A 132,089-nucleotide genomic window follows, 5' to 3' on the forward strand; every position below is an offset into this window, starting at 1 on the left:
AGGTAATTAGCAATGGGACATATGATTACTGATTAGCGTTCACGGGCTTTCTAAGTCTGTGAACATATTTTTAAATTTTTAATATAAATTCAATAATAATAATAATAATAATGATGATAATATTATTATTATAGGTCAAAATAACATAATACACTCCTATTTTAAAGATTGTTTTGCATTTAATCAACTACAACTAATAACTAATTTATCAAACAATTTTCTACAATAATGCAATTAGTTAGTGAAATGCGCTAACCCAATATACTAGCAACTATCAGCTAAGTCAATTCGCTATCAGATATCAACTATTTGACAGACATCACTTTTTATAATTTTATATGGCGATTTTTCTGATTCGTCCCGGCAATTTATATCCTACACCACGGCGCGCGTTGCAATGTGCGCCCAAATGCAAAACGACGTCGTTTTAATTTTTTTTTTTTTTTTTTTTTTTTTTTTTTGAAATCTCCCGCCCCAGTGTATGGCAGTTAATTTTTCTTTAAAAAAAAAAACCCTGTTCAAAAATGTACATAATATTATACTAGAATACACATAATTGTATACATGAATGTACATAATTATATAACAAAATATACATACTCTTTTTAAAAGATAATACACATAATCTAACATAATACATAATAAACATAAACTTTTAACATAATACACATCAACTCTTAACATAAAACACACAAATTTTCTGATTCGGATATACATAATTGTATAAAAAGAATGTACATAATTGTATAAAAAATGTACATAACTGTATGAACAAATATACATAATTGTATGAACAAATATACATAATTGTATGAACAAATATACATAATTGTGTGAACAAATATACATAATCACAGCAACTTCCTACCGCGCCTCCCAAAATGACGCCAAAACGACGTCGTTTTAGGAGGCGCGCGGCGCACAGTGCTACGCTCGCCGTGGTGTAGGGTATAACGATTGATCACACCCTGTCTAATCATATAGAATAAGTCTATTATGAAGAAGCCTGAAGATCGAGTAGACAAAATATTGGTATAAAATTCCAACAACGTATCCATTCTCACCTGATCACACCTTGTCTAATCATATAGAATAAGTCTATTATTAGGAAGAAACAAATTAAGTGTTGAGCTGTCGAGGCAGATGCAGGATTCTCTCAAATCTTCTGGAAATGAACATTAACACTGATTTTGATACCTTCACCTATCATATTCATGGAGAGATGAAGCCAGCATAGCCCGGGCCGAGTCCACGACATTGACGTCTTAGGTTGGGGAAAACTCTCGACACACGTATGATGAAATGTTAGACCGTTTCAACGATGTCTCTTTTATGTGATACATACATTAAATTTTTTTAACTTAGGGTTAAATTAATTTTAAGCCTCTAGAACTTTTACTTAAAAATTACTAGATGAAGTAAATCGCTAGTCGTCTCGTTAGTTTTCAAATTTCCAACTCTTACCTTTACACTCTGTCCACAAGGGGTCTTCATCACCTCTAGCAATGACCTTATATTATCGCAGAAATAAAATTTTAAGGTAATCAGTCCAATCAACTAAGCTAATGCTCAGAATTAACATTTATGTGACTTCTTAATTTAACATTTCAAGGGGAGAAACTGTCACTTGAATAATTCAGGAAGTAAAAGTGATATAAGTATATAACTCAGGGAAAAAAAATATTATTTTTCTTTAATAAAATGTTGCTTTTATGGGAAACAATTTTCTAAGCAAACCATGTAACGTCATGCATGGTGTAATTGCTTACTTCATGGATGAGGTACTTTGTCACAGCTGTACAACTCAATTTAATTGTGAAATTTCAAAGAAAATTCTGGAATAATAATAATAATAATAATAATAATAATAATAATAATAATAATAATAATAATAATAATAATAATAATAATAATAATAATAATTCATTAACTAAGTAGCTCACAAAGTTAATGGTTGTTAAATAAAAAGTTTACATATGACAAAATATGACATTTGAGCCATATCTATAGTCAAATTTAAACGTAAGTAAATAAAAAAATTATTAATTTTTTTTACTATTTTTAGTTTTAAATTAATAAGTTTATTTGGGAAAAAAATTGTAATTTAGTTATTATATTTGAATTTTTATTATTTTACGTTTTAATATAATTAGTGAATTTTATTACTTTGTATTTTATTATGAGTAAATAATTTTAATATTAATTAAAAAAAAAAAAAAAAAAAAAAAAAAAAAAAAAAACCTTTTTGTTAGATAATCATCTCAAGTGATAATGGGTTTTGAAAAAGGTCCATTCAGACATCAGAGGTGGGGTGGGTAGAAAAAATATAAAATGAGTCTGGTGATGGATGTAGTTAATTTCGATTTATTTTCGATCTATAGTCATCCTTATAATCGTACGGGGATCCTGTATTTATCTGCTTATTGGTTTAAGTCGTTAAGCTCGGGTTACGTGACAGTGGATGAGAGGTTCCCGGGTTTAAGTGAAGGTTTGAAATTAAAATTGCAAAAAGTCCCCCTTCTTCGCATTTAATGCGGTATTTTATAGGGGTGTAAGGGAACAGCTACCGATCTCTCGGCATGCATGACACGTGAGACGCATGCATAGGGCAAGGTCGGTGGTCCAAGCTACTCCGTCCACGTGTTCGTAGATTCCTGACGCCGTAAGATTCACTATCGTTGAATTCAGCTGGTAAGACTAAGCCCAAGGCTCCAAGTATCGAATGCCGGGTGCTCAGTCTCGACCTAATATGGTCAGGGCAGAGTAATTGGACTAATCTCCAATCGACCATCAATATCACCCCCGGTCTGGAATTCAGGTTTGAGAAGTACACGATAGGGTCGGTGTTGGTCGGATCAGGCCCTACTCAAGTATAGCCGTATAGGACCCAATACTATACCGATCAAGTGTAGTCTATAGTATGGTTGGGGATAATCCTTGTCAAAAGTAAATCCACAATCACTATATGATCGAACATATGCACTGTGTAAATTTCACTCCTATGTAATGTTTGAAAACTTGTCAAAGAATATTTCAAAGCATAATTGTATGAATGATATTTATAGATTTTTTTTCCTTAAAATATTGCTAAAAAGTCAAAAAAAGTCAAAAAATAAAATAAAATAAAATAAAGATAATCGGAAAGTCTAAAACGGAAGCATCAATTTCATCATTCCCATTCTAACTAGCTTAAAGAATATTATCCCATCCCATATGGTTCATTTGAGCCATTGATTTATCACTGTAAAAGTGATACTTTTTCTTGTTTAATGTAATGGTCTGAGAATTTATATTTTTATCCCTCCAAAATTTTTTTAAAATCCAACCTTAATAATTTAATTGAATTTCGAGAAAAAAAAAATCACTTTGCAAACATGGTTGGTACGGAAAGGGAAAACACGTATAATTGGAAGAAGAAAAGTGTTATTTTCTTATAATTTAAGAATGAAAATGGTCATTTTTGTTGGAAGAAAACAGAATCGAGAGTGGAGAAGAAAAGTCAGGATCTCTTTCATTCATCTGTTTCATACCTCAAGCATACAATATATGACAATACATATATAATACAAAAGCCATAATGATGGTATTAATAATGACCGTTACATCCGTTATAGAAATAATGTCCACTTATGATATATTTATAACACTCCCCCTTGGACATTATTTGACCACGATTTTGTCTCGTCCAAAACTTGCTAGGAAAACCCTGTGGGAAAAACCTAGACAAGAAATGAGTACAATAGAAAATATATTCATGCCTCATTAAAAACTTCACTAGGAAAACCACGTGGGAAAAAACCTAATTGAAGAAAAGAGTACATGATATATTGTATCGGTCGCCTCATTAAAAACCTTAACTTAAGAAAACCCTGTGGGAAAAACTTAGTTAAGGGAAAAAGAGTACAACCATAAGCCTTCAGGGTGCAAATTGCATAATCTTCAGGATTTTGGGGTTTGTCAATTTAAGCAATTATTTTGCAACTTTTCCCCATTGTCATTACTATATCATACTCATGCCTCGTTAAAACCACACTAGAAAATTCAATGGGAGAAAACTAGTGAGGAAAAGAGTACATGATATTTATGTATTTATGTGTTGCAAATAGTGCGCAACTGTTAGTCTTTTATGACTTAATCTTCAGGATTTTACGTTCAATCTTCAGGATTGATTCAAGTAAATGTACTTCCCGTTGTGTTGCAAATAGTGTGCAACTGTTAGTCTTTTATGACTTAATCTTCAGGATTTTACGTTCAATCTTCCGGATTGATTCGAGTAAATGTACTTCACGTCTCCCCCTGAAGATAACAATCTTCAAGTTTTACATATGTTTCAAAATTTGAAGAGATGGATTGGACAAATCTTCTGGATTGTCACTAGAGTAGTGTATAATAATCTTATGGCTCTTCTAGAGCTCATATAACATTTGTGCAACACAAGTGTTATTGTCCTCATTTTGAACATTTAGGGAAATTCATTGTATAACCAGTTTGGACTTGGCATTGCGGGGATCAAACAAAACAGCCAGTACCCAAGTAGCCTATTAAAACCGTATCATGGTTTCTTACATAAATGTCATGTCTTTGTATCTCGAAGATACCGGAGGATATCTTAATCATTATTCAAGTACTTCATTTGTAGGGGGAGCACTAGATTTTGCTAGCAATTTCATCGCAAATATGTTGCGATTATGGAACTTCTGGTTATATAATGGTGCTCCAACGATAATGAAGTAAGGGACTTCGAGTCCAAAAAGGTTCCTTATCTGTTTCAAGAGATTATTAGGCAACCTTTAGTTTGATAAAAACATGACACTTATGCATATAAACATGTGAAAAAGCATTTTTAGATGTAGGCTGACTGGTGTATATAAAAAAAATCTTCAAAGAAAAACTCGATCTTCAAGTCGAGATAATACTTATAGCTTTCACAAGCTTTTTATTTCAAAAGTCTCAGTCTTTAAACATGAACTGACATTATCAAGCTCTTTATATATTTCATTGATGTTTACACCATCAATCTTGACTGAGATAATAAATAATAAATAAGTTCATTATCAACCCTTTATCGAGCACACAATGGTACGTATTATTCCTTCAACGAGGATATTAACTCCATTCGCAACCCTTTAAAGAGTAAATAATGACACATAATAATACTTAGATAAATCCTTACTTCGAGAATTATGAATCCATCCAGGATTTCTCAAGATAAATTTAACTGCATATCAAAATTTAGTATTCTGCCAATTGTATTATGTAGCGGAACTTAATGCCATTTATCGTGGGAGAGTATATTTGATGAAAATCAATTAAGGGTCTCTGCGTGAACCCATAGGCTACAAACTCGCTTCATCACCTCATTATTCTTATTTCTCTTTCATGCACACACCCATTTGTAACCTTCAGGGTTAACGCTCAAATGGTGTATTGTTATAAAGAGAATTTATTCATTTTAGCGAGTCGAGTTATGCCTTAATTGCTCCTTTATATGTTAAATAGTCATGACACTTCCGGTGCCTAACTCTGGATCCAGATTATCATATAACGAGCAATTTGTAATGGCAATTGTGTTGTCGACAACTATAACCTTTTTGTAAAACTCCCATATTTGTAAAAGTAATGGCAATTTCTAAAACAACCAGATTCTAAACATTTCCCAAAGATATTTTGATCTGGTCGTTTCGCATCCCTAGTATTACGTTTGTTTGGTGCACCTATAAGTCTTACCATGGTTTTTCGTCATCTGGACGAACGTCTGATCTGCAGGACATAATTATTCAAGCTATTTCAAGAGTGACAATGTTTCTTTACTAGATCTAGGAATTGTGATTCATATCTTTTTCATCGATAGATCTCCTACACTTCTGGCGTCAAGGAGTATCGGTAGATATATTTGGTCCATGTTGGGGAAGGTACATGGGACCTAGTCACTCTTTTATGATCGGTATGATCAATAGATGTATTTGACAGATTATTTGCTAATATCGCAAATAGATTATCTTTTGAACTTCCAGTTCAATCTAACTGGTACATGGATTTGAATAATGAAGATGTTTTTATTCTTATGAAATTTCTTGGCATTCCAAAAAGCTACGGAGTAGTATATTATCTCCCCCTAATGCCGAGAAACAATCTTCATTAGGAATGCAGTCAACGTACCCAATTATATGTATTGATCCCCTATCATGGGCTTTCGGTATTTAATCAATAGACGTGAGTTTCTTTGATAGCCCTTTTAGAGGTACGTTGTGGTGGTGATATAAAATAGACTGCGAAAATAAAATAACGCAGATAGGGAAATGTTACTTCTGAAACCACGTACTAGGTGAAAAAAAAAAAAAAAAAAAAGTTCCGCTACATGATTGGCAGAATAATTCTAGATATGCAGCTTATTAAAGTCATGACCTAAAAATTATGGGTCATTAAACACTAATGTTTATATGAAAATCCTTGATGGATTTATAATTCTCAAAAATGAAAGAAAATAAAAATCACAACACGTTTGTTGTTGAAGTACAATTGCTTTACTCAAACTTAAAATAGTGAAGCAATTGATTGAGTAATTTCCTCTTAAAATAGGAAATTATAGAAATGAATATGTATCATTAGGTACTTATTAAGGGGCCTATTTATAAAATAAAGGAGATGGAAAATCAAGTATTATCTCGACCAGTAGATCGAGCATTTCCTCAAAAAGGATTTTCACATACTAATTAGTCTGTGTACAAATAATCTCCCGAAGTAGATAAAAGACCATTTTAACCTAAAAGGATATTTTAGGACCAGAAGTCCGCTGCTTCAAAACATCATTTTTTGAATACCTTTTCTTTGAGACATAAAATTCCCAAATTCACATCTTATTTTTGTAATTTGTAAAGAGTGATTTGGTGATTCTCCTAGAAAGAAAAGGAAATGATGTTAAATAATATCCTTAAGGTATAAAATACATCTTTCGAGAAGTCATTTGAATATTGACATTATGTTAAACGCCATGACTTGGATGGATATATTATAAATCAATTTAAGCTTTAAGCATCTTAAAGCCTAAGGGATAATACTTGTTCTTGTAGATGTATTTTGTATATTATCATCTCGTTATTACTTTCTCGCTTTGTCATAGCGACTGTTAAGTTATGAGATGAAATAAGGAATAGCAAATCAAGGTACAAATATTCATATTGATGCTTTTGACATGAAGTCATCATACTCCGGACAAATAAAAACGTATATAGTTTTTTATGATATAAAATACCTTGATCCACATGAACTCCAGAAGAGTGATAAAATATTTGTCCAGAAGATTTGCTCCAATGACAAGTTAGCAAATCTATACCTACAAAATATCTATGAGAAATCCCTGATGGATTTATTTAGTATTATTAAGTGCCATTATTTACTCTTTAAAGAGTTGCGAATGGGGTTATTATCCTCATGTAGAAGGAATAATATGTACCATTATGTGTTCAATAAAGAGTTGATAATGGACTTATTTATTATCTCAGTCAATATTGATGGTGTAAACATCAATGAAATATATAAAGAGCTTGATGATGTCAGTTCATGTTTAAAGACTGAGATCGATTTTTGAAATAAAAATACGTGTTGGAAGAAAACAGAATCGAGAGTGGAGAGGAAAAGTCAGGATCTCTTTCATTCATCTGTTTCATACCTCAAGCATACAATATATGACAATACATATATAATACAAAAGCCATAATGATGGTATTAATAATGACCGTTACATCCGTTATAGAAATAATGTCCACTTATGATATATTTATAACAATTTTCCCTTTATCAAAGAAAAATAATAAGGGCCCGTTGGTTTGCAGGAAAGAAAATATTTGAAGTGGAATGAAATTGAAATTTCATGAAAAATCAATTACTAGGAAGATGAATTTCATTATTTGGTCGATAAAAAATAAATTATTGAGAATATTGATTCAATTATTTGGTTAAATTTTGAATTGTAAGGAATAATGCAATCGTTATGCTGTGCAACCGTGTGCATCATGCATGGTGCACACGGTTGCAAAACGACGTCGTTTCATTTAAAAAAAATCTCGTTCGGATCGTCGTTAACGGCGTTCGGCAGTTTCCTTTCGTATTCAAACAGTAGGATATATCTATAATTTCATAACTATATATCCACAATTTCATAACTATATATCCAGAATTATATAACTATATATCCAGAATTACATAACTATATATATTCATAATTTGACAACAGTACATTCAGAAATAATAACTACGCATTCATAATTTCACATTCATATATTCATAATTTCACAACTAGACATTCATAATTAAATAATTTCATATTCAGAATTCTTAAAGTGCTTGTTCACAGATAACCATATCCATAATTGCATAACTACACATCCATAATTTCAAAACTATATATCTATAACTTCATAACTATATATCCATAACTTCATAACTATATATTCAGACTTGCATAACTATATATTCATAATTACACGTCGATTGAAATTTTTGTATATATATATATATATATATATATATATATATATATATATATATATATATATATATATATATATATATATATGATTGGTGAGGTTAAACGGTGCCATTAATAGAACCGTTACTCCATCATAGTAAACGGTGTTGTTTTGCAACCGTGTGCACACCGTTGCGCAGTATAATTTGTGAGAATAATAAGTATAAAGACCTATATGCCACTACACAATATTAATATTAATAATAATAAAAGTAATAATAATTTGAAAAGAATATAATGACAATGATAAACTAGTCATACCATCTCATTTTTTTCTTCCCAATTCTCACGAAAAAAAAAAACAAAATCTCATATCCTACATAAGATTTTGTTTTCCTCAAACGTAAGGAATTCATTTTCGAATGAAAAATGAATTCCATGAATCAAACATCAAAAAATAACATTTTCCTCTACTTTTAGAAAAAAATAGAGAAAATTGTAAAAAATGCCCCTCTATAATATGTCAATTATCAATGTCACTCCTGAATTATGAGTGGTGTAAATGTTGCCCCTCAATTATCAAAACGGTGCACATATAGCCCCTCCCGTAACGGACATGTGGTTCCCCGTTAGTGTACGACACCGTTAAGTCAGAATAAATATGTAATTTAGTTGTTTTTTCCCTCCCTCGATTCAAAGTATCAGCGATGAACAGCGGTAGGGAATCACAGGTCCGTTACGGGAGGGGCTATATGTGCACCATTTTGATAATTGAGGGACAACATTTACACCACTCATAATTCAGGGGTGACATTGATAATTGACATATTATAGAGGGACATTTTTTACAATTTTCCCAAAAAAATATTTTCATCAAATTTTTTTTTTTCATCCAACCAAACACCCCCTAAGTGTATTCAATTCGCAGAAAATAAAATCAGTGCCACATGTTCAGATTTTATTAGATGAAGAAACTAAAAGAATAAAAAAAATTATAACACAATTCTTTAATAAAACTTCAGATTTTATTAAATGAAAAAAAAATGGAATAAAAATTATAACTCACTTTCTTTTATTATTTAATTAAAATATGTCATATTAATAAAATATATATATTTACATTAAAAAAAAAAAAAGTACCTACAATATTACTCTCTGTCGTAGACGATTACATCATATCATATTTTACTAAAAAGTCAAATCATTTAGTGTGGCATGCTACCATTGTTGGTCTATAAGTCCAAGGGTTTCCGTTGTTACCACTCAAAATGGGCAAGTGGCCAAAAATTCTCCACTATTTCACATTTTTAATCAAAAAAAAAAAAAAAAAAAAAAAGTTTCAAATAGTTGGTCTCCATTTTTATTTAAACAATATTTTAAAAGAAATATGGAAAAGTCTACATATACATGACCTCTATTAAATTTTGGTTCCAAATTAGTAATTTTACCGGTATTTATCATCGAATAATGACCACCGATTTTTTTATCACTTAAAAAGCTTTGAAATTATACAGAAGACATTTTTACATTCACTTTTGATTAAACTCAGTGCAATTAGCACCCTAAAAACTTTCCTAAATTAATTAATTAAACAAAGACTACCTTCACGTTTGTAAAATTTGTATGCATATAATATTATACAACACTGAGGCTTCATAAGATATTTGCTAGAAAAGTGACTCTCCTATATAAGATCATCTCACAAATATTAATTCGTGATACGTGTCGGGTCAAGATAAAAATGTAAAATATTTATATTGAAAAATGTAATACTAATAACGAATGAAGTGTTTGTTACTTATTATAATGAAAAGTGTAATACTTTAGGAAAAAATGTACAGAGTAATACTTTAAATTAAAATGTAAAAGTATTACATTTTCTTCAAAAGTATTACAAATAACAAATACGGAGTAATTTATTATTGATTAATATTACATTTTTCAATATAAGTATGATGACACTTTCATCTTGACCTGACCCATCTCACGGACAAAGATCTATGAGACGATCTCACACAAATTTTTCTTTACTGGAATAATTTATTCTAATCAAACTCCGATAAATTAAACATCTTAATCTACTATTGTGTAATAGCCCATAAATCATGCTAGATAAGTAAATCACACTAAAAATATCTTGTACTATAGTTCTAATTAAAAGGGTGTTAGTAATAATCAAACTCGTAAATTTCTAGTACGAGAATCATGCTCTATCTACTCGTCATTCATTTACCCGCGAAATAGTTAATTTCGTACAATAACTAGGAAAATTATAAATTTATAAACATTTCATTGCGTGCTCGTTGGACGGTTAAAATGATAGGATTTTTATAATTATTGTTTGGAATAATATATTCTTTTGTCTGACTTTCAAAAAAAACAATATATATTCTATTGTCTGGGCACTAAACCAACAACTTTTAGTGAGAACACTATTAATAATTTAAAATAAAAATAACTTTTGTGTTTATATTAAATCATCAATCATGCCATAAATATTGCCTTTTTTAAAAAGTAATATTTTTTTCAAAACAATAAAATAAAAATAGTAATCAAAAAGTTCTATACAACAAGGTGAAAAACATAAACAACGCCAGACTGCGTTATAAGCATACAAAATAAATAAATAAATAAATAAGCTTGCAAAAGGGTATACAATTCATGTTAAATAAAAGAAAACACATTGCCAAAATCCTATCAATCAAGTTTGTCGTGCATGATCTATCTAAATTTAGTGCGTGCTATTTTTACTTTGTAACCAGCGTATTATTATACAAAAATAAACTTTATCTTATTCATATCATTAATTGCGAATTTTATTCGTCACCTAAAAAACACACACACATAGGGATAAGATCGAAAACATTAGAAGGGACATTGTGATGTTTTGTTGTTGTGATAATCCTTTGTTGTCCTTTGTCATTTATGAAAGACTTCACATCCGTTAAACAATGTTTCAAAGGCGCTAGTCAGACGTCCAGAGGCGCCTAGCGTAGGTATCTCCTAGGCAGTCGAGTAATTCAAGTATATCGTCTCCATTTTTTTCACTCAGAGTTGTGAGTTGTTAGACTATTATAATCCCACAAATTAGTCAACTACATATGTAACCGAGCACATAAAAAATACCATTGAACCGAGTTCGGTGCCAACTAGTCAGAGTTAGGCGCTCAACTCGGCGTCTAGGACGTCTAATCAACCAGTTAATCGGCCAGCCAACTAAAAGCCGCTTAGGGCTGAAATCGCCTCAGTTTAGGAGTGACTAACGCTGCCTAGACCAATTTTGACAAGATTGCCATTAGATGAATATAATGTCACAATTGCGTGTTGGTTTTATTTATAAATCTTTAAAAAATGTGTAGGTCTAGATGAGTAGGTTTTACTTCACACTACACAAACCAAAAACGAGTGAAGGGGTGGCAAAGCTAAACCGAGTAATTCGTTCACGTCCACAGAAGTGGGCTATACGTTGTCGAGACACACGTCTGTCGTTTTCTGGACCCATATAGCCATATGGCATATGCCATAGCCGCACCACTAACAGCGACACCTGGGAAAAATATTAAAAAAAAAAAAACATAAGTCATTGTGAAAGCAGAATTAGGAAGGTAATCCGCCATTTCTTTGTGTCCTTCACTGCCCCTTTTCTTTCCTTGTTGTGTTTGCCCACGTTTTCTTTTAATTTCTTTAAACCCATATTTTTTTTTTCTTCCATTGCTGTTCTATTACCAAACGTCTCAAGAAATCTAGCTAGCTGACTAGTACTCCTTCCTTATCTTCACACCTAGATATTTATGTATATATGCTTATATTCTCTAGTTTCAGGCGTTTCCCCAGCAAGATCCTTGATTCCTTGCAATCTTTAGTAGTATTATTATTTTTCTCCTTGAAGCCCTGATTTTTGTTGGTGGATTTGGTTTATCTTGATGGGTAATTGCTTTGGTTCTTCAGCGAGAGTTGATGCCACTCTGAGCTCCCACGCCCCTTCTGGTACCTTCCATCTCTCTCTCTCTCTCTTTCTGTTGTGTTTCAGAAATCTTTGAGTTTTGAAGGAGAGAAATTTTGTTGGGTTTTCTTGCTTTGCTTTAAGATGGGTCTGTGTTTTATTTATGTTGTGCTCTGTTTCATTTAGATTGGGTTTTAATTAATGTGTAATTAGAGGCTTAAAGTTGGTGCCTTTTGGCCTTGAAATGAATTTTAGAGGGTGATTTGTAGTTTGGGTTTTAATTAATGTGTAATTAGAGGCTTAAAGTTGGCGTCTTTGGCCTTGAAATGAATTTTAGAGGGGGTGATTAGTTTGGGTTTTAATTAATGTGTAATTAGAGGCTTAAAGTTGGTATCTTTGGCCTTGAAATGAATTTTAGAGAGGGTGATTAAGTTTGGGTTTTAATTAATGTGTAATTAGAGGCTTAAAGTTGGTGTCTTTGGCCTTGAAATGAATTTCTAGAGGGCAATTAGTTCAGTTGGTTCCATAATCTTTGTGGGATTGTTACTTTGATTGTGTTAAAATGAACATTACTGCATAATTATTGGAACAGTCAAATGATGTTTTGGAATTATTAACTTTTGAGTGCAATCTGGTTTTCGATTGCAAAGATTACTGCTTTCTTTTTGTCCTGTCTAGTTTTCATTTGTAGATATGAAGTTCCGATTTAAGAGGCTTTTCGTTTTTGTTAATTCGTTTAAATTTGGGAGATAGAGGGTATATGCGAGTGAATAGCTAAAGATTTCTTGTGCTTTTGTGTTTCGTATAGCTTCTGAAGCCTCGAAAGTTCCCAGCAAAGCGAGCAGCTTTTCTGTTCCTTCTACCTTAAGTATTCCGTCTTATAGTAGAAGAAGCAGTGTGGACAGCTTTCCTACACCGCGATCTGAAGGCGAAATATTACCGTCCCCTAATGTTAAACCCTTCACATTTCACGAGCTCAAGAGTGCGACCCGAAACTTTAGACCCGATAGTCTTCTAGGGGAAGGAGGGTTCGGTTATGTTTTCAAAGGATGGATTGACGAGCATTCTCTTACCCCTACAAGACCCGGATTCGGGATGGTCATCGCGGTGAAAAAGTTGAAACCGGAAGGTTTTCAGGGTCATAAAGAATGGCTGGTATGCTTCGCGTATTCCCGAGCTTAATCTTCTTATCCTTTGTTTTTTCCCGTTTAATTAACAATCAATGGTTTGTAGACCGAAGTTAATTATCTCGGGCAACTTCATCATCCAAACCTCGTTAAACTTATTGGATACTCCTCGGATGGTGACAACCGGCTCTTGGTGTACGAGTTCATGCCTAAAGGCAGCTTGGAAAATCATCTTTTTAGAAGTACGTTTCCGGCCACCTAAAACGATCCTTTCTTCTTGTGTCATGCTTGTTGGCTCCCTTATTGTTCGTGTTTCATCATAATTTAATTCGTTTGTTGTCCATTTTTCTCGCTTCTAGCTTTATTATTATTATACATGCACACCATATCTATACCTCTTTTGGTTTGTTATCTGAATGCTCTTTAGTCTTCGACTCTTTGTATAGAATCTGCACAAAATTGTCCCCGTGATGTCAAATGTCTAAAATGGTTAGTGACCCGCAATCTTGTGTTTGCTTAATAGGAGGGTCGCAGCCTCTGACTTGGGCTACGAGGATCAAGGTAGCTATCGGTGCTGCAAGAGGGCTTGCGTTCTTGCACGATGCTAAAGAACCAGTTATATATCGCGATTTCAAGGCATCTAACATTCTTTTAGACGCGGTATGTTTTGTTAAGTAAATCGTCACGGTTGCCTTGGCTTTGCTTAAATTGTTCTTGTTTTTGTTCGAAAAGATGAGTACGAATCTACAATTACAATTTCGTTACATTAACTGCAACTAGTTATAACACCCCTAAGTTAACTGCAACGAATTTTGTGTTTCAGTAGGTTGAGAAAGTAGTTATGAACAGTACTGTATTGTAACAGAGTCAGTAGTACTAAAAAAATTGCTATTCTGAACTGTCTCAGATGTGGTTTTTACTCCATTGGCTGCAGGAATTTAATGCCAAGTTGTCGGATTTCGGTTTGGCTAAGGCGGGGCCCACTGGCGACCGCACTCACGTGTCTACGCAAGTAGTGGGCACGCACGGCTACGCAGCGCCCGAATACGTCGCTACGGGCCGGTTGACTGCGAAGAGCGACGTTTACAGCTTCGGGGTCGTGCTGCTCGAGCTACTATCCGGGCGTCGTGCCGTTGACAAAACGAAGCTCGGTGTGGAGCAGCATCTCGTGGATTGGGCAAAACCGTATTTGGGCGACAAGCGGAGGCTATTCCGGATTATGGACACGAAACTCGAGGGCCAGTACCCTCAGAAAGGCGCACTCAAAGCCGCAAACCTCGCCCTGCAATGTCTGAGCACCGAGCACAAACTCAGGCCCCGCATGTCCGAAGTTCTGGCCGAGCTCGAGCAACTCCAAGCGCCAAAGGGCTCGTCCAAACTCCAGCAGCCCGAGCATCAAGGCGCTCCTCCCGCCCGCGTTAGAACGGCAGCAGCAGCGGTGAAGCATCACCACTCCCCTCGGAACACGACGCCCCCCCACCCGTCTCCTCTGCCTTCCCACAAGAAGTCGCCACAAGTAAGATAAGCGCTATCCCGCCCCACTATAGGACAGTTTAGGGCGGGCCTGCGGGTTTTAGTTCACCTTAGACAAGGCAGAGTGAGTTCCTTTTCCCTAACATTTCCATGGAAATTTTGAAGTACTACTTAGAGCCTAGACAAGTTCATTGAAACATTGGATTGGACAAGGTTGTACTTGGATGTCTGGATGGTAGTTGGGCTTAGAGAATCTGCATTCTGTTTTTGCTTTGATCCACAGAAACTAGAGCCCAACTTGTATTGTGTGTGTGTATATATATATTCTCATAGTTCCTACTTTTGAGCATATGTTTCCATATTTAGCCCCGGCTCCAACACTGCGCCTGTCAAGATTCGATACTGCGACCCTGAGTCCAATCTTATATATTCTCATAGTTCCTACTTTTAAGCATGTGTTCATATTTAGCCCTGACTCTTACACTACGACTGTCAAAATTCAATATTGTGCTCCTGAGTACAATCTTTCACTCAGGAACTGAGTTACCTGTAAGGGCATATACCTGAGTCCAATCTTTCAAATACTATAGTCACAAAATATTAACATATTAGGATTTAATGACTCTGTATTGTATTCATAATTTCCCTTCTACAGATGTTATGTGTTTTAACTTAGAAACACAATTTATATTTTAGAAGTTCACAATTCTAATACTATAATACACAATTTATGTCGTTTAGGACTATGGTCCACCTTGCAAGGTGGACCTTAGTCCATGGTGTAACAACTCCTCCTTAGAACCCATTTGCTAATTACAAACTAATTAAAGCCCTAAGTAATTGAAAGCCATATTTTTTTTTAGGGTTGGCGCATCTATGCAAGGTCAATCTTTTTTTTAGGTATATAAATTAACACTCTAGGTATATACAATTTTTTAGGTAAATAAAAATATTATTACGAGTACATAAAATAAAATTATAAAAATGACAACAAAAATAGCATATTTATGTACTTATGTACCTACCATAGAGAGAACAAGTTTCATTATAGTTGAGAATACGAGATGAATATTAATTTATTTTCTGCTTAGGAAACAGACGTTCAATCTACTGAGCTACAGACGCACATTTTATTATTGGCTTTCAAAAAAACAATATTTATTATTTCAACCAATAAAATTTCTTCTTTCTCTAAGATGATGAAAGAAATAATGTTTAAATTGTGGTATTCTGGGAACGTTATGTTGTGTTCGATATCCATAATTTCTATACTGTAGATCCATAATTTCTATACTGTAGATTTATAAAATTTATAATTTAGATTCATAATTTCTAAACCGTAGATTCATAATTTAAATACAATAGATTCATAATTTCTATATAATAGATTCATAATTTCTATACTGCAGATTCATAATTTATGTACTGTAAATTCATAATTTCTAAAGTGTATAGTTATCAAATTATTAACATATAGTTCTCTGATTTGTGAAAACAGAGTTCAACAATTAGAATCTAAAGTATAAATTTTATGAATCTACAGTATAGAAATTATGAATATGGAACCGTGTCCACCTTACAAGGTGGGCACGTGTCACAACATAATTTGCCGTATCCTGAGTACATACAATCTTATCTGAGATAATTAAGATTATATATCCTCAGAATACCATGTCACTTTGTCTCTTAATCAATAAACTTTAGAATTTTACTACATGTACTTTCAAATTCTACTCCCTTACTTTTACTCAATAATATGATAAATAATGATTAGATATTTTCATCATGTGAACCCCAGAAAAAATGTCTATATCAAAAATTTGTAAAAAGAAATATAAATTGAGAGTAAAAGTTGAGAGTCGATATAGTATTTTCCTAAACTTTACACATTTCATTCAATTTTTGTTTACACCCTAGTCTCTATCGTCATGTGGTCCATTGCTAACTCAATCATTATTACATGGACCATGGTCCACACAATTGTGTGAACCATAAATAAAAAGTACATTTTTAATATACTAAGGGTACATTATTTATGTACGTAAGGTACATTTTTTAAAGTACATTTTTAATATACTAAGAGTACATTATCAGTACAAAAATAATGTACCTTTAATACAAAAATAATGTACTTTTAATATATTAAAAATGTACCTGATATTCATGATCTACACAATTATGTAGGCCATGGTCCACACAATAATTTGCCTTGCTAACTCTACCTCCCTCCTGCTTGGCACATTCACTTAACAATACATGGCAGTATTTCCACAAAAAAAAAAAAAAAAAAAAAAAAAAAAAAAAAAAAACAAAAACAAAAACAAAAAAAAACAAACAAAAAACAAAAAACAAAAAAAAAAAAAAAACAAAAAAAAAAAACAAAAACAAAAAAAAAAACAAAACAAAACAAAACAAAACAAAATAATACATGGCAGTATAAAATTTCCATATATAGTGTATTTACATCCTTATAATTTACACTCTTTTAGCTTCATGGATTCGAAATTTACTATGATCAAGACTGGCAACATTCTTGTTCTCTTTGTTGCTACCTTAACCTTAAATATTATACATAACACAACCTCTGAAGTATGCCCAATTGCCCAAAGATCTATTAATATTCAGTTTTAATAATAAGCATTGTTATATATCTATTACAAATACTTTTTTTATATATATATAATTGTTTTCTGTATAATATTTTGATATTTATATATGATTAATGTTTTTTTTGTATAATATTCAGTGGATTACTCATGGAAGGGACATAACCAACAGAAGGTATGCAGAGGGAGAGCGATTGATCAACCCAGCAACGGTGGCGCAGAGGCTGAAATTAAAATGGAAATTCGCCGCCGGTTTCGATATTACGGCGACGCCGGCCGTCGCCGATGGGGTGGTGTACTTTCCGTCATGGAATGGGAATCTGTACGCAGTGAATGCAATCACAGGATCACTTATCTGGGAACAAAATGTTGGACAGTTAACGGGCTTGCAGCCGACGGCGTCAACTGAGAGAAACCTGAATGTCACTGTCTCGAGATCTACTCCGGCGGTAGCCGGAAAATATCTGATCGTCGGGATTTATGGCCCTGCCGTGGTGATAGCCGTGAAACGCTCCACTGGAGAGCTTGTGTGGGCTTCTCAGCTTGACCCTCGCCCTCTGGCCGTTATTACTGCTTCAGCAACTTGCGTCGTCCCTCCAGGGTTAGTTCGTGTTTTACATCATTATACCATTGTTGTAAAAATTAGCATGGGTGGCTTAGGCGCCGACCAGGCGCTAGGAGTCCCTAGGTCCAGGCGATTTAAGACTTAGGTAATTTTTAGTCAATTAACAGTGTAATCAGCGGACTAGACACTTTAGGGCACCGGATTGGACGAGTTTAGCACTTAACTCGATCGAATCGGGCGTCTAATTGAATCGAGTCGGTGCATAACTCAACCTAGTTAGCTCTCAACTTTTCCCGGCGAGTGGTTTTTTTTTTTTTTTTTTTTTTTTTTTTTTTGCATATTCAGCTACTCCTCTTCTATATTTCTCATCTAACCATCTAATATATGCAATTGACTAGTTCTGAGAATTATGACCGTCTAACAACTTATAGCTCTTAGTGGGTAAAGTAAAGACTATATTCAGATTACTAGGCCGCCTAGGCGCCCGGGACGCTCGACTAGTGTCTAGCGCCTTCTTCAACATTGGATTATACTCATGCAAAAGTCACCGATGATATCGGTGGTGCAATTCCAACTAAATTAGTCATGTTAGCTAGCTTTGATAACAAGAACTTATAACTTTATAAGTTTGACTACCAACAAATGGAGTGGCTTGTTAGACATCTTAATTTGAGCCAATTAACTATATATGAACTACGCTAGTTGACCTAAATCCTTTATGGAACAGGGTCAGAAGCTGAATTTACCTAGTGCATACTTAGTGATTGCGAATTTTCATTGTCACTCCCCAAATTTCTCCTAAAACTCAAAAGACACTGATATCATTAACACAATAGTTTTTATATGATTTCAATCTAGTTAGACCAACCTATTACCATCTTGATTTCATTATAATTCTTTGTGTTTAGGGTAAGTCATAATCCAATGCACACCCTCAAATAATGGTTGCAAATTTTACTCCTCAACCAATAGCATTAACACAACAATTTTTATATGATTTTAAAATAAATATTTTAAAATTTCTTATAATAGGGTATGTTATGTGGGAGTATCATCATTGGAAGTAGTTTTGCCGGCCGGAAAATGCTGCACTTTCCGGGGGAGCCTAGCGAAGGTAGACATCAAAAGAGGTAAAATTCTATGGCAAACGTATACACTACCAGATAATGGTGGAAAGGTGGGAGGCTACTCCGGCGCCGCCATCTGGGGAAGCAGCCCCGCCGTGGACAAGCGTAGGGGATGGGTTTATGTCGGCACCGGAAATCTGTACAACGCTCCGGAGGAGGTTCTGCGGTGTCAGGCCGCTCGGAATAATCGAACGGGCCCTCCGGCCGGGCCGGACCAATGTTTCGGGCCGGATGCTCACTTCAATTCTATCCTAGCTTTGGATATGATGACAGGAGAGATTGTTTGGGCTAGGCAGCTAGGGGGCTATGATGTTTCCTATTTTGTGTGTTTGGTTCCTAACAACCCGGACTGCCCGCCCGGCCCGAACATGGAAGCAGACTTTGGAGAGGCTCCAATGTTGGTTACCATATTGGAGAAGAAAAGGTTTAGAGATGTTGTGGTGGCAGTGCAGAAAAGTGGGTTTGCTTGGGCTCTTGATCGTGATAATGGTGATATTGTTTGGTTTAAGGTAAGTTACAACATAATTTTTTTAGAAAATACATCATTAAATTTTTGGATTTTGTGCATTTAGATCATCCAACAAAAAAACCCGTGAAATTATCCATGCTCACAAAAGGTGAAATTCTTCGTCTTAATTGTCCCAACACTCCATTGTGGATGGTCACATGTATGATCCTAAGTTGTCCATAAAAGGTGAAATTTTTCATCTCAAATGTCACCACACTCTGACCTGTATAGGATTGTGGTAGAACCTGTGCCTGGTGTCCACAATTTGTCACTTAGAAACTAACTGATCATCTTGTGCTGGCACATGTGCAATTATCCTAGCTAAAAGGGGTGGTTGTGAGTATGGAAAAACCAATCTGGCCAGTACATTGCCCCTTAATTGGACCGACGCGGTGTAAACGGAGATTAGTCTAAGTATGGTACGGACTTAAAGGTGTCTCCTATAATTAGGGCATGCTCAAGACACCTCATCCTGGTCTGACAAAAAAAAAGGAGTGATTGTGAGTGGAGCGTGATTCTCCTATCATAAGGTTACATGTTGGATTCTTATCAACACTCTTAATTTCACGCATAACACATAGTTCATCTAATGCAAACCCTTAAGTAGTGACCGGGTTTTACATCATTACACCAAAAAAAAAAAAAAAAACATGTGCAATTATAAGTTGGTTTTATTCATAGAAAGCTGGACCGGGAAGCATTGAAGGGGGCGGGTCATGGGGAGCCGCCACCGACGGGAGGTCTCGAATCTACACAAACATAGTCAACGGTGATAGGCTTCCCTTCAGACTGGCACCGACAAATCAAACAACAACTGCCGGTGGGTGGGTGGCGCTAGACGCTAGCACCGGCCGGATTATTTGGACAACTGCAAATCCTAGCAACGAAACGGCTCCCGGCCCAGTCACATTAGCCAACGGAGTTCTTTTCGCCGCTTCGCCAGCTCCCAACGGCCCTATTTATGCAATCCATGCCGCCACGGGAAAGATAATGTGGTCATTTAACACCGGAGCCACCATATACGGTGGTGCATCGGTGAGCTACGGTTGCGTTTATATTGGCCATGGATATTCCGTTGGCCTACTTAAGTCATTCCACCCGACTTGGACCAATGGAAAGTATCTCTTTGTCTTCTGCATTAGATGAAGCTATAAGCTTTAAAAATATATATGCATCTATAATTCAATAAAAATAATATGGAATTTATTTTCGACACTTATTCTTTAATTTACGAAAAAGCTCATATTATTGTGCATATATAAACCAATAGACGACAACTCTCATAAGAAATTCAACTTGAAACATTGTAATTAGTAACTCAATTGACCCACTAACTTTACTTATTTTGATATGTAATTGTTCACTTTTATAAATATTCTCATTAGGAGTTATCACAACTCAAATCGTACCAAAGCATAAATGCAACTGTATGCATAGTTATGGCTAAGGTTTAGAACTGAAACCTATCAGATTTCGATTTAAGTTCACCATTTTCTTAAATTGAAATCATCACTTTTAGTTCAAAACAAACCGTTCTAGTTTAGAGTTATAATTTGAATTGTAAACCTCCAGTATGTAAAATGTGAACATTCAGTATATAAATTATGTATTTTTAAACTCGGATCTACCTTGCAAGGTGTACCCAGGTCCACAGAATTATTTGCCAATTGAAAGCCATATTATTTTAGGCCAGGGTTGGCACATCTATGCGAGGTCAACTTTTTTTTAGGTATATAAAATTAACACTATAGGTATATACAAATTTTTAGGTAAATAAAAATAATATTACAATTACATAAAAGGAATAAGAGTCAAATAAGTTATCAAACTACACACCAAAATGCAATTAGGCCATTGAACTCAAAAAATATGCAATTGGGTCCCTAAACTAACAAATTTCATGTAATTGACTAATTGGTCCAATTTGCATGTTTTTTCAGGTTTCTAACCGGTCATCTCAAATTTAAAATAATTATTAAAATTTAAAATAAAAAAAAAATAAAAAACGCCGTTGCCGGAAACAGAGACTCGCCAGAGATTAAGATGGTTTCTTCGTCTCTGGCAGATACTTTTTTTTTTTCAAATTTTAAATAATATTTTAAATTTGGGGTGACTTGGCTGAAAAATCTACAAATTGAATTAATTGCATGAAATTGGTTTGTTTAGGGACCCAATTGTATTTTTTTTTTAAGTTTAATGGTCTAATTATATTTTTCTGTGTAGTTCAATGCCCTATTTGACCATTATTTCTACATAAAATTATAAAAATAACAATGAAGGGGGCGGGTCATGGGGAGCCGCCACCGACGGGAGGTCTCGAATCTACACAAACATAGTCAACGGCAATAGGCTTCCGTTCAGACGAGCACCGACAAATCAAACAACAACTGCCGGTCGGTGGGTGGCGCTAGACGCTAGCACCGGTCAGATTCTTTGGACCACCGCAAATCCTAGCAAAGAAACGGCTCCCGGCCCGGTCACATTAGCCAAAGGAGTTCTTTTCGCCGCTTCACCGGCTCCCAACGGTCCTATTTATGCAATCCACGCCGCCACAGGAAAGATAATGTGGTCATTTAACACCGGAGCCACCATATACGGTGGTGCATCGGTGAGCTACGGTTGCGTTTATATTGGCCAGGGTTATTCTGTTGGCCTTCCTAAGTCATTTCACCCTACTTAGCTTGGATCAGTGGAAAGTATCTCTTTGTCTTCTGCATTAGATGAAGATAAGCTTTAAAAATTTAAGCAATATGTGATCTATAATTCAATACAAATAAGTTCATAACATTTACTTTGCCGTTAAGTAATTGTAAGGTGCATACTTTTATACTCGTTTCTAGTTTCTTCCCATTTTATGTGTCTGGTTCGGTTAACGAGTCTTGAATAAAGTTATTTTTAATTTAATTTTTTAGAATATTAAGTTTAATATTAGTATATAAAATTTATATATTTAGAAACTACACAAAATTCAAATTTAAAAATAAGTAAAAAATGCTAAAGAAAATAAACAAAAAATAAATAGTTGGTTTAACCAATAAATAGTAGGAATAATGGCCAAATTAGCCACGGAACATAACACGATAGTACAATCAGACTACTGGACCTAAAAAAACGTGCAATTACTCCATTCAATAGCCCAAATGCCTCTAAATTCACCTGGTAGCTAGTTCCCAACCCTTCTTCCCGATTGATCGCTGACGCGGCTTATTACATGGCATTAGTAGGCAGCTTCGCTTATTTTCCTTACTTTTGCTTGCGTCAGTTTATACTAGCTGGGGTCGTAGAAGTCGTACGCCATGGCGTTTACCCAATCCAAGTTTCTCTTTATCGCCTCGACCGGGTATGTTAATGCAGTCATCCGATGCGTTAACAATGCTAGGTGCATAGTAAAACGCCGCCGTTAAGAGCAGCGACGGCTGGCCCGAGCTGGCAGCCTCGGCGTCCACCGCGGCACGCCATTCATCTAGGAGTGAGCCCATATTCGCCATTTGACCCGGCATTCTTGGGTACTCCCAGTAGCGCTATGCAAAACCTGTCCCACCCGATGAACCCGTCCGGCTCGAACTTCGGTGTGCCAAACTGTAAGGATATCCGAACCCGTCGGATATGGTCAGAACCGCCCCGAGCTTATTTGTTTATTTAATAATTTCGGGTATGGTTAGGATAATTCTTACCCAAACCCGTCTAAAATCCAAAGTTTATGCCTGCTAAAAATATATCCTTAGCCCTAGGGTTTTCCATTTGCAGAGGCTCCTACATCTCACTCTCAGTTTCTCCACTCCTCAGTTCCTCTCCTTCTGTTCTACAGTCTCCACTCTCTGAGACTTGAGAACTTCTCTGCTTCCCGCCTTCTCTCACACTTGACACTTTCAGTTCTCACTTCTCCATTCCTTTGTTTCCTCTCAATCTATCATTCCTCTGATTCTCTGAAGTCTGAGAGACTCATCAGACGTGTGAGTTCTCGATTTCTCTCATCGTCTCTGTGCAAAACCTGTCCATCCCGAACTCCCCTTCGACACTGTTGACATGTTGTTGTCTCTAGTCAACTGGTCTGGTACTCTGGTCTGTCTGGACTTTGGTGGAAGCCTCGCAAAGAGCGAAAGACGCTAGTCGCCAGTGGAAGTTTGACGCCTTGAAGCCCTAGATCTCAAAGGGAAACTTTGAGAAAACAAGTAAAATGTATATCTAAATCTTTTTTTTCTTCTTATTTTCGTGTTGCCTGTTTTTCTGTTCAGCTTGTTCTAGTTCTATAATGTTGCATGAACCCTAATTTGTAAGTGAGCCCTAATTTTTGGGGCTTTCCATATGCGTGATGAATTTGTAAAAATTCTGATATATTTTTATAAGTTTATAGTTAACGGACCCTTAAATTTGTAATTTCTAAATGTATGGTGGTGGTGGAAGCATATTAAGTATTGATATATGTTTGTAACTTGTAAGTTTATGATTGTTGACTGTTGAGCCCTAATGATTAAATCATCATTCATTATGGCTCAACAGTCAACATAGATGACCAGTGGAAGCTTCAAAAAAAAATTACTCCTACCAAATTTTCCTAGATGAGAGGCTAAACCTTAAGAAGTTGTTTAGGGTGGGCAGTCAAAGGGTCAGTCTAACCACGGATACATGGATTTCTGTCCAGAGAATCAACTATATGTGTATCACTACACATTTTATAGATGACCAGTGGAAGCTTCAGAAAAAAATTACTCCATTCGTCCCATTTTAAATTATGTGTATGGTTCGGTTAACGAGGCTTGATTGAAGTTATTTTTAGTCTAATTTTTTATAATATTAATAAGTTTAGTATTAGTATACAAAATTTATATATTTAGAAACTACACCAAAAGTACTATTAAACACAAAAAATTAAATTTAAAAATAGTAAAAAGATACTAAAGAAAATAAACAAAGAAGAAAAAGTTGGTTTGACTCATGAATAGTAAGTATGACAGATAAAATGGGACAGATGGAGTATTTCCTTTGTCCCAGTTTCTTCTCATAGGGGGAGTACATTGCAAAAGCCCTAGAGAGTTGTTTATTAGAGTGGGGATTTAAAAATGTGTTCACTATAATAGTGGACAATGCTTATTCTAATGATATTGCTCTGAGATTTTTTTTAAGAGTAAAGTGTTATCTTGGGGTTCTTCTTCTGTTAAAGTTCAGTACATGCACATGAGGTGCATAGCCCATATCCTAAATTTAGTAGTCAAATATGGGTTGAAGTTTGCAAATGAGTCAGTTAAAAGGGTGAGGGATGCAATGGGATGGGTTAGGAACTCACCTGCTAGGCTGAAAAAGTTTAGAGAGCTTGTTGATCTCATTGGTGTAGAAGCTAAATCGGCTTTACAGCTTGATGTTTCTACAAGGTGGAACAACACCTACATTATGCTCAACACTGTAATTTAATATCAAAGAGTGTTTGATGCATATGAGCAAAATGACCCCCTCTTATTTTGCTGACTTGGGGACGGTTCCTTCCTTCTTGGATTGGTGTTCTGTGGAAAACTTAGTGAAGATTTTGAAAATTTTTTATGAGATGACAGTGAGAATCTCTGGTTTTCTTTATGTCACATCCAACACATTCTTCTCTAAGATCTCTGATCTCAGTTGCGTGCTTGAAGATATGGTTAAAGGTGATGCTGGGACTGAAAAGGTAAACACTTGTATTTTGTTTAAATCCGTTATTCTGTTTAGCTTGTGTGCTTGAATCTTGTATTTTTTTTTTTGTTTTGTTTTAGGCAATGAGGACACAAATGAGAAACAAGTTTAAGAAATATTGGGGTGATCCAAAAAAAAAAAAAAATGAACTTTGTCATTTTTTTGCCAATATTCTGGACCCTAGAGATAAGGAGGAATACATGCCTCATCAGTTTGTCCAGCTGTATGGAAAAGTGAAAGGCAAAGGTTGTTTTTGCCAAGGTCCAATCTGCAATGGCTGCTTTGTATAATGACTATGCAGCTACATACTTTGTCAGTTTTACCCACAGTGAATCCTCTACTCAATTAGTCCAGCCTGAGGCTACTAGTTGTACAGTTGGTAGGCCTCAGTCAAAGTTGAAGAGTCAACTGAAAAAAAAAAAAAAAAAAAAAGATTGGAGAGCGGTGGTGGAAGTAGTAAACGGACTGAGCTGCAAGTGTATTTGAGTGAAAATCTTGTGGAGGATGATGAATCTGTTGCTTTTGATGTTTTAAAGTGGTGGAAGAGCCATAGTGAGAGATTTCCTATTCTCTCCAAAAATGGCTAGATATGTGCTTGCAGTTCCTATCTCCGTTGTTGCCTCTGAGAGTGCATTTAGTACAAGTGGAAGGGAGCTTGATTCATTTAGGAGTTCCTTGACTCCTAGAATAGTGGAAGCCCTGCTGTGTACACAAGATTGGTTGGGGGCACCAAATCAGCCAATCACAATTGAGGAGAACCTCGATGAGGTTGAAAGATTAGAGAAAGGTAAATCTTTAAATTTTTGTTGCATTAGTTAGTTAATTAGTTTCTTTATTCTTTATTTCCTTATTATTAATTTCTTATTCTGTTCTGCAGAGTTGCCCACCGGAGCTTCATCTACTATACCATCAATGTTAACATTTAATATTTGTTTACACTGTTTTCATTTCTTTATGGCATTCTACTATTCTGTTATGATGTTGTGTTTGCTTTTGGCCTTTTGTACTGCCAGTGGTGTTAGCCTCTAAGTGGTTTGGCAACTTTCTATTATTGAAATGTTGTTGTCCTTAGATGAGTTGAGCCCAACTGAGTAATGTCCTATTTGGCCATTTCTGCAATTCTGCCAATCTGGAATTATGGTATAACTCTTTTTTGCTCTCTGTTCAGTTTTAATGCATTTGTTTTATTGGTTAGCTGTGATGAAGCTTCCACCTTTGTCTGAATAAATGGAATGGAGTTGGTATGTTGCTAATGTGTTAATATAACACATTCTGAGCAATTTTGCCACATTCTTACTTGATATGGAAAAATGCATTCTAAGCCTAATTCCTAAATGCCTATTGCCTAATATTGTTAGTTTTTACTTAGTTGTTTCCTATTTACAGTTTACTTTGTTACATGTCTAATGACTAACACTACAAAAAAAACCAAAATAGCGACGAATCTATTCCGTTGTTAATGTAGCGACGAAATTGCGACAACGTAGTGACGGAGTTTCATTTTTTTATTACATGAACATTTAGCGACGGATTTCACAACGAAATATTTCCGTCGTTAAAAACGTAGCTAATTTTTGCAGTAAATTTCCACGCAAAAATTTACGACGAATTTTTCGCTGGTTAATTCTATGATTTTTTTTTGCTACAGATTAGCGATGGATATATACATCCGTCGCTAGAATTTTAAGCGATGTTAGTTTGTGTTATTACTCTAGCGACGGATATTTGTTTCCGTCGCTACGGTTGTAATGCCGAATTTAATTTGTTGGGTTTTCTATTTAGCTACGGATAATCAATCCGTCGCTAGGTTTAATAGGTTGATGTATTCAGATTTATAATGTAGCGACGGATTTAAATATCCGTCGTTAAACTAGCGACGGAATTTCAATCCGTTGCTAGGTTTAGAATGTTGATGTATTCGTATTTATAATGTAGTGACAGATTTAAACATCTATCGTTAAAATAGCGACGGAATTTCAATCCGTCGCTAGGTTTAGAATGTTGATGTATTCGTATTTATAATGTAGCGACGGATTTAAATATCCGTCGTTAAAATACACGTGGGTCAGTTAAAACGGTAGCCATAATTTTTGTTTTAAAAAATATAGCGACGGATGTTGTTATCCGTCGCTAGATAATACTAATACACTGGGACCATCTTTTTGTGTAATACATAGAACCCTAACAGTTGCATCGTCTCCCACCGATAAATCTCCTCCGACCGCCGCTAGGACCCATCAGCGTACCGCCTCTCCTCCGACCGTCGTTGCATCGTCTCCCATCGCCCCTACATCTTCTCCGACCGCTGTTGCTTGCTCCGCCGACCGTCGCTACTTTCTCCGTCGGCCGCTACTCATCTCATGAATGACATGCATCATAGCCTCATAGCCACTCATATATCTAATTAATTTTGGCCCCCACAACTTAATCAAGGATCCATTTAAGTCAGCGAGCTTAATTAAAAATTCATCAAAGTCTTCTCTATTTGATAAATAACTGATCAATCAATTTTTAGTTGACTTCACAACTTAATCAAGGATTCATTCAAGTCAACGAGCCTAATTAAAAATTCATTAACGTCTTCTGTATTTGATAAATAACTTATCAATCAATTTTTAGTTGACTTAAACAATTTTAGTTGTTTGGTTTGGTTGACTAACAAAAATGAGTATTTTGTGAATAACTTTTAATTTGAGCTTTAATTTATTAAAAACGAAAAAGGTTATATGAAGTAGCTTTTTAGTATTGGCCAATTATATTTTCTTCTTAATATTTTAATTTATCCTTAATAATTAATGGTGGTTATGATGTTTATATTTATTCAATTCTTATTTGCATGTATTTATATTTATAATACTGAATTATTATTAGTAATCTTTTAAAAAAAATTATAACACTATTATTAATAATGTCAAAATTGTACTCATCTACACGTTATCAAGAAGTTGACCAAGTATTTTTACCTTTCGATCAGGTTCCTCTTATGACAATTAATGTTATACTTATCTACACGTTCTCAAGAAGTTGCCCACCAAAAACTTTGAAAAATGTTTCGGAGCTACTTTCATAACTTTAAACTTTGCCCTTACTCAAGAAAGGAAAAAATCTCTCGTCCTCAAAGCTTTCACATTCTGACCCGGCATAATAATAGAGAGATAAATCACGGTGATCCAGTGATTAATCAATTATTAGGTGAGAGGATCAATACCTAGTACCAAAAAAAAAAAAAAAAAAAAAAATCATCACATTAGGTGTAAGTGTGTAACTTTCACATTATAGTTATCAAGACTTGATTATGTGTCCTTGTCGACAATCTACTACCATAGAACCAATTAAGTCTTCATAGGAACAACTTTAAATTTGATGATGTACACTAAGGTAAGCTATTAAACATGATTAGCAAGACATAATTTTTATTTGTTTTTTAAAAAAGAAAGTCGGATCTTTGAGACTATAATTTTGGAGTTTTTATGCATGACCAATTTGTTCGATCTATGGTACAATACAATACATGATTGTACCGAATATTATTAAAATAATTTTTAAAGATGGTACGTATCGGATATCATAAAAAATCATTAACAATAATATCATGCACATAATCTACTACTCAGAAACTAACTGAACTGTCCGTATGAGCATCAATAATACCTTAAAAAATACATAATGATTGTATTAAATATCATTGAAAAACATTATTAACACTATTGGGAGCAACTCCCAACCAAATTAATCAGACAATTTGTGATCCTCTACGTGCGAGCATCAATAATACCTTATACAATACATGATTGTATCAAATATCATTGAAAAACATTACTAATTAACAATATTGGGGGCAACCCCCAACCGAGCTAGTTGAACAATTTGTGATTGTTCTCAAAAGGTTGAATCCCCAACCCCAACTCGACAGAGCATCTGAGAGGATGTAAATCATGGTAACTCAACTGAACACAGAAGTTAGACATTTAATGCGCACAAGGAGCCCCGCACTCTGAGAGATTGTTCCCATACTGACGTTGGTGAGATTTGATCCCGGATGATTATTACTTAGAATTGAGAGTCACCTTCAGATAATCCCCTATATATGTGTATGTTACAACCTTATAATTTACACTTCATATATGGATTTCAAATTTATTAAGATCAAGAATGGCAATAATATTGTTCTCTTTGTTGCAACCTTAACCTTGTTTATTCATAACTCAACTTCTGAAGTATGTTCAACTCTCTATTAGTTTCAAGAATAAACATTTGTATCGATTACAAATACTTATTATATTATAGTTATAATTGTTTAATTTTTGTGATTTTTTTTTTTTTTTTTTTTTGGTTTTAAATTCAGTGGATTACTCATGGAAAGGACATAACCAACAGAAGGTATGCAGAGGGAGAGCTACTGTTCAACCCAAAAACGGTGGCGCAGCGGTTGCGATTGAAATGGAAATTCGCCGCCGGTTTCGACATCACGGCGACGCCGGCCGTCGCCGATGGGGTGGTGTATTTTCCGTCTTGGAATGGAAATCTGTATGCAGTGAATGCAAACACAGGAGCACTTGTCTGGGAACAAAATCTTGGACAGTTAACGGGCTTGCCGCCGTCAAATCTGGTAAGCGGCGTGAACGTCACTGTCTCGAGATCAACTCCGGCGGTGGCCGGAGGTTATCTGGTCGTCGGAATTTATGGCCCCGCCGTGGTGATAGCCGTGAAACGTTCCACCGGAGAGCTTGTGTGGGCTACTAAGCTTGACCCTCGCCCTCGCGCCATTATCACTGCTTCTGCATCTTGCGTCGTCCCTGCAGGGTTAGCATTTTGCTTATCTTTTAAACTATTTTATCAACAAGGTTGAGACTTGTTCTGAACGGCAAATTATTCTCTGGACATGGTCCATACAATGTTATGTGGGCCATAATAAAAAGTACATTTTTAATATACTAAATGTACATTATTTTTGTACTGTATGTACATTATACAATATAATGTACACTTAGTAAAAAAAATAATGTACATCTCTCAAATACAATGTACATTATTTTTGTACTGAATGTATATTATTTAACAGTATACAAAATATGGTCCATACAACTTGTGTAGACCATAGTCCACACAATAATGATTGCTTCTGAACAGCTTGGACTTTTTAGTTTAAGCCCCTTTGAGTTCAAGTTTTGATAGAAGTAACTTGAGCTTTTTAGTTTAAATTGATCTTAGTTTGACTTTCCCGAGAAAATGACTTATTGGTCTTTTTAATTTGAACTAGTCTGCCGGTCTGAATTTGACTCTCAGTGAGAACGACTTATTAGTATTCTTAGTTTGAGTCGATCTAATTTTAACTAGTAGTAAGAATAGCTTATTGGTAGAACTTTTTATTTTGAACCAATCAAACAAATTTAAGTTGTTTTACTTTCTCGTTCTTGTTAGTTAATGTTACAAAAATTATCCAATACACAACCCTAGTCGCTGCAATTTCCTTGTCAAAAAAAATTATTTTAAAATTTCTTATAATAGGATATGTTTATTGGGAGTATCGTCACTAGAAGAACTTCTGCCGGCGGGACAATGCTGCACTTTCCGGGGAAGCCTAGTGAAGCTAGACATAAAAACCGGCAAAATTCTATGGCAAACTTATACACTTCCGGACAACGGCGGAAAATTGGGAGGCTACTCCGGCGCCGCCATCTGGGGAAGCAGCCCCGCCGTCGACATACTAAGAGGATGGGTTTATGTTGGCACCGGAAACTTGTACAACGCTCCGGAGGAGGTTCTCCGGTGTCAGGCGGCTCAGAATAATCGAACGGGCCCTCCGACCGGGCCGGACCAATGTTTCGGGCCAGATGTTCACTTCAATTCTATCATGGCTTTGAGGATCAGTACAGGAGAGATTGTTTGGGCTAGGCAGCTAGGGGGCTATGATGTTTTCTATTTTGTCTGTTTGGTCCCCAACAACCCGGACTGCCCGCCCGGCCCGAACGTGGATGCTGACTTTGGTGAGGCTCCAATGTTGGTTACCATATTGGAGAAGAAAAGGTTTAGAGATGTTGTGGTGGCAGTGCAGAAAAGTGGGTTTGCTTGGGCTCTTGATCGTGATAATGGTGATATTGTTTGGTTTAAGGTAAGTTACAACATAACATTATCTCTGGTCGGGAGAGGTTAATGATATTCATTAATTATTAATTATTCTTTCAAAAGGCTGAACCTTAACCCTAAGGGTCCCCACACTCCGGTATTCATTAACTATTGAATAAATATATATATATATATATATATATATATATATATATATATATATATATATATATTGGTGTAGAAAGCTGGACCGGGCAGCTTGGAAGGAGGAGGGATATGGGGAGCAGCCACCGACGGGAGGTCTCGAGTCTACACAAACATAGTCAACGGCAATAGGCTTCCGTTCAGGCTCGCACCGACGAACCAAACAACAACTGCTGGTGGATGGGTGGCGCTGGACGCTAGCACCGGCCAGATTCTCTGGACCACCGCGAATCCTAGCAATGAAACGGCTCCTGGCCCGGTCACGTTAGTCAACGGAGTTCTTTTCGCCGGTTCGGTGGCTCCCAACGGCCCTCTTTACGCAATGGACGCCTCCAACGGAGAGATAGTGTGGTCATTTAACACCGGAGCCACCATATACGGTGGCGCATCGGTGAGCTATGGCTGCGTGTTTATCGGCACTGGATTTTCCGTTGGGCTGGCTAAGTCATTCCACCCTACTTGGACCAGTGGGAAAGAACTCTTTGCCTTCTGCATTCGTTAAAGTTAAATCTTTAAAAATATTGCATTATGTAATCTATAATTCAAATAAAATAAGTTAAGTATCAATAAGAATTGAAATCGTCACGTTTTAGTATGAAACTTATATTTCACTTAAAAGTCTGCATTAAGTAAACTTAGATTATATAAAAAAGATCTCATGCCACTTATTCGATTGAGAATGTACAAGTGTCATGCTCGGTCTATTCAACCTTTTATTCAGAAACTATAACTCTGTAAGTATCTTTATTAATTTGAGCGGTCTTGGTTCGGTTCAAACCACTAACATACATGTTTGGTTATGGTTTAGATTCACAATTATTTTAAAAATTTCCTATGTAATTTGTAAAATATCGAATCTAAACCAAGTGGCTCGTGGTCTACTAGCATTGAATCACTTTCTTAAGTGGGAGATGACAGGTTCAAATCTCATTAAAATTTCTATTTTCGATCAAATTTTAGACCAAAATCTTAAATTAGTATAATTTTTAATTTTATAGTTATATATATATATAATTATTGAGTTAATACTCAAAATTGTCCTCGACTATAGTGGTTTTTCTCAATTTCGTCCTAAATAACTTTGGTGACTTAATATTGTCCCAGACTTCTGTGTTTTTACTCAATTTAGTCCCAAACTTTTGTGTTCTTGCTCAATTTAGTCTCCCATTTGTTATTCCGTCCATTTGTTGTTAAATAAATAGACAATTCTGTAATTTTAATATTGACATCTCTTTACTCATAGACATGTGAAGTGCGAAATCAATTTTTTTTTTTTACGAATTACTCCCAAAATCACTCTTAAACCTGCGAATATAAAATTTGATTCGTAGGTCTGAGAGTAATTCTGGGTGTAATTCGTGCAAGAAAGAAAGATTTCTCACTTCGCATGTTGAAAGTAAAGAGAGGTCAATATTGATATTATTGAATTGTCCCTTTATTTAACACCAATTTGACGGAATAACAAACGGAGGACTAAATTGAGCAAAACCCAAAAGTCTGGGACAATATTAGGTCACCAAAGTCATTTAGGACGAAATTGAGAAAAACCACTATAGTCGAGGACAATTTTGGGTATTAACTCTTATAATAATTATTCGGGGACAAGTGGGGCAGGAAAGGTATCCCCGTCCCCGACTAGAAATTACATATATTTCCGTTTTCTTATTCATGTCCTCATTGGATTAGCCAATAATGTTTCGACTAAGGTTCAAACTTATAACCTCTCATATGAGAATCCAAATCGGTGTGAGGACAAGATTTATATACTCTTGAACACAAAAGTATTAACTTTATTGATTTTAAATGTGCCCGAAAGCTATAACTTGCCCGCAGGGAACTGTAAGAGCATTTGGATGTTTTCTGATGAATGAAGGCAATCCATGAGGCGGCAGATAGCGGAATTAGTAAGAGATGGACTCCACAGAGAAGCCCTTACGCTCTACTCACACCTCCACTCTTCATCTTCTTCACTTCGCAATGGATTCACCTTCCCAGCACTTCTCAAAGCCTGTGCGAAGCTTAGGGCAATTCCTCAAGCCCAAATGATCCACACCCACCTCATCAAGACTGGGTTCCAGTCCGATATCTACGCCGCCACTGCCCTCACCCACCTATACGTGAAAATCAACAGCTTGGGTTGTGCACTCAAGGTGTTCGACGAAATTCGCGAGCCAACCATCGATTCGATGAACGCCTTCATTTCTGGGTTTTCTCAGAATGGGTATTGCGGAGAGTCCTTCAGGACGTTTGGGTTACTTGATTCTTGGAATCTCCGGCCGGATTCAGTTACTATAGCTGGTGTTCTGTCAGGATGTGAGAGTGTTATACATGGTGCGCAAATGCATTGCTGGGCTGTAAAGATTGGGGTTGAGATGTGTGTGTACGTTGCAACTTCGCTTCTGACTATGTATTCTAGTTCTGGTGATTTGGTTTCAGCCACAAAGTTGTTTGGGTTAGTTGAGAACAAAAATGTGGTTTGCTATAATGCATATTTGACCGGTTTATTGCAGAATGATGTGTCTGGGACTGTCTTGGTTGTGTTTCAGGAGATGAAGAGATCATCAGATGAAGGGCCTAATTCTGTGACCTTAGTTTCTGTTCTTTCTGCTTGTGCAGAAATCAAGAATCTGAAGTTTGGCATGCAAGTTCATGGGTCTGCTGTAAAAACTGATGAAATTCATACTATGGTTGCCACTGCACTTGTGGATATGTATTCTAAATGTGGTTCTTGGCAGTGTGCATTTGCAGTGTTTGAAGAACTTGACAGTGAAAGGAGCTTGGTTACTTGGAATTCGATGATTGCAGGAACGATGCTCAATGGTCGAAGTGAGAACGCCGTTGAGCTTTTCACACAGTTGGAAAGTGAAGGATTAAGGCCTGATTTAGCGACGTGGAACACTATGATCATTGGATTTTCACAGCTCGGTAAAGCAGCAGAAGCTGTTATGTTCTTTAGAAAAATGGTGTCTGCAGGTGTCAAGCCGAGCGAGAAACTAATGACCAGTCTTTTGACAGCGTGTTCTGCGCTGTGTTTGCTAGGCTCTGGAAAACAGATTCATGGATATTCCATTAGGACTGGCTGCAGCACAGATGCATTTCTTACGACAGCAGTGATCGATGTGTACATGAAATGCGGGCAAGTTTCTTTGGCGTGCAGGGTTTTTGATGAGTTTGAGCACAAGCGCGATGACCCTGCCCTCTGGAATGTGATGATCTCGGGGTATGGAACGAATAATCAAAGCGAAGCTGCGTTTGAAACGTTTAATCGGATGCTGCAGGAGAAAGTAAAGCCAAGCTTAGCCACTTTCAATTGCATTTTATCTGTGTGCAGTCATACTGGCCAAACTAACAAAGGATGGGAACTCTTTAGAATGATGACAATGGATTTCGGCTTGACCCCAACTTCCAAACAACTTAACATTCTGATTGATCTCCTCGCTCGTTCCGGACAACTGGATGAAGCAAGAGAACTACTCCAGAAAATACCCGCGCCTTCTGCTCCAGTTTTTGCCTCGCTGCTCGGGGCTCCTGAGTGTCATTCACATCCCAATCTGGGGGAAGAAATGGCTCAAAAACTCATGGAGTTAGAGCCTGGGAGTCCTATTCCATTGGTAATCTTATCCAATCTATATTCTGGCCAAGGAAAATGGAATGAAGCTGAAAGAATCAGAGAGACAATAAATGAGAAAGGATTAAAGAAACTACCTGGCTATAGCTTGATAGGAGTGGCATAAAAAACCAGACTTGACCAAATGTCTCTCTACTCAATCCTGTTCTCTTATCAAAATCTTAAGCTATGGTCCTCTGTGACAATGGATAGGCAGCAAAAACTTATCCAATCAAGCATTTCTTGGGCAGAAAGTCCAAGTCTTGATCAATGAAACCGAGGAGGCGAGCTAGCTACACCTGCAGCTCCATCGCCCGCGCCATCACCCACAAAAATTCCAGCTCTGGTGTGTGTATGAAGTCCTGGATTTTTGGTGGGATTAAGGTTCCTAATATGACCAAGAAATGGCAGATGTGGAAGCCATCTACAGTGGAACATAACAATTATGTCCAACTGTTGTTATACCATGTACCATTGTCCGCCTTGCAAGGTGGACCCTGGTCCTAAACGGCATATAAATTGTGTATTTTAAGTGTTGAAATTGTGAACTTCTGGAATATAAATTGTGTTTCTAAGTCAAAACATATAACAACTGAATTTGTGAATATAATATAAGGCCATCAAATTTTAATTTGTTAATATTGTGTGATGGTAATATTTGAAAGAAACTTGTGAATACAAAACAAGGTAATCAATTACATATATGTTAACATTGTGTGTTCCAAATTGTAAATTTTTAAAATTTAGTATGTAAATTGTGAACGTTTAGACTTGGATATACCTTGCAAGGTGGACCGGGGTCAACATAATAATTTGCATCCATTTACCAATTGTTATACCATGGACAGAGTTCATATTGCATTGTGAACCTTGATACAAAAATTATGTACCTTCAATTAACAAATTATGTACTTACAGTTAATAGTTTCTGTACATGTAAACAAATAACTTGATAATTGTTGACACATAATATGATATCTACATATATAGAAACTATCAACTGCAGGTATAGAATGTGTCAACTGTAGATACAGAATTGACTTGATACTTGCTGACACATAATATGATAGTTACAGAATGTGTCAACTATAGATACAGAATCTGACTTAATAATTGCTGACACATAATATGATAGTTACAGGTACAAAAATTATCAATTGCTGATACAGAATGTAAAACTATAGATACATAATCTAAAGATATTTTTGAACTAGGGCCTACAATGCAAGGTAGACTCTGGTCCATGGTATAATACTATAATTTTGGCAATTATGTTGTGAGCACGTGCCCACATTGCAAGGTGGACACGATTTCATATTCATAATTTCTATACTGTAGATCCATAATTTTTATACTGTAGATTCATAAAATTTATACTTTAGATTCAATTGTTGAACTCTGTTTTCACAAATCAGAGAACTATATATGTTCTTAATTTGATAACTATACAGTTTAGAAATTATGAATTTACAGTACAGAAATTATGAATCTACAGTACAGATATTATGAATCTGTAGTATAGAAATTACGAATCTACTGTATAGAAATTATGAATCTACTGTATTTAAATTATGAATCTAAAGTATAAATTTTATGAATCTACCGTATAGAAATTATGGATATAGAACCGTGCCTACCTTGCAAAGTGGCACGTGCTCACAGCATAACGTTCCCTATCATTTGGGCAAATTATACTGTGCACCAGGGCGCACAATGCACTGTGCGCCCTGACCCAAAACGACGTCGTTTTGTATATTTTTCGTGTGTCTGCTGTTAACCCCTTAAAAATAAAATTCATGTTTCGAATGTACAAATTGTATAATAGAAAAATACAGAATTTTATACCTGAAAACACAGAATTTTTATAACTGAAAATTCCCATGTTTCGAATGTACAGAATTATATAATAGAAAACACATAATTTTATACCTAAAACCCAAGGTTGCAAAACTCGGCCTAGGCGGCACCGAGCCTTAGAGTTTTGGCCTAAAGGCGGCCAAAACTCGGTCGGCGGCCTAGGCGGCCAAACTCGGCCGAGTCGACCGATTTCGTCCGATTTTGACCGTTTTTGACAGATTTTGACCGATGTCGTCTTTCATTAATTATTGATTTTAATATTATCAGTGAAGGCGTTATTGGTTCTTTGTGTTTCAGTAGGTTGAGAAAGTATATGAACAGATACTACAATGTAATAGAGCCAGTAACATTCAAAAAAAGAAAAATGACTTATAAATTATCATTATTTCATTTATTTAGATGTGTTATTTGAGTGAACGTTGAAAACAACCTCATTAAAATTGTCGAACTACAAGCCTGTCACTATTTTTTTTAATTTTTTTGGTGCCCGCCTAGCGCCGCCTAGAATCCGCCTAGGCGCTAGGTGCTGCCCGGCCGCCCGACTAGCGCCTAGCGCCTACTGCAATCATGCTAAAAACACATAATTTTATAACTGAAAATTCCCATGTTTCGAATGTACAGAATTATATAGTAGAAAACCATAATTTTATACCTGAAAACACATAATCTTTTTTAAAAAATAAAAATCATTGTTTCGAATGTATAAAATTTTATACTTGAAAACACATAATTTTATAACAAAATCGTTTTGGAGGCGCATGGCAGTCGTATATCGTGGACCGCGGTGCATAATCGATTATGCACCGCGCGTCAAAACGGCACTGTTTCTGCAGTTAAAACGGAGTGACACTACAGTGTGTCTAAACCGACACTATCTCACGTATTATTTTTATATTATCAAATGAAACTGCAGTTATATCAAAATTATACTGTAGTTGTGGTGAAATGAAACAACAGTATATATAAAATGAAACTGAATAACATTTCACATATTTGAGTGTATATTGTACAATGAAGTTGTAATTATATTGAAATGATCGTGTAGTTGTGTTTTAATGAAATTATAGTGTATATAAAATTAAATTAAATAACATTTTCACATATTTGAGTGTATAAATATTAAATGAAACTGTAGTTATATCGAAATGAAACTATAGTTGTGTTGAACTGAAACTGCAGTGTATACAAAATGAAAATGAAGAACAGAGTTATTTTTTGCGAAGATTCTGTTTCTTTTCATTAAATAAAATGACGTCGTTTTGATGCGCGGTGCACAATATAATTTGCCGGCGCAGGGCGCACCTGATGCACGGTATAACGATTGTATAATTTGCCTTCAACTATGGCAAATTATGCCCTGGACCCGTGTCCACAATGAATTGTGGACACGGGCCCAAAACGACGTCGTTTTTATAAAAAACGCGTCATTTAGTTAAAAAAAAAAAAACGCGCGTGTTTTGCCGTTAACGGCGTTATTTTTTTTGGATTATGAATGTACAGTTATGCCGTTATGAATGTACAGTTATGCAATTATGAAATTATGAACACAAAGCTCTAACATTATGAACTTACAATTATGAACATTTATAGTGATAAAATTATGACCATGGAGCTTTAAAATTGTGAATATAGAGCTTCGAAGATTATGAATGTACAGTATGGAGTTATGAATGTACAGTTATGGAGTTATGAATGTACAGTTATGGAGTTATGAATGTACAGTTATAGAGTTATGAATGTACAGTTATTGATCAAATTATGAACAAATAGCTCTGACATTATGAACTTACAATTATGAACATATAGTGATAAAATTATGAACATAGAGCTCTAAAATTGTGAACATAGAGCTTCGAAAATTATGAATGTACAGTTATGGAGTTATGAATGTACAGTTATGGAGTTATGAATGTACAGTTATAGAGTTATGAATGTACAGTTATGGAGTTATGAATGTATAATTATTAACATATAATAATAAAATTATGAACATATACTCCTATAACGAAATAGTCTGAAATTTAAAAAAAAAAAAAAAAAAAAAAAAAAAAAAAGATAACAGTGCCGTTAGGCACTGTTACCCGTGTCCAGCTTGCAAGCTGTACACGCAATAGTTATGCTGTGCAACCGAATGTACCATGCGCATGGTGCATACGGTTCAAAACGACGTCGTTTTGACTAAAAACGCGCGTCCCATTTAAAAAAAAAAATCAGGTTCGATTCTCAGCAATAACATTATTGTGGATATATAGTTATGAAATTGTGGTTATATAGTTATGAAATTGTGGTTATATAGTTCATTCATCGTGGATATTTAGTTCAATCATATACTGTGGATATTTAGTTCATTCATTGTGGATTTTTACTTCATTCATTCATTGTGGATTTTTACTTCATTCATTCATTCATTGTGGATTTTTACTTCATTCATTCACTGTGGATATATAGTTATGAAATTGTGGATATATAGTTATGAAATTGTGGTTATATAGTTATGAAATTGTGGTTATATAGTTCATTCATTGTGGATATTTAGTTCAATCATATATTGTGGATATTTAGTTCATTCATTGTGGATTTTTACTTCATTCATTCATTCATTGTGGATTTTTACTTCATTCATTCATTCATTGTTGATTTTTACTTCATTCATTCACTGTGGATATATAGTTATGAAATTGTGGATATATAATTATGAAATTGTGGTCATATAGTTATTAATTTCTGGATATATAAAAATGCTATTGCCGGAAATCGAACCTGATTTTTTCTTTAAGTGAGACGCGCGTTTTTTTTAACCAAAACGGCGCCGTTTTGCAACCGTATGCACCTTGCAAGGTGCATTCGGTTGCACGGCATAATTTGCGATGTACACGGGTCCAGTGCATAACGATTGTTCAACTATATGTTGGGCTCAAAAAGGTGTTGATGGATCTTGACCATTCTTAGCAACTTCTTGGGCCTGATTTTAGAAAAGGTAAAGCTTTGTTGGATACTTATTCATATTCTAGACCCAAAACTCCCAGTCATAATCTTGCTGTCTTCTGTCTAATGCTCCGTAACCGTAATTAGTCTTATCTCACCCAATTGTAGTACAAACACAAGGGAAAACCATGAGTGGGAGTACACATGTACAATCTTGTACTTCTTCACTACTCATCTTGTGCATAGCCCATGTACTAACATAGGTACTGCACATTGTTACCCATTATCATCTTACTTATATATATACACTATTTGGAAGTCTGAAAACATACTCATTATCTATCTTTGATTTACAGAAAAATCTCACAGTTAAACTTTGGTGTTTTACGATTACTGAGTAAACGACACAATCAATTCGGTTGGCGTTGCCCTTACTCATTGTCTACTTTGATTTGAGGGAAGAGCATTTGAATACAGGTGGAATGGTTCAATAGGGTCGGCATGAGAGCACATGTGATTTTTTTTTTAAAAAAAAAATAATGCATCATGTGTTCTCAGGTCGCCCCTGTAGATCCATTTTCCATCATCCTATTCATCATACAGATTTGTACATATTTCATATTTTCTATATTATACTGATATTTGTATTTTGTAGATTGGGATTGTTCCAGTCGAATTTCGGTCAAACTCCATTCAAGAATAACTCTCACAAGGCGTTATTGCATACACCATGTTCTCTTTTAGTTGAACTATTTGTAATTTTTTTTAAATAATATTTGCGATTAAATTATTGCTGAACATTCTTGAAGATTACTCATAATAAATATTGAAGACCTATTGTCATTTTTTATTTTTCGAATATTATAATATTATCACGTTGGCCCTCAAGTTTATCTTTTGCTGACATCTTCGCCATTATAAAACTTAAAACTAATAAGATTTTCAAAAAAAATAAAAATTCGGATAACCATTTGTGCCATGCCTACAAAATTTGACTTTGACTCTTTAACATGACGCGTATACAATCTTCCCACCTTAAAACTTGCTTATCAACTTCCCCAAAATGTTGGGTCGATATAATATACGGAGTAAAATTTTCACATTAAAGCAAAAATGTCGCAAATTATTGTGTGAATTATGGTTCACATAATGTTGTGTCGATTATAATAAAAAAAATACATTTTTAATATATTAAAAGTACATTATTTATTTATTGAATGTACATTATTTGTATACGTAATATACAATTTTTAAAAGTACATTATTATTGTCGTAAAAATGTAGGCAAATTATATCGTGCACCAAGGGTCAAACATATTGTGCTCAGATGACATGTAGTGATCTCTCCCATGTGGGAGGTCATGAGATCGAGCTTCAGTGGAGGCGTTGTTGACTCTTTGTGCTTCATTAGGTTGAGAAAGTATGTTTGAACAAATACTACAATGTAATAGAGTCAGTAGCATTCAAAAAAAAAATATTGTGCACCAGGGTGCGCAATGCATTGTGCACCCTAGAAAGTTGACGCGATGGTGCGACGGGCACCGCTCCATCCGTCTAATCCCGTTACAGTTTTATTTTTGTGTGCTTATGTGTATTATGTTTTATATCGTGCACCAGGGCCCGCATTGCATTGTGCGCCCTGATGCAAAATGACGTCGTTTCAGTTTTGTTTTTTTTTGAAATTTCGTTATCCTGTCTGTGTTGGCGGTTAATTTTCTTTAAAAAAAAATCTAATGTTAAAAAATGTACATAATTTTATATTAGAATACACATAATTGTATACATGAATGTACATAATTGCGTAACAAAATACACATATTTTAAAAAAAAAAAAAGATAATACACATAATCTAACATAATACATAAACTTTAACATAATACACATAAACTCTTAACATAATACACATAAATTTCCTGTTTTGGATGCACATAATTGTAAAAAAAATGTACATAATTGTATAAACAAATACACATAATTGTATAAAAAAAATACACATAATTGTATAAACAAATACACATAATCACGTCAACTCCCTACATAACTTACCAAAACGACGTCGTTTTGAGAGGCGCGCGGCGCACAGTACTATGTGCGAGTTGTGTGCTGTAGTGCAGGTATAACGATTGATTATATGTGTATTCTACTATACAATTTTGAACAATTGAAAAATGTATACTAGTCTATTGTATATATTGGGCTTCAAGCTTTTATTTGGGCCTTGACTTTGATTACACAAGAAAAAGGTATTGATTTTTCTGGCAAATTATGCCATGGAAACGTGTTCACCGTGTATGGTGAACACAAGGCTAAACGACGTCGTTTTTAGGCAAAAAAAAAAATAAAAATTCCCGGATGTGGAGTTAACGGCGCGCGTTTGATCCAATTATGAATTTTCTGTTATGAGATTATGAATGTAATGAAAATTCATAATCTCATAACAGAAAATTCATAATCGCATAACAGAAAATTATAATCTCATAACTGAAAATTCATAATCTCATAACAGAAAATTCATAATCTTATAACAGAAAATTCATAATCTCATGGTTCCAAAGTGAATGTGTATGTAGGCATGGTTCCAAAGTGAATGTGCAGGCATGGATTCATAATTTATGAATGTCCGTGATTTCGGATGGGAATGTGTAGGCATGGTTCCAAAGTGAATGTGTAGGCATGAATTCATAATTTATGAATGTCCGAAATTATGAATGTAATGAAAATTCATAATCTCATAACAGAAAATTCATAATCGCATAACAGAAAATTTATAATCTCATAGCTGAAAATTCATAATCTTATAACAGAAAATTCATAATCTTATAACAGAAAATTCATAATCTCATGGTTCCAAAGTGAATGTGTAGGCATGGTTCCAAAGTGAATGTGCAGGCATGGATTCATAATTTATGAATGTCTGTGATTTCGGACGGGAATGTGTAGGCATGGTTCCAAAGTGAATGTGCAGGCATGAATTCATAATTTATGAATGTCCGAAATCTTTGTTCACCTCAAATTAAAGTGAAACCTCAAAATGTGAAAATGAAGAAGAAAAGTCACGCAATTAATTAAGAAAAAAAAAAAGATAACGGTGTACTAACACCGTTGGAACCGTGTTCACTATGAATGGTGAACACGGTTCCATGGCATAACGGGGCTTTTTCTTGGTAAAATGAAGCTTATCTACTTATGGGTGAATTTATGAATTCTTGCGGTCTTGCCCACAAAAAGGAAAATTTTGTTGCCCCAAGGACCCATACCCCGGACAGGGTAAATAATCGTGATTTAGTGGCCTATAATTTGATTTTTACTCATGAAAGGCAAAATTTTCGCACCCGTACATCTCGGCCGAATAGAATAGTAGAAGAGTAACATGTTGACTTAGGCACTTAGCTACATTAAGTGTAACTCCCATATTGCGGTGGTAAAAGACTAAAAGCTTCTTGCCCACAATCTACCGCTTAAAAACCAATTGTGTGTAGCTCCTATTCTACGGCGGTCAGGTTCAATCCTGAGTCCTTGCCTACAGTCTACCGCAGTACTAACCTAAGAACCAACCAACTGAGTTATCCATGTGGGCCGAATTTATCCATGTTTGAATCCCGGTGTGGGGTATTGATTCTTTGTGCTTCAGTAGGTTGAGAAAGCCTGTATGAACAGATACTACATTGTAATAGAATCAGTAGTACTCAAAAAAAGAAAATGAGAGTAACAAGTTCCGTGTTTTTGCTTTATTTGTTATTCTTGCATACATATGTAAATGGATGTATTCTTGTCTCTTGCACCAACCTATTTCTTTGGCATTTTAGTCATGCTCGGTTCAAAGCCCTTCTGTTGTGCCGTTGTAATTGGAGATGTTGTAAGGTGTACTACACTAAATGGAAGTTTAATTGATACTTTCATTTAAGCATGTTTTTTTTTTTTTTTTTTTTTTTTTTTTTTTTTGGTAGTAAGATGATTGATTTTGTAGAAATTAAAAATTGAGTAACAAATTTAAGAATGTTGTAATTCTGGCTATCAACTAGTTCAGTTCTCGCGTGATGTTTGCACGGTACTGCTTCGTGATTGTATGTATATGAGTATATAGAATAGATAAGTAAAAGGGAGATGAAGAACACAATGTATAGAACACAATTTCATAATACCATCTTTTCATTAAGTTTCACCCTCAATTTATATGGACTATTACAACATTTCACATACTTATCATAAACAAGATATTAAGTAGAAGGCAAATGAAGAGTCTCAAGATTAATGACCACTAATTGAAATATTTATAACACTCCCCCTTGGCCATTAAATAACTATACTCATGCCTCGTTAAAAACCTCGCTAGAAAACCCAGTGGGAAAAACTAGACGAGGAAAAGAGTACACGAAGTATATTAAACCATTGTGTTGCACCGGTTGCCTCATTAAAAACCTTAGCCTAAGAAAACCCAGTGGGAAAAAACTTAGCTAAGGAAAAGAGTACAACCATAAGTCTTCCGAGCATAATCTTCAAGATTTCAAAGGTCTTCAGGACTATCCACTCAAGTGCACCAACATCGATTGCCTCATTAAAAACCTTAGCCTAAGAAAACCCTGTGGGAAAAAACTTAGCTAAGGGAAAAAGAGTACAACCATATGCTTTTGGAGCATAATCTTCAGGATTTCAAAAGCCTTCTAGATTGTCTATTCCAGTGCAGTTAGGGGTTGTCGCTCCCCCTGAAGATAACAATTTTCTAAGTCCACGCATCCCAATTTTATGAACATATTACTCAAAAGTGGATGTAGGTAGAGACTTAGTGAACATATTTACAAGATTGTTCAGTGGGGAAAACATTCTCAACAAGAATTTTACAACTCTTCTAGAGTTCATGTGTGTAGAAGGACTTAGGTGCAACATGTTTTGTAAGGTTCCCCTTAACAAAACTATTACTTGCTTGTGCAACACAATCTTATTTGTCCTCATATGGGACATTGGGGGTAAAAATATAACATAACCAGTTTTGGACTTGGCATCATAGGGATCAAATAAAAGAACCAGTGCCCAAGTAGCCCATCAAAACCACATATGGGTTCTCACATAAATATCAAAAACTTTGTACCTCGAAAGTGCTGGAGGATCGGATATGTTAAATACCATTTCCAATTTTCATTGTAGGGGGAACACTAAATGTTGCTAGCAATTTCATCGCAAATTCAATATCAGGCCTGATGCGATTATGGAACTTCTAGTTCAATAATAGTGCTCCAATAACAACGAAGTAATGGACTTCTAGTCCCAAAATATCCTCATTAGCATCTTCGAGTCTAAATGGTCACTTATTCTACTACAAGAGATTATTGGACAACTGTTAGTGTAATAAGTAAATGATACTTATCTATATAAAACATCTTCAAGACATTTTTCAAATAGGCTAACTGGTGTATAAAACTTCTTCAAAGGAGAAGCTCGATCTTCAGGTCGAGACAATACTTGGGTTTCCAAGTCTTTTATTTCAAAACTCCGTCTTTCGGCATGAACTGATATCACCAAGCTCTCTATGTGCTTCAATGATATTTAAACCATCAATATCGACTATGATAATAAACAAATAACTCCATTAGAAATTCTTTAACGAACACATAATGGTACATATTTGCATATTCCTTCTTCGGGAGGAAAAATACACAGTCAACTCAATCATTCAATATGCATTCCTTCTTCAGGAGGAAAAACACTCAGTTAATAATATTCAATTCTTACAAAGACTTTTGTAATTTAATGATACACGTTGCGATTTTCACTTTCCACATTCCAAAAGTGTTGAATCCATCACGGATTTACAAATAAATATTAGCGTCTAATGACTAGTAAGTTTGCGGTCATGACACTCATCAACTGCATATATAAATTTATAATTCACTGCCAATGATGTTAATTAGCGGAACGTAATGCCATCTGTTATGGGAGAGAACATTTGATCAAAATCAATTTAGGATCTCTGCGTAAACCCTTAAGCTACCAGTCTCGCTTTATATCATACCACCAGATTATTTGTATTTCTCTTTTGTACAAACACCCATTTGTAACCTTCAGGGTTAACATTAAATGGTGTACATGTTATAAAGAGAATACAATTTTAGCGAGTTGAGCTGTATATGCCTTAATTGCTCCTTTATACATAAAAAAATACCAAGGCACAACTGGTGCCTAGCTCTAGATCCAGATTCTCATATAATGAGAGCAATTTGTAAAGGCAATTCTGTTGTCGACAACTATAACATTTTTCATAAATTCCTCCCATATATATAAAATAAATGGCAATTTCTAATTCAACCAGACTCTAGCCATTTCTCAAAGATATTTTTATCTGGTCGTTCCGCATCCCCAGTATTATGATTTTGGGTGCACCTATAATTTTACTGGGGTTTTTCGCCTTCTGGACGAATGTCTTCTGGATGAATATCTGCAGGACATACTTCTTTAAGCGATTTCAAGTGTGACAAAATTTTCTAATAGCTTTAGCTTTCCGCGAAGTCTTTTATACCAACATGTCTCCACACTTCTAGCGTCAAGGAGCATTGGTAAATACATACGGTCCAAGTTCGGGAAGATACATGGGACCTAGTCACTCCTTTTATCAGTATATATATTGGCAGATTAGTTATCTTCTGAACTTCCAGTTCCGTTTACTTCTTATGAACTTCTAGTTCAGTCTACCTAGTACGTGGATTAAAATATTGAAGATCAAACATCCATAGAATTTCTCGACATTCTATTAAATTTGAGATCTTATCTCCCCCTAATGCCGTGAAATGATCTTCATAAACTGTGCAGTCAGCGTACCTATTTATATATTGGTACATATCATGGGCTCTAATGATTTAAATAATAGACGGAGGCTTATAATCAACATATACATGCCCACAAAAGGTATGCTATGGTGGTGATATAGGAAAAAGACTGCACACTATGAATAAAACGCAGATGGGAAATGTTTGGTTTTATACCACGTACTAGGTTCTAGGGGGAATAATTATGATATGCAGTAGGTCAGACCATAATAGCATATAAAACTGATGTCCCCAACAAGAAAATCTGAATTTCAGAATTTTCTGGGAAAAAATGGTAACACATTTTGGCACAAAATTTTGCAGATATGTAGTTCATCAAGTCAAGAACGTACACAAAAATTTTCATGCCAATCCAAGGTCTAAAAGTATTTTTCCCGAAATTTTTCCCAACATTGCTCCAGGTAGAAAAATAATTGACAGCACATTGCCAAAACTTTAATTTTTCTGGAATCACCAAAGCATATTTTTAACAAAATCTTTTTACAGACATCAAATACCATGAGTCTAGGTTTTCCAGATAAAAAAATTCCATGTCAAAAGGAGTTCAAGAAGTATTTTCACCAATTTAATTTTCAAACTGCGCCGGTCAGAATTTCCAGGCAGTGATTACTATGTGTATAAAAAAAAATCACAACTTGTTTGCTTCAGACAAACCAACATGATGTGAGTCAATTTTGACTTTCGGAGAGTAGCATATAGCATTAGAAATAGAAGTTGCAAACTTCATTCATAAGTTATTAGTCACTTTAAAGATCAATCCACATTCATGGTCTTCCAAACCTTATTAAAAAAAATAGCCCAATAATGACCAAACACTTAGCATAATTTTGTCATGTACTACTACTGGAGTACAATATGACCATCATAGATGACAATGAGACCCGCGTACACCAAATATCCTTCAGGGATTGACTTAGGGTCTATAAATCCTTTTAGATCAAATTTCTATAATCAATGGCTTGGGGCAAGATAGCGGGTGACTGATAAAATTAATGCTCTTGATTTACCTTCTAGGTAAAACTATATTAAAACTTAGACACTATCATTTTGTTTAAATACTTAGATTTAAGATTTATTCTAATGCCCAAGACTGATGTGAAATAATTTCCATAGCAAATTAGCACCATAAATTAACTTTTAAAACAATACAAAATCAATTTTACATTGGGGAAACCACCCTAGTGCTGTTATTTCTAATTTGTGCTATGACTTGTTGCCTTCTGGGCAATGCTATGTTCAAGATTTAAGATATGGCCTATATCAAATAATTGGTATCATCAAAGGCAAACCGATAAATGCTCTTTAGTGATTACTCATTTTGAACAATCTGTGATACAATTATCAAAAAAAATAACCACTCTTATTTTAATCATGCCACCAAGAAAATTTTAATCTCCAATTTACTTGCACATCAACCTGTCACAGAAATATATGCTGCATGCATAAATTACATAATATTGCATTCACTTGCATACATGATTAAGATAGTGGATGTCATTCAAACTCCAAAGTTACAGAACATACGTGTATTGCACAAAAACAAAGATTGAAAATTCATATTCCAAACTTTGCATACATATATACAAATGACTCACGCACATATGCAATTTTATATCTATTAATGCAGCATATATAGTAATCGTGCTGATAACATGTTGTAATTCTGCCTATCAACTAGCTCAGTTCTCGCGTGATGTTTGCACGGTACTGCTTCGTGATTGTATGTATATGAGTATATAGAATAGATAAGTAAAAGGGAGATGAATAACACAATTTCATAAGACCATCTTTTCATTAAGCCTTCACCCTCAATTTATAGGGACTATTACAACCTTTCACATACTTATCATAAACAAGATATTAAGTAGAAGACAAATGAAGAGTCTCAAGATTAATGGCCACTAATTGAAATATTTATAACAAAGAAATAGTAATAATTGATACATTTGTTGAATATAGGGATCGAATAAAACCGATAATTTTTTATTTATTAGAGTATTTATTAGAGGGTAATACTTTAACTATTTCCAACTTCCAAGTAATGTACGTTGTCAAAATTTCAAATCTAAATTCAGTACCGTTAGATAGTTTGTTTGTGAAGGTAATAAAGGGTAAGACTTTAACTTTTCTTAATGGATGAGTTCCATATCAAAATATCGTAAACTAGGTCATCATTGGCGATGACGGATCGGAGATATATATGAGAACACAGAATAGGGAAGAATATAATGTTTGGTGGATTGAAGAATTGTATTTTAGGAAAGGTAAAACTTTTGGATAGTGCCATAGTGGGTACTTGTTCATATTCTTGACCCAGAACTCCAGAAGGAATATTACCCAGTCATAATCTTACTGTCTATCTCACCCAATTGTAGTTGATTTTCAAAAAAAAAAAATCACCCAATTGTAGTACAAACAGAAGGGATATCATGAGAGGGAGTACACATGTACAATCTTGTACTTCTTCACGAATCACAACCCACGTTGTACATAGCCTATGTACTAACATGGTACTGCACATTGTTACCCATTATCCTTTTGCCTGTCTTGTATTTTTATATATATATATACTAGACGGAGAGTCTGGAATCATATTCAATTCATTGTAAGTTTAGAATCGAATTCAAATTTGTAACTTTGTCGTTGATTAAATCAATCAACTTAATCAACTCGATCGAGGTTGTCTGTTATCATTGTCTACCGTGATTTGAGAAAAAGCATTTGATTAAAGGTGGAATGGTTCAACAGGGTTGGCATGAGAACACATGTAGTTTTCTTATAAATAATGCATCATGTGTTCTCAGGTCGCCCCTGTAGATCTATTTTCACCATCTTATCCAGGTTTGTCTATATTCTATTTTTTTTTTATTAATATTTGTATTTTGTAGATTGAGATTGATTCGGATCGAGTCTTGGTCAGACTCCATTCAAGAGTGATTCTCACAAGGCATTGCTGCATACGTGCACCATGTTCTCTTTTAGTTGAACTATTTGTTATTCTTTTATATAAAATAATTCACGATTGAATTATTGCTGAACTTTCTATAAGATTATTACTAATAATAACATTTTGAAGACTTATTGTCATTTTTTTTATTTTCTGAATATAATAATATTACTATATTTGATCCACGAGTTTATTTTTTAGTGTTATCTTCACCATTATAAAATTAATAAGATTCGACTCACCATTCGTGCCATGCCTACAAAATTTGGCTTTGACTCTTTAGCACAATACATATACAATTCTCCCACATTATAGCTTGCTTATCAACTTCCCCGCAATGTTGGGTCGACATTATATAAAATTTTCACATTAATACAAAAATGTATATTGGGCTTTCAAGCTTTTATTTGGGAAATTGGGCCTTGACTTTGATTACATAGCTTGGGCTTTCTTGCTTTTATTTGGGCAATTGGGCCTCGACTTTGATTACATAGCCGGAGAACCAATCGTTATACCCTACATCACGGCGCACATAGTACTGTGAGCCGCGCGCCTCCCAAAACGACGTTGTTTTGGGAGGCGCGGAAGGAAGTTGCTGTGATTATATATATTTGTTCATACAATTATGTATATTTGTTTATACAATTATGTATATTTTTTATACAATTCTGTACATTCTTTTTATACAATTATGTACATCCGAATTAGTGAATTTTTGTGTATTATGTTAAGAGTTGATGTGTATTATGTTAAAAGATTATGTTTATTATGTATTATGTTAGATTATGTGTATTATCTTTTAAAAAAGAGTATGTATATTTTGTTATATAATTATGTACATTCATGTATACAATTATGTGTATTCTAGTATAACATTATGTACATTTTTTAACATGAGGTTTTTTTTTAAAGAAAAATTAACTACCAATCACTGGGGTGGAAAATTTCAAAAAAAAAAAAAAACATAAATTGAAACAACGTCGTTTTGCATCTGGGCGCACAATGCAACGCGCGCCGTGGTGTAGGATATAAATTGCCGAGGATCGTTATGCCGTGCATCTGTATGCACCATGGTGCATACGGATGTAAAAACGACGTCGTTTTGACGTTTAATTTAAAAAAAATAAATAAATCAGATTGTATAACTACACATTCATAATTTCATCACATCCATAATTTCATAACTATACATCCAGAATTACATAACTACATATCCATAATTTCATAACTATAAGTCCAAAATTGCATAACTACACATCCATAACTTCATAACTATACATCCATAACTTCATAACTATAAATCCATAATTGCATAACTACACATCCATAACTTCATAACTACACATCCAGAATTGCATAACTATACATCCAAAATTTCATAACTAAAATTTCAGAATAAATGAACTAAAAAATGAATAACATAATGTTGTTGCTGAGAATCGAAATTGATTTTTTTTTTTTTAAGTAGGACACGCGTTTTGATGCAAAACGACGTCGTTTTTGCATCCGTATGCACCATGCACGGTGCATACGGATGCACATCATAATTTGCCGAGAACCGAGAACAATCTTTAATGGAATCGTTATATCGTGCACCAGGGCACACAATGCCCAAAACAATGTCGTTTTGTTAAGTTGTGTGGGGAGTTGACGCGACGGAATTTATGTGTATTCTGTTATATAATTATATACATTCTATTATACAATTATGTAATTCAAAATAGAGGATATTTTTTAAGTGTTAAGAGTTTATGTGTATTATACTATTATGCATTATGTTAGATTATGTGTATTATCCTTTAAAAAAAGATTATGTGTAGTCTGTTATACAATTAAACATGATAAATTTTTTTTAAGAAATTAATAGCAGACACGGAAAACAGAATTTCCAGAAAAAATGAGTACAAAACGACGTCGTTTTGGGCCAGGACGCACAATACATTTTGTGCCCTGGTGCATGATATAAATTGCCTCTTTAATGGTGCCATGGACATTGAATTACACCTATCATTATTACATAGACCATGATCCATACAGTTGTGTGAATCAATATATTTTTAATATATTAAAAATACATTATTTATATGTGTAAAATACATTATTTAATTACTAAAAGTACATTATTTTATATTCAATCAAACAGTGTACATTCAATATACAAATAATGTATCTTTAATATAATAAAAATATATTTTATATTCATAGACACCTACATAGACTAGGGTGAACACATTAATTTGCCAAAACTACAGACCACTGCTACTGGATAAGAAGAATATCCGATTTGTTGTCTTCATCGTATCCACAATTTTATTTTATTTATTTATTTATTTTTTTGTTTTTGTGGGTTAAAATCTTGAAATTCCATTTTATTCGACCTCTCGTTCTCTCCCTCTCTGCAACCAAAGAAACTGACTCTATTATACATGTCTTCAGTATGTTCATCGTTCAATTTCCGGGTAATGGTGGCTCTTCAACCCAATTGGAAGCACATTAACAAGAATTTGTGTTACTGGGCATTGTCGCATTCCAGGAGAAAGCTTGGGTTCTCTTCTTTTAGCCATGAAGAAGATTCTCCCTCGCCCACCAAACAAACCCAGGTAATTCTGCAAGGGTTTTAGTTCAGTTAAAGATCTTTAATGGCATTCTTGGACAATGTGATTGTAAAGGTTGAATCTTTAAGGTTGTTTCTGACAGACTACTGGCTATGATCCTTCAGAAGAGCTCTTTGGACTGGCATCTGATTTGCACCCAAGGTATTTGATTTTCAGTCTTTCTTGATAAAATGAAGCTTATCAAGTTATGGGTGAATTTATGAATTCTTGCCCACAAAAGGGAAATTCTGTAGCCCCAAGGCCCCACACCCCGGACAAGGTAAATGACCGTGACTTAGCAGCCTATAGTCTGATTTTTACCCACGAAAGGTGAAATTCTCGTGTCCCTACATCCCAATTTGATATAGTAGTGGAGTAAATTACGGTGACATAACTGTTGGGAGTTCACTAATCACTACATTGGATGTAAGGCGGTAAGGGCTCGTGTTTTTGCCCATAATCTACCACCTAAGAATCAACTGGGTATAATTCCCGCAATCTGCCACCCAGAACCAATTGTGTGAAACTCCCACACTGTGGCGGTTAGGGTCAATATTTACCGCCAAGAACCAACTGAGCTGTCCATGTGGGCTGAATTTATGAACTCTGGTGTTAAGTAAAGATGCCAAAGATTATATTGAAAATTTGAAATCAGGGTCCTTCTAAATCTTAGGTTTTTAGTTCTATAGTCTTTGCTATTGGTTGACTGTCACCCCTAATGAACATTATTCACAAATGTGATGCCCAATTATTTCAGAAGTTACAGACATTAGTTTGATGGTGTTGAAGGTTTAGTTCAGGTTCAATGACATTAGTTTTTAAAAAAAAAAAAAAATCTTTCAGAGAAGTTGTTTCTGGTGCTTCAAAACCGAGATCGTGGTTTGGCCCGAATGGACAGTATATCAGAGAATTGCCTTGCCCAAGCTGCAGAGGAAGGGGTTATACTCCATGTACCGAATGTGGAATCGAGAGATCTCGGCTGGACTGTTCTCTATGTACTGGAAAGGTAGTGATAAAAGTATATTTTTGATCTTTGGCATTGGATATTTCATATATATGCTCATCGTAAGCAAATTTTCAGTTGGATTTATGGCCTTTGAGCCTCGTGATTAATTTAGGGGCTCCCATTTATCTTAGGGTATAATAACTTGCCATCAGTGCTTGGGGGATTGCGTTATTTGGGAAGAGTCTATTGATGAACGACCATGGGAGAAAGCTCAATCTATGTAAGTCAATCCCGCTTAAACTATAACTAGATTGCAGAATTTGTGTATTATATGGATCAAGAAAGATGAGTTTATCTATGAATGCATAGTTTCCCACGAGCCTTTTTGCAGATCGCCGTTTAAAATGAAGGAGGACGACGAGGTAGATGATTTAGATATAAAGCTAGACGCGAAGAGGAAAACCAAGCGTGTATACCAATCTCCGAGGCCAGAAGTTACTTTGAAGATCAGCAGATCATTAAAAGTTCGTCAACTTTTTCCCTCTTACATTCATTTTCCCTTGTATCAGTGAGGTTTCTGGTTCGTTTTCGTTCCATGATATATATATATTCTACATTTCTACATTGCGGGATTGTTTGAATTGCTATTGGCCGTTTCAGTTTCAGACTTTACGATCTTGTGGTTCATTGGCTGTTAATATCTAATTTATGATAGATCGAGCCAAAACTGGATGATTGCAGAGCCTGAATGCCAAAACTGGACTGTTTAGTAAGAGGATGAAAATTATCCATGGCGATCCCACGCTTCATGCGCAGAGAGTGGCTGCTATTAAGGTTTGGTGATCAATGTCTGAACTGTCTCGAGCTAATGAATCGTACCTTAGGGGTTGTGTTTGAAGAACTGTTGTCTATGCAGAAGGCCAAAGGAACAGCTGCTGCTAGGAAACGTGCTTCGGACGCTATGAAAAACTACTTTCGAGATCCAGAAAACCGTCGCAAGAGAAGTCTCTCCATGAAAGGTCCGTTTCTTCTTCTTCTTCTTCTTCTCCTTCTCCTTCACGGTTATAACCAAAACATCGTTGTTTGTTGTTGTTGAGACTCCACATTGAAAAATAAGAGAAAAACGTACGGGTTTCTAAGGCCATGGGTTGGACTAGTTAATTGATTAGATTCAGTGTTTTAGTGTGGTTTGACCCATGGTATCAGAGCTTGTTCGGTCCACTTTGTGTTCACCCGGTGTGTCATCTCATTCCTATACAGGAGTGAGATTCTTCTGCAGAAACTGCGGGAAAGAAGGGCATAGGAGCAACTACTGTCCGGATATTAAGTACCTGGACAGACGTTTCAGGTGTCGTGTATGTGGGGAAAAGGGACATAACAGACGAACTTGCCCAAAGTCGAAACTAAGCATACCTAAGGGAAAGGTGAAAAAGAATCTCCATTGCACAATATGTGGAGAAAGAGGGCATAACAGAAGGACATGCCCCGAGAAAACTGACCTAGACTCGTCTGGATCGGCCACGAGCATCAGCTCTGCTGCCTCGACTAAAAAACCGTATACCTGCAGCTTGTGTGTAACCAAAGGGCACAATAGCAGAACATGTCCCGAAAGAAGCGAATACGTGGAAAAGGGACATAACAACAGACGAAGAACGCCCCCGAAGCCTAGGAGAACTATGATAAAGAATCTTCATTGCCGAATATGTGGAGAAGAAGGGCATAATAGAAGGACCTGCCCCGAGAACAACACTTCTACTGGCAACTAAGAGAGTAACAAGTTTTATGTATTTGCTTTATTTGTTATTCTTGCATGCATATGTAAATGATGTATTCTTTTCTCTTGCACCAACCTATTTCTTTGGCATTTTAGTCGTCTTCTGAAACGATTGCTCGGTTCAAAGCCTGTCTACTTTGCCGTTGTAATTGGAGATGTGGTAAGGTGTACTACGCTATGTGGGAGTTCAATCGATACACTAATTTTATTTAAGCGTGAGTTCTTTTTTGTTGTGTAGCAAGATGATTGATTTTGGAGAAATTAAAAGTTGAGTAACAAATTTAAGATAGTAATATTGATAAATTTGTTGTAGTGATGGGGGATAGAATAAAATTGACAATTTTTTTTTTTTTTTTTTTAAACTTTAGTAAAGAGCATTTGTTTGCAGAAATATGTAGCTTGTAAAGTACAACAATTATAATTGTTATTTATATTGTATTAATGCGTTGAAGCTTTAAAATAATTAGATAAATTCTCTGAAAATCAATGTCAAAGTGTGCGTCTGTAGCTCAGTGGATAGAGCGTCTGTTTCCTAAGCAGAAAGTCGTAGGTTCGACCCCTACCTGACGCGTGTTTTAAGGTTTTGGCTCAATCCAACATTATACGGAGTAGTTGTTTAGATTTTATCCAACATTACACGCGGTTTAAGGGATTAGTATTAATTTGTTAAAATAGTTAGGTCTTTGATTAATTAGATTAAAAAATTATTTTAAATAGTTTTTTAATTAGTTTTTTGAGAAAGTATTGTGTATATAATTCGCTAACATTTAATTTATCAAAATACTTTTCTACAATCAGCTAATGCTATCAACTATTTAGTTTTTCAATTAGCTTTTCGAGAAAGTATTTTGTATGCAATAAGCTAACAGCTAATTTACTAAACACTTTTCGACAATCAGTTAATGTTATCAACTAATCAAACCCACTAATTCAATCAGATAAGAACCATTTACCAATCACCCCAAAAATATTTCATTTTTACAATAAATATAGGCTCTTGCCGTAAATTCGAGCATATATTGCATGACGCATAAAAATATTGAGTTTTCATTCTTCCTATATCAGTATTTCTCTTGTTGTAAATTTGAAAATACCCATTAGTTGGATTTGAAGCAAAAGTAATACTTTTCAATTCATTTATCCCAATTCCCAATAAACCAGTGTCTGGAAATACAAGTAAATCACTAGCTATCCACTTTCTAAATTCCTATTGGTCTCCAACATGCATTATTATCTATTTTTACAACACAATCTATGCTTCATTGTTTACGCCAGTAAATATTATTTTCATTTTAATCAAGGAAAATTGTAATTTATGCATCACCATAATATGCCAATTATCAATGTCACCCCTGAATTATTAATAGTATAAATGTTGACCCTCAATTTTTAAAACGGTACATATATTGCCCCTCTTGTACTGTACGGGAGAAAAATTGAGGGACAACATTTACACTACGGGAGGGGCAATATATGTACCATTTTAAAAATTGAAGGGCAACATTTACACCACTAATAATTCATGAGTGACATTGATAATTGACATATTATGGAAGAACATAAATTACAATTTTCCCTTTAATTTTAATCATTAACAAAATCTCAATGCAACTGGAATTTTAATTTCCAACACTTATATCCAAGTAAAGCAACAATATCATTCATTATCGTGATTGAAGCGATGTTAACATCATATGACAACTCAATCGTTCCAAAAACCTCAACATATATCCATATCAAACCAAAACAAATATTGATTGTAAGTTTCATAAAGTAACTTTTAACCCGCCAATAGTACCTATCTTTTAAATAACAATCATCGCTCTGAATTGCCAGACAAGATGTAATTGAATTAGTCTCTGTTAATCACCACAAACTTGGCAATAAACCATTGTGATTTGGTGAACGTTTCTCCCACCCTCACGTTGAGCACAAATTTAATTTCTAATAACATGACAACCTTCCAAGTCATGGTGTTAGAAATCCCAAATCCAAATTCATTATTAAAGCACAAATACATCGTTAGGTAGTCTAAGGGACAATAATAGAGGGTTCCATATCAAAACATCGTAAATAAGGTAATCAACACCATCAAGTTCAAACATATCATTCATGCTTGAAATCAAACATAATATACTTTGACAACACTTAACGCCATCACAGAAAGTGTAATACGGAGTACTTTTTTAGAAAAAATGTAATACTTTAAAGGTTGAACAATTATTTATGAGAAAAAATGTAATCTGTGATAAATTGATTGATTGTTACTTATGACTTATGAGAAAAATGTAATGGTTATGACTTATGAGAAAACTGTAATGGTTATGACTTATGAGCAAAAATGTGATCACTCTAATGAAAAATAATGTAAATCAAAATGTAATATTAGGAGTTGAAGAGTTACTTATGAGAAAAGTTATAATACCTATATGATGGAAAGCGTAATACTTATAAAAAATCAGACCAATTTCACAGAAGAGGATCCGTGAAACGATCTCATTATAGAACCTCTTATAGAACCTCTTTCTTTCTTGAGTTACCAAATCAATAGATATGAAGTCTCGTGCATCTCTTTCAACAAATTAAACACCGGATCATGAACATTATGCAATGAGATTAAACGGATTATAAGAAATAAAGACTAATATTTGTGTACCTTAGCTTGTGCAATGGAATTATGTACCTAGACAACTAACATCAATTATGTACCTTATAATTTAATTTGTAACTTATAATTATGGAGTGATAATTATAAGTTAGAGTCAAATCTTCACTTACGAGTATGCTTTTATGGTGTTGTTCCACATTCGTGTTACACAGAGGCCCTGGACTCATTCTTTCTGACTGAGTTATCGTATGACATATTTGATGCAATTTAGAAACTAACTTTAATGTTAGCTAGGTAGTATAGATCGAACCAAGACTATGTGGTCTAATGGTACCCGGGTTGGACTTCCATTTGGAAGGTTACGAGTTCGAGTCTCAGTGGAGGCGTTATTGGTTTTTTGTATTTTAGTAGGTTGAGAAAGTATATAAACAGATACTACAATGTAATAGGGCAGTAACATTCAAAAAAAAAAAAGGTAGTATATATCGAGAAGTTGATGTCATTTATGAAATATTTAAAAATAAAGTGAATAAACATATGATCTCCAAGAATGCAAAAGCACACTTCAAGGGAATATAATTCATAATTTTTATTTAAAAAAAAAAAAGACATAATCATAGGACTAATAAATCACACCAACCTTGATGAAATCACAAATCATAGTTCAAGAATGCCATTTTTATAAAGTATAGAAAAAAGTATCATAGATCTTATTTCATTATCTCATAACTCCACACACAAGGTTGTGTGTGAAAATAAAGAGGGAATTAAGTAAATAATATAAAATTATTTCATTCTTACAGTAAATGTAGACTCTCGCTGTAAACTCGAGCATATATTCTCTTGCGCATAAAAATACTTTGTTTCCATTCTTCTGCTATATTAGTATTTCTTTCATTGTAAACTTGAATATACCCAGCAGCTTGATCTGAAGTCATGGTAATACATTTCCTTTCTTTACTTATAGAGAACATCTTCCTTTCTTGAGTAACCAAATCAATAGATATGAAGTATGGCACATCCATTTCATCCGAAAACGGATCCCAAGCAATTGTACTGTCTAGAAATACGAGCAATTCAGTGCCCGCATTCCAAATTCCTATTGGTCTCCAACATTCATTATTATCTGCGTTTACAACACAATCTACAATTGTTTGTTTACGCCAATAAGTGTTGTTGTCATTTTCAATCATTAACCAAATCCCAATGCAACTGAAATCCCCCACACTTGGATATCCAAGTAAAGCAATAGTCTCATCCATTATTGTGACTGAAGCAATGGTAACATCTGATGGAAACTCAATCGTCCCAAAAACCTTATCATCCATGTCAAACCAAAGCAAATATTGCCCATTAAAGTAACTTTTTTCCGACCAATAATACCTCCCTTTTAAATAAAAGCCATCCCCTTGAATTTCTCTATCCAGAAAAGATGTAACCAAATTAATCGGTCTCAAACTCCATGAATCACCATGAACTTGGCTATAAACCATTGTTGTTTGGTGAACAATCTTTCTCCCATCATCACATAAAGAACAAATTTCTAATCGCATGACAACCTTCCAAATCATATTGTTAGAAATCCCAAATCCAAATGCGTTAAGCGCATATGCAGGATAAGATAGTTTGTAAGGGACGGTAATTGGGGGTAAGGCTTTAATTTTCCTAATGAATGGATTCCATATCAAAATATCATAAATAAGATTATCACCCGCATCAAGGTTAAGCACATCTTTCCTGGTCAAAATCAGGCATAACATACCTTCACAACTCTTAACCCAACGTTGTGCTTTTGGCCTTACTGGGATGTCTAAGTATATGCATTCAATCTCATTTCCCTCAGATTCTTTGTAAAGCAAATAATATTCTCTAACATTCCAACCAGTCTCTAAAAGAACATAATCTGTTTTTGCTTTGCTAATTCCATAGTGTTTGTCCAGAAAATGGCGATCACTTGTTATCAAATCATAGAAAAATTTACAAACACACTTAAATTGCATAAGAGACTTTACCGATAATCTCGCTAAAATATCAACCACCAGATCTTTTGGCAATTTGCAATTTTCCATTTTCCAGCGGAGATGGAGTTGCAAAGATCGAACAATTCAATGCAATAGGGGAAGGATGTTCCTTCAACCGTCAATAAACACAACTCGATCTGCAGCAACTTCAACGGCAACAACCTCGTATTGGCGATCTGAGATCTGAGAATGAATATAATGTTTGGTGGATTTTAGACTTGTATTTGAGTGTGTGTACGTATGTATATATAGCATTTTTTTTGGTCATATGAGGTGTCGCCCTAAATGCAGTCGTTATATCGTGCAATGTGCGTCTGTCCAAAATGATGTCGTTTTGGTATATTGTCAAAAAAAATCATATGTTTTGAATGTACAGAATACACATAATCTAACATAAAATATAATACACATAAACTCATAACACAATACACATAAATTTTTAATTGAATACACATAATGGGATTTGGCCCGTTTGAACGGACGGAGTGGTGTCCGTTACGTCAATCCCGGTCAACAGCAATTGAAACGACGACGTTTTGTGCATGGGTGCACATTGCTCTGTGCACCGTGGTGCACGATATAAATTGCTGCCTAATTGTAGGAGGCTCATATCATACTCAGACTAATCCACATTTGCACCGGGTCGACCCAAGGAGCAAAGTACTGGTCAGTATGGATTTTTAATATAGTAAAATTATATTTTTAGTTTAATATACTGAATGTATATGTTAATTTTTTCAAGGTACATTATTTAATTTGAGTATAAAAATTCTTTATTTAGTATACTACCAAATAATAAACTTTCAGTATATTGCTAATGAACATTTATTCATGGTCCACGTGGAACATAGTCTACAATATAGAATTGGGTTAAGTTTATGGATGGGTGTTGGTTCAATTTGGGTGATTCTTTAATTTTAGGTCAAGAATCTTGAACATATTTGGTTCAAGTAAAATTATTTTAATTTTATTTCGGGTTGGTTTAGTTTTATCAGAATTTTAATTTATAAATTTGAGGAAGAGTTTATGAAAAATTTACCCTGAAGTATATGAAAACGGCAGTCGGAGATAAATTTTTGACCAGCTGAAGTTAAATTATGATGTCTCTCTTTGTCCTTAGTATTTTTTTTTTACTTATTTTTAATTTTTTTTTTGTTAATAGTACTTTTAGTGTAGTTTTCAAATATATAAATTTTGTATATTAATACTAAATGTAATATTATGAAAATTAAATTAAAAATAATTTTAGTCAAGTCTTGTTAATCGAACCAGACACATAAAATGAGACGGATGGAGTAAAAAATTCGAAAAAAAAAAAAAAAAAAAACAACTCTAAGTAATATAATTGATCATCGGAGAAATTTATCTAGAAATCAACCGGAGAAGTGAGAATCAACTCAAATCCGAGAGTCTTTTACTGAGAGCTCTTTCTAGTCCAAGTGCATTCTTGGTTACATGTATGAGTGTTACAAATAACTTAAAAGCTTTGTTTGGTAAAACATAAGGAATTTAAAATAGTATTATATTATCTCATTTTTTATCTTATCTTACTCTATATAATTTTACTCGATCTATATAATAACAAAAAAAATTTACCACATCAATTTCCCGCCCACAAAAAAAAAGGCATCGTTTTGAATGCCAAAATTTTTTGTTACCATTTTTAATGCCGAATTATCTGATGTAAGTAAATGTTAATATCATTTGCTTTTGAAATTCTTTAGTTATCCAATGTACACTCAATAACCATTCTAGATAATTGAAATGCTTATATTAATTGCTTTGTAGGACTTCCCGTATTCCAATGTATATCCTAGATGTTTTTGGCAAACAATTGAAATGCTTATATTAATTGCTTTGTATATCCTATATAAAAAAGCTAGATACTTTTGGCAATTTTTTTGGCTCCAATTCTCGTCCAACAAATACTGTGTTTTAGGATTAGCTAATTCAGTTCCATACCTTTATTGTTATTAATTTTTGGATGACTGATTTAAATTTGAGACTCTTCGATTTGAGAATTAATTTGTATTAAACAGTGTGTCCCTTCGATATCCGAACTCTGCATTAATGAAGATAAATTCTCAATATAATTCTAAATCATAACCTATAAAAGGAGTCTAATTTCAGATCAGATAAATCACTGCAATTATATATAAATACAAACACATTGTCACTTGAAAAGTTGGGTTCCAATATGGCTCCTATGTACATCTTGGCAAATGGCAAGTGAGATATCCCCAATGAAGTTGATTTTGCAGGTCATAATACTTTTGAAGTTGTATAGTGTTTTGGTGGTTTTTTTGGCATCAAGTTACAGAAGCAGAAGAAACTATCCCCTTTAATAGCTTAAAGGACATATTATTGGCAAAGGAAGTAATGATGATGTTCTTACTTAGTGGTAATATTCGTTTTAAGCGTACAGTATATCAATTTTGTCGTCTCATTACGAAGAATTTAAATCCACGTTGACCTGACTCAAATTAGAAGTGGACCCCACTGATAATTGTACCACAAAATAGCCACTTAAAATGTCATTTTAATGTTATTTTTCCACAACGTCTGCCAGCCAGACTCAATGAATCATATTTCCGGTTGTTAAGTTTTTTTTTTTCTTTGAAATGAAAGAGAATTCATTAAATCAGCTAGAGATGAAATACAATCAGGGGGATAGGAAGTCCAAACCCCGAGGACAGAAGAAGAACCAGTAACATGTGCAAGTACGTGCGCCACTCGATTCGTTGGCCTTTTGACATGACGAACTAAAACGTTCCCAATGCCTCTAGCAATGTCACGACATTGCTCAATAAGTAAACCAACATAAGAGAAATCATTACTACGAGAATTAAAACTATTACAGAAATTTAAACAATCGGACTCCACTATGTAGGTTGTTTCCGAGTGATTTTTGATCCATGATAGTGCCTCTCGAATAGCCAACACCTCCGCGAAATATGGATCACGATGACCATTAAGATTGTCGTTTCGCGCCATTACAAAACGCCCAAGTTGATCTCGTACCACCACACCAAAGTAAATCCTCGAGTCAGAGACAACTGCGTCTACATTGTATTTGAGAACGACCGCGGGCGGCGGGATCCAGCGTGGTGACTCTGTGAGATTTAAATATACAGAGCATAATCTACGAGAAACTTAACTCGTAGTAGCGGAAGCGGAAGCACTGTAGATCTCCAGCCATGGTTGATACCCTGTTGTATTGCCTCTTCAAGTAGATCTGCAGAATAGGGTTAGCCGTTTTGTCTCATACTTGACTCAGAACCCTAGATGGTGTATTGGTATTTTCTGAGTAGTATGAGTACCATATAATGAATCATATGTCTTGTATCCCATCAATAAAAGCTTTATATAGGCACATTGGTGGATATAAGACTTAAACCTAAAGGTCCAACCCAACCAATTACTTAATGGGCCTCGTCCACTTGCACCACATAAGTAAGACCCATAATATATAATATATATTATACGGGAAAGTCTTACAGTCTCCCACTTGGTGCAAGTACTAGCACAATTCGCATTAAAGAACAAAACACACGAATCATAGTAATATGTCCTCTACTGAATAAGTGAGTAATATCTCCTACGATCACATGCATTTTGATTGCCCAACTTGAATCCTTTATGAACAAACCCAATGTTTATTCTTGGTACCTTAAGAGATGTTTCTCAAAATAAAATGTATATGCGCAACTTAAGAGAGAAAACCATCCAAATTGTACAAAACAGTACACTGCATGATCTCTAATATCCTTAAAAGCATGCCTTAAGTAGAGATCTCTTAATGTTAACATAATGCTAACTATATTCTATGACTTCTTTATAAGTTAACTTTAAGCACTACCTCTAACGGCTAAGAGCTTGGAGTTGACACGTCTGTCACTCCCACTCATCAAAATAGCCAAAAAGATAGTTTAGTCATAGAAGCATTCCAATAACTTAGACAATAAACCATAACTCTAAGTCCATAAATTTGGAATGTTAAACATACACCATAACTTCCCAAATAATCCCAATGTCCACATTAAAATGAACTGAATATTATGAGTCTTACTTTTATGTTTCTCAAAATTGTCTTAAGCCTTACAAACCAAAATGGCACAGGATCAATTTTGAAGAAACTAAAGACTATTAAATGCTGAAGAATTTATTACTTAACAATGCACCACAAGTTATATGTTTTGTTCTAATAAACTCCTCAATATTGTTACAACATTTTCATAAATATGTTGCTAAACCAATATGAATTTATATGAACAAATACAATATTAATACTTGTGGAATCTTTTGGACTTATTGTTTGACATACAATCCAATTTAGGATGTATGAAGCCTATTAAATCCAAAAGATTTAATGGAGTATCTTAATGATCTTTTTCTAAATGATCACTCCCACTGATTATGGAGCATCTTAATGATCCTTTTCTAAATGATCACTCCCACTGATTAAGATATTCTTTAGCAAAATTAATGATATACGTACTCGTAATTGATTTGACCAACTAACAAATGAAGACATAATTCCCCACCATTAGTTGGACATACTAAATAATCAATTTTTGGTTCCAATTAAAGTCCAACTAAATAATGAAGGTATTAATTCCCCGCCATTAGTTGGACATACTAAAATAATAAAATGCACCTTCCAAAACCAAGTTAGAATTTGACTCAAAAGGTATATTTTAGTCTTGGAATCCAAAAGAGGTATATCACATCACATAACTTACTATAGTTGATCCAAATAACCAACTAAGTTCGTGAAGCAATTAATAAAGGCGGCTAAATTTTGGGAAGTGACTGAATACATGTTTTGCCAATGCAAACCATGAAACTTAGAATTATAATTGAAATAAATTTATAATTCTAAGAAATTGTGATAAAATTATTACCTAATGGGTTAAAGGATTTATTGACATAAAACTTGCCTGTGAGCTAAAGTTTTAATTCTATTAAATCCAACTAAACACTTATGATAATATTTTATTTCAATTACTAAATAGACAGAAGAATCTAGTGACATAAAACTTGCCTGTGGGCTAAAGTTTTACTCAATTAGATTCAACTGAAATTTTATGATGAAACAATTATCAAATAAGTTGAAGTATCAAGTGACATAAAACTTGCCTGTAGGCTAAAGTTTTACTCAATAAGATTCATTACAACTATTATGATAAAAACTTAAGAAATCATGTTCCTTTCCTTAATTCCTGTGGGTAAATTAAGAAATATGATTTCAAATTTACATCATAAAATTAAACTTTATGATAGAGATGAGAATTATTTACAAATAACAAGTAAATAAAATTGATTTATTTCTATCATCACTGATAAAACTACTAAACTACATTCCGATACATAATTGCCTGTGGGCTAAATTATGCTCGTAGTCCAGTATTTCATCCTGATTAACTATACAAATATAACGAAATTGCCTGTGGGCTAAATTCCATCATATTACATACAATTAATCACAAATGATATGTCTAAAACTGTATGTGATCAAGATAAACTGCTTAATATATAATTTTAACTGATTAAGGATGCTGTGGCTACTCCCCAACTCATTAAAATTATAAGATCACTAGACAATTATTATTGACATCTTTATGTAATTTAAACCTTAGACAATTTTAGTAAATTAAAGATGCTGAGGCTACTCTTTAATTAATCTAAAATTGTAATCACTTGGCAAAAGGGAAATTTAAAGCCTAACAAACAAATTAAACCAACACATGATAGACAATTATTAGGTATACTCCCAGGAAAGTTGGTCGAGACGAAGCTCGGTTAAATACCAACTCCTTAGACAGAGTAGCGTCGCAAGGGGACTAGTAGCAACAAGGCTTTTAAGCCAGGGCCATTGAACTAGTATTCCTCCCCAAGAAACTTCCCTAAGTCATGCGTTCTCATGTTTGAAGTAAAATCGTTTGGGAGATCTAAAGATTGTAGATTCACATATGGATAAGGCTTTAAATTGATGAACTAAATTAACGGACTAAACGTGCTTAAATTCAGGCACTACCGCAACTAAAGTTTATGCATTAGTCCAACTTATGTAGGAACTAATATAATTCCATCCTAAATTTATGCATTTCTAAAGGCATAATAAAAAAAATTGCATAATCTAAAAAAGAATATTATGCTTAGGACAAATATGCATAAAAATAAACATTAAACTCATATATTCCAGACAAAATATTTTAATGCATAAAGATCAAATTTATGAGAAATAACTGAATTTAAAAATTCTAACAATATCAAACCAAAATGATTTGTTGTCATTTGTAATTCAAAATCTCACAAAACCTAATTGCATAATTAAACTTAATATTATGCACTTAATTAATATGATCAAATGCATAAAGCAATCTAAATAGTATGAAATCACACCAAATATTAATTTATTCATACTTAATCAAATATGGGCAAAAAACATTAATCATAATTCAAAGACTGAATGAATTATGGAATAAATGTACAGTAATGACAATAGTCAGTTGCCTTAAAAAAATTCTTATCTGAAGCATTGCCACATAAACATAATTGGAAACAAATCAGGATTCATAAATAAACCATAATAATAATGTTATCATTAAAATATTAATGGTAATAGATAACCTTATAATCACCATTAATATTTGGTAATAACAACCAAAGTATGGTAATATACTCTCTTTAATATTTCCATTTTTCTTAAGGAAATAAAATGTGACAATTTCAAAATTATAGCAGTCAAACTATAACTATAACACTAATTATCAAAAAATAATGATAAAAACTTAATGACTAACCTTAATGATGCAAAACCGCATCAACCATAGTGCTAGAATTCTCCCATCATCACCGTTAGTAACCTCAATGCAACGTCACGTAACAATAATCACCAAATAGGTAATCTTTTCAAACATAATAGATTACCAAGAAATAATAATTACTATAAAAGGTAATAAATGAGATTAGCCCCTAAACTTAATAACAGTAATTAACAATGCCAATTTTAACTTAATAAATGGCAAAACTATAATTGAGGGGATACTGAATGCCAATATCATATTACCATATAATAATTAATCAAGACTATAATGTCTTTTAGGGAGACTGAAATTATGGTAATAATCAAATTACCATTGTAAAAGCAATATACCAACTATATTGCTTACTATATCATTATTAAAGGAATTAATATTATTATTAAGGCCTTGAAAACTATTGATAGATTAAAAAATATATATATAACTTAAACAATAGTTGTAATTCTTAATGGCCAAAATAATAATTTAAACCTTAATGGCTCAAAAATAAGCCCAAACAATAATTATAGCGTTTAATCACTCAAATTAGACCCATAAACTCAATGGTCTAAGTGAGTTATAACATGGATATAAAATGGTCTAGTACTGAAATATATCCAAACATAATATTATTACCAACAATGAATACCATTACTAAAATATGGTAGTCGGTAATAATTAAGATTTAGTGAACATGTTATGCATAATAATCAATATTATTACCATAATAAACATGTTATAAGTCAAACTAAAATAGCTATAATTAACATTAAAATATCACTCAATAATGGTGTGATTCAAACTTTAATGATCCAATTTAGGTCCCAAATAGCTTGTTCAAAATAGGTTTTAAAGTCCTAAGTAAAATATAGGACTAAAATATTCCCAAAATTAAATGGGAAACCAAAACAAGTGACTTTAGTAGGTCATCGTGAATAAAATTGGCCTAAGGATCTATGTTGAATGATATTCTAATAATGAATTTATGAGTTAATAATATGTTAATCCAACTTTAATGCATGCTTTTATGAATATACAATTATAATAAAATAATTTATGAATATACATAGCATGTTTGGATTTTTATATATTAATATATACTAACCCATAAATCCTAAATAAATTGCAATACTTTAGGCAATTTAATATGCATCTCAATATTAAATTAAAGTCCAAATAGCAAATTTAAAACTTAATATTTGCCTAAAATTGAATAATAATTTAATTATGAATTTAATGCCAAAATTAAGAAAAACTAAAGGGCATCATCCAAAAAACAAGCAATTACCATATTTTTACCATTTGCCAAAATAATATACAATATAATATTAATTAAGGTAACATAATATGGCAATATTAAACTAAATTATTACCATTTACCAAAAATTAATATGTATAATCATTAATAAGGCAATTAAAATATGGTAAATAATAATAAAGGTAATTGCATTTTCAATAAAAGCAAATAAGGAAATGTATCATTATGGCAATGCTCCTTATCTCCTCTACCTTCTTCCGTGGGTCACCAGAAAACCGAATTGAGGCTTTTTTTTTTCTTAAATCTCCGTCGCCAGCAGAGAAAAAAAAATCAAGGAGAAAAAAATAATAATAATTAATTAATTAATGCTAAAAAATAATCATTTTCAGCAGTCAAAAAAATCAATTACAATTTAATTCATTCAAAATATACACGCTAAAATAATCAATTATATCAAAACTGAATAGATACAATTTTATATGCATATTTTGATGAATTAAAATGAATGTAATTGTAAACAAAACATATACAAAACTTGATGTATATGAAGATTAAACTTAAGATCATTTTAGGCAAAACAATCAACTAGACAGAGATTTATAAAGGCTCTTAATACCAAATGTGAGATTTAAATATACAGAGCATAATCTACGAGAAACTTAACTCGTAGTAGCGGAAGCGGAAGCACTGTAGATCTCCAGCCATGGTTGATACCCTGTTGTATTGCCTCTTCAAGTAGATCTGCAGAATAGGGTTAGCCATTTTGTCTCATACTTGACTCAGAACCCTAGATGGTGTATTGGTATTTTCTGAGCAATATGAGTACCATGTAATGAATCATATGTCTTGTATCCCATCAATACAAGCTTTATATAGGCACATTGGTGGATATAAGACTTAAACCTAAAGGTCCAACCCAACCAATTACTTAATGGGCCTAGTCCACTTGCACCACATAAGTAAGACCCATAATATATAATATATATTATACGGGAAAGTCTTACAGACTCAACAGGAGACTGTTGTTGCCTCGGCAGGGTTGGCATGCTAGTTTCCAGCCAAGCAGCGATGAGCTTCCCTTTCTGTCGTCGCATCTCTTCCGCTGACCATGGTTTGCCTTGCCACACCACATTGTTACGATTGGACCAGATGACCCAGATTTTGGCTGTCAGCTCCAAAATAGCAGCGTGATTCATCGAATGTAAGTTGTCATTCATGAAGCTTGCGAAGGAGCAGTCACGTAGAATATTGTCATCTTCCCACAAAGAGCTTGCGGTCAAGATCAGCCTCAAGGAAGCTACCATTATGAAAATATCTGGCCTGTAGAATTCGGGCGACCAGAGAACAAGGTTTAGAGAGTATTCGCCAACCTTGCTTCGCAAGCAAAGAGACATTAAACTCATCGAGTCGTTTGAAGCCCATGCCGCCACTCTGCTTCAGACACGCTAGTCGCTGCCTTGATAACCAATGAGTACCCCGAACAACGTCACCTCCATTTACCCACCAAAATTTATTCATGATCTTTTCAATCGTATCACACACATTGCGAGGTAGGAGGAAAACCGACATTGCAAAAATCGGCATTGACTGTGCCGCACTCTTCAAAGCACCTCCCTTTCTGCCCTGCAGGACAGTAACTTCTTCAGCCAGCTGCTTACCCTTTCCCTAAATCTTGTGTTCAATGTACTTAAAATCCAATGATTTATTGTGCATTTGTGCTCAAGGAATGATGGTAAACCGAGATACCTGCCAAAGTCCTGGACTTGATGAATCGTTACCACTAATCCATTATTTTGAGCATAATTCATTCATTATTATAATTTTAAATATTTTTGAATATTTTGAGCATAAATCATACAACTATATATCATTACCATTAGAGTGAATTTCCAAAATGGTCCTTTGACTATTGCCTTTTCTCAAATTGGTTCCTTAACTTTTAATTGCAGTATTGCACCTAAAGTGGTCATCGGACTATTAAATTTTAAACCAAAATGGTCATCGTTAGTTTCGGTGTTAAGTGGGTGTTAAAATGAGGGGTAAAACTGATAATTCATGATTTTCACTATAGTCAGAGGACTACTTTGGGTGCAATTAAAAGTCAAAGGACCAATGAAAAAAGGTCATAGTCGGGGGACCATTTTGAGAATTTTCTCTTTATAGTTCAAACATGATTTTGTACTCATTTTGCTTAAAAGGGGTTGATCTTGTACTTATTTTCATTTTCTAAATAAACAATAGTGTTTAGAAAAAATACAACAATGAAATGCACAAGTACACCAAAAACTACACAACACACTCAAAAAATGCACCATATATAACTCACACCCTAATGGTGTATATCTTCTTCTTTTATTCTCAACACAGAACATTAATCAGTAGGCCAACCTCAATCAAATATGTTTTCTCAAAACTCCCTTGTATATTTTATTGCTTTCGTTATGCAAGTTTAGAGTTTATTTACAGTGTGTTACATAAATTTTCAAAAACAAAATTTGAATTTTTGGTGATTTAGGATTAATAATAATAATAATAATAATAATAATAATAACAATAACAATAACAATAACAATAACAATAACAATAACAATAACAACAACAACAACAACAACAACAACAACAATAATAATAATAATAATAATAATAATAATAATAATAATCTTAACTATAATAAAGCTATATGGTTTGGAAAATAATTAATGTTATAATTAATGTCACAACATCCTTTATTAAAAAAAAAAAAAAACACAACATTTAAAAAATAAAATAGCCATATATTATATAATCATATAAAAAATGTACTTTTAAAAAATAAAATAGCTATATATTATATAATCATATAAAAAATGTGTTCAATTAGAGTTTAAATTTACTAATACAAATTTTGAAATTTGCTTTCCAAATGTAATTATCTTAGTTATTATTCGTATTGTGAAAATTATAATATAGATGAAATACAATTAAGAATAAATCAATGTAATTATGTAAATTTTCTGTATAAGTTTATTTTGATATGCACATAATTAGAGATTATATTAACCATATAAAATTTTAATTATAATTTTAATTGTAATTTTGTATTCTATAAAAATAATAAATACTTGACCAATAGAAGCTAAAAAATATTATTATATTAAACAATTTAAAATATTTTAATTTTATTTTTATTTATATTTATTAATAACATAATTTTTTCCCGTGCATCGCGCGGGTGAATTACTAGTAATAATAATAATAATAATAATAATAATAATAATAATAATAATAAAAAAAAAGGGGAATACTCACCATTATACTACAACGACTGGTTAGTTCTTTTTGTCGCCTTCCTTTAATTTAATTATTCGTTATAATAATAATTATACTTTATACTAATTTCCTTTCATTTTCTGCAAACCACATACTATAATTTTATTTTATTTTATTTTTTGAAAGGAAAAACTTCATTAAAACACAAGAAATAAGATGTTTAATACAAGACGGAATAGCAGAAAACCAACTAAGGTGACTAGACTGTGAACTGGCAACTCTAGCTATCACATGAGCAAGCTTATTCGTTGATCGATTCACGGGACTGTGAACTGGCAGCTCTAGCTATCACATGAGCAAGCTTATTCGTTGATCGATTCACATATTGAATGGACACTGATTAAAAGTGTTGTTTAAAGACCGGCATTGATTAAAAATACAACTTGCATAAGAATAATCCGGTAAGTCATCACAAAGGAATCTGCAAACCATCCTGCCAGTCCATTCTCAACACAATATAGCCTTTACATTGTGGTCGGTATTTCGGACCACTAAGTATAGGTTGTTGGAAATTCCGACCTATTTTCTCACCATAATCCTTCAACGAAAAATTTTAAAAATGTCACTTTTTCGACTATTTTTTTGGTGATTGGAAAATCATAGATTTCCAACCGTGTAAGTTCACAATTTTTGCTTTACTAAACATACTTTAAATATATATGGGGTATTATTTAATATGCCGACTACAATGTAGTGTGATAACACATTTATTATCATTTTAAATATACTATATTAGATTGAAATTATAATATTCTAGATATCAAAGCTCACATTAATGTGTGATATTATAGATCGAGTACACTTATAAAGTGAAGGGAATTCATAATTTAAACAAATAATAATAAATAAATAAATAAATAAAAATGATTGTAATAGATCAGAATAGAAACCAATACAAGAAACTAGATAGAAAAAGTGTCATACATCAATCTTACTGTACTGACACATAACTCCTTGCATAGAAATACGCACAAATAAAGAGTAATTATTTTATTTCTTAAAGTAAATATAGACTCTCGCCGAACACTCTAGTATAGATATTATGAAACATAAATTTACCAAATTTCCATTCTTCTTTGATATCAATATTTCTCTCGTTGTAAACTTGATAATAGCCGGCTAAATTTAAATCAATAGTAATACTTTTTCTCTTTTTACTAATATAGAACTTCCTCTTTGCCTGAGTCACCAAATCGATAGATATGAAGTAGGGTATATCTCTTACCTCAAGCATCTTGATCCCACGTACCTATTCCATCTGGAAGCTCAAGCAATTGACTATCCAAATTCCAAATTCCTATTGCTTTACAAGAATCACGATAATTTGTGTTTACAACGGATGCTTGTTTATGCCAATAAGTATTGCTATCATTTTTAATCATTAACCAAATCTCAATACAATCACGATCCCCCATAATTGGATTTACAAGTAAAGCAATAGTCTCATTCATAATTGTGACGGAAGCAATGCTAAAATCACCAAAATATGGCAGCTCAATCTCCCCAAAAACCTCATCATCCATGTCAAACCAAAGCAAGTGTCGCTTGTAAGGTTTATAATCATCTATGTCATGCGGTTCATTGTAACTTTCATAATAGTCGTAATTTTTAGCTAGCCAATAATACCTTCCTTTTAAATAAAAATCCCTACCGGAACCTTGATTGGGCGGAGTAAATGGAACTGAATTAATTTGTTTCAAACTCCATGAATCACCAGGAACTTGGCTATAAACCATTGTGATTTGATCAAAATTTCTAAAACTCCCACCTTTATCACGAATTTCTAAGAGCATAACAACCTTCCAAGTCATGTTGTTAGAAATTCCAAATCCAAATTCAGGAGTCACACGTGCACCCTTAGGTAGCTTGTTTGGGAAGATAATAGAGGGTAAGGCTTTAACTTTTCTAATGGATGGGTTCCATATCAAAATATCGTAAACCAAGTAATCAACACCATCAAGTTTAGTCAGATCAGTCTTGCTAGAAATCATACATAACATACCTTGACAACACTTAACCCACTGTATTGGCATTATTGGGATGTCTAGGTATATGCATCCAATCTCATTACTCTCAGATTCTCTGTGAAGAAAATAATATTCTCTAACATCCCATCCCATCTCTAAAAGAACACAATCAGATTTTGCTTTCCTAATTTCATAGTGTTTGTCCATGAATTGATTATCACTTTTTATCAAATCATAAAAGAATTTGCAAACACATTTAAATCGCATAAGAGACTTTACCGGTAATCTTGCTAAAATTTCAACCACCAGATCCATTGGCAATTTGTAATTTTGCATTTTCATGACGAGATAGATCGAGTTTCAAAGATCGAACAATTCAGATCAATGCTTCCAGCAATAGGGAAAGGATGTGCTTTCAACCGTCAATAAACAGAACTCGATCTGCAGAAACTTCAACGGCAACAACCTCGTATTGGCGATCTGAGATCTGAGAATGAATATAATGTTTGGTGGATTTTAGACTTGTATTTGAGTGTGTGTACGTATGTATATATAACATTTTTGGTCATATGAGGCGTCGCCCTAATTGCAGTCGTTATATTGTGCACCAGAGCGCACATTGCATTGTGCGTCTCGTTCTACCCAAAATAACGTTGTTTTGGTGCAGTTCAAAAAAAAAAATCATATGTTTTGAATGTACATAAACTCATAACAAAATACACATAATCTAACATAATACGTAATACACATAAATTTTTAACGTAATACACATAAAATTTTAATGCAATACACATAAACTTTTAACATAATACACATAAGCTCTTAACAGAATACACATAAACTTTTAACATAATACACATAAACTCTTAACTAAATACACATAAACTCTTAACATAATACACATAAACTCATAACACAATACACATAAACTTTTAATTGAATACACATAATGGAGTTTGGTCCGTTTGAACGGACGGAGTGACGTCCGTTACGTCAATCCCTGTCAACGGCAATTGAAACATCGACGTTTTGTGCCTGGGCGCACGTTGCTATGTGCGCGGTGGTGCACGATATAAATTTTCACCTAATTATAAGAGTCTCGTATCATACTCAGACTAATCCACATTCGCACCGGGCCGAACCAAGGATAAAGTACTAGTCAGTATGGATTTCTAATATAGTAAAATTATATTTTTAGTTTAATACATTGAATGTTAATTTTTTCAAGGTAATTATTTAATTTGAGTATAAAAATTCATTATGTAGTATACTACTAAATAATGAACCTTTAGTATATTACTAATGAATATTTATTCATGATACATATGGACCAGAGTCTACAATATAGAGTTGGGTTAGGGATGGGTGTTGGTTCAATTTGGGTGATTCTTTAATTTTAGGTCAAGAATGTTGAACATATTTGGTTCAAGTAAAATTATTTTAATTTTATTTCGAGTTGGTTTGGTTTTATCCGAACTAGTATTTTAACTCGTGCGATGCACGGAATGGAATTGTTGTAATATATTAAGAATATTTAAATCAATATATAATTATTTAAGAGTTAATTTCACTAGAAGTCGCTTATCTTTCTTGATAATTTCAAATTTAATCCTAGATTATAGTTATTAATTATTACGATTTATCCAATGTTATAATTCTTACGTTAATATTCTTACTGTTATTATTAACACTTAATTACTTTTAGATATTATTATTACCACTTATATTATTATTATTAGTTTTTTTCAAGTTATATAATGGCCATGAGGCACAATAATAATATAACCATAATTAAATATTCTTGTATTGTATTCGGTGAGTCACAATAATAATATAACAATAATTAAATATTCTTCAATTCTATATTCTTTAGGATTTCTATTACCATCATTAATTATTCCCTAATTTAACATAATTAAATAATTTGACCAATTATAAAGACAGATTATTAAAATAATGCACGTGACAATTTTTTAATTAAAAATTTTAAAAATTCATTAATAAAACATAAGGTTCTCATAGTTTTTTGTTAGAAACTATTTAATAAAGCATTTATTTTTAGAAATTGGTGGGCCAAACCGCCTACGGCAGTTTGCGGTGGATAGATATCGAAAAAATACGTGATTTCAAGAAAATAATTGTCCAAAATGGACAACCGAGTCAAAAGTTATGCCTTGCCAAACTTTTGTCACTTTACAACTTAAAAAAAATAAAATTTAATCGCCAGTTCAGTCGGCGAGGCGGCCGCGGAGGAGGCCGATTCGGGCCTTCCTCGCCGCGGCCAACGACGCGATTTTTGCAACACTGATATATAGTATAGATATAGATTAGAATAGGAATAGTATTGCACAATTTTATAATATTAGAATAGAATTTTAACCCAAAATTATTTTAGAAATCAATATATTTTATTAGGAAGAGATTTTTTTTTGGAATTGAGCGGTAAGTTAAAAGTTCAGGATTTTGTGATTATATATAGTATAGATTACAATATGAATTCTATTACACTATTTTATAATATTAGAATAGAATTTTGACCCATAATTATTGTACAAATGAGAAAGTAGAAATCAATATATTTTATTAGGAAGAGAGATTTTTTTAGAATTGGGCGGTAAGTTAAAAGTTCAGGATTTTGTGATTATATATAGTATATATAGATTACAATAGGAATTCTATTACACTATTTTATAATATTATAATAGAATTTTAACTCATAATTATTGTACAAATGAGAAAGTAGAAATCAATATATTTTATTAGGAAGAGTTATTTTTTTGGGATTGGGCGGGAAGTTAAAAGTTCAAAAGATTTTGTTATTATATATAGTATAGATAGTATAGATAGTATAGATTACAATAGGAATTGTATTACACTATTTTATAATATTAGAATAGAATTTTAACCCAGAATTATTGTACGAATGGGCAGGGACGGAGCCAGAAAAATATTTGAGTGGGGGCGAAATTTAAATGTTGTTAGAATATCAGTTACAAAATATCACACATTTATAATAAGATTAAAATGCAAAATATATTATAAATTACAATAGAATGTTTTTGATATATTAAACGATATTAAACTGGAGGAGACATGGAGGGTGGTCGGACGCTTTTTGACGCAAAAGTTAATTAAACTGGATTTTATGAGGCAAGTTTTACCGTCTGTTTGGCAACCGGTGCGTGGTGTACAGGTAACGGAGATCCAACGGGGTTTGTTCTTGTTGGTTTTTTTCCATAAGAGAGTTATGGAGTATGTGCTGAATGGAGGACCCTGGGCTTTTGAGAATAATGCTCTTGTGTGTCGGGGGGTGTTGGATGGGGTGAATCCTGTTGATGTAGAGCTGGATATGATTGACATGTGGGTACAATTGCATGATATGCCAAGGGGATACACGTCACATGCAATTCTGGAACAGGCAGGGAATTTTTTGGGCTCTTTTGTTAAGCATGATGAGCGGTTTGAAGGGGCGCCATGGCTAACTTTTCACCGTATTCGGGTGTCAATTTCGGTTGATAGACCGCTTCGAAGGAGGATGAGGTTGATGAAGAGGGATGGGACTACAGCATGGGTCAATTTCAGGTATGAACGGCTGCATAAGTTTTGTTACTTTTGTGGTTGTATGGGTCACTTGCATACTTTCTGCATACACGCTAGAGAGGCTGAAATTCCGGTCGGAAGGTACCTGTACGGTCCGGATATGCGAGCTGGTGGGTCCCGGAGCGCTCCTAGAGCGGTTGGGGATAGCTGGCTTGTGCCGGTTGGCGGGAAACCACGACCACTGGGAATCAAGCCACGTGTTGTTGGGTCAGTGGATGGGGGACAGGGAAGTGGGGGTGTCACACCCACGAGTATGTCTGAGGATGAGGTGGTGGTGGCTACGGCGAAGCGTCGTAGGCATGGGACGGAGGGGGGAGAGGATAATGGAAATGATGAGGTAACAATTGCTGCTGTTCCAAAAAACTTGTCCATGGCGGGAGCTGGTGTCCAGCCCCGCCCATCACCATGAGTACTTTGAGCTGGAACTGTCGTGGCTTGGGCAATCCACGCACAGTTCGACAGATTGTGGGACTAGCATCCAGTAAGAAGCCTGATTTTGTGTTTTTTATGGAGACCAAGGTGCCACGGGTACATGCAGAGCGGATCCGTGTTACGCTTGGGTATGAGGGTTTATTTTATGTTGATAACGATGGATTGAGCGGAGGAATGGCACTTTTATGGAAAAAGAATAATACGGTAAGGCTATTAAGCTACTCGCAGAGTCATATTGATGTGGAAATAAGCTTGTTTAATAAGTTATGGCGCATGACATGTATCTACGGCATCCCCGAACGCAATAGGCGGGAGGAGACATGGGATTTACTTAGCACTCTGAAGAATAGATCCTTGTTGCCCTGGGTGGTGATAGGGGACTTTAATAATCTTCTATATCAGCGTGAGAAGAAGGGGGGAAATCCGTATCCTAATAGTCTATTACGGGGTTTCGGAGAAGCTGTGGACGACTGTGGTTTGATGCAAATGCCAATGAGAGGCCACCAATTTACGTGGCAAAAGGGAAAGGGGACGCCGAATTGGATAGAGGAAAGGTTGGACAAGGCTCTAATAACGAATGAGTGGGGTCTGATGAATGAGAATGCATGGTTGGAGAACATTCGAACCCGGGCCTCGGATCACTCGATCCTTTTCCTCAATATTAATGCGACCTGCATGCCAAGGGGAAGGGGGCCGCGGAGATTCAGGTTTGAGATGGCTTGGCTGTTAGATGAGGGGTGCAAAGAGGTAGTAGAAACCGCCTGGCATGAGGGGAGAACGGAGGGATTGCTGCATTGTCAGCAGTTGTGTGGGGAGAAGTTAATGCGGTGGGGGGAGACCAGTTTCATAAATTCGGAAAACGAATTAACCAGCTACAACAGAGACAGGATGCCATACGGAATAGGCGAGATTTGGTGGCACTAACTGAGTACCAGCAGATTGAGAATTCCCTGAAACGAATAGAGGCTCAGGAGGATGTGTTCTGGAGGCAGCGAGCCAAGCAGCACTGGCTACGTGGGGCTGATGCAAACACAAAATTCTATCACAGGTATGCCTCGGCTCGTAGGAAAAAGAATTTTATTTCTAGTATTAAATGTGATGCTGGTAACTGGGTGGAGGGAGATGATATGCATTCCACTATATTAAATTACTTTGATAATATATTTGCCTCTAATGGATTGAGTTGTGATGACCCACTATTTGAGATCCTAAGCCCACGGGTCACGTTAGAACAGAATATGATGCTAGACCGCCCTTTTGAAACTGATGAGGTTAAAGAGGCTCTTTTTTCAATGTATCCGGATAAGGCACCGGGTCCGGATGGGTTAAACCCGGGTTTCTACCAGCAGTTTTGGGAGATAGTGGGAGGAGATGTATCTGACTTTATAATGAATGCTTTGAATTCTTGTGAATTCCCTGAGGGGTTGAATGATACTAACATTGTTTTGATCCCTAAGAAAGAGATGCCTGAGACAGTTGCAGATTTAAGGCCGATTGCGTTGAGTAATGTCATTTACAGAGTTATGGCCAAGATGATAGCAAATAGGATGAAAAAACTTATGGAGGATTAATATCAGAATCCCAGAGTGCTTTTATTCCGGGAAGGCTGATCACTGACAACATCTTGGTGGCGGCAGAGGTCGGGCATTATCTGAATAGAAAGCAATGTGGTGTAGTGGGTTGGAGTGCATTGAAGCTAGATATGTCAAAGGCCTATGACAGAATGGAGTGGAACTTTCTAGAAAGGATGCTGACTGTTATGGGTTTTAGTGAGAAGTGGATAAAACTCATTATGCTGTGTGTAACGACTGTTAACTATACTGTAATGGTCAATGGTATAGCAGGGGGCGCGTGAAACCAACCAGGGGACTCAGGCAAGGAGACCCTCTCTCTCCGTATCTATTTATTATTTGTGCAGAGGCTCTCTCGACGATATTACAGTATGAACAGTCGGTAGGCGCTATACATGGGTGCAGAGTTGCAAGGGGGGCACCGCCTGTATCACACCTATTTTTTGCGGACGATAGCCTCCTATTTTTTAAAGCAAATATCCAGGAGGCGGGAGTTGTAAGGCAGTGCCTTGCAAGGTATGAGAAATTGTCAGGCCAGGTGGTGAATTATAATAAATCTAATATATGTTTTAGCAGAAATACCCAGGAGGATGACATGGCACAAGTAGCGGATTGTCTGGGAGTGATGCAAGCACCCAATTTTGGGAAATATTTGGGCCTACCTTCCTTTGTAGGGAGAAATAAGAGAGCTGTTTTTTCATATGTGGAGGAAAAGATCAGGCAACGAATTGGTTCGTGGAGTAAAAAGTTGCTTTCTCAGGCTGGTAAGGAAGTATTGTTGAAAAGTGTAGCGCAATCTATGCCTACCTATTCAATGAGCGTTTTTTTGTTACCTGAGACAGTTTGTCAGTCAATTGAGCGAACTATGAATAAGTATTGGTGGGGAAATGGAAGAGAAAGGGAAATACATTGGAAGGCTTGGGACAGGTTGTGCGTACCAAAAAAATACGGTGGTATGGGTTTTAAAGAGCTGAGGGCTTTTAATCTGGCTATGCTGGGAAAACAGGCATGGCGTTTTTTAACGGACCCAGGGACACTCGCAGCTAAAATCTATAAGGCAAGGTATTATCCCACAACCAGTTTTACAGATGCAACTATTGGTAATTGCCCAAGTTACTGTTGGAGAAGTATAATGGCAGCCCATGCAATGGTGGTCTCAGGGGTGCGAAGGAGAATTGGGAATGGACAGACAACTTTAATATGGGGGCATCCGTGGTTACGAGATAATCCTAGCCCATTAATTCAAACAGATATCCAGAGCAATTAAGAGAGGCACGGGTTACAGGATTAGTTGATTTACAGACTCATACCTGGGATCCACATATTTTATCTGACTTGTTTATTCCTGAGGATGTGGAGCGAATAAATATGATCCCTATTAGTCCTGATTACGAGGATTTATGGTATTGGATGAGTGACCCAAAGGGGACATATCCAGTGAAGAATTCCTATAGGCGTATTGTGGGTGACTATGAAAATAACCCCGCGATTTTCGATAAATGGATTACAATGTGGAAAGTAAAAGTCCCCCCAAATGGAAAACTTTCTTGTGGAGAGCCATATGTGACATTTTGCCAACAACCATTAACTTGATATTTAAAAAGGTGGAAGTGGACCCAACATGCCCAATGTGTGGTTTAGATCATGAGGATGTGTTACATGCTTTAGTGCTCTGTGAATATTCTAGACTTGTTTGGAATATAACACAATTGCCTATCATTAATATTGTTGCAGACTCTTTTACAACATGGCTAAAAGGGGCTATGGCGATCTTGACGGAGGAGCAGACCCGGTTGATGATAGCAATAGTATATTATATTTGGAGAGTCAGGAATTCAGCTGTCTGGAAGGGATCAATGACGCGGCCAGCCCAATTAGCCAGAGCAGCAACCGTAGCACTACAGGCGTACGGCGCTGCCCAGGCCAGCCGTACCGAGCCGGCAGCGGCATCGGAGCATTTAACCGAACCAGGGGAGGGTGGTCTACGGTGTTATGTGGACGCGGGTTTCCGACACGACACAGGCGAGGCTACGTACGACATGTTAATAATAGCGCCAGATGGCTCTTTTGTAGCAGCAAGAAATGGCAAATTACCGATTTGCTTTTCACCACTTATGGCGGAGGCCCAGGCATACAAGGAAGCACTGTCCTGGTTACTTGAACGGAACAACACATCAGTAAGTTTACTCACGGATTGCATGGAATTGACTACGATTGTCCGGCACCATCACACGCAGATCCATTCCTACGTTGGGGTCACAATTGACCAATGCAGAACGCTTATGTCTTTATTTAATCGTATTACTTTGGATTACATCTCTAGACAGGTTAATTTACATGCTCATACTTTAGCTTCGTTAGCATTTACACAGGATCAAGCTATGTACTGGGATGCTATCCCACCTGACGCTATTTCGGCTTTGATTCATTAATACAATCGCAAGATTGACCTTAAAAAAAAAAACGATATTTAGAGTCGGAGTCAAAAATATACTTGAGTGAGGTAAAAATGTAAAAATATTTATGATAAAATATGAAACATAATCAATAAAATAAAATAATTTGAATACAATGAAGTATAATATAAACTCGTATACTACATTAATTAAATGATTCATAGAAAGTAGACTAAAAAAAAATTTAATTTGTTAATTGAATGATTCATAAAAGTAGGCTAAAAAAAATAAATAAGTGAAGATAAGGAAAAATGTTTTTAATAAGATTTGAACTTCTAACCTTACATTTTTCAAATGTAATTTTAGAGTTCTACCAACTAAGCTACTCTAACTATTTATACTTTGAACATAAATATATATTTTATACAACATTTAATACTATATATGTCGATATATATACATACATATATATAAAGGGGTAGGGTGTGGGGAGAGTAGAAATCAATATATTTTATTAGGAAGATACATTTTTTAAGAATTGGGCGGGAAGTTAAACGTTCAGGATTTTGTTATTATATATAGTATAAATTTTGATTTATAAATTTGACGTAGAGTTTATGAAGAATTTACCGTGAAGTATATGAAGAAGGCAGCCAGAGATATATTTTTGACCAGCTGAAGTTGAATTATAATGTCTCTATTTGTCCTTAGTATTTCTTTTACTTATTTTTAAATTAATTTTTTTATTAATAGTACTTTTAGTGTAGTTTTCTCTACATCTCTATTTACATCTGCAATCTACAATTTTTTATATATACATACAATATACAATTTTAATAAGAGCGAATAATGTTAGGCCCTTAACTGGAACAAAAAAATGACGGTACTATTGTTTCTTAAAATGAATGGTTCATATTATTTTGATTTTAGTATTTTTTAATGATTTTCTTTATTTACCCTCTATTATATTATTTTCTTACCTTAAATAACCTAAACTCCGTTAGTTTAAACTTTAGTAACAGAATATTCCGTTAACTATTTATTATTTTTAAATTATTCATTAATTTCTATAAGAAAACTTTTAAGTTCGAATCTCGTCCCAATTAAAGTTGCCATAATTGTTAATTACATATACTACGAAGATGTTAAAATGTATTAAAAGTATATATAATATAAAATTTAACATAAACTTTGGTCAAATAATTAGTCTGACTAAATACATAACATTCAAAGTTTTTTTTTTTTTTTTTTGAATGTTACTAGCTCCACAAAGAACCACTAAGGCTCGAACTCACAACCTTCTAAATGGAAGTCCAACCCGGATACCATTAGACCACATAATCTTGGTACATAACATTCATGTTAAGCATCAAAGATTATAAATCAAAAATTTGAAAAATCATTTGATTTTTATGCATTTAAAAAAAAATTAGGTTAATTTTTTTTTTTTCGTTTAATTAATCTTCTTTTGATTATTTAGATCATAACAAAACTTAATATTTCAATTATACTTTTTCATTATTGGTATGATTTAGGTCGTTATGGTATCAATATTTTTTTTATGTATTTTTATAATGGTACAATTATACATTACTTTACAAATATTATACTATTATTTTTTTATTGGACAAAATTGTTCTTACATTATTGTCAAACATGCGCAACCTAACTACAAAATCGTTGATCATATATGCAATTACACCTGGACTCTAAAACGGTAGGACCATTTTCCAAAGAATTGACTCTCACTGGCTCCAATTGAACAAGTTTACACATCAGAATTTTATCAATGCATGAAAACTTCTAAAGAAATTTGTAAGTTAATTTTTAACATATCATTATAACAATATCTATTGTAAGTATATATTTTGAATTATTTATTATCACCCTCTATTGACAGGAATTGTAACAATTGTCATTGACAAACTCTCAAAACAATTTGTCTCAACAACGAATGTAAATTTAAAAAAAAAAATCAATGATTTCATTATTGTTGATGAAAAGTAGGTACGGCACTTTATTACTCTTATTAAATTAAATAAATTAGTAGCTACAACAAAAAATAATACATATGCATTTAATTAATTTAGAATTAGATGTCTATAATGTATTTAATATAATTAAAAAAATTATTCATTATAAAAAATTTGGAAGAGATATAATTTCATTAGTTATATTATCTTTATTTTCTACAATTCAAAGATTCATTAACTTCAAATTTATTAATTTATTATATTCACTACATTGTCTATGGTCTTCTTTTTACATTATTGTGTAATTAAATATTAAAGTTATAATATAAAATATGTTATATATATATATATATATATATATATATATATATATATTTACCAAGTATTTTATAGAAATATAATAAATATTAATATTTTGTTCAATACTTTCACATGATAACCTACAACACACATCTCACAACACATGAAACATGTAAGGGAAAAACTACCACTACCAAATATCAATAAGTGCTTGTAAGATAAAAGGTTAATAGTACAATTAAGATCTCATCATATACACAACAAGGCAAATCTAAAGCTTCCTACACCATAATCTCATTGCACGATGAATCAATCCATGCTACCACCAGTAACTCAATTGCACATGACACACTAAAAAAAAAAAAAAAAAAAAAAAAAAAAAAAAAAAAAAAAAAAAAAACAGTAACCCAATTGCACATGGCACACTACCAATAAAAAAAAAAAGACATGTACTTAAGATGAAGACAATGACAATGCTACACAAAAGAGAATTAAGAAGAATTAGAGAATTAAATTTAAACCAAAAATAGTATTTATTTAGACTATTATTTTTAGACTAAATATTTAGACTAATATTATTACAAAGTTGCAAACATTTATTTTAGTAACAATATAATCAATCTCATATATTATCTTGCATTTATATACTTTAAATTACCGATTTAAATAAACAAATTCAATATTTATTTACTTATGCATGAACATCTCTTATATAATATTACATTGATATATTTTGAAATACTTATTTAAAAATAATCATTGGGCATTATTTCATTCGCGCAAATGATTTCAGTCAAGCCTCGTTAACTGAACCAGACACGTAAAATAAGACAGAGGGAGTAAAAAACTCGAAAAAAAAACAACTCAAAGAAATATAATTGACCACCGAAGAAATTGTCTAGAAATCAACCGGAGAACTGAGAATCAACTCAAATTCAAAAGTTATTTACTGGCAAGGGCGGACCTAACATGGGGGCAGTGGGGGAATCTGCCCCCACTCACCCTACCCTCACCCCATATATAACCCATATATATATATATATATATATATATATATATATATATATATATTCACAATTTTAGTATAAGTAAATATAAAAGCAGAAGTTAACAAAAGTTGAGTCAGCTAAGATGGTAAACCATGTGTATCTCCCTAAGGAAGGGTGTGGATTTGAATCCTAGTTAACCCATTTGGCTTGAACATAGTTTTTACACACATATATATACTTTCATTATTAAGGACGGGCGTGGGTTTGAATCTTTTATGTAATCCATTTGGCTTGAATACAGTTTTCACACACATATATATACTTTTAAATTAATAATGAGATGTATAATTTATAATGTGTTTTATTTTATCAAATTAATTATGTTTCATATTTTGTTATAAATATTTTTATAAAGTTTTGATGTGTTTTATTTTTCGCTAATATCTAACAATATTTATGACTAACTTCTTAAGTGTTTTTTTTTTTTTTGGGAATATCGCACTTTTGGTCCCTCAATTGTTGCCCGATCTGCAATGTGGTCCCTCACTATCAATTTCATTCAATTGAGTTCCTATTTGTTGTAAACCGTAGTCAATTTGGTCCTCCGTTCAAATTTATCTCAAACCAAGGTTAAATCCATGGACAAAGTGGTAATTTCGTTTTGCCCTCTCTATCACCGTTCTTTCTTCTTCTTCTTCTTTTTATTTTTTATTCTTTTTTTATTTTGCAAATGCCACCATTCTTTCTTACAGTAGCAAGCAACAAGCAGATCCAGTGAGGTCTGGGTCCCCTTCGATAGCCCCTTCTCTTCCTTTGTCTCTCGTCTCTCGGTGTCTATCTCTCCTCCACGTCAAGCAGCAGATCGACGGCGACATGGTGGAGTTTCGTGAGCTGTGGCGACGGCGGCGAGAGGTCGGGATAGTGGCTCCTCTGGCGAGCTGTGGCTACGGCAGTGAGCAGACGAGGAAACTCTCCTTCCGGCGACGAACGAGTAGCAGCTCCGGCGACTCCTCTCCCCTTCTTCCTTTTTCTGGCGCGACGGGCAGAAGCTGATCTCCGGCGAGGCAGCAGCAGATCTGGCGGTCATGGAGGTGGGTGGCGCACCTCCGGAAGTGGTGGAGGAAGCGTTTAATCAAGTCCAAGACGCAACCCAGTCTTCGTCGTTGATGGATTCATCGGCGAACCCTCAGGTGTAATTATCTTAGTATAAATTAATTTGGTTGACTTTTCTCTATGGAATTTTAAATCAGTTTTCTTGAACTTCTTTCGAAGTTCTTGATTTTTCTGGGTTTCTCCATCGTTCAGTTTTCTAGTGTATTCTCCCTTGGGTATTCGTGTTTATCCATTTGGGTTTCTTGAGTGGTCAACGGAGAGTAGCATCTTGCTTAGAATTTTTCCAATAGTCAACAATACACCGTCTTCCTGTTTTTTATCTAATTTTTCTGGTCGATAACACTTCTAATAAAGGAACTTGGGTGGTTCTTCCTCCTGGTTTTTCTGGCTGGTCAACTGGATTTTTGTGGTGGTCAAGCTTCGTGCCAGTAGTCCTCTGTATTTTCCAGTTGGTCAACTGGGTCTATCCGTGGTCAAACTTCTGTGAATGATTGAATGGAAGTTAGAGATACTACCGTACTCCGGCGAGGTTACTGTATCTGGCAGAGCTCGGTCTGCGGTGGTCGATGATGGAGTGCCTTTGGCCATTGCTGCTTGGGTAAAGAGGGTAAAACGAAATTACCATTTTGTCCATGGCTTTCACCTTGGTTTGAGAGAAATCTGACCGGAGGACCAAATTGACTACAGTTTACAACAAATAGGGACCCAATTGAATGAAATTGATAGTGAGGGACCACATTGCAGATCGAGCAACAATTGAGGGACCAAAAGTGCGATTTTCCTTTTTTTTTTTTTTTTTTTTTTTTTTTTTTTTTTTTTTAAGTTATCCCTTTTGTTTTAATGTTTCATAGAAGCTCTTGATACTTAACATTTTGTTATAAATCTATAGACATTTTTTATTATTTGAACTTTGCCCCCACTTAACCATTTTTCTGGGTCCGCGACTGTTTACTAGGAGCTCTTTTTGGTCCCAGTGGATTCTTGATTTCATGTATGAGTGCTACAAATAACTTAAAGCTTTATTTGCCAAGCATTTTATGCTCAGATAGCATCGGGTTAGATTTTCATATGGGAGATTGTGAGTTCAAGCCTCAGTGTGCTTCAGTAGGTTAAACTTAAAAGCTCTGTTTGGTAAAATAGATGAAGTTTAAAATAATATAATTGTCTTAAATAATACCATTCTTGATTACATCTTGATGCAAGCTAATCTACTTTAATTTATTGCCCGCACATATGTAATCTCTTTGCTTTCATTTGATCCGTCATATATAGTAATATTTTTATATATATATTGTGTTCTATGATCAATTTGATTGTTGAAATGCTGGTAATTTATGTTTTTTATTCAGTGTAAATATAAAATATATTCCTCCTTAATAAATTAAAATATCATTTTTCCTATTCATTCTTTCTGACTAAGTTATATATAATTGTTTCGTTTTTACAATAAATATAGGCTCTTGCCTTAAATTCGAGCATATATTACATGGCGCATAAAAATATTGAGTTTTCATTCTTCTGTTATATCAGTACTTCTCTCGTTGTAAACTTGAAAATACTCATAAGTTCGATTTGAAGCAAAATTAATACTTTTAAATTCATTTCTCCCAATAAACCATAGTGTCCGGAAATACAAGCAATTCACTTTCGACTTTCTAAATTCCTATTGGTCTCCAACGTTCATTATTATCTATGTTTATAATACAATCTATGCTTGCTTTTTTAAGCCAATATGTATTATTGTCGCTTTTTCAGTCAACATTCCGGCAACCTCCGACTAATCCGGTGACATTTCCAACAACAAATCAACCTACAACCTTATTATTATTATTATTATTATTATTATTATTATTATTATTATTATTATTATTATTATTATTATTATCATTGCTGTTGTTGTTGTTGTTGTTGTTATTGTTATTATTATTAGCTGCCCTCTTGTACATACGATTTGGATCTCCACCTATTCCTAAATCCTAACATGGCAGCAAGCAACAAAGGTGGTGAGCAGATGTCCGACGACGGCAAGAAAACTCCAGCGGTGACACCACAGCCTGCTCCTCCGCTGAAATGCTCAACATATATATGTATGTATGTATATATAATACGGTTGTAGTAGGTTGATATGTTGCCGGAAATTTCGTCGGAGTTAGTCGGAGGTTGCCGGAATGTTAACTGAAACTTAGTGAACTGTAATAGCAGGTCACTAATTAGTTTTTGGGCTTGATTGCACTAAAATGATATGTTAATGGGTTTAATTGCAACTTTAAAATGTTTAAGGGTTTAAATGACTTTTTAAGTGAAATTTGAGGGCCTATTTGACTATTTTTCCTATATTATATTACATTGTACAGTTATGGAATGAATGAAGAGTTCCCCGTGATTTTTCCTGATTATTTGTATTGCAATTGCGATCCTCTCTCCCTTTTCTCTATTTTCAATTCTATCACACATTCACACTATCGTAACGTAGATTCTACCAAGATCGTCGAAGATTAACGAATATCACATAACATTAATTTTTTTTTCTTCACATTTTTAAACTTTGAATGTCAACTTCATTTATATATGGAATAATTTTTATATAGTAGTAATAATGTTGCAATTATTTTTAAAAAGTTAGATGAAGTAAAAAAAATAAAAAATAAAAAAATTAACAGGTAACAATGGTTCATTAGGTATATATTATAGTTACGTACAAATGGTGAATTTTACAAATTAAAAAAAAAATGTGAATAATAATATGATCCCACATGAACTTTCAAGAAATTATGTAGTGATAACTATAAGTTAGAGTCAAATCTTCACTTACGAGTACACTTTTGTTTTGGTTTTAATTTGCATTTTATTGTATTTGACTATATTCTAGTGTCCTAGTATGTAAGATATAGGGTCATAAATTATAAGCAAATTTTTATGTGGACCCATGTAGGTTCACCTTGCAGGGTGAATCAGGGTTCTAAAAATACACAATTTACATACTAAATGTTCACAACTTTACGTATTAAATATTCATAATTTACATACTAAATGTTTAAAATTCAATTTGCGAACATTTAGTATGTACATGGTGTATTTTGGACAAGGGTACACATTGCAAATTTTATCATTTATACTAGTTATAGAATTGCATGACATAAATTTGTGTAATGTTGTTTAATGTACATTGTGTATTTTGGACAAGGGTACACATTGCATTTTTTATTTTTTTATTTGCTGAGAGTACTCTCAGGTGGTCGGAAATAGCAACAAAGGTTTTTTCAGATACCAAAAATGGTCAAAGGCTTTCAACTTGATTTAAAATCACTTTCAGGTGATCGAAAATTCCATAATTTCCAACAATGAGTATCTAAAATGAAACTGCATCACATATTGTTTTTATATTACCAAATGAAATTGTAAATAAATTGAAATTAAACTACATTATATATAAAATAAAACAAAATAACAATTTTCACATATTTTAGTGTATATTGTCTTAGTTATATCGAAATGATACTGTAGTTGTGTGGAAATAAGACTATAGTGTATATAAAATTAAACTAAATAACAATTTCACATATTTGAGTGTATAATGTAACTGTAGTATATATAAAAAGCAACTAAATATGTTATACAAAACAAAGTTACTTTTTGCGGAACAGCGCGAAACAGATGCTATTTCTTTTCATTATCATGAAAAGAAACGATACTGTTTTGATGTCTGGACCACAATGCAACTTGATCACAATGCATTGTACAGTAAAATTTGAGGGTAAGGGATGAGAATGCGGGTAAGGGATGAGAATGCGCGACCACTCACGCCAACCAAACTGGTTAAATTTATCTAAATTAAATTTAAGTGTAGTCTAAAAGGATTGATGGGGGATGTAAATCTATAATTAAATTCAAGGATGTTGGCGGAGGGAAAGGGAGATCAGCGGAATAAAAAACCAATAAAATAAACAATCTCATACAAATCTTTTTTTAAGTTTCAAAAAAGCACACTTCAAGGGAAGGGGATTCATAATTTTTTTAAAAATAAAAAAAATAATAATAATAATAGGACTAATAAATCACACAAACCTTGATGAAATTACAAAGCATAGTCCAAGAATATCATTCTTAAAATACATATATAGAAAAAGTATCACATATCATACTCCACTATCACATAACATAGCGCACAAGATTGTGCGTGCAAATAAAGAGACAATTAAATAAACAATGTATAATTATTTCATTCTTACAAAAAATGTAGACTTTCATTGTAAACTCGAGCATATATTGCTGCACCATTAAAAATATTGTGTTCCCATTCTTCTGTTATATCAATATTTCTTTCGTTGTAAACTTAAAAATCTGCAGTTGAATTTGAAGCTATAGTAATACTTTTCCTTTGTTTACTTAAGGAGAACATCTTCCGTTCTTGAGTTACCAAATCCAGAGATATGAAGTATGGTACACCTCTTACATCATGTGCATGATCCGGATCCGAATGATCCGAATCCCAATCATTTCTATGGTCTATAAATACAAGCAATTCACCATCCAAATTCCAAATTCCTATTGGTCTCCAAGATTCATTATTATCTACGTTTACAACACAATCTATGTTTGATTTTTTATTCCAATAAGTATTGTTGTCATCTTCCATCATTAACAAAATCTCAATGCAACTAAAATCCCAATCGTCCTTACCAGAATATCCGAGTAAAGCAATAGTCTCATTCATTATTGAGACTGAATAGATACTAACAACTGGCAACTCAATCGTCCCAAACACCTCACAATTCATGTCAAACCAAATCAAGTATCGACCGTATCCATCATAGACCCTTTCAGCTCGCCAATAGTACCTCCCTTTCAAATAAAAATCATTGTTCGCACCCTCAATATCGCAACAAGATGTAACTGAATTATTAATCTGTCTCAAACTCCAAGATTCACCACCAACTTGGCTATAAACTAGTGTCATTTGGTGAGGAATTCTACCACCATCATCTAAAGAATAAATTTCTAATAGCATGACAACCTTCAAAGTCATGTCGTTAGAAATTCCAAACCCAAATTCATTACGAACAAATGCATCATAAGGTAGTCGGTAAGGGACAGTAAGAGAGGGTAAGGCTTTAACTTTCTTAATGGATGGGTTACATATCCAAATATCATAAATAAGGTAATCACCATGATCAAGTTTATAAGTAATTTCATTCCTGGGCGAAATCAAACATAACATACCTTGACAACACTTAACCCATTGCACTCTTGTGGTTGGTGGGATGTCTAAGTATATGCATTCAATCTCAGAAGATTCTTTGTAAAGCAAATAATATTCTCTAACAACCAAACCAGCCTCTAAAAGAACACAATCGGTTTTTGCTTTGCGAATTCCATAGTGTGTGTCCATGAAGTGGCGATCACTTGTTATTAAATCATAGAAAAATTTACAAACACACTTAAATCGCATAAGAGACTTTACTGGTAATCTGGATAAAATATCAACCACCAGATCCGTTGACAGTCTGCAATCTTCCATTTTCAGGTCGAGATTGATATTCAAAGATCCAACAATTCAACGCTTCTAGCAAAAGGGAAGGATGTGCCTTCAATCGTCAATATACAGTACAGTACTCGATCTGCAGCAACCTCGTAGTGGCGATGACGGCGATTTTTATGAGAACACAAAATAGGGTTTAGTGGATTGAAGACTTGTATTTGGGTCTGTGTATGGTATGTGTATATATAAAAGAATTAGTGCTTAGAAATCCTTATACAATTCTAATTCTAATTCTAATATTAAAGTCTTAACATAATTCTAACCTACAAATATAATCCTTATAGAATTATAACTACACCATTATTCACAAATGTGATGCCCAATTATTTCAGAATTTACAGAAATTAGTTTGATGATGTTGAAGGTTTAGTTCAGGTTCAATGACATTAGTTAAAAAAAAAAAAAAAAAAAATCTTTCAGAGAAGTTGTTTCTGGTGCTTCAAAACCGAGGTCGTGGTTTTACAATCAGTTAATGCTATCAACATGGCCGGTCCAAACATATTATAGGCCCGGGGTGAAATTAAAAAAAAAAAAAAAAAAAAGAGCGCCTACAACAAAGTAAATTAAATCAAAAAATTACTTTGGCATCTGACAGACGCCATTTTACTTTAAGAAGGAGTATCATAAAATTCTTCATTACTAACTCTTAAATAACAAATCAACAATACGATATAATTATGAATTTAGGATTCCTAAACAACATTACAACTTATTCAATTAACAATTAGGACTTTAAGATCGCAAATTATGCCGTGGACCCGTGTCCACAATGCATTGTGGACACGAGTCCAAAACGACATCATTTTTAGGGAAAAAGCGTCATTCCAGTTAAAAACAATAATTTGATTTTGTCTCGCCGTTAACGGTGTTTTTCGTTTATGGGATTATGAATGTACAGTTATGACATTATGAATGTACAATTATGTAATTATGAATGTACAGTTATGGAATTATGAAATTATGAACACAGAGCTCTGACATTATGAACTTACAATTATGAACATATAGTGATAAAATTATGAACATAGAGCTCTAAAATTGTAAACATAGAGCTTCGAAAATTATGAATGTATAGTTATGGAGTTATGAATGTACAATTATGAGATTATGAATGTACAGTTATGGAATTATGAATGTACAATTATTGAATTATGAATGTACAATTATGAAATTATGAACTTACAATTATGAACATATAGTGATAAAATTAGAAACATAGAGTTCTAAAATTGTGAACATAGAGCTTCGAAAATTATGAATTTACAGTTATTGAATTATGAATGTACAGTTATGGAATTATGAATGTACAGTTATGAAATTATGAACACAGAACTCTGACATTATGAGCTTACAATTATGAACATATAGTGATAAAATTATGAACATATTCTCCTATAACGAAGCGGTCTGAAATTTAAAAAAAAAAAAAAAAAAAAAAAAAAAAAAAAAACTGAAAGATAACAGTGCCACTAACGGCACCGTTACCGTGTCCACACAGTTTGGACACGGGTCCATAGCATAACGATTGATTTAAGATTGAGTAGGCTCCGTATGATAATGATTTAATCTACAAACTAATCCATGACTTGTAGTTTTCAATTATGCAAATCCCACATCGTAGTTTTATAATTATCATTCTTAAATAAATTATAGACCTTTTAGAATTCTACAAATTTCTAATACAGTGCATTATACAATTCTGCAAATCCCAATTTCCAAATCATAGACTATTCAACAATACAGTTAACAATATGACCTAATTCCTCAATCATAGTTTTAAAACAAAAAATCTCAAATCATAAAATACCAGGTGTGGCGAACAGGACTGGTTGACTAGAGCGACCGACGATTGTCGATGAGTGTCGATAGTAATATAGTATTGGTAGAATATGTAGATTCGGAGAGAAGATTTGTTATTTGTAGATTATGGAAGTAGATTGTCGATTGCCCATTCTTATTTGGCTTTTGGGCTTCTAATAACTCCATTATTACCGTTGAGAGGAATTGAACGGTTGCTGTGACGTAGGCGCGATCGGAGAGGAATTGAATGGTTGCGACATGCAACGTCCCTTTTCTTTAGTTCTTCCTCTATCTTCGTTCTTTTCATATTCGATCAGAACTCATCAAGTCAAAAGTAATTAAATAATTTTTTCTAATATATACTAAGTAATATATATAATATATAATATACTAATAATACCTGGTAGGATATATACCCTGGGTCCGTGTTCCCGTTTATAGTCGGGTCAGGATCAGACGGTTCGGGTCCTGATCTGCAGGTCGGGGTCAAAGGAGATGGGTCAAACCCACCACCCTCTTGGGCCTATAAAAGGGCCTTTGGCCCTCTTAGTTAGCGGATTCCCACTTCACTCTCTCTCTAGTAGACATATCCTCTCCCTTCTCTCTAAAAGACACAAAAACAACACATGAACAAAAAAGAGCCTTTGAGCACACTTCTCTTGTCTATTTTACATTTTTGTTCATACACACGGTACATACATTCTATGAGTAGACACAAGAACAACACATGAATAAAAAGAGCCTTTGAGCACACTTCTCTTGTCTATTTTACATTGTTGTTCATACACATGGTACATTCCCAGATTACCCAACCAGCGCCCCAACCGTGGGACCACACTACTTATTGGTTCATTTTCTATTTCTATTACAATGGAAGGATCCAAGGAAGGCGAGGGAGGGAAGGATTCTGTCACAATGTCACCAGGAGAGAGATGACATGCACGCCATTCTGGTTTGAAGGTAAGGCAGCAACCGGAATGCCCCAGCCACCACTGATGGTCTGTTCGCCGGAAAGACCGAAGACTGCTAACGGAGGCGCCTCCATTCCGTCCAGTCTGCATGATTCCACGAGCTACTCTGGTGTCACTAACCTCTCTCTGTCTCGTTCCATCTCCGGCTCAGGCTCGTGGAATGGAAGAGCTACTACGAATTATGGTTAGAGAATTTCTAAAAACAGATCAGAAGCCGACAAGATCCTCTGATGACCAACCACATCATCGTCAACATCTTCGTAAAGCTGCCCCGCCTCAACTCCGTCATCACCATCGCATGCATCCACTCACCCAGATTCGGTTCACCATGTTTTGGTGTTCATTAGTGTTGAGCCAATCTTAAAGGCCTAGTGCTAAGATTCATGATCGTCATTGAACAGACAGAGGTTGAGCATAATCACAGATTTGGGTCTTGGCAATCAACAAATAAAAGTAAATACTTCATCAACAACAAGACAGCAAGGAAAGCTTCGTTGGCTACCCCAATTTCATCGCTGGAAATGGAGCTATTTCTGGTTAGTGGTGATGAAGTGTAGAGGGGCGACAAGCAAAATATACTCCGTAATTTTACTGGTCGTTGTGGGTGGTGGTGGCATGAGTTGGCAAAGGAAAACTGGGGGAAGGTGGCGGTGGAATTTAAAAGAAAAGAAAATAGAAATTTCTAATGCATGCAATTTGATTGGAGGTAGATAGTGGTGGATTATGACATAACCAAGAAAGTGGAAATTTAATTCCCAAGAATTTGATTCCACGCCACTGCTCACACGTGACTAGAAAAGAGAAAAGAGGTGTACATTCTTCCAAAAGGTTGAACCCTAACCCCCCACACCCCGGCCCGACAGAGTATTTGGTAGGATGTAAATCATGGTGACTGATGACTGGTAGGATGTAAATCATGGTGACTCAACTGAACATGAACCACAGAGGCTAGACCAATGTTCACTGCGCACAAGGAGCCCCCCTCACTTAGAGAGGTTGCTCCCACACTACCGCTAGTGAGACTCGATCCTTGGTCATTCTTCCAAAGTTTGACCTCTATGACCAATTGAGCTACCCATGCGGGCAAAAAAAAGAGGTGTACATGCATTTACTGTTCGGTGTTGCCAGCTGCTCCGATCGTCGAGCAGTCCGATCAAGCCGACTGTAGCGGCTCACCGACCTCAGGATTAGTTGTGCAGACGAGATGAACGAACAACCGTTGCCTAACGATCCCGGCCGTGAACTACCATAGGCCAAGCGCTACCAAATCAGTGTTCTCGAGCCAAAGCCTACCACCATTCTTTCAATTCACGTTATTTCTTGATCAAGGAATCCTTAGCTATTCCAATTGTGCCGGCGACCGGAGACAGGAGACGTTTCCCGACAAGGACCCGAACAATTGCGCCCTCACCCTTCAATATTTGTGTCAAGCCCCGTACCAATTCGCGGGCTTTGGACTTGATCAGGTCCGGTCGTCAAGTGTTTGTGTAATCGAGAGATCAGAGATGATGCACACGATAGCATAATAGAAGCTCCATTGCGACCGAGCAACGGGAGGTCACCGATGATGCACACTGTGTTTCCCGATTGTCATGGATGCAGTTAGTTGATCGGTCCCGAGCTTAGGAAACTGATCTCCGCCCGGGCTTACTCTGAATCAGGGTTGCAAAAACCCCGCCTAGGCACCGAGTAATCGCCGCCTAGGCGCTAGGCGCCCCTAAGCCGTGGCGATTTCCCCCCTAGGCTCCCGCCTAGGAGACCGGCCGCCTAGGCGCCCGCCTAGCGCCTAATTCGGCCGCCTAGCGCCTAACTCGGCCGATTACGCCGAGTTTACTCGTCAATTTCTGTCGAGTTAGCCGAGTTAACCCGTCCGACTTGACCTTGCTAATTTTTTTCATTTATATATATATAATTTTTTTTTTTGAAAACCATAGTTTTGATGTTATGACTTATGAATTATCATTAATTAATTTATTTGGATGTGTTATTTGAATAAATGTTGAAAACAACCTCATTAAAATTGTCAAACTGCAAGTCTACCACTGTTTTTTTGGACGCTCTATTCTCTGTTATTTTAAAAATTAATAATAATAAAAATAAAAATTGGCATTTTAATTACAAAAATGTCATCGCACTACACTTTAGGAGTCCAAAGTTCTACTTTTGGACGCCAATAATACGATTTTATTGATATTTTTTGTACTAGTGACTTCAGCTAGTTCAGGCCCAGTCACGTGAATTTCAGACCGGGAAACAATTACTTGAACGCTCGATGATTGTCGTGAACTCGGCGGGTGGCTTAAGACCGGGAAATGATCACTCGTTCTCGAAGACCGGCAGTTGCTCTGGACCATTCGATCAGGAAATAGCACGAATCACAAAACCATTGTGATCGGTTCTGTTCTGGCTCAGGAATGCTTAAAGCACGCCAGGTAGTCTGTGAACATGTCTGTCGTCGCCTAGCAGGTTGGGAAGTGAGCCTTGTTGGCTGAACACTTGCTCGAGACTAAGACCTACAGTCGGGACTGAAAGGACTGGGAGGCCGGAAACTTAGAGCTCGCCAACTGAGGTCGGAACTCTGTTTGGTTATTTCAGCCAACGGAGTTATAATGGTCGGTGATGGTTTCGGATAACAAATGCGTTAAATACTGATGGCAGATACACAGGAATAACAATTCGTCGAATGACACATTCACATGCAGATGATGATTCTTCATGCGGCACATAAGCGAGGGATTGATGACACAGCTCTATTCTAATCTTCCACTGTACTGCTTATCTCATTGCCAACCATCACAGTTCTCATTCAAATTGAAACTACTCTGTTATTAAAATAAAAATGAATAGGCGTCCAAAGTTGTACAATTTTGAACAACTATTAGTAATCCGTCTAAAAGGTAAAATAATAGGCGTCCAAAGTTGTAGAGCTTTGGACTCCTATTATTAAACCGCCCAAATAATAGGCGTCCAAACTGCGTAACTTTGGACGCCTATTATTAGGGTTTCTTCTACGGGATTGTCTTCAGAGCGCATATATATTGCGACACAAACCCTCCAATACCCCAAAAAACTCTCCACCACGTACTCCGTTCTTCGCCGACGCCGCTCGTCGTCTCCGTAGCCACAGTCGCCGTCGTCCACAGCAGATCGAGCAACCGCAGTCGTCCTCCACCGGTCACCGTCGTCCACAGCAGATCGAGTAGCCGCAGTCGTCCTCCACCGGTCGCCTTCGTCCACAGCAGATCGAGCAGCCGCAGTCGGCCTCCACTCCTCCATCGTCGCCACCGGTCGCCGTCATCCACAGCAAATCGAGCAGCCGTCCTCCACTCCTCCATCGCCGCCACAGATCGTCGTCTCCAGCCTAGCCGGCGGTCCTCCTCTCCAGCCTAGTCGGCGCCCACGCCGTTGCTGCTGCCCAAGCCTTGCCGCTGCAGGTTCGTTTTATATATATATATATATATATATATATGATTTTAATTTATTGATTAGTTATAAATATTATTTGTTATTTGTTATTATTAAATAGATGGTGTGGGTTAAGGAATTATAATTATAAATTAATAAGAAATTTAATATATGATATTTGTTAGAAAATGTTTACTTTGTTAAGGAATTATAATATTTAATATATTTATAAATTTCCATGTAAATACTATATATGTAGATGTATATTAGAAATTACAAAATTACAAAATATAAAAATAAAAAGCAAAAAATTAAAATTAAGAGCAAAAGAAGCAATCGAGTCAAAAGTTATGCCTTCCTGAACTTTTAACACTTTACGGAAGTAAAAAAGTTATAATCTAATTAGTATGTTCTGCACAAAAGAGTAAAAAGACAAATATGTTGTATATATATTTATAATTATACAAATTAATTTAGTAAGTAAACCTATTAATTATTAATATGTTTTAAATTTATTAATTTGTGTATTATGTATATAAATGCATACGGATTTGATTATGTTTATAACAAATATGTTTTTGTTATATGGATTTGTATATAAATATGTTTTTTAAGAAATATATGTATTATTAGTTTAGTTTAGATTAATTATGGATTGTATTTTTATGAATTAAATTATAGGAGATATGAATCGGAGTTGGATGTATAAAAAATGCAATACACTTGAATATGTTCATGGGGTTCAAGAGTTTATAAAAATTGCCAAGGAATATGCAAGTCAAATTGATGAAAATTATATAGTGTGTCATTATTATGATTGTAGAAATTTAAAAAAGTTTCGTAGTTCTGAACCAATTAAGACTCATTTGATACGTCGGGGTTTTAAGCCAGGATATGACCGGTGGATATGGCATGGTGAAACTGTACCTACTAGTGAGGGTACAAATCAAAGAAAATGTACAAAAAATGTAGAGAAAGATCAAAGTAATGAAGATAATGTTGGAAATGATGGAGACAATGATCGGCTAGATGAATTGATGCGTGATATGCAAGGGGATTTGAATGAAATGCCTCAAGAGTTTGAAAGTTTTTTTGAGAGTTCTGGAAAACCTTTGTTTTTTGGATGTAGTAAATTTACAAAGTTATCGGCAGTGCTTAAATTGTATACCGTAAAAGCAAAAAATATGTGGAGTGATAAGAGTTTCACGGAGTTATTAGAGCTTTTAAAGGGCATGCTTCCTAATGAGAATGAACTTCCTTGTTCAACTTATGAAGCAAAGAAAATGTTATGTGCGTTGAGTATGGAGATTGAAAGGATCCATGCATGTCCAAATGATTGTATTTTGTATTGGAATCAATACAAAGACATGCATGTGTGTCCGAAGTGTGGAACATCACGTTATAAACGAAAAGTGCTTGATGATGCATGTGACCAGAAGAAAGGTTTTCCAGCGAAGTTGTTGTGGTATCTACCGGTGATTCCAAGATTCAAACGTTTGTTTGCAAATGCAAAGGATGCGAAGAATTTGCAATGACATGCTAGTGGGAGGAAAGAAGATGGAAAGTTGAGACATCCTGCCGATTCTCCTCAGTGGAAGAACATTAATAAGAAGTTCGATGATAAGAAGTGCTGAAAATCGAAATCTTAGGCTTGGACTATGCACGGATGGAATGAATCCTCATGGTAACATGAGCAGTCGCCATAGCACTTGGCCAGTTCTTTTAACAGTTTACAATCTTCCTCCGTGGCTGTGTATGAAGCACAAGTACATCATGTTATCATTGTTAATATCTGGTCCTAAACAACCATGAAACGACATAGATGTGTACTTGGCACCGCTTATTGAAGATTTAAAGATGTTGTGGAATGAAGGTGTGACAGTATTTGATGCTCATAGTTAAACCAACTTCACTTTACGAGCCATGCTGTTCTGCACAATCAATGACTTCCCAACATATGGTAACTTGTCAGGGTATACTACTAAAGGGGCTAAGGCATGCCCTGTTTGTGAAGAAGAAACAGTTGATCTTTGGTTGAACAACAGTAGGAAAAATGTGTTCATGAGTCATCGAACCTTTTTACATATTGATCATCCTTATCGAAAGAGGAAAAAAGCTTTCAATGGAAAATCTGAGACTGGAGTTGCTCGCTTACCATTATCAGGGGATGTTGTTTATGAAAGAGTCAAAAACATTGATAATGTGTGGAGAAAAACTTCAAAAACAAGTCAAAAGGGTATTTGAAAAAGAGGTCAATATTATGGGATTTACCATATTGGGAGCATTTATTTGTTCGACATTGCCTTGATGTAATGCATGTTGAGAAAAATATTTGTGATAGCAATATCGGGACATTGTTGAATATTCAAGGTAAGACGAAAGATGGTACTAAAGTTAGAAAAGATATGGTAGAAATGGGGATAAGGACTCAATTAGCACCACAAGAATCTGGAAAGAGGGCATACTTACCTCCAGCTTGTTATACTCTGTCTTAAAAGGAAAAAACAAGTTTTTGTAGTTGTCTAAATGGTGTCAAGGTTCCTTCTGGCTATTCATCTAACATTAAAAAGTTTGTTTCAATGAAGGACCTTAAATTAGTTGGTATGAAATCACATGATTTCCATGTCCTAATGCAACATATGTTACCTATTGCTATTAGAGGCATATTACCTAACCATGTTAGACAAGCTATTACAAAGCTTTGCTACTTTTTAAATGCCATTAGTAGTAAAGTTCTTGATCCTGAGGTGTTGGATTCTTTGCAAGCTGAGGTGGTAATAACTTTATGCCAGTTTGAAATGTATTTCCCCCCCATCATTTTTTGATGTTATGGTGCATTTAACAGTTCACTTGGTGTGGGAAATTAAAATGTGTGGTCCTGTATTCTTGAGGTATATGTATCCATTTGAGAGATACATGGGAATTTTGAAAGGATATGTCAGAAATCGATATCGGCCAGAAGGGAGTATAATTAAAGCTTATGGCGCTAAAGAAGTCATTGATTTCTGTACTGATTATTTGGCTAATGTTCAGTCCATTGGTGTTTCTAAATCACGTCATGAGGGAAGACTCACAGGAAAAGGTACCATTGGGTTTAAAACACATGTCCCAAGTCAAATAATCCGAAATCAAGCACATCATCTCGTACTGTAGCACCTTTGCGAGGTTCATCCATATTTGGAACAACACTTGTCTATTATAAGGCAACAAAATCCTTCTAAGGGTGAAATGTGGGTGACAAAAGAACACAACTGTACATTTATCACATGGTTCAAAGATACAGTGATGCAGGAGTTATCTCAAGTGCCAAATAATATCACTGAAACCATTAGGTGGTTATCGTATGGCCCTGGATTAGTTGTGAGGACTTATGAGGGATATGCTATTAATGGGTATACGTTTTACACAAAACGTCAAGATAAAAAAAGTGTAGCGCAAAATAGTGGAGTGACATTAGTAGCACAATCAAGAGAGTATTCTAGTGCTAAAGATACTAACCCGGTAGATGCTACTATGTCATACTATGGAGTCATTGATGAAATCTGGGAACTTGATTATAAGGTGTTTAGGATTCCTCTATTCCGATGTTCTTGGGTTTATAACAGGCGGGATGTTCGTGTAGATGATTTGAGTTTTACCTTAGTTGATTTTGGTCGACTAGGATATCATGATGAACCGTTTATACTTGCATCTCAAGCTAAACAAGTCTTCTATGTTTCTGATCCTATTGATAGTAAGTGGTCAATTGTCTTACAAGACAAAAGAAGTATTGTTGGTGTTGGTGATGTTGTGGATGAAGAGCAATATGACCAATTTGATGAAACCCCACCATTTTCTATTGGTATTCAACCTATGGCTTTAGGTGAAGATAACATTGATACTAATTACATGCGTACTGATCATGAAGAAAGATTGTGGATTGACCATCTGACAATATAATTTCTAAAATGTAATCTTATTATTTTTTATAACATTATGTTTATATTTTATAAGATGTTCTTTTTAACATAGTTATCTTATGCATGTGCAGGTATACAAATTCATGGCCGGCGATCACACAGATCCAATGGTAGAGGAGTCTTCAAGGGAAACAGAGTCTAACAAAGTGCGTAAAGTAAGAGGAGCTACAACTTGCAATAAAATGAAAAAGAAGAAGCCAGATGATGAGACTATGTTAATTGAGTTCGATAACCTGAATAGGCCTATTGGCCCAAATGCAAGGAAGTACTCAAATTACCTTGGCATTTTGGTTCGTACTCACATAGACATTAACATTGGTAAATGGTCTCAAGTCTCAAGCGGGGTTAAAGAAACGGTTTGGTATGATCTTAAGGTAATTTTATTTCATGGCCAATAATTTTATTTCATTTTATATATGTTAATGTTTAGAAAGGTCTAATTATTTGTTTAATATCTCTGATAAAGAAAAAAGTAATATTTTGGAGCATGAGAGGAAACGTTGGAAAGATTTCAAAACAAGATTTGCGTGAGTTCATCAACAAAAAGCACCATATATATAGCTCTCCCGTAGAGTTATATAGCTTCTTGACTAAACAACAATGACAGAATTTTTTAGAAAATCATCAAACTGAAGATTTCAAGGTACACTACATAATTTACTTGCTTACTAATCATGTTTTATTATTAGTCTTAAATGCTTTATTAGTATTAACCTACTATTTATTAGTACACTACCGAGCAGTTTCCCGATAAAACGGAACAACAGACACATCTCCCGGTTGCTTTACCAATCGACCTCCAGTTGTGTACGCTCCCGATCTCTACCTCTTCCTCTCGCCGGTTGCGGTATCAAGAGTTCTCAGCATCGTTGGTGTGGTTCCGATCGTGGTTAAAATATTAGCGCAACTTTCCCGGTCAGATTATAAGGAACCTATTTATTAACATGCTTCCGATCACAGTCGTCATAGCAGCTGACCGCTATCAACGCGGTTCGACATTACTGAGTCCATGCTTTGCATCGTCTCTCGAACAGAGCATAGGCTCATCTTCCAAGTATGTGTCACCATGAGGGAACTGTTACAGCCGGTCCGCTTCACGGTCTCATCCCGCTCAATCCCGAGCTCTCATCGGTCGGCTAACAGGTCCCATGACGCTCATTATGCTCTCTAGCTTAGATTCTCGGACTCCCGACTTCAACTCACGGTCGACTTGAGGGAATCCGGTGTATAGGGAAGTGGCAATCATCATTCAACTATTCATACGATCCTAGGCTTCCACATTGAAGCTTTCCAAGGTATCATGGTCGACAGCTTCGTGTATAGATTTGGAACGTGCGGAATTCTTGGTGTTGCCGATTGCGTGTGATTTTCTTAGTCGTGTCAAAACTTCTGGCCTGATCGTTTGTGAGAAATAGATGAAAAGGCACAACCTAGAGAGCTCCACTTCAATCGGCCTCGCAACCTTCTCTAGACGAATGACCACAAATAAAGTCATTTTTCGACTTCGCTTGAGCGAGAGGCCGACGCGTCAGCGAATTATCTAAGATCTCATCTATTTTGATATTTTTATGACTGGTCAACATTTAAGGTGGGCTCACTGGACCTGTTAAAGCTGGCAGGCTGCACCCGAAGTATTGAACGGGGTGAGGGCGCAATTTTTATAACTTATAGAGTTTGTAAAATTTGTAATTTAATTTACAATTGTAGAAATGTACATGCTAAGTCGTAATTTGTATAAGTTATAGCTTATACTTAGAAAATTATATTAGATTATGATTAGTATAAGTTATAGACTTATACTTAGATAGAAAAATTGTAAAGAGGAGAATATATGTACAATAAGTCCGGTTAGGTTGGTATTTCCACCACCGGCAATCTAAGCCCGGTCAGGTTGGCCCCGCCACCATCAACATTGTTCAGCCTGGGAAAAGTCCCAGTTACGTAGGTAATTTTTGGTATCCCGACCGATCGGATGAGGTTCATACAGTACTGGTTCCTATAGTTCCGGTTCCATATCGAAGAGACAGGACGAGGTTCTTATAGTTCCGGTTCCATATCGAAAAGACAGGACGAGGTTCCTATAGTTCCGGTTCCATATCGAAGAGACATGATGAGGTTCCTATAGTATTGGTTCTATATTGAAGAAGACGAGGTTCCTATAGTTTCGGTCCAAGACCGAAGAGGACGAGGTTCCTTCAGTTCCGGTCTTGTACCAAAAAGTACAAAGGTCCTCCAATTCCAGTCGTATAATAAGTCCGGTTAGGTTGACATTGCCACCACTGGTTGAGTAGTTAAGTTCGGTTAGGTCGGCATTGCCACCACCGGCCTACATAGCCCGAGATCATATCTCGGCTTTAAGACCTACGAGTTAGGCAATTGAGCCTGGCCCGGTCGGTCCAAGATCACATCTCGACTTTAAGCTCTACAAGGTAGGCATTTTTAGATAGATTGGCTCGGCTTTGCCATCACTAGCGCTTTAGGTCGGGTTGGGTCGGCATTGCCACCACTGTCCCACGTCGGTGGGAAAAGTGGTAGTGGAGCCTTGAGGCTCCTATTTAAGGAGCCTCAAGGCTCCACTATGAAACCAATTTCGTTGCCCATCTCAGTGGGCAACGTTGAGGAGTCGAAATGGTTCGATTCCTCAATAACGCCAACTGACTCAGATTTGTCTAAAATTTTGTCGGTCACTTTTTTATTTGTCGGAAAATTTGCCGGAAGGTGGCCTAAACCTTAATGACATGTGATAGCAGGTCATTAATTTGTTTTTGAGCTTCATTGCACTTAAATGAATTGTTGATGAGTGCAATTGCACCTTTAAAAAGTTTAGGGGCCTAATTGACTTTTAAGTTAAAGTTCGAGGGCCTATTTGACCCTTTTACCTTTTTTAATTAATAAAGTTGAGAAAAAAATTTTGTTGCATGAGCAGAGATTTGAACCTACAACTTCAAAATCATTATTTAACATTAAATTCACTTAACCATTACAATCATTTAATATAATAATTCAATTAATAGATATCTCGTATATATTAGAGAATATTAAATTAATTTATAAGTAAACTTTATATAGGGGCCCAAAATTTGAATAAGCACTATACTCCGGGATTAGTCCAACTGATTTTTTTAAAAATAAAGTCTTAAAACAATTATATGTCGATAAAAATTCAAAGTTATCTTTGAATTATTTTCAGTTAATGCGTACAATCTTTTGAACTATATATATATATATATATATATATATATATATATATATTAACTTTGTATATAAAGGGCCCTTGTTTTTACTTTGCCCCAGACCTACGTATTTGTCTTCCTACGTGAATTATTTGCTTACAATTAAGGCATACAGATTAGAGAGGTGAAGCATTCTTGATTGAAGTCAATTTAAAGATTACATCTTCAACGGAACAAGTAAGTTTTATCTTTACTCTTGTTTAATTAAAAATCCATGATCATGAACGTAACATTATTTAATTGATTAATTTTTTTTACATGTAATTCATTATTAATTGTGCTTTCACATTCAAGTCATAGCGCATAAGGTTTAATTAACAATTTAATGCACTACAAAACACAACCATGTTCTTTATATTGATTTCTATGAATTGAACTTTCAGCGGTAAGAAATAATATACATGCATTACCACATACATTCAACATTTTTATTTACTAACTTATTTTTACATTTCTCTAGCATGTTTTTTTTTTTGTTTTATTTTTTTGTTTTGTTTTGTTTTGTTTTGTTTTTGTTTTTGTTTTTTTTTTGTTTTTTTTTTTTGTTTTTTTTTTTTGTTTTGTTTACATTATTCATCAACTCCAACGTCTTCAGTGACACTTTAAAGCTAATTGTTGGAAATCGAGAACTAGAGCTCTACTTCGATCTACTTCGATGAACATTATTCACGCAACTGTGTGAGGAATTAACAACATATTTCTAAATTAATGCAACAGATGATGTTGTATTACTCAATACACAAGACAACGTCGTACTAATGATGTTGATTGGTAATTATAATGTTGAGAATATTTATCCATGGTTAGTTGAATATTACATTCATGACAACATGTATGGTGAACTTAAGTTGTTAAATGAATCATAGATATGAACACAACAATTTATCACTCTATTTTATTTGCAAGCATATTATTATTCTAGGGAAAATTTTAAAAAATGTCCCTCTATAATATGCCAATTATCAATGTCACCTCTGAATTATGAGTGGTGTAAACGTTGCCCCTCAATTATCAAAACGATGCACATATAGCCCCTCCCGTATCGGACATGTAGTTCCCCGTTAATGTACGACACCGTTAAGTCGGAGTAAATATTTAATTTAGTTGTTTTTTCCCTCCCTCGATTCGAAGTACCAGCGATGGACAGCGTTGGGGAACCACATGTCCGTTACGGGAGGGGCTATATGTGCACTATTTTGATAATTGAGTGGCAACATTTATACCACTCATAATTCAGGGGTGACATTGATAATTGACATATTATAGATGAACATTTTTTACAATTTTTCCCATTATTCTATTTATTTCTTCAATTCTTAAGTAATATTGGATCTCAGCGCTGCACTATGCTCACTTCCTAGGGGGGTCACCCTTCTCGGGCGGCTCTGATAGCAATTGCTGGATCTGAGCGTCCGGGATTGCCGGAAGTCAAGCACGCTTAACCACAGAGTTCTATGGTACCTGATTGTCATATCCTACTTAAAATCAATTGGTGATAGGTAGGTGGACATTAACCATATTTACCCATTGTAAGCCATAGTGCCACATCTCGAATCGAGCAGGAGCTGAACTCGGCCAACCCAGCTGACGCCCAACAAAAGGAGTTATAAATTATTTTATCTTATTATAATACAACTAAAGAATAATTACTACATCTAAGTACCAAAAAAAAAGCCATTATGTAATTATTACTTTTATGATTCCTAATAATTAAATAACTATTTTTTATTATTACTATACAGTAATTACAAATTATTGTTAATTATTTAACTTTACAAATTATTATGTAATAATAATCACTGCATACTAGCCAAGACCTTTGTTCTCAGATGATACCTCTGTGGCTCTTTTGGAGGGAAGGTCACAGGATCAAATACTGGTGGTGGGGTCTCGACTTTTTGGACTGAAATAGAGATTGAGAAAGTATAAAATAGATATTACCTTGTAATAGAGTCAATAATAAGATTAACAACATATATAAGTATACACTACCTTTTCTCCCTTGTTGTTACAATACTATACACATACACATATAAAACCATAATTTTTTTACCTTTTAACTATTTTTTCTTAAAAAGTTAACATGCACTTTGGTAGTGCATTTTTTGTTAACCAAACATCCATTCCATGGATTCTCTTTTCCTAACTTTGTATCCCAAAAAAAAAAAAAAAAAAAAAAAAAAAGGCCCCAACCGTGTTAAGGACAAGGAAAAAAAGTGCTAAAACTCTTTCCAACAACAATATTAGAGTAGGATAAAGCTGGACGGTAGTCAAAAAAGAGAATGGAAGTGACAAAGGAAAAGCAAAATGATGGAACATATACTTAGATCGGACGAGAAAAAATATAATAATCTAGCAGCAAATTAATCCAAGGTAAAAAGAAGAAGAAGAAAAAAAAAGAAAGAAGAGCAACCCATAATTATTTACTTGGTAACCACAACAAAATTACAGGTTAGATTGATACGGGTACTTACAGGGCTACGATCCGACCACATGGTACTCCTGGATTATGACCACCACTAGTTTAGTTTTTTTTGGGTGGGTTTGAGCTGACAGACAGATTTATAATGGAAGATTGTTATGATAGGTCTGGTCTCATGAACTTTGCATGAATGGAGTTTAGTTTGTTCAAAACTATTACATGACCTTTCTGCCTGCTTCCCACCACTTAACAACAAACCTTATTGTTATCAATTTATCATGTACATGTACACCTATAGATGCCAGGATCAAACGCTACTTAAGTATTAAAACCATCTAACATTATAGTTATTATTAACTCAAAAGATATCATTAATAGTATTTTATTTTCTTACGTAGTAATCAACACCAAGTTTTGATGATTGAATACTGGACTTGACCCTCCAAACCCTCGTTCAACAATAAATAGACTAGTAATAGTTCTCCAAGAAAACATTAAAAAAATAATGTTATTTCCCCACCTAATTTCTCATCTACATGATAATAAAAAGTCCTTTTATTCATGCATGTGTTACCACTTACCGTGGATATTGGCAGACCCCGCTCAACTTTATAAAATAAAAAATATCCATTTATTAATATATACTATATATAAAAAAAAAATCCTGAAATTTAACTTTCCAATTTCTAAAAAATCTCTCTTCTTAATAAAATATATTGATTTCTACTTTCTCAATCGTACAATAATTTTGGGTTAAAATTCTATTCTAATATTATAAAATAGTGTAATACAATTCCTATTGTAATATATACTATAAAAAAAAAAAAAAAAAAAAAAAAAAAAAAAAAACAAAATCATGACATTTTAACTTCCCACCAACAAAGACTATGTGGTCTAATGGTACTCGGGTTGGACTTCCATTTGGAAGATTGTGAGTTCAAGCCCAACAGTAAAGGTGTTATTGGTTTGTGTTTTAGTAGGTTGAGAAAGTATATGAACAAATACTACATTGTAATAGAGCCAATAACATTAAAAAAAAAAAAAAAACTTTTTCTGCTTTCCCATTCGTACAATAATTCTGGGTTAAAATTTCTATACTATATATAAAAACAAAATCCTGAAATTTTAACTTCTCGCCCAATTCCTAAAAAATCTTTCTTCCTAATAAAATATATTGATTTCTACTTTCTCATTCGTACAATAATTCTGGGTTAAAATTCTATTCTAATATTATAAAATAGTGTAATACAATTCTTATTGTAATCTATACTATATATAAAAACAAAATCTTGAAATTTTAACTTCCCGCCCAATTCCTAAAAAAATCTCTCTTCCTAATAAAATATATTGATTTCTACTTTCCCATTCGTACAATAATTCTCACTACAAGAAATTTCACATTTAGTGATAATAGAAGTTGTCACTAAAACTATCAATTTTGGTCACTATTGAAATTAGTGACCAATTTTTGAAGTCGTCACCTGTCGTCACTATATCCTCCGTCACTATTGTAGTAGTGACGACTTTTGAAAAGTTGTCACAATTACTAAGACTTTTGTGACAATGTTTACCTACACTAAAAGTAGTATTAGAGTGATATCAATAGTCGTCACAATAAAAGTATATTTGGTGACGAAATATGTTATTACAAAAAATTAATCTAGTGACAACTTAAATCGTTGCAATTAATTATTTTATTGTGACAACACTTTAGTCACAATACTTATACGTATTTGTGAGAAAAGTTATTGACTCAAAAATGATAATCAGTGACCTAAAAAGTTGTACCAAATAATTATTTTGTTGTGACAACAATCATGGTAACAAATATTGTATTTATTTGTGACAAAAAGAAGTTAATTCTAAAGCAATCATTGATGTTAACTAAAGTCGTAACAATACTCAAAATTAGTGGCAAAACTTGTGTCACTAAAATAATTTGAAATAGTGTCACTATTGTCAATCTTGATATTTTTATAAGTGATCATTATTTGGTCACAATTTTTTTTTTCAAATAATACTAGCCAAATGCACACAATATATATAATTATTTATTTCAAAATCTTTTCATAATTAAATGTTTTAATTTAATTATTATCTAGAATAAAATAATTCATTCAACAAATGTTACTTGTCAAATTAAAATATATATAAAAAGAGACCTCATTGTCTAACAAATATATGTTGTTAGAAATACAATAGAATGCAAATAAAATGTCTTTGATTATTCTTCACTTGAGGTTGATCTGGGTTAAAATTCTATTCTAATATTATTAAATAGTGTAATACAATTCCTATTGTAATCTATACTATATATATAAATTAAAAAAAAAAAAAAAACAAAATCCTGACATTTTAACTTTCCGCACAATTCTAAAAAAATCTCTCTTCCTAATAAAATATATTGATTTCTACAATAATTGTCGGTTAAAATTCTATTCTAATATTATAAAATTATGTAATAATATTCCTACTCTATTCTATATCTATATTATACATAACTGTTTCAAAAATTGCGCGGCCGCGGCGAGGAAGGCCCAAATCGGGCTCCTCCACGGCTGCCTCAGCGGCTGAACCGGCGATTAATTTTTTTTTTTTTTTTTAAAGTTGTAAAGCGTCAAAAGTTCGGCAAGGCATAACTTTTGACTCAGTTGTCCATTTTGCACTTTATTACTACTTAGAAAAATCTTGTGAACACAACTATATGGCTGTTTTGAAATGAAAAATCCTTTAAGGGATATTTGTCAGTCTTATAGCAAGAGTATATGTTTTGACATCATCAAAAATGAGAAAATTGTTAGGAACATATGCACTTAGATTTTGATGATACCAATGTTGTTAAGACAGTAGACCCCTCTTTAACTTTTTAATTTATGCTACTTTCGTTCTAGACGAAAGTTGACATAACTCATCCTGTAATTTGTGTTAAGCTAGACAAACACACGAAAACGAGTTTTATATATATATATATATATATATATATATATATATTGATTAGTCTACTGGGACAAAAGATGACCAAAAGGAAGAAGTAAAGCTACATCAGCTCAAGAGATAGACGAATCTATCTCTCGGAGAAGCAGCAAATGAGGAAGTAACTCATTTCGCTAAGACGAAAGATAAAGACAATCTTTCATCCAGAGACATTAAGTCAATATTAGACTTTCAAGACAAATCTTCCTACAAGAAGAATGTTGGATTTTAGCCGCATGAGCAGTTCAGTTAATTGGTTACATCGTAAAGTTTGAAAATAATGACTCGGAATTGAGTCTTACCAGCGACAGTGAGCCTTTGTGACCTTTTAGGAACAACAACATTCCATTAACGCTTCAAAGGATTTGATACGCTTTAATTAGGCACTGTAAAAAATCCAGTAATTTATAAGCTACATGTTAATTTTTTTCGAAGTACATTATTTGAGTTCTAAAAGTTTATGACTTGGTATATTACCAAATAATGAACCTTTAGTATATTGGTAATAAACATTTATTCATGATCCACATGAATCATAGTCTACATGCATGCAAAGAGACAAACGATGATGTCCACAAGTTTGCACCAAACATGGTGGCCACAAAATGGAGCGCACAAAATGGAGAGCACTTCCTCTTTGAAATTTTCCAACAATCTCCCACAAATTTAAAGAGGAAAGGAAATGGATAATAAAGTATGAGCAATACAAATGAGTGAGACTTAATGTCAGTGTTTGAGAACTTGAACTGACACGTAGTGACACTGAGTAATTTTCTTCCCGAGAGTGATATGAATCTTGAACTCACCGGTTAGATAAATTTTGAACTCTAATGCACACACCAACTCAAAAGGCAGGTTCTATGAAAGTCAAACTCTTTGACTTCTTATGAAAACTCTTAGTATTCAAGAATGTTATGTCTGTCTCAAATATAGACTTCTACCACGTCAAAGTCTATCACAACATAGACTTTTAACTCTGACAAGTCTTACTGCATTATAGATTTTTATGTCTTGTCAAGTCTATCTCAATATAGACTTTTAACTCTATCAAGTCTATCTTATTATAGACTACAATTAAAGGCTTATAGAGTAGTTAAAGACATAAATCAGTTGTTAATTGCAACGCAAACGACATTTTGTGAATCACAATGTGGTGGAGGTGTTGGACACCCCCATAACTGCACGGTTATCACCATGTTTCTTAGCCACTCAGCTTCTTGGGATAACCCCATTATCTTTCAAAAGAGGCGGTTAACCCTTTTCCACTCAAGTCAAGGATCTCTTTAGGTCTATCTCAAAATAGACCACCCCAACTGAGTATAAGTCACCAAGAGCACTTTTGTACTCAAGACATTATGCGGTGAATTTATTAGGTTTATCTCAACAAAACCACCCTTCTCAAAGAGTTATGAATTCATTAAGAGCTATAGCCCAACCTCACAAGTACACATATTGTAGGAATGACCAACTAGTGCACTATTTTGTAACACTTTTCATGGCTTCGTTTGACCACAGAAGTGGGACCCACCACGAATTCATTACCACTTGGACTTTAAGTCCTTCCAATGATTCAATGACTAATCCTCATAATTAGTCCTCAAGTAAGTTGATTCTCTTGATCAAACTTACATGCACTTTGACGAGTACTTCGTTTACTCGTAAATAATCCCTTGAGATTTTCATGCTTAACATGAAACATTTTCTTTCATCATTATTCCCAATACCACAGAGAAACTTTTGGTGAAAATATAAGGATTTAATCACCCCCACAATACAACACTTACAAATTTTTTTCTCAAAGGTATTTGATCTCTTACCCAGATTGATCTTTGGTGCCTTAATATTAGCCCCTTTATAGACTGAGTTTTGCTAATTTTCTCTGTGAAGCATTATAGTAGCTCTGCACTTTACCTGATACATATTCAACAATTAAATATATTTCAACAAACTTGGTTATCTCAACTCATCATAATTACCCTTTAACTAGGAATTATAAGTATTTAAATATGACTCAACCAAGAATTTAAATAATATATATATATATATATATATATATATATATATATATATATATATATATACAAATGCTCATTGTTAGTAAGCCATAGAAATAATGTTGCCCACAGGCTACATCAAGTTGAACAACATAATCACAAACTTCACATCATATTCTTATAAGAAATTAATCTCATACACAATGAATATGTTCGAACTCATATTTATTAGGAAAAATCTCTCAACAATGAGACTTCAAAGTTGCCACTTGCACAATTTTTCCTTCACTTGAGGAGATTAAAACTCATATAAAGCATTCATAGGATGCAGATCAATATTACTATTGCAGTACTTCAACAATTTCTATTGCAAGACTTTGATTGTTTAACAACATATGAAAGTTAACCTCATTTCAGGTGGGGATCAATTGGCGCTCTAACTAGCCTGCATGATCAACACCTGACTTCTTAAGCACTCCCAAGTCGAGTGGTGAAATCGTAGTTTACTTAAAAACCATCTTCCTAGATATGGTGTTCAAAAATGATGACGTTTCCATGTTCTCATTAAATTGCAATTGAAGCCTTTGATATATGCTCTTATATTATTTTAGTAAAATATTTGAGCAATATCTATGCACAAATCATTTCAATCAATATCATTAGTATTCAACATACTAAAGAAATAAGTACTACTTAGTAATCAAACCTGGCCAACTCAACTAGTATTTAGTACTAAGAAAATCATACTTCATGCGAGCCCTTAGAACCAGAGCAAATATAATTACTCAAAAATAACTACTTATTTAAAGAGACTCAATACTCATCTTGCTCTGTCAGATCGACTTTTGTTAGTTTTGCCCTTGTGATAGTAGCACTGGTATGCTCTGTGTCCTTGCTTTCTGCATGCAGAACACCTTCCTTTGAACTTCTTGACTTTTCTACTCCTTTTGTTGTAGATGGTTATGACACTTTGATTTTCAGTTTCATTGGTGTTGAGCATATAGCCATTAATGTGCAATCCAACTATAAGCTTAGGTTTTTAGTTGAGATGGAACACATGCTTCAATTTGGTATCAGAGCCAGACCAAAGGTCATGGGTTCGAATCTCAGCGCCACTTGTAAGTGACTACGATTTACCGGTCTACGTGTTGCTTGGAACCCACCGCACACATGGGGGGGGGCGTGTTGAGCATATAGCCATTAATGTGCAATCCAACTATCAGCTTAGGCTTTTAGTTGAGATGGAACACATGCTTCAATTATTGGCACCGTACACTTTTGACAATGATTCCCAAATGACTTTTGCCGAGTCTTGTTTGACATAGATGTCGAACAAATCGTCATTCATTTGTGACAGAATGTATCCTTTGGCTGCCGCATTGTCATTTCTAAACTGCATCAGAGTTACACCCGGTTCTTGACCCGGAATGTAATCTATTTCAGGACTGCTTTCTCTCGATTCTTCACCCGGAGTGTAATCAGGTTCATGGTTAGCTTTTGTAGCACCAAAAGGAGAGAACACTATTGGAGTAGGTTTAGGTGCAACTGAATACAACACATAAACCAACTTTAGTTGTTCAAAGAGGATACACATTCTTTGAGCCCATCTATTATAATTTTTTCCATCAAGCGCGGTGATTTTTGATCGATCGAGTATGACAGAAGGTGTCATAATGCTAAAGGTTGACTGTTGCAAAATAATGATTTTAACTGTTGGGAAATAGTTGCAACGTCAACGCGCGATCTGGAAGCCTTTTAAGAAGCACGGACACTACTGGTGTATGGTTGAAAGAAAATCTGTGTCGTGTTATAATAACACTACCTTAAAAGCGTTATTTGCCCGGTAACTGTGCAGTTAGAACCCTGACACGCTTTCGACAGGCTACACAGAGCTACTACGGATAGCTTGCACTAGCAATCACGTAGGCGAACCTCACTATTGCTCAGACTAGGGGAGAGAGAAGGAGAATAGAATATGTGACCTGAAGTCAGGTGTGACCTGATTCGCAGAATGTTTCACAAATTTGAAGTTGAATTCTGTGGGGGAACTTAAAACTCATTAATTATTTTGCCAAACGTACCAAAGACTGACATTGGTTGAATAGTCTTGCACACCACCTGAGTGTCTATTTCCATTTTTCTATCCATTGACAATATCTCCATCGGACTTAATTGCATATCATAGTTCAATGAATCTCTTTTTCATTGTCATGTTTGTCACCCATGATGAGATTCACATACGCCATGACCAATTTTATCGTTTCACGGAAGGTTTATGAAAAAGAACTTGCCAAATAAATGAGAGTAACAATGAAAAAGAATTATAAACAAAGATAAATCAGTAAAACAAAGCAAAGGGAAACAACACCGTTACGTAGCGGCGGAGATGGAGGAGAAAACGGTGAAAGCAAAGAAGACAATGAAGGCGGATGCTGTCTGTGGTGGAAATGGTAACAGGGAAGATGATCATACGCCACCTCTGATCCTCTTGCTTCACGGAGGCGGCAGCCGTTTAGAATACCGGAGACGAGAGGAAGCAAGGATATCAAAAATTGTAATATAATTTTAGTATATTAAGAATATAATGTAGATTATTATAGTGGATTATAAGATGGATGATAAGGCTTGGTATAATGGATTAATTATTGTTTTTTTAGAGTGCCTAATTAAAGCGTGTCAAATTAAATCCTTTGAAGCCTTAACGGAATGTTATATATACATACGTACTCACTCAAATACAAGTCTAAAATCCACCAAGCATTATATTCAATTCATCCCTATCCTGTGTTCTCAGATCTCAGATCGCCAATACGAGGTTGCCGTTGAAGTTGCTGCAGATTTACTGAATTGTTCGATCTTTGCAACCTAACTCCATCTCGGCTGGAAAATGGAAAATTGCAAATTGTCACAAGAGCTAGTGGTTGATATTTTAGCGAGATTACCGGTAAAGTCTCTTATGCGATTTATATGTGTTTGTAAATTTTTCTATGATTTGATAAAAAGTGATAGCCATTTCCTGCACAAACACTATGGAATTAGCAAAGCAAAAAAGGATTGCGTTCTTTTAGAGGTTGGTTACGATATTAGAGAATATTATTTGCTTTACAAAGAATCTGAGATTGAATGCATATACCTAGACTTACCAGTAAGGCCAAGAGTACAGTGGGTTAGGTGTTGTCAAGGTATGTTATGCTTGATTTCGACTAGGAAAGATCCGATGAACCTTGATTCTGGTGATGATCTTATTTATGATATTTTGATATGGAACCCATCTATTAGAAAAATTAAAGCCTTACGCCCAATTACCGTCCCTTACAAACTATCTTACCCTACGTATGTGATTAACGAATTTGGATTTGGAATTTCTAACAACATGATTTGGAAGGTTGTCATGATGTTAGACATTTGTTCTTTATGTGATGATGGGAGAGATATTGTGCACCAAATTAAAATGGTTTATAGCCAACTTGGTGGTGATTCATGGAGTTTGAGACAGATTAATTCGGTTACATCTTTTAATTGTATTGATATTCAAGATGATTTTTATTTAAAAGGGAGGTACTATTGGCGGGGAAAAGGTGACAATAATAATGGAACTTACAATCACTACTTTCTTTGGTTTGACATGGATGATGAACTTTTTGGGACGATTGAGGTGCCATCAGATAATGTTACCATTGATTCAGCCACAATAATTAATGAGACTATTGCATTACTTTGTTATCCAAGTCTGGAGGATTTTAGTTGCATTGAGATTTGGTTAATAATTGAAAATGACAACACTTATTGGCGTAAACAAACAATCGTAGATTGTGTTGTAAACGTAGATAATAATGAATATTGGAGACCAATAGGAATTTGGAATGTGGACAGTGAACTGCTTGTATTTCTAGAATCTACAATTGTTCGGGACCCGTCTGCTGAAATGGATGTGCCATACTTCATATCTATTGATTTGGTTACTCAAGAAAGGAAGATGTTCTTTATAAGTAAAGAAATGAAAAGTATTACTATTGCTTCAGATCAAGTTGTTGGGTATGTTCAAGTTTACAACGAGAAAAATACTGATATAACTGAAGAATGGAAACTCAATAGTTTTATGAACGATATAATATATGCTCGAGTTTATGGTGAGAGTCTACATTCAGTGTAACAATGAAATAATTGTATATTGTTTACTTAATTTCCTCTCTATTTAATTTGCACACAAAGCCTTGTGCGTGGAGCTATGCGATAGGGAAGTAAGATCTATGATACTTTTTCTATACATTATAAAAATCACATTCTTGAACTATGATTTGAGATTTCGTTGGTGTGATTTATTAGTCCTATGATTATGTTTTTTTTTTTAAAATAAAAATTATGAATTCCCTTCCCTTAAAGTGTGCTTTTGCAATCTTGGAAATCAAATAATGTTTAATCCTATCCTTACTCAAATTAAGACCCTATATCTTACAAACTAGGACATCCAATCTACTCAAATGCAATACAGTTCAACTAGTCAACAACCCAAACTAGTTAATAAATTTCGTGTTTTTAATAGATGCAAGATGGAATTAATCTCTAGGAAAATAGCAGTGAAAAGCATTAAGTTTGAAGTTTACAGAAAAAAAAAAAAATCTCTCTACATAATGAATAACAAATGTTTACGTTTTGAAACGTAAAACCAATTCCATTATCACATTTTATTTCATACTCTATACTATTAATTTAAAATCAATAACTAAATGATGACTAATTAAAATGTTATGATATTTCTCTTGAAAATTACTATATATTTCTTTAAGAATTTTATATGTCCTTGTCATTTCTACTAAGGCTTCTTTGTTTACTTTTATTGCTCTATCAAGTGGTTTAATAATTTTTACAGCTCTAAAATTATCCTTACTACTCATGATTTTAATCGGGGTGTTCTAAATTTTTAAATTTTTCTGTAAGACTTGTAAATATTTCACTTCTTTTTCCTAATGCTCTTTTCTCAAGTTCTATTATCTTTTTATCTATTTTGTTTAGATTATTTATTGTTTGTTTACATTTATCATATCTTCCCAATGTTATATATTTAGCTTTATGGTAATTACCTATTACCTATTTGATACTAATCTATTTTTTCTTGTATTAACTTATTCTTATTATTAATAGCTTTATCCCATTGTTTAAAATTTTCAGAATTATTGCTAGGTGAAGCTTCTTTATTATACTCTTATGTTAATATATTCTAATATCTTTTAAACCATAAAAAATGTGGATAACTTAATATTTGTATTTATTATTCTCATGAATTTAATAAAGCAAATAATATGAACAAACATTATATTGAAAGCAAAATTCATCTTCAAAGCAATCATCATTAAATTCAAATTTCTACAGCCTCTCATCAACTTCTAAACAACATACCCCTTCAGATATTACTTTTAAAAAAAATTATCAAACAATGTTAGCTTAACTCATACCTTGTATAGATGTATCAGGTCACTGGATTCTCAACCCTTCCTGCCCTTCTGTTCCCTTTACTCTTCACCCAACACAACGGGAGATAGGCTAGAAGCTAGGAGTCCTAAACAAATCTTCCTATTATTTCTACACAATATATATATATATATATATATATATATATATATATATATATATATATATATATATAGAGGGTTGCATTCAAATACAAACCCCCTTAAAATACAAACCTCCTCTTAAAATTTTAAAATAAAGACGGTTCAAAATCGCGAACCGGATCCGGATAAATAGATGGGTTATTATTATTATTATTATTATTATTATTATTATTATTATTATTATTATTATTATTATTATTATTATTATTATTATTATTATTAAGCAAACCGACAATAAATAGCCTGTTTCAAATCACCACTACACTTGTGATAATGTTTTCAAGGTTGATGACCAACATAATGAAGCTCTATAATTATAGAATACCCAACACCACATTAATCTTTTACCACACAGCAATATTAGACAAGGAATTGTAAAATAGTCTGCCCACAAGGTCAATTCATCCCATTCATTTCTCACTAGTTAATGGTACAGGCTCGTCACTTCATATATTTATGCAGAAATTTCCTATGGAAGTCATTTCGAATGGTGTCATTGATAAAACGCTTGGCAACTTTTGCTTCTCCTCTAGCCTGGTTCTTGAAAACCACATCATCATCCCACCTTCTCTTCACATTAAAGGATGTTGGCTGGTTTAACAGCGGATTTCCTCTCAAGAGTACTCCTTCCTTTGCTTTGAGCTCTACTTCTTGTTCTTGCCTTTTCTCCTCTGCTCTTTCTTTCCTTATTTGATCAAGCTCAGCCATGAGAGCTTCCATGTCATCCTCATTATCATCATCCTCACTCTCATCATCACTTTTGGCACCAGGTGGAACAATTCGATCTTCAATCTCTCTTTTAGAACCTTCTAAAAGGAGTTGGCTACTCTTTCTATGATCCCTGTCATCACTATAACCATTATTTTTTGAAGAGAAGTGCCTTGATTCACGCTGTTCCAGTTCCTTACGGAGGTTCCTCTTCTGCAACTCATCCTGAGTGTCTTGGCCTTCCCTTCTGGGCTTCAAGGTTGTATGCGATGCAATATCTCTAGAAGAGTATTTCTGAGATGGGCCGAAAATCCGAGTCCCGCCCTGTTCGCTACCGCCCTTAGCAGGTGCCCATGTAGGTCTAGCTGCAGTCGTCATCTCGTCTATAACTACGCTCAGCCAAGCGTATTGAAATATATATAAGCCCAGCACACAGTGATGTTGAAACTGACGTTGTAACACAAACTATCTGTAACGCAGTTCGGGCAAACGACCCTAATCTGCGAGGCACTTTTCAATTTGAGAACTTGCCTAAATCCACTAAAAATTTAATATTTAAGATACACTGTTTTGAACTTGACATTATACAATAGAATGATCTTTCCTACCAAACTATTGAAACCTAAATACATGTACTACTTTCGAGGGGAATTTAGTATTCTATTCCCAAAAACTCCCGTGCCTCACAAGATTAATGTTGAATGTTTGATTTATGTGATAAAAGACAACCCCTATTTATAGTAGCTACTTCTAACAGATTTGTGAATAATAATGCTATTCCTAATCAAACAAGAACTAGAAGATCTTCAATAACAATTCCTCTTAAAACTAGTATTCTTCAATATCTATTCCTTTTAGGACAGTATTCCTTCATAGAATTGGAATCCTTTTTGCACATAACTTTGACAAGGTCTTTGAGTCAACACCTAAGAATTAATTGGGTGCACAAAGAGTTTCATGCTTTTGATTGGATTCGAAAGGCGGAGATGCATATTATTATTTACTTTGTAATCTTGGTGGGTTTCAATTTAAAGGCAAATTATTCTGTCAACCTAGTCTGCCATGCAAGATGAACCCAAATCTAAAGATACATAATTTACATACTAAATTTTAAAATTTGACAATTTGTGATGACCATGTATTGTATTCACAAATTTTCAAAACTTAAAAACACAATTTGTATTTTAGAAGTTCACAATGGCTATCTCTATCTCTATATATATTAAAGCAAAATGATGACCAAATTTTTTTTCCTCCAAAGTGTGAAAGCATTTATTGTATTCACATCACATTAATTAATTTTTATTATATATCAATTCTTATTTGGGAAAATTGCAAAAAATGTCCATCTATAATACGTCAATTATCAATGTCACTCTTGAATTATGAGTGGTGTAAATGTTGCCCCTCAATTATTAAAATGGTGCACATATAACCCCTCCCGTAACGGACCTATGGTTCTCCACCGTTGTCCATCGCTGGTACTTCGAATCGAGGGAGGGAAAAACAATTAAATTACATATTTACTCTGACTTAATGGTGTCGTACACTAACGGGGAACCACATGTCCGTTACGGGGGGGGGGGGGGGGGGTGCTATATGTGCACTGTTTTGATAATTGAGGGGCAACATTTACACCACTCGTAATTCAGGGGTGACATTGATAATTGACATATTATAGAGGGGCAATTTTTACAATTATTTTCCCTTCTTATTTTAATTACAAATATCTATATCTATATATCTATCTATATCTATATCTATATCTATATCTATCTATCTATATCTACTATACTAATAAGACCCCAAGAGAGTTAGACCTATAACGGGTAGGAAAAATGGCGGTCAAATTTTTTAATCAAATGAATGACTCAAGATTGATTAGATTTTAAATTTTCATTGAGATTTCCTAATTTATCCTTAATGAATATGATTATCGTTAACTTTTTCGTTAAATATTATCTTTTCCGTTAATTTCTGTTAGTTCACCGTTAACTTACTCATTGATTTCAATAAAAAAAAAAAAAAAAAAGGTCTTAGATTCGAACCACATCTCAATCAAAGTTGACATAATTAGTACTCTATTTTACTCTTATTAAATTAAATAATAATTTTGTAGCTACAACAAAAAATAATACATATGCATTTCTTTAATTTAGAATTATGTGTCTACAATGCCTTTATTCAAAAAAAAATTATTCATTATCAATAAATTAAATAAGAGAAATAATTTCATTAGGTATATTGTCATTATTTTTCTCCAATATAAAAATTCTTTACATTCAAAATTCAAATTCATCAATTGATTATATTCTCTACATTGTCCCTACAATGTCTTTATTAAAAAAAATTATTCATTATCAATAAATTGATTAAGAGAAATAATTTCATTAGTTATATTGTCTTTATTTTTCTGCAATGTAAAAATTAGGGATGGCAATGTGCCCCGTCCCCATACGGGGATCCCCAATCCCTGCCCCGATGGAGACGGGGATAAAGAAAATTTTCAGGGAATGAGGACGGGGACGGGGAATGTAAACAATTCCCCGTCGGGGACGGGGAATGTAAACAATTCCCCGTCGGGGACGGGGAATGTAAACAATTCCCCGTCGGGGACGGGGACAGGGATACCCCTCCCCGCCCCGTCCCCGATTAATTTTTATAATTAAATAAATAAATAAATAAATAAATAAATAAATATATATATATATATATATATATATATATATATATATATATATATATATATATAAACTTACGTTTTATTTTTAAAATTTAAAATTTTAATTAATAGTTAACGGGGATGGGGAATTCCCATTCCTGCCTAATTCTCCGCGGGGATGGGGATGGGGATTATTTTCAATTTTTCGCCGGGGATAGGGACGGGGACGGGGATGAGGTTGGGGATTCGGGAACGGGGACAGGGAGTATACTTCCCGCCCCGCCCCGCCCCGTTGCCATCCCTAGTAAAAATTCTTTACATTCAAATTCATCAATTGATTATATTCACTACATTGTCTATTATCTTTTTGGTGCATTATTTTTTAATTAAATATCAAAGTTATAATACAAAATAACGATATATATTTATTTACCAAGTATTTTATTAATATCATAAAAAATTTAAAAATTTTAAATTAATAAAATCAATTATATTAACTACTTTGATATTAATAGAATTCAAAACCCCATCAATCTATACTATTGTTTGGACAGGAAATCAAGTAAATAGAATTTTGTTTTTAATTATAGTATAGATTTTTTTTCTTTTTATATTGTTTGGGCGGGAAAGTAAGGAAGGAGGTTTTTGTTTTTTAATAATAGTATAGATTGATAATCCTTTTATATTTTTGATTATTATTAGTATTAATCAGTGTATTTCGTTTATTTTTCTATTTTTAGTGAATTAAGTGACAAAGAGAGTTCAAATCACACAACAAATTGAAGTGAGAAACTACCTCGCAATATCCGTGTTTGATAATCAACAGTTAGCGGTTAGCGTTAGCGGATTTGACCAGCGAATTATATCAACGATTGGTAAAAACGGCTGAACAAAACACTTTCTTTAGCATTTTGATCTTTGCGTTACATCATATTTACCAATCGTCCAATATCTTTGGGTTACATTATAATTAAAAAATTTAAATTTTCACTACATCTAAATTCCTTAAATTAGGAATTTCTTTAACCATAATAATTTATTCAACAATAATGGTTGAACTAAATGAACACTGAGCAAAACACTTAAAGGATTGGTACCATTGATTCATTCATTGATCTTGTATATATGTACATTCATTAAATATATTAGAACCCTTTGCAACAAAAATACTTGGTTACTATTTAAAAAAAGTTTAGTAACAATTATAATGAATCTCCTATATTACATTGTATTCATATACTATGAATTACATATTTAAATAAATAAATTAGACATTAAATTACTTATGTTGAACTTCTCATATATAATATTGTATTTATATACTTTCAAATATTTATTTAATTATAAACATTGGGTAGAAAAAATGATCGTCAAATTATTAAATCAAATGAATAGTTCAGATTGTTCAGATTTTAATTATTTTTTATTGAGATTTCTTAATTTATCCTTAATTATATGATTATCCGATCTGTTAACTTTTTCATTAAGTACTGTTAGTCTAATTCTAATATTAAAGTCTAATATATAATTATAACTACAACATTAATCTAGTTCTAATATTAAAGTCTTAATAGAACTCTTACCACAAATCCGGAATCTCATCAAACAATATTAGTAAATATTTATATTTTATGCTTTAATTTTTATTTGCTCTCCCTATGTACCATATTTGGTTTTAACCATACCCATACAATTATTTTATTGACAATTATAATCAATCTTGACTATATTATCTTGCATTTGTAATTAAACTTAGAATTACCAATTTAAATACGCAAATTCAACATTCAATTTCATGAACAATTCTAATATATAATCTTGTTTCGATATACTTTAAAATACTTATTTAAGAAAAACATTGGGCATTATCCCAATCGCGCAATGCGCGTAAAAAACTAGTTCTATATATAGAGATTACATATCAAATCAACATCAACATAATTGTTAAATTAGTTAACATAACATGTCTATATCATTAATTTATAAAATATTGCATATATTATATATTATATATTATAGGGAAAATGACACTTTTTCCCCCTAAGTTATATACTTATAGCACGTTTTCCCCCTCAATTATTTATGTAAGCACATTAGCCCCCTCAATTATTTTAAAAGTGGTGGTTTTTCCCCCTGATATATTAAACTGACATTTCTACCCTTAAAGTAAACATTTTATTTATTTTACTTCTCCAACAAATTATTGTGTATATGTAGCAATGACCACGGTTCGGTTCAAACGGAACCGGACACTATAGCAATCGAATTAAAAGTTTTCGGTTATGATTCAGATCTAGAATCCAATATTTAGATTTCAATTTATTAAATTTATGAACCAAAAAAACTGGATCATGAACCGTGAACCGGCGGTTCCGGATCCGGTTCGCGATTTTGAATCATCTTTATTTTAAAATTTTATTTTATTTTTTATTTTAAAATAGTCTAAATTCAACAATAAATGTATTTTATTTTTTCAGTTCGGAACATGAACCGGCAATTCCGATTTGCGATTTTAATAAACTCTAAATATCGCGTTTTGATTCTAAATTGTAATTGGAATATTTTGGTTTGGTTGTTATAGTATCTGTTTGGTTTGAACCAAATTATAGTAATAATTTGTTGGAGAAGAAAAATAAATGAAATATTTATTTTAAGGGTAAATATGTCCATTTAACATTTTAGGGGGGAAAATAGCCACTTAAATAATTCAGGGGGGAAAAGTGCTATAAGTATATAACTCAGGGGAAAAAGTGCTATTTTCCCTATATTATATCTATATATCTATCTCTATCTCTATCTCTATCTATATTGAACCAAAATGAGTAGGGAAAAATCTCTATCTCTATATATATTAAAGCAAAATGATTTAGGGAAAAAATTTTCTAATCATAAACATCATAAATAATAATTAAATAAAGATGAAAAGAAAATCAATGTAAATAATAAGCAAAAAGATTTTAGTGGATATGAGAGTAATTCAAAAAATTAATTTGAGTAATAATTGTTGATCCATAATTGAGAATTAACATTGCAATAATTATGTTATGTTTCTAACATTAATTTATTGGAGATAAATTTAAAATTTAGAATCAATATTTACATGAACATCTACACCTACTTTAACACTATAAATAAACCATCATCCACAGGACCACAACCAATACTATAATTATGTTTTGGTCGTGGATGGAATTGGGAGGATGGTTGTGGGTAGAATAGGGAGAAGAATATTTCTGGGAGTTTAGATCTCTGATAGAGCTTTGTACCGTGCGATCTGGGGAAGATGAATCAAGAAATGCGCAGTAGACATGAAGAAAAAGCCGGGGATAAAAATTATACCTTGCTTCTGAACTTGGGGTTTCGATTCTTGGAGCTGTTATTTCTTGGAAGTAGAGGCAACTGTTAGCCGTAGCTCATGAACGCGAAGAAGAAGAAGCAGCTTACGTAAAAAGACTATTTTGCTCTCATGAATAAAAAATTTAAAAAGGTTTAAGTTTTTTTCGGTTAATTTCCAGCGTGATTTGGCCGAAATGACCAAATCTACTAAAAAAGCATAGTTAAAGGACTAAATTATTAGTTTTGTTGGAAAAAAAATGCTTAAAATAGCATAAAATGACATGTTAAGTGGCTATTTTGTGGTACAATTATCAGTGGGGTCCACTTCCGATTTGTGTCGGGCCAAAGTGGATTCGGATTCTTCGTAGTGAGATGAAGAGATTGATATATTGTACGCTCAAAACGGATAATGGGTGAATGCGATATTGATTATCAAAGTAAACCAATTGAGTTGGAAAAATGAAGGGAAAAAGTGAACTTTTGTCTCACATTGGTTTGGGAAGAGGATTTGCCTCACTATTTATACAAGAGCTCTTTTTAAGTTTATTGAATTGATAGTATAAAGGCTCTCTCGTGTAAGATTTGAGTTATTACAACTAGTACAATAAGATAAGATCTAATAAAGTGTCTTTATTTATTGAGCTTCCTTGGATAATACAAGTTTAATACTCGTGATCTTCCTTGTTAATATTTTGCTAATACGTCTAATGGACCAGCAAACTTGTATAATACGCCGCTTGGGCCAGGGTGTAACACTCCTTTTTTTTTAAAAAAAATAAAAATTTAGAGCCTAGTTTTAAGTTGTCTAAAAAGACAAAAACAAGGAAATAACGATAAACTATGATATATATAAATCCCAAATCAACAAACTAAAGAGAGTGTCATCACCATAGTTACCCACCCTCGAGTAACTGCATAGGCTAAAGTTACTAACATACTAGAGTCACAGCTCAATACATCAACAGTAAAGGGTATGCGAACCTTGATGTCTATGCACCAACCAAAAGAAGGTAGTCTAGCTACATCAGTATCTAACATCAATCACAAAAAGAAAGGAATCACTACAAAAAAAAAAAAAAAAAAAAAAAAAAAAAACCCAAAATAGCGACGAACCATTTTCGTCGTTAAACAGGTGAAATCCTTCTTAGTCCGTCGCTAGAATTGGCGTCCCTAGAATTTAGCAATGCAATTTATTTTTGTTTATTTCCGTCGCGAAACAAAAAAAATTCGTCGCTATATTGTTCACGGTGACGATTTCGACGTCAAAAATTGCAACGGAATAATGACAGACATTTCTGTCGCTAACTCTAGCGACGGAATATCTGTCGCTACGACAACAAAATATCCGTTGCTAGATTCATACCACGACGATCTGGTGACGAACATTACAACGGACTAGCGACGGATATTTGTCGTCGCTAGGTTGTTTTAATTACTTGAATTTTATGTCATTTAGTTACGGTTTAGTGCCGACAATATCCGTCGCTAAATTTAATGATGGAATTGTTCCGTAACTATTTTGTTACCATTTGGTATTTTATATTAAATATTTAGCTACAGATTTACTATAATATTTTTCCGTTGCTAAATTATAAAAATTTTAAAAAAAATATTGCCACTAATTAATATCGCATACCATACCTGCATTAAATTTATATCAATAATATAATTGTAAAATATATTATATTTAAACAATCATACTCCATAACAATAACAAAAGTAAACCACTATATAATGTTATATCGGTTGCAACAATACCAAACATATTAATAAACATAACATAATCATCTCCTAAATTTTCATCATTTGAATTAGCAAAATGTTCAACTTGAGTTGTTGGAGGTGGTGGCATAGATCAGAAGTGGAATACATCTCATTGCGACGCAACTCATCCATCAAACTTGCAATCTAGGCCTACATTTGATTTCTTTCAGCTTGTAGTTTAGCCTCCATCTCAGCTCACACGATCTCCATCTGTTGATTGACCATCTCCTTCACTGCATCTTGATGACGTTGTGAAGAATCAGATGAACCACAACTATTGTTGTTGATAAATGAAGATGCCTTAGTCCCTAAGCCATAAATACGCTATTTTTTTTACCCCGCCAACGACATCTACATATAGCTGTGACATGTTTATACTTGGTGACTCAGTTGACCCTTCGGCTTCTTGCATTGTAGCTACATGTCGTGCTTCTATTTTGTCCTACAATTAAAAACATAAAAAAAAAAAAAAAGAATTATACAAAGGCATATAAATTTTTTATCTATTTAACAATATATGATTGTTACGTTGTAATTATAGCGATTCTCTTTGACCTCTCATCAACGAACATACCATTCTTCTTTTTGTGTATTCGCGCGAAGCACTCAAACAGATTATGCTTCTTTTGAAGATCATCTCGCTATTAAACAAGCACAAACAATAAAATGATACTTAACTTGTAAAATATATACAAATAATAAATTTGTAAGTTAAATTCGTAAGATAAATTTGTAAGTTAAATGTACTACCAGCTTGTGATAGTGCTCAATAGCTGATTTAGATCCTCCGGTATGTCAAGAACATCATGTACCGGGTCTTTCCACCTCACTCATTCTATTTTTGCGGGTTTGATAAGATTTAGCTTTCACGTCTGGCCCATCCCAATACGCCTCCCAAATACGCCATGTTTCTTCAGCTACACAAGCAGGCCTCCCAGTTGATGTCCGTTTTTTCTTAAATTTGGAGATCATATCTGCATAGCATCAGCTTGCTTGCAATAAAAAGGCTTCGTGAACTTGTGTGTCAATGGACTCATCCCACTTGTAAAATTTCTGTAACATTACAAGTTCATCAAATTTAAGCAAAGCACAATTTAAGAAGCCAACTTAACTATAAATATCTAAAGCAAAATTTAAGCTGCAATTTTCCTGCATTTAGTTAGTAACAAACAAGTATCGGGTAAGATGAAAGATAAAAGGCTTATCGGAAGGAATTCGAAACATAACCTAACTTTAACCCCCTTTCTATTACTAATCACAGATCTTCCTAATCTAGCAGTCCTAGCTAAGGCACGAGCTAACCAACTAAAAACTGACACTAAAAGAACTCTTAAGGTAGATCACCCTGGATCGGAGAATAAGGATTGCGTCTTTCGACGATTCACCATTGAATTCTCCAAGCATGGAGGGCAAGATCTTCACATTAAACAATCGAATCTCGGCAACCACTCGAACATGGTCCGTTGCTTTCAAATCATACTCTGAAGGTCTTTACACAACTTAACGGTTAAATCTTTGAGAGAGAAAGCACAATTTAAGACTAACATCTACTAAGCCCTAGAGCTACACACTACTACTATAAATGCGCGCTCTCATCATGCATCAAGTCCACCTAAAAGGGGTTATAAAAACACATAGGAAAATAAACCCGTTAGCATAAAAATGTTAAGTATAAAGCCACTCAACCCTGTAACATAAATATAGATATAGGTTTTGAAAAACGGTTGATATTCCCATAGAACAAGTATGAGCATAGTCAACTAAACAATCAACAATAAATCCTAAGTAAGGATACAATATATAAGCATGTATACTCATCAACATATATGAGAATAACATACTTCCAAGATAGACAATATGCAAAAGATATGAGTGTCAAGCAATACCATACTATCATGCTAGTACTCACAAGCAATAAAACATACTTTACTTATCATGTACTCTCATAAGGCATATGCTATGCAATAATGGAATTCCATAGATATAGATATACTAGTATCAAGATTGCAGTAGGCGCTAGGCGCTAGTCGGACAGCCGGGCAGCGCCTAGCACCTAGGCAGAATCTAGGCGGTGCTAGGCGGGCTCTAAAAAAAAAATTAAAGAACAGTAGCAGACTTGCAGTTTGACAAATTTAATGAAGCTGTTTTAAACATTCAATCAAATAGCACGTCCAAATAATAAAACTATCAATCTATTATACATCCCTTCAAACAACTAAACAAGTCAAACACTCAATTACTCAAACAACAATACCACATTTAATCATCCAACTAATGAAACAAGTGAAACAACATCCAAGTATCATTGTTTAAAGTTTAAACTTACAAGTTACAAACTTACAACATAATTAACATTCAACAAAAATTCAACATTCAAGTCCAAATTTTAAAGTTTTGAAATCCAAAGTGATTCATGAATCATGATTGAATAGGATCATTATATTGCCAATTTCTTCATCTTGTCCATATTGCTCAACAACACGTTGCCCATCATCTTCAAACTCCACTACTTCATTATTTCCTCTTCACTTTCACCTTCCGATTCAAAGTTATCTTCATCAAGATCCCTCAATCTAGCACTTCTACGGGGTTGTAATGCTTCATCCACTTCCATAGCATTATTGTTGCAATCCAATCCCGGCTCAGTCTCAAGATTTTCCACAATCCAATCTTGTATTAAACTTGCATCACTACCAACCAACTTTTCAATATTTTTATCTTGCTTGTTCTTGTTCATCGAAGTAGCATTAAATTGGACAAAAGCTAAATTGTTGAGATGATTTGATTCAAGCATATTTCTCTTCTTTGTATGTATCTACAATTCAAGTAATAAAAATATTCAAAAGTTTAAATAATGATTGATAAAGTATTAACTATCATAATTCATATTTATATTAACATCAAGTTGATAACAAACTAAATAAAATATTAAAATATAATATTAAGTTACTAACCCCTTCAAATGTGCTCCAATTTCTTTCACACCCCGAAGAACTAGATGTTAAAGAAAGAATCTTTATGGCTATTCTTCTCAATAAAGGGGCTGAGGTACCAAAAGTTGACCACCAATTTGCTACAAAAAAAAGTTCATAATAATTAATAAATACTTAAATATAAATAAATAAATATAATTAAGCAATAAAGTATTAAAGAATAAAGAATGACTTACCGGGATTAAAGTTGTCATCATTCACCTCACATGCTTTGATTGCGATGCTTCTTCCAAACATCCCCTCCTTCTTCTTATATTTTGGCAATTCTTCACTTAAAATCTTATTTTGCATGTCAAAATCATTGACAAATAGAATATCACAAAAATCAACAACTCCAACACCTACAACTTCGTCCAAATGAAGTTGTGGATCCTTATAATGGTAATAAGGATTCAACAAATATGCCATCAAATGAAGAGGAGAGTCAAGCCTATCTTTCATTTTTTTTCTTCTTTTCTTCAATAATGTCAATAATCGATTTATAGTTCCTTGGGACATCGGACAAAGCATGTTTGATTTCCTCTTTTTCTCTCATAAGCTCACCATATACAAACCTCATTGATGGCTTGCTATCACAATCAACAAGTCGAAGTACTCTCACCAATGGTGCAAAAACCTTCAAACATGCCGTTACACCTTGCCAAAATCTCAAACTTGTTGCGGTTGTGTGTGCTACCTCCCCTTTAGCTATCTTGGAAAATTTACATGTCTCCCATTCATTGCTAGAAAACATTGCCCTTATTTCAATCTTCTTCTCGGCTAAACTTTGCAAAGTAAGGAATGAAGATGCAAATCTAGTCACACCGGGTCTCACTATATCTCTCTTCTTTGTGAAAGTTCTCATCATTGCCAATAGATAAAGATCGTTAATGCCTTCGCTTGATCAAGGACTTTCTTGTACCTCGGGAGATTTCCAATGCTTTGAAGCATTAGATTTATCGTGTGGGTGGCACAAGAAGTCCAAAAGATGGTTTGTCTCTTCTCTTTCAACAACTTTGAAGCTCCCAAGTTGTTTGAGGCATTGTCCATGACAACTTGAACAACATTTTCAACTCCAACTTGTTCAATGTCATGCTCAACAAACTCATAAATATATTCACTTGTGTGTGAATCAAGTGAACATTCTTTATAAGAAAGGAAAACGATGCCCAAATTTGAATTCACACACAAATTCATTACACTTCTTCTTAAGAAATAATAATACACTTATAGTCTTATACACTAAAAATGACAGTAGCAAAAATGCAAAATTCATAAGAATACAAAAGGAATTTGCTTCTAAATGACAGTAAATCTGCTTCTTTGTGATAGGAATCATAGATTCAATGAGATAATGATTCGTAGGAATGATAGGATAAGTCATAACTCATAAGAATAGAAAAGAATGTCAAAAAAGAATTAAATAAGTGGCATAAAAACAAACTCAAATTTGTGAACTTACAATCTTACAGACGAGTAGACGACGGTGACTGACGGTGACGGACGGCTGAAGCCGGAGCTTCGACAGTGACAACTGCTGGAGCTTCGACGGCGACAACTGCTGGAGCTTTGACGGCGGCTGGTTCGATGGAGTCTCGGCTCTCCGCTATCGCAGTCTCCTGTCTCGCAGTTTCTCTCGATTAAAATTAGAATTCGAAATTAGAAGTTAGGGTTAGGAATTAGAGTTAGAAATGAAATTAAAATTCAATTTTTTAATTGGGTTTTTCGCTTAAAACGATGTCGTTTTGAGCGAAAAACCCAATTTAAAAAAAAAAATCAATTAACTCGGCCGACTGGGCCAAACTCGGCCGAGTAGGCCGCCACCTAGGCGGCCTGGCGCGTTTTGGCCGCCTTTAGGCCAAAACAGCAAATTTATGGGCCGCCTAGCGCCTAGGCGCCGAGTTTTACAACCTTGATCATATAACATCCTATCTCATCATGTCCCATCATATCTCATGATTTTCTTTTCATTTTTTTCTTTTAAATCTGGGTATGCGAGGTACTTCGCCGCGGCGAAGCTCTAGCGAACGATGCTTCCCACAAAACCGCCACAGATGTACCAACAGAACCTCAACTCGTGGGGAAGTAGGAACTTTATGAATCGTGAACGGACCTATCCTGGCTAGAAAATATTGACCGACCTAATCTCATCTCATCTCGCCCATAGAACTGGTACTCGTGGTTCTAAATCTCGGTGGAATCAAGTATCGTAATTTCAGTGTGCACATCCCATAGCCTGGATTCCAAGGCCAGCGGGTAGTATCCAACATAGCAACATGGGAATATCAACCAAGTTACTTAAATACATCATTCGACATTCTCTGACTGTATCTTTTCCTTTCTCATAACTTTCTCTTTTTCTTTTTCACCTGAAATGGCATAGTCTGGGAGCCTCCAAAACATAGTTTTCCTCACTTCATATAGATAGCATATATATCTCATGCAACTTCTCTTTTCCATGATGGGAATCCATATGCAAGTTTTTTAAAAGAATTTAGATATAGGTTTTCAAAATACATAAACTGTAACACCCCCGAATTTCAACAACTTTTAAAACTTAATTTAAAGGGATTAACAGTCTAAACATCAACATAAGAACAACAGAAGCTATCTACATAAATCCGGGAGATGCTATGCCACACCTATATCAAACATAGGTGCACAGGCAGATACTACAACTACAACAGTCTAACAAATTAACTACTTAGGCTCACAGGCCTCAACAACTATTAAAGGAAGAGATAACACTATCTACAGGCAACTAGCGCGCTCTCCAAGGCTACCCAACCTGTAAAGCAACAAATAGAAATGGGACGACGCCCGGTCAACGAATAATGTTGGTAACCCACCAATACCTGTTAAGTATCATACATAGATATGATATATATACAAAATCATTTCGAAACGGAATACATATATATATAAGTACAAAACCAAGAGTAATAGTCAACACAAGACTCAACACTCTCAATCAAGAACACGGGAACACATCCCAAGACCACAAAGAACAACACGAATCACAAGAAGTCTCAAGGTATGATCTATCATCACACAATAGATCAAAACCCGACATGCACAACGCAAAGGAATAAGACTCACCCACGGCAACACCTGCCAAGGCAACACTTGCCTTTGTGACTACACACGTCACAAGAGAAGAACTCACAACAATGGCTACAC

The 132,089-nt window shown here is 34.3% G+C and overlaps 10 protein-coding genes, 2 long non-coding RNA genes and 1 other non-coding gene across 15 annotated transcripts; 7 read left to right on the plus strand and 6 right to left on the minus strand.

The window, feature by feature from the left end:
• Positions 1-12,079: 12,079 nt before the first annotated feature.
• On the plus strand, positions 12,080-15,354 carry LOC109166344 (protein kinase 2B, chloroplastic-like). 2 transcript variants are annotated; one of them, XM_019315308.1, is made up of 5 exons: positions 12,080-12,454; positions 13,216-13,565; positions 13,644-13,779; positions 14,061-14,197; positions 14,472-15,354. In XM_019315308.1, the coding sequence occupies exons 1-5, from the start codon at positions 12,391-12,393 to the stop codon at positions 15,060-15,062; spliced, it is 1,278 nt and encodes a 425-aa protein (XP_019170853.1). In that variant the 5' UTR covers positions 12,080-12,390; the 3' UTR covers positions 15,063-15,354. The 2 variants fall into 2 exon arrangements, with proteins under 2 accessions (XP_019170853.1, XP_019170854.1); XM_019315309.1 differs by having other exon boundaries at positions 12,081-12,454; positions 13,219-13,565.
• Positions 15,355-17,493: 2,139 nt separating this feature from the next.
• On the plus strand, positions 17,494-32,347 carry LOC109166343 (polyvinylalcohol dehydrogenase-like). The gene is made up of 4 exons (XM_019315307.1): positions 17,494-17,599; positions 29,823-30,280; positions 30,986-31,589; positions 31,785-32,347. Exons 1-4 carry the CDS (start codon positions 17,504-17,506, stop codon positions 32,247-32,249), a joined length of 1,623 nt encoding a protein of 540 aa, XP_019170852.1. The 5' UTR covers positions 17,494-17,503; the 3' UTR covers positions 32,250-32,347.
• Positions 32,348-33,543: 1,196 nt separating this feature from the next.
• On the plus strand, positions 33,544-35,890 carry LOC109166082 (pentatricopeptide repeat-containing protein At2g02750). Its single transcript, XM_019314969.1, has 2 exons — positions 33,544-35,505; positions 35,550-35,890. Exon 1 carries the CDS (start codon positions 33,628-33,630, stop codon positions 35,479-35,481), a length of 1,854 nt encoding a protein of 617 aa, XP_019170514.1. The 5' UTR covers positions 33,544-33,627; the 3' UTR covers positions 35,482-35,505; positions 35,550-35,890.
• A 4,348-nt stretch (positions 35,891-40,238) lies between these two features.
• Positions 40,239-50,042, plus strand: LOC109166375. Its single transcript, XR_002051645.1, has 2 exons — positions 40,239-40,399; positions 49,844-50,042. It is a non-coding gene; the product is annotated as an uncharacterized LOC109166375 (long non-coding RNA).
• A 2,132-nt stretch (positions 50,043-52,174) lies between these two features.
• On the plus strand, positions 52,175-55,431 carry LOC109166374. Of its 2 annotated transcripts, none has more exons than XM_019315350.1 (8): positions 52,175-52,502; positions 52,600-52,658; positions 53,340-53,502; positions 53,634-53,722; positions 53,834-53,966; positions 54,184-54,276; positions 54,362-54,461; positions 54,703-55,431. In XM_019315350.1, the coding sequence occupies exons 1-8, from the start codon at positions 52,329-52,331 to the stop codon at positions 55,206-55,208; spliced, it is 1,317 nt and encodes a 438-aa protein (XP_019170895.1). In that variant the 5' UTR covers positions 52,175-52,328; the 3' UTR covers positions 55,209-55,431. The 2 variants fall into 2 exon arrangements, with proteins under 2 accessions (XP_019170895.1, XP_019170894.1); XM_019315349.1 differs by having other exon boundaries at positions 52,176-52,502; positions 54,359-54,461.
• A 283-nt stretch (positions 55,432-55,714) lies between these two features.
• TRNAR-CCU lies at positions 55,715-55,787 on the plus strand. Its single transcript has one exon. It is a non-coding gene; the product is annotated as a tRNA-Arg (tRNA).
• A 2,834-nt stretch (positions 55,788-58,621) lies between these two features.
• On the minus strand, positions 58,622-59,893 carry LOC109166128 (putative F-box protein At3g10430). Its single transcript, XM_019315014.1, has one exon. The coding sequence runs from the start codon at positions 59,891-59,893 to the stop codon at positions 58,622-58,624; it is 1,272 nt and encodes a 423-aa protein (XP_019170559.1).
• A 12,551-nt stretch (positions 59,894-72,444) lies between these two features.
• On the minus strand, positions 72,445-73,500 carry LOC109166129 (putative F-box protein At4g17200). The gene has a single exon (XM_019315015.1). It carries the CDS (start codon positions 73,498-73,500, stop codon positions 72,445-72,447), a length of 1,056 nt encoding a protein of 351 aa, XP_019170560.1.
• Positions 73,501-77,190: 3,690 nt separating this feature from the next.
• LOC109166130 lies at positions 77,191-78,788 on the plus strand. The gene is made up of 2 exons (XM_019315016.1): positions 77,191-77,964; positions 78,090-78,788. Exons 1-2 carry the CDS (start codon positions 77,191-77,193, stop codon positions 78,786-78,788), a joined length of 1,473 nt encoding a protein of 490 aa, XP_019170561.1.
• An 11,104-nt stretch (positions 78,789-89,892) lies between these two features.
• Positions 89,893-91,077, minus strand: LOC109166131 (putative F-box protein At3g52320). The gene has a single exon (XM_019315017.1). It carries the CDS (start codon positions 91,075-91,077, stop codon positions 89,893-89,895), a length of 1,185 nt encoding a protein of 394 aa, XP_019170562.1.
• Positions 91,078-106,070: 14,993 nt separating this feature from the next.
• LOC109166183 lies at positions 106,071-107,015 on the minus strand. Its single transcript, XR_002051611.1, has 2 exons — positions 106,941-107,015; positions 106,071-106,369 (listed from the first exon to the last, which is right to left on the minus strand). It is a non-coding gene; the product is annotated as an uncharacterized LOC109166183 (long non-coding RNA).
• A 10,680-nt stretch (positions 107,016-117,695) lies between these two features.
• Positions 117,696-118,580, minus strand: LOC109166295 (protein CWC15 homolog A-like). Its single transcript, XM_019315241.1, has one exon. It carries the CDS (start codon positions 118,551-118,553, stop codon positions 117,909-117,911), a length of 645 nt encoding a protein of 214 aa, XP_019170786.1. The 5' UTR covers positions 118,554-118,580; the 3' UTR covers positions 117,696-117,908.
• A 9,863-nt stretch (positions 118,581-128,443) lies between these two features.
• Positions 128,444-129,593, minus strand: LOC109166132. The gene is made up of 3 exons (XM_019315018.1): positions 129,107-129,593; positions 128,892-129,010; positions 128,444-128,752 (listed from the first exon to the last, which is right to left on the minus strand). Exons 1-3 carry the CDS (start codon positions 129,438-129,440, stop codon positions 128,444-128,446), a joined length of 762 nt encoding a protein of 253 aa, XP_019170563.1. The 5' UTR covers positions 129,441-129,593.
• Positions 129,594-132,089: the final 2,496 nt, after the last annotated feature.

Source organism: Ipomoea nil, unplaced genomic scaffold, assembly GCF_001879475.1.
Source record: "Ipomoea nil cultivar Tokyo-kokei standard unplaced genomic scaffold, Asagao_1.1 scaffold3087, whole genome shotgun sequence".
Classification (NCBI taxonomy): Eukaryota; Viridiplantae; Streptophyta; class Magnoliopsida; order Solanales; family Convolvulaceae; genus Ipomoea; species Ipomoea nil.

Coding starts and splice junctions, on each gene's coding strand:
- LOC109166344 (XM_019315308.1), top strand. CDS start 12,391: ATGGGTAATTGCTTTGGTTCTTCAGCGAGAGTTGATGCCACTCTGAGC. Junction 13,566..13,643: donor AGGGTCATAAAGAATGGCTG/GTATGCTTCGCG, acceptor AATGGTTTGTAG/ACCGAAGTTAATTATCTCGG. Junction 13,780..14,060: donor GGAAAATCATCTTTTTAGAA/GTACGTTTCCGG, acceptor TTTGCTTAATAG/GAGGGTCGCAGCCTCTGACT.
- LOC109166132 (XM_019315018.1), bottom strand. CDS start 129,440: ATGCTTTGTCCGATGTCCCAAGGAACTATAAATCGATTATTGACATTA. Junction 129,011..129,106: donor TGATGACAACTTTAATCCCG/GTAAGTCATTCT, acceptor TTTTTTTTGTAG/CAAATTGGTGGTCAACTTTT. Junction 128,753..128,891: donor ATTGGAGCACATTTGAAGGG/GTTAGTAACTTA, acceptor CTTGAATTGTAG/ATACATACAAAGAAGAGAAA.
- LOC109166343 (XM_019315307.1), top strand. CDS start 17,504: ATGGATTCGAAATTTACTATGATCAAGACTGGCAACATTCTTGTTCTC. Junction 17,600..29,822: donor TACATAACACAACCTCTGAA/GTATGCCCAATT, acceptor TTTTAAATTCAG/TGGATTACTCATGGAAAGGA. Junction 30,281..30,985: donor TCTTGCGTCGTCCCTGCAGG/GTTAGCATTTTG, acceptor TTCTTATAATAG/GATATGTTTATTGGGAGTAT.
- LOC109166295 (XM_019315241.1), bottom strand. CDS start 118,553: ATGACGACTGCAGCTAGACCTACATGGGCACCTGCTAAGGGCGGTAGC.
- LOC109166131 (XM_019315017.1), bottom strand. CDS start 91,077: ATGGAAGATTGCAGACTGTCAACGGATCTGGTGGTTGATATTTTATCC.
- LOC109166130 (XM_019315016.1), top strand. CDS start 77,191: ATGAGTACTTTGAGCTGGAACTGTCGTGGCTTGGGCAATCCACGCACA. Junction 77,965..78,089: donor TAGATGAGGGGTGCAAAGAG/GTAGTAGAAACC, acceptor CGAATTAACCAG/CTACAACAGAGACAGGATGC.
- LOC109166128 (XM_019315014.1), bottom strand. CDS start 59,893: ATGGAAAATTGCAAATTGCCAAAAGATCTGGTGGTTGATATTTTAGCG.
- LOC109166129 (XM_019315015.1), bottom strand. CDS start 73,500: ATGGATCTGGTGGTTGAAATTTTAGCAAGATTACCGGTAAAGTCTCTT.
- LOC109166082 (XM_019314969.1), top strand. CDS start 33,628: ATGAGGCGGCAGATAGCGGAATTAGTAAGAGATGGACTCCACAGAGAA.
- LOC109166374 (XM_019315349.1), top strand. CDS start 52,329: ATGTCTTCAGTATGTTCATCGTTCAATTTCCGGGTAATGGTGGCTCTT. Junction 53,723..53,833: donor TGGGAGAAAGCTCAATCTAT/GTAAGTCAATCC, acceptor GCCTTTTTGCAG/ATCGCCGTTTAAAATGAAGG. Junction 53,967..54,183: donor AGATCAGCAGATCATTAAAA/GTTCGTCAACTT, acceptor GGATGATTGCAG/AGCCTGAATGCCAAAACTGG.